This window comes from Mesoplodon bidens, assembly GCF_964165515.1.
Source record: "Mesoplodon bidens genome assembly, chromosome: 1".
Lineage (NCBI taxonomy): Eukaryota > Metazoa > Chordata > Mammalia > Artiodactyla > Ziphiidae > Mesoplodon > Mesoplodon bidens.
The window spans coordinates 101,413,872-101,558,050 of record NC_138176.1 but is presented as its reverse complement, the minus strand read 5'-3'; the positions used below and the strand labels follow the sequence as shown (position 1 = coordinate 101,558,050).

Genomic DNA, 144,179 nt, shown 5'->3' with positions numbered 1-144,179 from the left:
GTTAAAATTTTTATTAGTTTTCTTTTAAACAGTTTCTGGTTTTCTGCCAAAATTCTTACTTACATCCTTTAGTTTCTTGAATTTAAGTGGAATATTTATTTTGAAGTCTCTTTTGCTTATCTGGATCTCTGAAGGTCAGTTTCTGCTCTTTGTTGCTTATCTTGTTTTTGATCAAATTAATCCATCTTTTCTTGTGCTTATTTATTTGTGATTGAGTACTGGATATTAGTGTGAAATTTTGTAGCAATAATTTGAGTCTTGGCTTCTCTCAGGTGGATAAGAACTCTTTCTATCCTAGACTATTTTACCACATTTATCCCATTTAAAGATAAGCTTCAGCCCCTGTGAGGGCTGGTGCATTTCCTGGTTACTCTAAGTTGTAGCCTCTAGGCTTCCAGTCTAAAGCATAAGAGATTTACCAGGACCTTAGACTCTAAAACATTTCCCCTTTGCCTCGCAAGGATGTCAAAAGGTCTGCTCAGCTTCTAGGCCTGATAGATGCTAATTCAGAAATCAGGGGATTCCCCTAGGAGAAAAGAGGGTCTAAATGCCAGGTTCACTTTTCACATTCTACTCAACTGAATAGAATACAATGGCGTAATGATGACTAATGGCTTTTCAGAATGATGCCAGTTCCAAATCTCTCATATAATGGTGTTCAGACTTATAAATAACTGTCTTAGCCAGTGAAGGCTTCTTCCTCTCTCCACCCCCAGATATTGACCTTGAAATTCATGACTGCTTATTTAAGATCTTTGAGATCTTTAAATAGATTTTTTTTAATGTTTACCCTAAATTTTCTAGTTGTTCTTAGCAGGAGGGTTGCCAAATTACCTGATCTGCTTTTACTAAATTCAGAACATGTAAACACATTTTTGTAACGATATTATCTTTAAATGAAATAGAATCCTTTTATTATAAACTTTGCTAACCCAAAGAAATTTTAATTCCAAGAAAAATACTCTAGAAGATTAATACTACAAGCTACTAAGCATTGACCATATTTTGGAAAAGAATAATTTTCTTCTATCTGTATGCTTATACAAGGCACTGTGGCATAATAGTGAAGAGTATAGGCTCTAGCTCCATATTTTCTGGATTTAAATCTCACATCTGCAACTTATTGACGTTGTGACCTAAGCATGTTATTTAACCTATTTAGACCTCACTTTCTTCATCTGTAGAATGAGGATAACAAGTGTCATTACTTCAAGGTTGTTGTGAGAAATAAATTAATTCATTCAAAGCACTCAAAATGGTTCCTGTTCCATAATACACACAAAGTATTGGCTATTATCATTTTGACAATTAGGTGATAATTTTATGATCCGTTGTTTTCTTATTGATTCCTTTGCATAATTATTTTCCATTAAGGAACAAATAGTGGTTATTAAATAGAGAAAAACTGGTCACTCAGTGGTAATTTTCAATTGAATGGAATAGAATGGTGTAATCATTTTTGAAATTATGATATTTTTAAAATCTTTCATATAATGCCATTCAGATTTGCAAATAACTCTCTTAGCCACTTGATTTAGTCAAGGTAGTTGGCAACTGGGTGGTTTCTACATCTGCCACATGCCAGAATTAATGTGATAATCCTGAGGAACTGGCCATCAACTTGCTTGTAAATTTATCTCCTTGCTAATAAAGTGGGTCTTCTTGTGAGATTTAGACTTATTTTGGATTTTCATGGGAGAAAAAAGTTCACTTTAGTTATTTATGCCTTCATACTACCATAAAAGGGGAAAACAAGTTTAGGAAGATTCAGCTAACAGAGAATATGACAAAATTTTACCCAAAACTAAATATTTTTCCCATATCAAGTTGCAGATGGTATTATCCCTGGCTGCTAATTTAGCTGTCTCCCAAACTAGTAATCTATCTCTACAGTTCTTCATTTGTTTACAGGCAAACACATGGGTGCATTTGTTTGTTTGTTTATTTTCAGGCACAACATTTCATACTGTTAACAGCAGAGTATTCTTAATATTTTAGGGAGCAATTTAGTCAGTAACACCACTGTTGCCTCAGCAAATGTCAACTCTCAAGTAAATCTCAATAATCAAATAAAAATCTATTCTCTAAATTCAAATTCTACAGAAGCATGCAATTTTAGAAATTATTTAGGAATTTTAAAGTAGAACTGTTGTGTTTTGAAAATAATTTTCAGTAAAATAGAATATTAGACAATTTGGTACTTAAGTCAGTTTCAGGATATTTTAAGTATTGAATAAATAAATGGGAAACTAGAAGGACCATTGCAGCGTACTTAATTAGTACTTTCCTTGCATTAAAAATTATTACGGTACCACAGAAGTAGAAAATGACAAATTTGAGTATATAGAAATTAAAATTTTCTACATAGCAAAAGATGCTTATAAAACATCAAAATATAAAAAATCATTTCTGAGAAAATATTTGCAACACATATGGTAGAATAAGTGTGAATATCCCTAAATATAAAAAGTTCTTACCAGTTAAGAAGGAAATGAAAAGTAAGACTGCTCAGTACAAAAACTGAACAAAAGACAAAAGCAGGTCATCCACAGAAACAGAGAGGCAAATAGAAAAGAAATGTATGTAAAGATGCTTCATCTGAGAGACTTCCAGGTGAAAGGTCAGCAATATTCCATTTTCACCTATAAGATTGTTGAAAGTTAGAAGACTGAGCATGCACTTATTTAGATGATAGGAAAATGGATGTTTTCCTGCATTCCTCTTGTGAGTTACATTCCACAACTTTTGGAATGTAATCTGATAATATCTACTAATAATACTTGTACATTCCATTTAACATAGCAGTATGATTTGGGGCATCTTTCTTAAGGATATAAACCATAAATATATAAGGATACAGATAAAAAGATGTATGAATCAGCACTGTGTTCTGTGAAAGCAATCTAAAATATTCATTAATAGAGAAATGTTGAAGAAATTATGGTGTAGTTACTCTCCAAACTATAGAATATTATGTGGCCAGTGAAAATATTGACATCCATGAAATATTACTGAGAGGAAAATGAATGCAAGAAAAATACTACTTTGCATAACAAAAGATCACACTTTTGTAAAAACAACACATTCTAATACTTAGAAATACATTTCTGTTAATTTGTATTAGCATAGAGAAAATCTAAGAAAAACATTTGTCAGGCTTTTAATATTGGTATCTTAATTGAGAAAGTGATAGAAGACAAGATTTGTCATGTTTTTCTTTACTATATTTATGTTACTCTGTGTGTTAAACATTTGTTGCTTTTGTAGTTTCAAAGTAAATTCTAATAAAGCATACCAATAAAAATGCAATACGTGTGAAGGCAAAAATTCCCAAGTAATGAGAGATTTTGTAATATGTAATGAGTAATGATGGTTTTCTCTTATGAGTAACACTATTCAAACTGTGAGCAGTAATAAATGTCAATCATTTATTAATAATGATTGACATTTATTATTATATAAAACAAATATAAATCAAACTATTTTTCTAAAAAGTAAGCACTTACATTTGTATCATGTGCCTAAAAGCACTGTTACTGTATTGTCGGTTTTTGAAAGTTTGCAAATATGTCAGACTAATTTAATCCTATTCCTTCAAGTCTTGAATATAAACATCATTTTAATAACATTCCCATGAATATTTATTAGAGTCTTCTCAAATCACTCCATATGATTTATTTGTACAATTCCTACTTTTATTGTAACACTCTTTTTATGTTAAAAAAATAAAAATGAGCCTCTTAATATGGATTATAAATTCAGTGAGAACAGCTGGGCAGAGAAAGCTCAATAAATATTGAGTGACTGATGTGAATACTTAAATAACTAAAATGGTACAGATTAATTTTATTTTTAAATTTATAATAGGCAGTGCAGAAGTTTAAAAGAAGTAATTGTTCTGAAGAATAGAGAATGTGGTTAGTGTAAAATAACATTAAACAAGTTGTATATTCTGTGCCTACAACACTGCTTCTTTCATGCTCTTTTAGAAGCTAAATTTATTGATTTTTCTTTGGGAAAGTGTGGCATGAAATTGTTGAGAAGTTAATTTCCAAATTCAGTTATCTTTCTTAACTCCGCTTATTTAATATTGTTCGTAAACCTGAATCATTTTATATGTACTCCTTTGTCATACATATTAGTTTTCTGTGACTGCTCTAACAAATTACCATACTTGGTAGTTTAAAACAATACAAATTTATCATCTTACGGTCCAATTGTTTGGACTTCTGGAGGTCAGAAGTCCAAAATGGATCTCACTGGGCTTAAATCAAGATGAGGGCAGGTTTGCATTTCTCTAATGATTAATGATGTTGAGCATTCTTTCATGTGTTTGTTGGCAGTCTGTATATCTTCTTTGGAGAAATGTCTGTTTAGGTCTTCTGCCCATTTTTGGATTGGGTTGTTTGTTTTTTTGTTATTGAGCTGCATGAGCTGCTTATAAATTTTGGAGATTAATCCTTTGTCAGTTGCTTCATTTGCAAATATTTTCTCCCATTCTGAGGGTTGTCTTTTGGTCCTGTTTGTGGTTTCCTTTGCTGTGCAAAAGAATGCTCAACATCATTAATCGTTAGAGAAATGCAAATCAAAACTACAATGAGATATCATCTCACACCTGTCAGAATGGCCATCATCAAAAAGTCTAGAAACAATAAATGCTAGAGAGGGTGTGGAGAAAAGGGAACCCTCTTGCACTGTTGGTGGGAATGTAAATTGATACAGCCACTATGGAGAACAGTATGGAGGTTCCTTAAAAAACTACAAATAGAACTACCATATGACCCAGCAATCCCACTACTGGGCATATACCCTGAGAAAACCATAATTCAAAAAGAGTCATGTACCAAAGTGTTCATTGCAGTTCTATCTACAATAGCCCGGAGATGGAAACAACCTAAGTGTCCATCACTGGATGAATGGATAAAGAAGATGTGGCACATATATGCAATGGAATATTACTCAGCCATAAACAGAAATGAAATTGAGCTATTTGTAATGAGGTGGATGGACCTAGAGTCTGTCATACAGAGTGAAGTAAGTCAGAAAGAGAAAGACAAATACTGTATGCTGACACATATATATGGAATTTAAAAAAAATGTCATGAAGAACCTAGGGGTAAGACAGGAATAAAGACACAGACCTACTAGAGCATGGACTTGAGGATATGGGGAGGGGGAAGGGTAAGCTGTGACAAAGTGAGAGAGTGGCATAGACATATATACACTACCAAATGTAAAATGGATAGCTAGTGGGAAGCAGCCGCATAGCACAGGGAGATCAGCTCGGTGCTTTGTGACCACCTAGAGTGGTGGGATAGGGAGGGTGGGAGGGAGGGAGACGTAAGAGAGAAGAGATATGGGAACATATGTATATGTATAGCTGATTCACTTAGTTATAAAGCAGAAGCCAACTCACCATTGTAAAGCAATTATACTCCAATAAAGATGTAAAAAAAACAAAAGATGAGGGCAGGGCTGCATTCCTCTCTGGAGGCTTTAGAAGAAAATGTGTTTTCTTGCCTTTTCCAGCTTGCCCACATTACTTGACCCTAGCCCTCTTCCATCTTTAAAGCCAGCAATGGCCATTCAAGTCCTTCTCACATTGTGTAATTCTGACATTGAATATTCTGTCCCCCTCTTTCATATTTAAGGACCCTTGTGATTAATTGGGCCCATGTGGATATTCCAGGCTAATCTCCCTGTTTAAAGGTCAGCTGCTTAACAACTTAATCCCATCTATACAGTAAATTCCCCTTTGCCATGTAAACTAACATTCAGGGGGCCACATTCTCTCTACAACATCACTTTGTTGCAAAAGGAACTACAGATTGAAATGGATTAGGCAGATTCAGAGAGGTGATAAATTTTTTACTAGGATCGCATTATCTAAATCAGCAGTTTGTATATATTTTCAACAACTTCACCCTCAAGGGAGAAAAATGTGTTCCTGATTGTGGAACAAAAACAATTGAAATATGAGAGCTGAGTATTTATAAAGATATTCAATATACTTTGAGATATAGCATTTAAAAAATGTGCTTGGAAATTTTGACATCCCCAAATTTTCATAATCCCAAACTCTAGAATTATTCATTTTGGTATTTATTCCTGAATTGCTGCCCCTCTTTAAACAATTTATAGTATAAAAATGTATCTGTTACGATTTATACTAAAGATGTAGATACGTTTGTCCTTGAAATAAAAGGGTTATTCTAAACTAGTATTCACGTTTTCTGAATTACATTTTGCTGGCAAAGAATTGTTATAGACCTTGGTCTCTGAGTCTCTTACTGAGTCTAAATTATCAGTCATTGAACCTGTTATAGCTGTATGTAAATCAATTGCTTTATGTTTGTTTCACTTTCCTAATTTGCAACAGAGAGATTGATGACTTGTACTTCAAGTTATCTTCCAGTTTCAAAATTTTATGATTTAAAGGTCTATTTTCATGACTTAATTCTACTTAGTTTCAAGAAGCTGACAGTAACGGTCATAGTTATCTAGATAATTCTTCTCACTATTGACTATATGACACTAATTGTCAATGGCAATGACTACCATCTTCTCAAAAACCAGTCATCCAGGAGCTGTTCTTTGCCAGTTAAGGAAATCCTGAGCATGCAGTCTATCCGTTTAACACTTGTTGTGAGTGAGGGTCTTCTTGCAGTTTCCTGGAAAGAAACAAGGGAGCTTTTGTTTGCACTGATGCTTTCCAAATGTTTGGCTTCTGGGGTGGGAAATCCCTGCCTCATCAGCCTTCTTGGAGCAAGGGGAGAAGGGTGTCTCTCTATCATGGAACCAATATCTACTTTTTACATTCATGCTGTCTTTCCCCAAGACTTTAAATTCTTTTCTGTCTGTAGATTCTAGGGATTCATTTTACTTTTCTTTCCTGTATAAAACAGCCAGGACTCGTTTTGTACCTAGAGCATCCTTTCTTCACACATCTGACTGACAAGTGGAAGGCAAACATCCTTCATAGTAATCACACATTTATTCACTTATTTCTTCACTTTCTTATTCAACTTCTAACATGCCTCCCTAACTCCTTGGTGCTATTTGCTCTCTCACTGTGCTCCAGCCAAATGGATTTCTATTCAGTACCTCAAACATGCAAAGCTGCTTTTCACTTTGAAGCCATACCATGTGCTGTTCAGTCTGAGTTGCTCTTCCCTTTTGCTGTTTGCAGGGCTGACTCCTCATCTTAAATCCTGCTTTCTCAGAAAGGGACTCTCCAACAGTTTTATGCAGGCTAATTTATCTCTATCCCTACAAGGTAGGCCTTCTATATTATTTTTCACCTTGGAGGAGTAGTCCATTAGTTCAAGAGAAGAAGATCTACTACTTTGGCATCTGATACCTGAGCATTCAATCTAGAAAGCAGGGTTGGCCTGTCTGATTTACTGAGTCTCAGGCCTTTAAAGTTATCACTGAACAATGTTCCAAGGAATCATCTGTTCCACTTAAAGCCCTGCCAGGGATCTTCATGACTGTTAACAATTTCTCATCTTTTCCCTCTTTCTGTCTTCATTGACTTTGTCCTCCCTTTCCTCCTTTTCCCAAATTAGCTTCATTAACTTCAGGAGAACAGTAGCTTGCATCTCAATAATTTTTAACTAGGGCTCCAAAGTTTCTTCCCCCAGGACAGGTCCAGAATTCCCTGTATTTTTGTGCCTTCCTGGTTTCCCTAAAAGGCTTGAGAGCACACTCTTCTGTCCATTCTATTAGATGAGCCTGCTTCTCTGATGGCATGCCCAAGCACTTTAGGGAGGGATGTCAGGTCATAAGATGTGGGCCATTCTTACACAATATTTTTTTCTTTCTTGAAGAAGATGTTCAGTATAAAATAAGAATTAAATTTAAAAATAAATTTAAAAAAAGAAGAGATTCAGTCTTTTGAAAAAACTGAGTATCTGAGGTGGTGTTTAAGTATCATTTTCTAGACACCCCTTTTTCATGAGGGGTTCCCAGAGGTGGCAGAGGAATCAGCATCCTCAGCAAGCTCTATCAAGGCTGCATTCATGCTGTTCCCATTTGAACTTCTAGCCAAGCACTTTTATGTCTGCACAGGGGCTTTACCTAAGAGGCTGGAAAGTCCTCATTTTCATCCCCATCCCAGTTTTCTGGTATTTCTGAAGCCTGAACTGATCTCTGAGAATCCTCATCAAAATTCTTGGATCTGTCCTCAAAGAAAGACATGGCCACTATTCCAAAAACTCATTGCATCTATTTCTAGGGATGGTAGTTATCTGTGTATGGATAGATATGTTCCACATTAGAATTAATGACAATCCAGGGTTGCATTTGGATATTTTAACAAATTCTGGACATTTAACTTTCTTATTGTAGTCTTATTGAATAAATCTGAAATTGGTGGGGCACAAGAACGTGAACTTGTCTTCCTTTTTCTCCTTGTCGCCCTTTAAGGGGACTTATGACAGATTCTAGAAATTTCCTGTTCCTTTTCTATGGAAAACAGTCCAGTCTGGTCTAGAATACTTTAGAATTCAATATCATTTCTGATCTAAAACTCTCTCTTCTCCTCCCCTTTAATGATCAGCCTTAAACTGTGTGTGTGGCGGGCCGGGTGGGGAAAGTTCTAACCCCGAGACACTGTCTCCTTCCTCTTATGTTAGGTTGTCATATTTAGAAAACAAAAAATAAAGAACAAAAACAACAACAAAAAGCAAAGTCCGAGTTAAATTGGAATTTCAGATAAACAAACTATTTTTATTTTATAAAAAATATTTTTTAAGTTTTTTTTTTGATGTGGACCATTTTTAAAGTCTTTATTGAATTTGTTACAATGCTGCTTCTGTCTTATGTTTTTGGGTTTTTTTAGCCACAGGATCTTAGCTCCCTGACCAGGGATCAAGACCATATCCCCTGCATTGGAAGTGCGGAGTCTTAACCACTGGACCACCAGGGAAGTCCCCCCAACAAGTTATCTTTAGTATAGTATATTCCAAATATTCTGTGGTGCATACTTACACTAATGTTTTTTGTTGCTGCTGTTGATCTGAAATTCAAATTTCTCTGGGCATCCTGTATTTTATCTGGTAACCCTACTCTTACATCCTTTGGATCCTCCAGGGCATTGGAGCTTGGAAAAGGGGAAAAGAAAGAGAAAAATGTCTTTTGTGTAACTGAGCACTTGATACTATGCCATTTCCTCTTGACTGATTCTCAGGGTTCTGCTTTGCTGCCCTAGTGGCAGGAGCTCCAATGGGGGTCATCTCATGGGGCAAATGCATACTCTTAGGAGGCTCTGCAGGTGACCTCCCAGTGCTCAAGTCCCTGACCTGGGACACTGTTCCTGTTTCACCTCTTCTGGGTCCCCTCAGCTCCTGCCTCTGGCAGGAGTCCCCACAGCATAGAGGGAAGACCAGCAAGTCCTCTGAATAAGCAGGAGTGTAAAGGTATTTGAAGGTATTGGCCATTTGTATATCTTCTTTGGAGAAATGTCTATTCAAGGCTTTTGCCATTTAAAAAAAATCAGATTGTGTTTTTGTTGGTGAGTTTTAGTAGTTCTCCATATATTGTGGATATTAATTCCTTATCAGATATATGATTTATAAATATTTTCTCCCATTCTGTGGGTTGTCTTTTTAGAGGCAGAAAGTGGAATAGTGTTTGCCAGGGACTGGAGGGAGAGAAGAATAGGGAGTTACTGTTTAATGGGTACAGAGTTTTAAGTTTGCAAGGTAGACAGTTCTGGAGATCGATGGTGGTGATTGTTGTGCAACAGTATGAATATACTTCATACCACTGAACTGTACACTTAGAAGTAGTTCATATAGTCAATGTCGGTACATTTTCCCAGAAAAAAAATTGAGAGAAAAAACTCACCTGGAAAAGCCTATGGGTGAGAAAATGAAAATCTAACTTGTGATAAACTGGTCAAAGTAAAACAATAAAATTTTTTATGCATTAAAAAATGACTATTTTAAAAGGTGGGGGGAAGATATAGGAATACCAAAAGGAGAATTCAATACACTTGACCTCTTGCAGCCACTACCCCTAAGACTGAAATACTATGGAGAGGATGGTTACTGAAGCTGGAGACAGAGCTGTGTGGAGAGAAGGTCACTCAGCAGGAGTTGTGTTCTTCACCCAATAGGTACAGCCAGCTCTTGTTAACGCTAGAGCTCTGCTTTCTCTCTACCATCTCCTGCCCATTCTCCCCAAGAGGGGCACCCAAGGACAGCCAGAGAGCATGAGAACCCATTGATGCAGCCCATACAGGCTGCCTTTCAGGGCAGGGGTATATGGAGAAGGCTTGGAAGGTGGACCTGCAGGGGAGGAGAAGGGCATGTAACATTCTCTCCCTAGACTAATGACCCTCAATTCTTAAGCATTCTCTTTGAATGTCGTAGTCTGCTTTTATGTAAGGCTAGAAGGCTGGGGTAGGGTGTGTGACGTTTAGGGTAGCAGCTAGAACCCTTGGTAGGTCCTGTGGAGATGTGTCGGTTGGCCCTCAAGAGTGTGTGTGATATTTAGCAGGGATAGTCCTCAGCTTTGGGATTTTATAGCAATCTCAAACTATTGGTAGAGTCCTATTTAGCACCCTGATTCAGATATAAATGAGGGGAAATTATTATTAATCCCTCACTTAGGGGAAGATATAGGTCTCGTTGAGCCTAGCACTTACAAGATTTTGTAGAAACTCTTTAAGAAAAGGATACAATAGTATGAATACAAATTTAGGTATGAAAGAGACTATTGATGCAGAATTAGAAAACCACAGCACATTTTAAAAAGTTGAGTAATGCTGAGGACATCAGAAAATCCCCACACCACTAGAATACTTTCCTCCTCCACTTTTGGGCTAAATACTCTTTGAACACCTTTTCATAGAAGAAAGATTTTATAACATTTTCTATAAAGTATAGAAAGATAATTCCACCCTTCCTCTCAGATGGTTGATTAAAATTTGTTTTTATTGATGTTTTCACCACCTCCTATTAAAGCCATCATGTCCATTTTGGGGGATTGTAAAATTTAAGAAAATCACTATAGTGTGTTTGTAATTGTATACATTTATTTATCAGGTGTATTTCTGACAGGAGTTAATTCCTTTTGAGTAGATATCAATGTGAATCTAATTCTCTGCTTACAATTTTAACTTATCTAATAATTGGAACACTTTTCCACAGTCTAGCTTCTGGCTCTCTACATCTCACATCTCATGTTCCTCCCCACATGCTCTGGTCCTAGGTGCTATAGGATTTGCTCCCATTGTGATATAATCTCTGGATCTGCCTGTTTGCATCATGAAACTGGGTGTGTTTATGAGGTAGCATGTTGCTGGAAGCCTCACCCAGCTGACAGTAACCTAACCACACACATACATGACTGAGAACCACAGGAATATATCTCATTAAACTCAATATAAATTTATCCCTGACTCAACATCTACTTTACTGGATCCCAAACATGCTTTTGCAACCATTCCAACTGGAGCAGAGGTTGGGATGGAGAGAGTTAGTAGTCTTTAGTGGTTGAGGTTAAAACATCTTATGTTTGCTGAATTTCCAAAACTTCATGACCATTTGAACACTTCTTTAAACTCTCTTAAGCACACTGAGAGTCTTCGAAACTTAAACTTCATTTACTGCCTGGAACACACAAAGTGCTTTCTTGTGTCATTGAATGTGGATGGGTTCTCCTCTGATGCTCAGGTCCTCCTATGAAATCCAGCATCCTATGCCGTCTCCTTGAACCTTTGTAAAATATGCTCTCTCAGGGTATGAGTATCTGTGAATATGGATCCTTTTGCTTGCCCTCTCCCAGTTCCAGAGGCTTTAGTAGATACTTAGAAAGACAAAGTTGTAAGTTTCATTTTTTCCTCTGGGAGATATTTCAGCTCTCAGGCAAACCAACAGGTACAGCTTGATAGTTGAGGTAGGATCACCTATATATTACAAATTTTCAGTCCCTACTTTCTGTTGGCTAGGAAACCCAGACTCATGATTAACTGTGAGAAGCCTGAGGATGATGGGGACCAGGATGTCTGGGGCAGTCTCTTCGCTCACTTCACAACCAACCATCAGTAATACCCTTAGAAAAATATTGTCCAATATTGTTTATATACTGAACATCTTTACATTCAGTTCATTGTTAGTCATGCAGGTGAAGAATTAAATCTTGAAATCACTTTTGTACTGTTGATGATTTTTTTGTCTAGGTGTTTAAAACAGCTGATAATGCTTATAATTTTAAATAAGGCTAGCATCTGAGGAATCTCAGATCAAAATTCTTTTTTCGTCTCTCTGCCAAGTTATGGGTAGAATACCAAAGTCAAGAAGTCATCTTTCCAAGCCTGGGAATAAAATATTCTTCATCACATTGAATTATGCTACTGCCCATTTTGCACTTTTGTTACCAAGTGCAGGTTCATGTGCCCGATGCACAGTGAGACCAAACTAAAACGTCAGAATTTGGAGCAGAGAAAAGTTTATTGTAGGGCCATGCAAGGAGACAGGGGCTCATGCCCCCAAAATCTCGAACTCCCCAAAGGTTTCAGCAAAGCACTTTTAAAGGCAAGGTGAGGGAGAGGCGTGGTTAGTTGTTGCAAACTTCTTGGTGTCAGAATCCTTTGTTCTTAAAGCTGTCTGCCTAAGTCAAGTCACAATGGTCCTACAAACCTGCAACAAAACAAATGTTATTCTCTGTTCTGGAATTTTTTATCTCTATGTGAATGGATGCTTAAAGGTCAGAGTCCTGAGAATAAGCTATACTGTATATTTCAGGCTATAGGCAACATTCTTTTACCAAAGGTGCAGAGCCAGCATGACTAAGCACAGGCAACAAAGCACAAAGATTAAAGCAGAAGGGACAGATCTAATATGGAGTCAGAATTGTTCTTCCCTATTACATTTTTGAATTTGTAATTTAAATAGTGATCTTATATATATATATATAGTATATTGCATAAATATATATATAAATACAGATGTTTGGGGCACATATAATATGTACATAAAGTAGTCTCATTTTTTAAAGCATTTTAACAAAAACAATAGGTCCCTATCAGCAGTGAATAGTCTTCCCCTACAACTGAAGATACCAGTGTTCAGATATTTAAATAGGGACCAAAGTTAGATAGCGAATATTTCGATTAGGATTTAGGAAACAGATGCATAGAAAGTGAATTATGACTTCCCTACCAGGTTAAGCTCAGGTTCTTTCTTTTGTTGTCATGGAAAAGAACAAAAGAGGCTGCTGGTTGAAAGCAGGGAGAGAAATTGGTACAGCAAATACTCAGGATGTATAATAATAACTGATTAACCTATGATATAGGGGTGTGACAATTAAATAAGGTGAAGTACATTAAAACATTTTGGAAAATGTAAAATGCTGTAGCCAAGCATAATTATGTTTGTATTTTACAAATATATTTCTTTTTAAAAATAAATATTGACCCAATGGTCTGTGCATAACAGGAGTTCTTATTTTAAAAATTCACAAAGATTTAACTAGTTTTCAAAAATTCTCTTGGAAGCCATGTGGTTTTAATTGTTCCCATTAAATTGAACGTAGTTTTCTAAAAATAGTTTGCTTTGGAGCAATGCAGAGTTTAGCAAATCATATGTTGAGAGTTTTTCTTGGGAAAAAAATAAGAAGGCCAATAAAGACATAATCCTGGGTAGCCTTGAGTGAATCCAGTGGAATGTGATACAAGATAAAGATTTATCTCAACACAGTGTTAGTTTATGTTTTACCTTTCTTCTCCTTATTCTTACCTGCCTGTTTGTTATATCGACAATGATATTTTCCCACAAATTTCTGTTAAAACTGTTTTTTCCCATGCAGTGGAGAAAATGATCACAGATGTACTTCCTGGTTCCTTTTTCTCTCCAAACATTACTTTGATATTCTAAAGGGATTCCACAGAATTAATACCAGAAAAAAAGGAGAAAAAACTTCTCCATTTCTGATTATTGTAAATGCCTGTTTGTGGTCTGCAAGTCTGCAGGTTGTCAAACTTTGTGTTTAGTTTACAGACTTTGAATAAAAATTAAAAATTACACTCAATGTATTAATTTTGGGTTGTGTGACTTACAATTAATGTACATTATGTGGGGGAATATATACATAAACATTAAATATATACATACATATTTTTAAACATTGGATCATAAAAGACTAGACTTCTCTTTTACTATTTTATGATGTTATATCCCAGTGAAAACAATACTTTGTCTCTAAACAAAGTATTTTACTTATCAGATTATTTGAATTGTGAAAAAATAACATTTTGCTTAAAAGAATTGTTGTCTCACACCTGTAAATACTTTTTAAACCACAAAAAACATAACACCCAAAGTTGCTCTGGCAGCTGAAGATCAAGGGTACATATCAAACTAAAAAACAGACCTAACATCTGAATTTTCATTCTAGCAAGACACAGCCCATATTTCAGTTTACACTTCTTCTAATTTATTCAGCAGGTCTGACACTGAACAGCACGTAATACCATCAGTTTGATGAGGTGTGACCTATCCCGAGGTCACTGGGATTTGCACTGAGTCCTAAGTCTAGGGCTTTAAAGTTGGACAGTATTACTCGCAAATATATTCAAAAATAAAGTTTCCAATTGGTATGCACTTTTAAGGTTTACTTTGTTGAAAAGAATGTTCTTCGGAATAAATAGCAATGTTAGGGACAGAATCAAGGAGCATTCATAATAGGAAATATTGAATTATTATGGTGCAGAAATAATTTTTGCATTTCATTAATAAAAGTTACTTGAGAATGGGGAGGTGAGATAGATAATTGTATTGTTTTTTCCTAGCTCTGAACATCTAAATAAACAATAAAGATCAATACCTTAAAAAGAAAAGCAGTAGAGCCAAATGGAGGTTTTCTTTTGATACTCCATAACTTGGATCTTTTTTTCTGGCTTTCCCTTTCAAATGATGTTTTTGTTTTTGTTTTTCAATATAATAAGTATTCTAAAAAGGAATCATCAGTCTTACATCAAGCAAAAACTTAGTGATGAGATAAGCCAGGAAAATCCAGAAAGGTAGCTGATGTGTTTATAGTCATACCATCTCTGTTCATTTTATTTTGAAAATGGAGCTGTGTGATGCTAGCAAATTCCTTAGTAAAACAACCTCTGAATCCGTTTTAAAGTGGTTAGAAGGGAAGAGCAAAAAGTAATTTGATTTCCACTCTCCCTGATGTTTTCCCTTCCATTACAAAAGTCCACTTGAAAAAAACAATATGTTTCAAAGCTCTTGTTTCTGACAGCCACTGCAGAGGCATATACCATGTTTGCATTCTTGCACAGCTATCAGACATCAGAACCCAGGAACATCTAGTTGAATAAATCTCTGGTATTATCCAAAATGAGTTATTTGTAATAAGTCATTATCCCTTGACTCCGCCCCCCCCCCCCCCCCCCGCGTTCTGGTGTTTGGTGTTGAATGTGTCTCCTGTCTGAATATATTTTCTAAGGCCATGGACAAGCAGAGCTGATGTGGGCAAAGATCATTATAAAGAAACATACCCTTCATAAAAACTGCACCAATGTCCATGCTTGGAAAATAGGTGTGATTTACGATGATACATTTGTGTTTGCTTTCTGATGTGTTTGCTAGTTCACACAGCATTTTTAACTTGAGAGTAGAAAATAGAGGCCCAGAGGCAAAGGGGAGAGAGAGAATTTAGGAGGAAAATTTGTATCCTAATAATAGAAAGAAACATTCCTGCCCCTCTGAAATCTATTTAATTTTTGTAATTACTTTAAAGAGACAGTGAATTTTTCAAAAGCACGCAATTGAAAAGTTATGTGCAACACTTGTATATTATCAATGTTCTCCCTAAAGCTTTCTTAATATAGATATTATTTTTCTATAAAGATCAAGGAAACATTTATTATAGAGACATTCTAAGTAGGATAAATTACAAAACTGCTTAAAGTAGACTAGAATATGATTTAATTTTGTCAGAAGTGTGGCACTGTAGCATTAATGTTCAATTATGAAGTAGGAACACCATAGATATTAAATGTAGACATGGTGACTAAATTAAATCATTCTTATGAATAATATGCTATCAACTTTTTGAAAATTATATGGCATATTTAGAGATTTTTTGATAGAATTTAGAAACAAGGCAGGACTGTGTTAACCCACTCATTTTGTAAATGAAAAAATTGCAGTGGGAGATAAGGTGAATCATTTGCCTGACATCCTGTTAGTACCCTGTGTAGAATGGGCCACAGGGCTATTGTTGATCTATCACACTCACTCTGCAGTGTAGGGATCCTTCTTGGTTGTAAGACTGTCATAGTAATGTGTATCACTTGTGAATCTAGTATCAGAAAAATTTTACATAACTTCATATTGAAAATTTGTGTAATATTTCACAGTCACTCTGATGTAGCATAAATAAAATACCTTATGATTCTAATAAAGGTTTTGATTCATGGCACAATATTTTCTAAATATGAAGGTGATTTATTATTTGAACACTGTGGACTCCTTGTGTAATTGCACACTTTACTTCATTTATTAGACAAAGCATACAATTTATTAATGATAGAGGTTATGCTTTTGATTTTGCATTTCAGACCTGTTAAATGAAGGAAAAAGAAGTAGATTGAATCTTGGACTATGCTTCACAATTGGGCAATATTTGGTATACTTAGGAATTTGAATATTGTAATCAACATTTTAAAATAATTTTGATAAGTATCATTTTTTTGGAACGTGTCAGCCAAAGGTGCAGCTTCTTGATATAGGCACCCTTAGAAGCTTACAATTTTAATAAATCTGGCTTTTGTAGAAAACAACCAAGGCTTCAGACAATGTTGCTACTTCCTAAGAATCCAATAGGGAGAATGAAAGATGTGTTTCTAAGCATACCCCTCAATATAAAGAAAAAAATGAAGCATATTGAGAGGTCAGGGATTGTGAGGTGGGTTAGAGATTGAAAAGAGATGGAGTAAACCCTAGAATGCTTCAGAAAATAGAGACCTTGAAACAAACAATTAGACATAAGATGCAATATTCTTTCCTGGAATTTGTTTCAGAAATAAAAAATTGCCTTTTTAGGGGCTCAAAGTTCACTCTGTAGCAACATACATGTCAGAGAGGGCGTGAAATGGAGGTTAGTGAGAAATGAGATCAAGGGAGTAGAATCGTATGGGAAGAGAATCTGACTCCAAAGACAGGTATGTCCTTTCTTCTGCATATGATTTCTAATTTCATGCAGTTCATACTAAACACAGGATTGTGGACAAGGGCATGCATAAAAACTTAAGGGTCCTCTCTAATTGTAAAATGTAGATAATAATTTTATTTACTAAATGGTTAGCACTTTTGGAATTCTTATATGAACCAGGAACTAAACACTTTGCATATATCAACTCATTAGACCTTAGGATAACCCCTTGAAACAAGTTCTCATGCTCTTGTTATGAGGATTAAATGGACAAATAAATGCCCAGCACTTAAATGAACATAGCAAAATCTCTAAAAAGTTAGCAATTAGGATCACCTTAATGAGATGGTCATTAAATTAGAATGAATGTAAGTTTACTTATTTATTTTAATTAAAGTATAGTTGATTTACAATGTGTTCATTTCTGCTGTACAGCAAAGTGATTCAGTTATACATATACACATACATGTGTGTGTATATATGTGTATATATATATATATATATATATATACACACACACACATTCTTTTTAAATAATCTTTTCCATTATGGTTTATCACAGGATACTGAATATAGTTCTCTGTGCTATACAGTAAGAGCTTGCTGTTTATCCATTTTGTATATAATAGTCTGCAACTGCTAGTCCCAAACTCCCAATTCATCCCTCCCCTGCCCCCTCCCCCTTGACAACCACATGTCTGTTCTCTATGTCTGTGAGTCTGTTTCTGTTTCTTAGATAAGTTCATTTGTGTCATATTTTAGATTCCACATATAAGTGATATCATATGGTATTTGTCTTTCCCTTTCTGAGTTATTTCTCTTAGTATGATAATCTCTAATTCCACCCATGTTGCTGCAAATGACATTACTTCTTTCTTTTTTTGTGGCTGAGTAGTATTCCATAGCATATATGTACTATATCTTCTTTATCCATTCATCTGTCGATGGACATTTAGGTTGTTTCCATGTCTTGGCTATTGTGATTAGTGCTGCTATGAGCATAGGGGTATGTGTATCTTTTTGAATTATAGTTTTCTCTGGGTATATGCCCAGGAGTGGCATTGCTGGATCATATGGCAAGTCTAGTTTTAGTTTTCTGAGGAACCTCCATGCTGTTTTCCATAGTATCTGCACCAACTTACATTCCCACCAACAGTGTAGGAGGGTTCCTTTTTCTCCACACCCTCTCCAGCATTTGTTATTTGTAGACTTTTTATGATGACCATTCTGACCAGTGTGAGGTGGCACCTCGCTGTAGTTTTGATTTGCATTTCTCTGATAATTAGTGATTTTGAGCATCTTTTCATGTGCTTGTTGCCATCAGTATGTCTTTTTTTGGAGAAATATCTATTTAGGTCTTCTGCCCACTTTTCTATTGGGTTTGTTTCTTTGTTGTTGAGTTGTATGAGCTGTTGTATATTTTGGAAATTAAGCCCTTGTTGGTTGTATCATTTGCAAATATTTTCTCCCATTCTGTAGATTGTCTTTTTGTTTTGTTTATGGTTTCCTTTGCTGTGCAAAAGCTTGTAAGTCTGATTAGGTCCCATTTGTTTATTTTTGTTTTTATTTCCGTTGCCTTGGGAGACTGACCTAAGAAAACATTGGTACAATTTATGTCAGAGAATGTTTTGCCTATGAAAATGAAGGTAAGTTTAATCAAGATCTAGTTAAGTCATTGTTGGTAGTGACATCACCAATGTCAAGAGAGTAAATGAACAGTTACAGCTGGAATTATTTGTGAATCTGAGACACATTATAGTATCTGAAGATCAGAATAAATCATCCTGCCAAAGTTGTGATGCTTTACATTTGTAGGTCAACTACTTTTATTTGTTCCTTGTCTTTCAGGAGATGCCTATTTTTACTGCACACAGATATGTCTTGAGAATGGGGTCCTAATGAAGACATTTTTTGTGTTTGGCCACCCGATTCTGCTCAAAATATAAGAACATCCATTGGGTGTAGTAAAATTTCAGATTCTGGTTGAATTTAATTGATCCTTTAAGAATTTTCATCTCTCGTCCACTGTAGTTTTGAATGTCTTTTCTCACTGTGCCAAGGGCCACCAAAAATCTTATCTTTTACAACAGAGCTTTGCAGAAATAGTTGGAAGCAAGGTTCTCTAACAAGTTGGAACAAGCACTGTTTCTAAGGGTCTGGAAGTTAATGACTTTTGCTAAAGCTAAAACTTGCTTTCACATCTCCCTGATCTGTGACATGGAGCAATGTGAGTTAAGTAAGATTGGGATACTGATTCTCTATAACAAGCATAAACTGGTGCCTGTATCAATCATAAATGAAGAAAAGAGCAAAAAGTCAATGCCTTTGAATATTAACCCTGGATAATGAGGAAATAGAATTGTCTTTCATAGTAGATTTTGTGGTTTTGAATAAAGTGACCTTAAAATATCTAGCTTTTCCTAGTTTTCAAATATTATATTTGTACATTGCAATTTAGTCAATTAAAACAGTTATTAATCAACAAGTACAGTAATGAAATACAGAATAAAGTGATTTGCCAGTTAGGCACAAGATTACTTTCATCAAGCAAATGATAATTGGACAAATATTAGGGATATATTTTAGATGTAATTTTTTAAAATAGGAGAATGATTCAACTCTCCAGCTAAAAATTATCCTCGGAGATTGTTGGAAGTAATTTATGCAGACATTCAACTCAAAATGATAGTATTTTTCTATTATGATTAGGTTGCAACACTTTAGACGTAATTGTTAAAGGTAATATGTTAACTGAAGAGTGTATTGTAAAAGTGAAGAAGCTGAGCTCTGATACTTTTCAGAAAGCCAAAAGAGAAAGAGGTGGGAATAGATTTTGAAAAATATTTGTGAGGCTAAGGTAACAGTCTCAATAAAATGCAGGAATAAAATAAAGGCTGTGCTCCAATAAACTGGTAATCTCCTTGGTAGGGCTCCAAGTAATCCTTTTTCAGATTGAGCATTTTTCCTTTAGGAAGATACAATATACACATTTATTTGTCGGGAAAATGAGCCCCTCTAGAATCCATTGACGGCAATTCAACGTTAACTCTGTGAGCATTATATGCTATCTGATATTACTCATGCAGAAGAATTTTTTACACATGTGGGATGTTTTCTCCACTTTTATTTTAATTTCTTTCATAGTACAGAGAATCTGTGTTGACCCAAGTGTTTTTTTCCCCTTCCTTTTTTTGTTTTTAGTTTTGTCTAGATTCTTTTGAAAGTGGGTCGCTTCCAGTGGTTTGCTCTATTGTTTAGTCAACTTTATAAATGAGTTTCTACTTGGATCCAACTTAAATCTTAAATGGATATCCTGATTATTCTTATGCCATCCCTTTATCAGCAGAAATGATGACTGCCTTCCACAAGGATACAGAGGAGGTTTTGCTGAAAAGCTATATTTGACATTTCACATATTATCAGAAACATAAAAAGAAAGCATTTATATTTATTGGAAATTGTACAGAGTAGAAATACTTGCGCATACACTTCAAATACTAATTCGTCTCTAAGGATACAAGAAAAGAATGTGGTTTTAGACTTCAAGACTCTTTGAAAATGATGTCAGATCTTCCACAGTTGAAGAGGCAGTATAGCAAAGTGCCAAGAACAGAGACTTTGGAGAAAGACGTCTCTAAGTTGAAATCACTCCTCATGAGACCTACTAACCTTGTGTCAGGTTTCTTAAGCTCTCTGAGGCTCTGTTCCCTCATCTCTGAAATAGGGATTGTAGTATATACCCCACAGAGTTATTGTGAGCATTAAGTGGGATAATATATGATTAGCAGAGTAAAGCATCAGTAGCAGGAGATGACTGTTACAAGGGAGAGAAACATTTCATTAAATTATAATAGGAAGTTTGGAGCTTTTCCCATTATAGAAGATACTTCAGTCCTATTTGGTTTTGCTCTGTGAGAATTAAGAGGTAAAGTATATAAGCTAGGTATGCGTAAAGATTATTGTAAGGGAAGCCCCATTAACTGTGTCTGACAATTGAGAATAATAGAGGGGAACATGCTGTTCAGATGATGTTAGAAGTGTGCAGTGAATGACAGGGCCCTGGTCTGGCTCTCCCTTGATGGAAAAAAAAAGTGAAGGCATCAATTTAAGTAAGGGCACCAAAATACCTTATACCTCTGTGGCATTGTTCTAGGCAAAGGGAATGGAGCAATGAACAAATGACACAAAATTTCCTGATGTCTTAAGAGTCTATACGTGGGTAGGAAAGACAAATAATAGGTAAGATAAATAGGTAATTTATGACATATAACAGAAAGGGAGTAAGTGCTTTGGAGAAATATCAAGCAGAAAATGATTGGGAGCACTGAGTGGGAAAAAGAGCTATTGCATCCAGCGTGGTCAGGAATGGCCTCCCTGCTCAAGACTGGAAAGAAGGAGGGAGCTAGCAGATTCATGGGGCTCAAATGTTCCAGACAGCGTAGAGAGCAAGGGTAAATGCCCGGAGGCAGGGAGGAACTGGCATTCCCCAAGACTGGCAGGAAAGGCGATACAGGAATGGACTGAGGGGAGGAGCAATAAATGCTGTCAGAGATGACTGAGGGGACTTCCAGGCCATCATAAGGACGACTGCTTTCACAGACCATCAGTTAGAAACCAAGGGAGCAACCGGATGGGACTCAACATTTTAGAGCAACAATCACTCTGTGTTTCATGTTCTCACTGATCTGTGAGGTAGAGAACATGATTTTCTTTAAAAGCTTAAAATGTGAAATGGAAAAGTAAATGAAAAGAGGAGTAGCATGTATTTACTGAAAGCTTTACCCAATGTATAAGCTCTGGGTAGAGTTAACGTTACATAACCTCATCTAATCCCCACAACCAATCTAAGAGGTGGTCCATCACTTATCCCCATTTTATAGGTAGGAAAATGCATTTACAGAGTTTAAGCAACTTGTCTAAGCTCATAGGGCTAGTGAGTCTCATTGAGAAGAGCTGATTCCAGAGTCCAGTTTCTAATATGTCTTCCTTCCTAGGATATTAGGTGAGATTTAAACATTTTATATGTGTGTAGTGTTTAAATTTTTTTTCTTTCTTTTTTTATACTATGAAGACTAATTATTAGTTTTTAATAAAATGCATTGCCTTTTGTATTAATGACCATGAGTGAATAAAAATTTCTTCACATTTCCACCTACTGTACTTTGTAGCAGGGCCAAAGGGCAGCAAACAGTTTTTTGTAAATCATACCAGAAATTACTTAAAGTAACTTATCAATGCTCAGCAATAGCAGGCCATTTAAAACATTGATTCATAAATGTGTTCTCTTTACATCTTGACTAATTCTATGAGGCCACCATCACCCTGATACCAAAACCAGACAAAGATACCACAGAAAAAGAAAATTACAAGCTAGTATCACTGATGAACATAGACGCAAAAATCCTCAACAAAGTACTAGCAAACTGAATCCAGCAACACCATTAAAAGGATCATACACCATGATCAAGTGGGATTTATCCCAGGGATGCAGGGACTTTTCAGTAACCTCAAATCAATCAGTGCGATACACCACATTAACAAATTGAAGAATAAAAATCATATATTCATCTCAGTAGATGCAGAAAAAGCTTTTGATAAAATTCAACATCCATTTATGATAAAAAGTCTCCAGAAAGTGGACACAGAGGGAACCTATCTCAACATAATGAAGGCTGTATATGACACACACACAGCTAACATCATACTTCACAGTGAAAAGTTGATGTACAGTATATATCTTCCTTTTTTTTCATTTTGATGTACAATTTGGCATCCTCCTAAGTCTCTCTAGCTAAATAGCAGATTTTGAAATAGATTGAAATGAACAGATATTTGCCTTAAATCTAAACCTTCTTTCTCATCTTTGAAACATTTTCTGTTCAGGTTCCAGGGACACAGTCAAAACCCAGAGGGCAGTGATTGTTTTCAGAACAATTGAGAGGCCTAGAGGAACTTGTTTAAAGTGCTAGTAGAATTGTGAACATAATGACCCATCACAGCTTTACCTAAGTGCAGGTGTTTCTTACTTTGCATTTCATAAGAAAGGCTAGTCTTGGTAGGCTTGCTTCCTGAATAATATCCCCTCAAAGACATCCATAATAATGTCCCCTCAAAGACATCCATATCCTAATCTCTGAAACTTGTGATGACATCATCTTATATTGCAAAAAAAAATTTTGAAGATGTGTTTAGGGATCTTAAAATGGGAAGATTATACTGGATTATCTAGGTGAGCCCAGTGTAATCACTGGAGGTCTTCTGATAGGGACAGGAGATCAGAGAGAAGAATAGGAGAAAAGAACTTGGACTGAGGAGGAGCCATGAGTCAAGGAAAGCAGGGAGCCTCTAGAAGCTGAATAAGGCAAGGAAAGGCGTTGTCCCCTAGAGCCTCCGGGAGGAACCAGCCCTGCGGCCACCTTGACTTTAGCCCAGTGAGGCTGATCTTGAACTTCTCACCCCTAGAAGTGCAAGATAATAAATTTCTGCTGCTTTGAGCCGCTAAGTCTGTGGTAATTTACTACGGCGTCAATAGGAAACTAACACACTCCTTATTTCCCTCGGATTTCTGCTCCAATGTCATGTTACAGGTGTGTCTGTCCCTGAACTCCTGATGTAAAACCACAGTGCTCTTCTTCCCAACCTGCCCCCTCTATTCTAGTCCCTGTCCTCTTCATTTTGCTCTCAAGAGGCTCTCCTTAGTGGGCGCTTCATCCCGGAAGGCAGCTTCATTTGGTTAATTTCAGGAATCTGGTGAGTCCGAATCCTCCAGCACAGCCACATCTTTCTGTGGTCCCTTTGCACTCACCTATGAACTGGAGCAGCAAAGCCCACCTCCTGCAGTTCTTTTTCTTTTTTTGGCCACGCCACATGGCATGCAGAACTTCCCCGACCAGGGATTGAACCCATGCCCTCTGCAGCGGAAGTGCGGAGTGTAAGCCACTGGACCACCAGGGAAGTCCCCACCTGCAGTTTCGATGCTGCTTACAGCTGGCTCTACTCGGCTTTTCAGTGAGTATCTCTTGGCAATATTTGGCTTCTCCAGCTGTCAGGGCCCTTTACCTTTCCATTACTTTCTCCTTAGCAGTTGCTGATACTCTGGTTCTTTCTGTTTTGGATGGCTTGTGGCCACTGACTCATATTTGGGGGTTTGTAAGGAGATTCTGTCACTTAATTTTGTTGTAGATATTATCTGTAGCTTTTGGGTCTTTGATAGCTGCTTATATGGGGGATTCAGGGAGATCCCAAAGTATGCCTTTCCTGTCATATCTTCCCAGAATCTTTTAATATCATATGTAAATATTCACAACTCTCAGAATGGAGCTTTTTCTTCTTTGTTTTTGTTTTCTTCAAGAGATTTTGGAGGAGCCCCAAAAAGACAAAAATACCTTATTCAGGTATTTAAAATCAAAATTTTTAATTGACACTTACTAAATAAACCATGGGCCTAGTACAAATCTATACTTAGTGTTTTCCTATGACTTCTTGTATTTAGAAAGGAAGTCAAAGGCATTTTACATAATCTCTTAGGCACTGTTCTGAGTCCTTTGTGTTCAGAAGGTCACTTGTTCCTCGTGGCCTTATGAGGATATGTTAGCTCCATGTGACAGGTAACAACTCGGGCTGAGTGTGTTTGGTTTGCTGGAGGTGGTAGGTGGGATGTTTATGGAGCTCTGGCTCCTGAGAGAGATGGAAAGTCAAGGGCTCACAGAGAGATGCAGTCAGGGTAGGGGTCTAGTTACAGCTGAAGAGCATATGTGGAGAAACTGAGACAGAATATCATTCACATGATCTGGGCTCGCATGTTGTGGGTTTGGGACAGTAGGAGCAGTCTGGGCAGGTGGATAACCGGGGTGATCTCATTCTTGACTGTGGGGGAAATGGTGGCAAGACTTGTTCATCATAACTCCCAGTGACTGAGGCTGAAATTTCACTACTGATGCCGAAAGCTCAGCTTCTCTGTACACCCGTGCCAAATCGAATCTCCGAGACAGAGTTTGGGTGAAGTAGAAAACGAGAGCTTTATTACTTTGCCAGGCAGAGGGGGACACAGCGGGTTCCTACCTCGAAAAACTATGTGTCCCAACTTGGAAGAGATAGTAAGAAGTTTTATAGTAATGGTTCAAAGAGGGCGTGATCAGCTCATGGACATTATTCTGATGGGTTGGTGGTCAGCATCATCAACCTTCAGGTTCCAACTGGTCTGGGGTCTACATGCTTGTGGGCAGCATACCATCATTATTAACTTCTCCCACCTGAAGGGGGTTTCAGTACCTGCAGAACAGCTCAAAGATATTGTTGTACGTATCTGTTGATGGGGAACCAGGACCTTGCCCCAAGGCTGCACTATTGTTTCCCTTGACTGTTTGTTTCTCCCTGGTCTGGTGTCCTCTCCTTTCCCTAATTAACAACTGCTTGAATCTGCCCTTTGGAACTCAGGGTAGGTCATGGAGGCTGAATGAAAGCTATTTCCTGTAATCAAAGAAATGGGGGACACAGAAAGACTTTGCACCCAGGAGCCCCACAGGGCCCTGCTCAGTATCAATACCTGTCCTCAGTAGCACCTGGGTTGAGTAATAGGGGAGGAGTACCGTGAAATCAGGAAGATGCCACTATGCTACAAACAGAAGGACAGGTTGCCAGTTTTTTGCAAAGGCTGCAACCAATAGAAAAATCTATTGAATTATTGTGTAATTATTTTGAAAACACATGGGATAAAAGTCTACTCTGTCAGAGTGAGTGCTTTGAATGCTTCCATGCCAAACAAATAAACAAAAACATCAAAACAAACAAACCAACCTTCCTATCTGTACCATCGATTGATTTTAATTAGAAAATTCCCCTTTGAGGATTGGGCTTATATCAGCCGTTCACACTTAGTTTGGATTTCTCCAATAGAATTGCTTTTTTTGTTGTTATATGTATAAGAAAAGGCATTTTCATTGAAGAAAGGATCATTTTGTGTTATGGGGCACTTTAGTGAAAAGTGCATTTAGTTGGAGGATTTCAATAGACCAAAAACACAACAAATATATTCAGCTGAAAGGAGGGAAAAGGATGATTGCTGGAGGGCAGCAATAAATTTATCCTGATTTACCATTTTCCTAAGTGTGCCACCGAACATGTCCTCCTTGAAAGACTTTGCACACCATAGATTGCCTGACCTTCATCTTTTAAAACAGCAAAAATATTTTGATTCTCTCAAACCCATAAAAATGGCTGGCTTCAATTTCTTTCTCTCATATTTAAAATGTGCCAGAGAAACATGAGTTATTATAATTGGATGCTTTTCTCATATGGCATTCTCAATTAAGATGACCATAAAACACCTAGCCACATACATATATTTAAAAGATGACTTCCTCTCTCCCTCGTCCCTCCCTCCTTCCTTCCTTTCCTTCCTTTTCTTTCTTAAAAGGCAAACCAGTGTTGACTCAGTTTGCTAGGAAATGATACCTGACACTAATAGGTACAGTTCGAACCCTTACTTCATTGGCGTATTGAATACCCAAACTTCAAAGCTGTAATTGGTCCAATTTCCTACCATTCCTATCAAGAAATCGAAGCCACAATTATGTGGTCAAATACCTAGTTATGACAAGGGCACTGAGTGTTGCAGCTGGCTATTTAACTGAAATGGATGCATTCTGACTTGACGTTCATGGAAGGAAAAGGCTGCTTTGTCAAATTAAAACTCACTTCCAACTTAGAGCTTTGCAAATTTAAGTTATTGTCAATCATGCTGTATTGGAGTCTGTAATCCCCAAGCAAAGCATAACTACCTGCATTACTTCAAAATATTCAACACACTCTCTCTGCATCAGCTTCACTTATCGTCCTCCCCATCATTTTCAGCTTTGTCATGAACACCTGTCAAGTCTTGATACTTTCTTCCTTTACTTTTTTTTTTTAAGTGTTCATTCCAGATTCATTGACACTTTCCCAGGATGTGATATATGTTTTTGGTTAGCTCTAGCCTGGGTTTCCTCTTTGATTCTTTCACAAGTGTGGTGTTTGATCATCACAGGCTTGGATGGGACAGACAGCTATGCTGCAGTTTGCTCATTAACTTGGCAGATTGATCAACTCAGAGTTTCATGGGAAGGCAGAACAAATGGACCATCTGGATATGTGGTGTATGGTTGTCATTTGAGTGGCTGCTCCAGCAGTTCTCACGTTTCCCATCCCACCTTTTCAACCAACACCATACATACACACACTGATTTTCACAACCTATTTGACTTTCGGAGTCATAATGTAATAGGGAAGAACAAATCTGACACCATATTGAATCTGTTTCTTTCACTTTAACCTTTGTATTCTATTGCTTTGGCTACAAGTTAATCGCTAAACGGATGCTGCTTATAGTTTAAAGTGTACATAATGGCCCATCTCCGAGAACCCTGCCCCCCATGCCTGAGTGCTAAGCTAAAATACCTTTTGTTTAGCTCACAGGAAACATCCTGACCAGGCCGACTTGTGAATGGCTGTAGGAAAGAAGATATTAACAGATTCCCTCTGCACTCTCGCTGGAACCAGGAAATATTTACAATAACTTATCACCTTTTTACTTTACTTCCTCACCCCCTCTTCTTTGTTCTATAAAAGAAACTAGCATCCAAATCCTGGCAAGATGGTTCTTTGGAACACTAGTCTACTATCTTCTCAGTCTGCTGGCTTTCTGAATAAATTCACTATTTCTTGCCCCCAAAACTCATCTCTCTGTTGATTGGCCTGTCTTGCAGCAAATAGTGCAAGCTTGGACTCAGTAACAATAACTGTGCCTATATTTCTGAGGTTTCTGCTACTGCTTGACTGTTCACCGAAGTCTTACTTCTTTTCTTCTTTGTCCTCACAGTGTGGTATGCCACATATTAGACTGTTTCTTACTATCTTAGAGACTTTTGGATACATAGACACACACACACATATATACACAAACTGAACAAAACTTGTATTTGTTGGAGAGAATTCCATTGTTATTGCTTCCATGAAGTACTGTTTCTATAAGGTACTAGCCAGAATTTTTAAACATACTTATGACAGCATATTTTACCTTTCAGTATTATTCCTTTGAGACTGATTTGTTCTGTTTGCTTTTGCTTTATTTTTTATTTTAATTCACAATTACGCTTTCAAAATTATAGACAGGAAGAAAAAAGAACCTGTTAGTTTAAAAAATAGGAAAGGATTCCTCTTTGGTGAAGCAAACACCTTCTTGAGAAGTGTTATGATGGGCCATCTGGTTTGTGGAATGATGTCTCTTGGTGTAAGAACAGGCTGGGCTAGGAGTGAGGCAAAGGCAAACCAATTGCTCTGGTGGCAAAATAAGAAGTTTGAGGTTCTCTAGGCAGCCTGAGAATGAGAGAGAAGATGAAAGTAGCTAAGGGATAACTAGCTACTGGATAACTTTCCAATGGTTGGCATTCTCTCTGGAAGGAAGATGACCAGGCAAAACTCTCCAATGTCAGAAAGGTGACCTCAATACTATGCAGCCCTCATATCCAGGGACTGACTTTGGCATTGCAATGTCATCTGCATGTAGGAAGGAACTCTGGCTATATTAATTGCATGATGTAGGTTATGTAATTTGTGCATTTGTGTGTATTGATGGCCAAAGGAGATAAAAAGGAACATAAGAAGAAAGGTGAAAGAAAGAAGAGGAAGAAGGAAAAAGGGAGGGAGGAAAAAGGCACGTCAGCGTTCTCCTATGCTTTGAAAATTGATCATGAACTTCCTGCTGGTGCCCTTCTCTCCTCCTCCTTTCCTTCTTCTCTTCCAGTTTTTCTTTCTGTTCTTTTTTTCTCTTCTTTTATTCCTTCCTCCTTCCTGCCCTCTTGCTCTCATTTTCTTCCTTGCAAGGAAAGAGAATGGTTTGCGAATTAGGAGTGATGTAAGAACTTGGGGAAAAGGTAGCTTTGAATCAGCAATTCCTGCATTCTCTTTGGGTTTGCTTATTTGATACAGGGAAATAACTGCACATGTGTGCTCATGTGAGTCTTTGCATATTCAGTGGGATGAAGGATATTTGCCTAAATATGGAGATGGAGGCCAAGTATGAGCTTATTATCAAGGGCAAGTCAGGACATGGGAGAGAAAGGGGAAGCGGTAGGAAGAGGCTGAGTGAAGTCCATGGGGTACAGCATTGGTGTTCAGAGAAAAGCAGTATTGGACAAGTGGGGCAAGACAAGGAGGTGTGGTGTGCTTTCTGTTCCTGTGCTTTCTCACAAACATCATCCCTGACTTTCAGACCATCTCCCTGTCATTTAGATTCCCATAGGATTCCTTCTAATTGTTTATTATAATTGAAATAGATTCATTAGCTGCTTCTTCCCTACTAGACTATAAACTTCATGAAGGAAGGGATTGTAAAGTGGTTATTCAGTTCCAAGTACGTAACACACATTATTATTATTATTATTATTATTATTATTATACCACTAAATATTCCTACCTTGTATAATATAATGCCTGGCCCCTGGTAAATATTCATTAAATGTTTGCTGAAGGAAGGAGTAAATGGACAGATGCACAGGGGAAAAGCATAGAGTCATATGAATTGTGTTGGTTCTTCCAAAGTGGATGTTCTCATCTAAGGGCTACATACAGTCAGGTATATGACTTCATATCTCATTTTTATGCTTTCACAGGATGTTCAAGTGGAAAGAGAATTTGCTTAGCAATATTAATTCAAATACTTAATAAACAGATTTGAAAAGAATCCAATTTCAGCAAAATAATTTTATATTGTTAGTTTTTGATTTTACAATTTATTTATCATTCTTTGTGACACCTGCGAGAGTGAGTTAGCCATTTTATAGAAATTACTTTGGTGAATTCTGGCCCTGAATTTCACAGTGAGATTTTCATATAACTCATGACTGAATTAACTAGGATTCAATTCACAATTTTAAACTTACTTTGTTTAATAGATAAAATGTGTGAATTGGTTTATGTTAGAGACAAAGATTCTACCTTCCCTTCCATTCAGCAATGATTTTGTTTGTAACTATCTTTTGGAAAATTCCTTTAATAAGCTCATTCCTGGTACAAAGTATGAAGTACAGGACCTCTAACAAATTATACCACTGAATGTTGACATAAATCGTATTGTAGCTGTGCTATCAGTAGTGGTGATGGGTGTATTCTTTTCAGAGATTATAAGATTTCCTGCTTCTTAAAAGAACGAAGAGTAGAAATCCAAGTTGAGACTTGCCTGTACTTATATTGTGATGACTCAGTGTTATGATTGAAATTAAAAAACATGATTCATTTATAGCTTGAGTTTTTGAAATGGAAATACCATAAGAATCATGATATTTCAGTTGTACATATTTATATTTATAACTTATATTTATAATTTTCCTTCATTGCTTCTGAATATTTCCTCTGGAGTTCACACCTTTTCCAAAAAAATCACAGTACAAAAAATTAAAGCTCTTAATTACTCTAGGTGTTTTGAAATTGATCATTTATGAATGATTTTAGTTTGTTTAGGTTTAATATAACCTCAACCATCTGTTACAAAAGAGTACTTTCAGGCATTCCCTGATGACTGATAAAAATGTATGTTACAAGAGGCTAAGTACTCTTCCACAAATCTCTTTCAAGCCACAATTTAGGCTTAGTTAAGTAAAATAATTACAAGCAAGACCAGGCACATCTTACAATTCCAAAGATTCCAATGATTCCCTTACTGATGTGTGTACTATGAATCCTTCCTGGAGGTGACGGTGCTCACTGGGACTTCAGGTAAAGTTTGAAATGTCAGATTATTTTGTCATATAATTCAATCAAATTTTATTGATGAAATCATTCAAACATACAGAAAAATTAGAAAATAATATAACAAACACAGGGTGCACAATTTGGACTTAACAGACGTTATTTAACAGATATGGTGTTTCCTGGAGATCACAGTTTATTTGAAAGAAATACGACATTAAAGATCCCAACAAAGCTTCATTCCTGTAACCCTTCCCTCTCTTTCCTCTTCAAGGGTAACCACTCTTCTGGAGTTGGTTATATCCCTTTGTGTTTTTTGTTCTTTTTACTACATATGGAATGGATTCATAAACGCTATGCAAAATTGTATTGTGTGCTTTTAAACTTTACATAAGTGGAATCATACTGTATGTATCCTGCTGCAACTTGCTTTTTTTCACTGAGATGTTGATACATGCACATTTGGTTCATACATTTTACCAGTTTTATTGCATTTTATAGGAACAAGCCTGTTTATCCATTCCTCTATGACGAATAGTTAGGTCGTTTCCATATTTTTGATGTTATAAATATTGCTGCAGTGAGAGATCCTGTGCTTGTCTCCTTTGAACACTTGCATCGGAATTTCTTTACGGTAGATTTCTGGAAGTGAAATTCATAACTCATAGGGCAAGTGCAACTTTACATTTTCTAGATATTTCTAAATTGCTCTCTAAAGTTATATAAATTTATACTCTCAGATCAATATTTAGGTTTCTTTTTCCCCATAACCTCACCAAATGTGGATGTTATCCATCTTAAATATTTGTCAACCTGAGAGGGGTAAAATGTTAGTTTTTCTTTCATTTCCCTGTGTAACCTAGCTGGTTATGGTTTGTTACTAGGAGACCAGAAAGTACAATTACTTCTTTTATTTCCTTTAGGATCTCAAGCATTACATTCATTATATTCCTAGGTTCAAGATGCAAAACCATGTTAGACCATGCAGGGCCATATTGTTACTTACCTGTTTGTTTGTTTGTAAATAATGTCATGGACACATATGAACTCTCAAATCCTCTACCTTTGCATCCCATAACCCTGAATTTTAAAGTGTTTATCATTTCCTTGCCATTTAGGAATTGTGTGTGTGTTTGTGTGTGTGTGTGTGTGTGTGTGTGTGTTTTCTTTTGCTTGTTTTTAAACTGCATGAAAAGAGTATCCTATTGAAGGGTTTGGGGACTTTATTTTACTTAACATTATGTAAGATTCAGCCATGTTGTTATATGCAGCTATAGTTTTTTTTTTTCTTCACACTCCATTGTGTGGATAAAACATAATTTAACAGTTCTGCAGTCGAAGGGAATTTGGGTTGTTTGTAATTTTTGCTTTCTAGTTGTTCTTGAGGACCTCTCACAGTGTATGTGTCAGCCTTTCTCTTAGTTAAATTGCTATGGGGAGAATTGGTGGGTTGTAGGGTGAGCAAATTTCCAACTGTACTAATCTTGGAAGTTTTGGTAAGATTCACCTGTAAAACCATCTGTGTTGCTCTGTTAACATATTACAACTCTCCAATTTCTTTAATAAAAATTATATTGCCATTCAGGTGTTCTCTGTCTTCACAGGTTAGTTTTGTTAGGTTACCTCTCTATTAAAAATTTTTCCATTTCCCCTAGGTTTTCAATTAAACTTGAATAAAGTTGCTGATAATATTTACTTACTATCTTTTTAAAGTTCACTTGCACCATTAGCATTATGTCTCCTTTATCACTCATAAAATTATGTGTGCATTCTCTCTCTTTTCATCCATCTGTGTTACCAGAGGCTAGCTTGTATTTTGTCACTTGTCAAAGATCCAACTTAGAGTTTATTGACTTCTTTATTTCATCTTCATCTTCCATTTCATACTTTTAATTATTTCCTTTCTTTACTTCCATTTCATACTTTTAATTATTTCCTTTCTTTACTTTCTTTGGGCTTAATGTTTGTTTCTAATTTCTTATGTTGGACGTTTACTATTTAATTTTTAATCTTTCTTCTCTTCTAATGTGAGTAGTTAAGGCTATACATTCCTCTCTTCGAAAGGCCTTAACTATTCTCCACAAATCTAGGTATAGTACTTTCATTTTTATTAATCTCGAAGGATTTTTAAATTGCTTACCATTTATTTTTTGACCAATGATTTTTTTTCATGCGGATTTAAATTTTCTTATTTCCACCTTCTAACTTGATTGTGTTGTGGTCAGAAAACATAATCTGTATATCTTTTCTCAGAAAAGTTGTGAGATTTGTATTATGCCCTAGTGTATGGTCAACTGTGATAACTGTTCCATGTGTATTTGAGAAGAATGTGTTTTTTTCTTCTGATTCTGTCTTGGATGAGACTATGTTGACCCCAGGAAGGCTTATGAGGCTGGATGAGAAGGTTTGTTCATGTCTAGGAGTAAAACGTAGGGTAAGTTGTAATCAAATTGTAGATTGTACACTTCTGAGATTGATGAGGTAAACCTGGCCCAGATAAGGTGATCTTGGCACTTACTCAGATTGGTTTACATGCACAATTTCTCCAGGATTATGTCAGGCTAGATCTGGAGAGTAGATGTCATGCTAACAGAAAGCCAGGGGGACCTCACTCATCTCATTCATATCTTACGGTCTACAACTGGTGAACTTGAACTTCTGTCTGTGCTGAAGAATGTAGCTGAGAACTTTGAGGTATATGTTGAGTGCATTTGCTTCCTTCTCTGTGCTTTAGGTACATAAACCTCATTTGATTTTCCTAAATGGTGCTGGTCTTCCAAATTTATTACTACCATTTGTCAATAAAGTGATTGTGTACCTAGTGAGGTACACATTTTTATGTTTTCTGCCAAATGGGTTTTCTTCTCTGGAATAGTTTGATTAAATCCTTTCTGTCTTGGATTATCTTTTCTCATAGATTTGCAAATTTATATATTCTAGACTTTAAGTATTTCTCTTACTGGAAATATAAATATTAACTTTCAGATATGGCTTATTTCTATGTTTATGGTGATTTTTAATGTACAGAAAAATGTCAACTTAATGTACAGAAAAATGTCAACTTAATGTGATAAATTTATAAATACTTAAATTCTTTTGGTATTTTTATAATTCTAAATATGTTATCAAGGGAATTCTATGTGCTAGGTACTAGGTCTTGGGAAATTCCCTATCTCAGCAGTGATGAAAAATAAATTGTTACGATGAAAAATAAAGCAGGGTAACTACTTTATATTACTGAGATAGCCTGATGATAATTATGAATTATTAAATACATTGTGAGTATAATTAAAGAGTTGGGAGTTTTTTCTCTTTTACTACTTTGGGTGACAGTTTGCTTAAGACATGAATTATGTGTTCTTTGATTACTTACAGATCTTTCCTATAAAACTACCAGTATGCTTTTTGTCCATTTGTTATACACGATTTTTAAACTGCTGATTAATTTCTAACTATTGAAGCATTCAAAATTTCTGTTTATCCATGAATCATTTTACATGTATTAGTGGTGATTCTTTAGAGAACTTTCCTTTTCTTCTCCTTTTCCTTCTCCCGCCTTTCCTAAGTAAACTATACACACCATTAAAAAAGTATGCTATAATCCATTGCAATCATTATCTTTCCTGATGCTCAAATTACCAAATTTGAACTATAAGAGCTGCTTCAAGAAAGGGTCTCTTTCAACCAGCTCTATTCATTATTGAGCACACTCTTGATTTATGGAATTGCATTTCTCTCAACATGAGTAAGGTTGAAAATCTGGTCATATTTATGAAAGTCATTTGTATTTCCTTTTCTGTGAAGAATTTATTCATATGCTTTGCTCATTTTCTGTTGGATTGTCTTTTTTTCTTATTTACTTGTATAAAACTATTAAATTTAAAGAGGCTAGATCTTTGGTTGTAATATTAAATATATCATTCCCATTTTATTTTTTGAGTTTTGGGGGGGGTTATTGCTATATGGATTTTAAAATTTGTATCCTCTTAACATTATCATTTTTTTAATGACTTCTGGAGTTTGTGTCAGTTAGATAAACCTTCTGCACTCCTAGATTCTAAAGGAATTCTATAACATGTTTTGTTATAGGACTTTTATGATTTTATTTTTACATTTATACCTTTGACCTATTAGGATTTTATTCCTCTTATATGGTGTGTAGAACTGGTGTGTAAAACATAAAAGTTTATGTTTTTCTAAATGGTTATCCAGCTTCCCCCACATCATTATTGAATAGTCCATATTTTCCTCTGTAGTTTGAGATGACACTTTTATCATAAAGTCCTGAATGTATTTAGGTCAATACTGGGATTTGTATTTTCTTCTATTACTCGGTTTTTAATGTACTGATGCCACAAATTTTAACTAATGAATAACTGTTGTATATTTTGATAACCTAGTATTCCCTTAATGCTCTTATTTTTCAGAATTAAAAACAGTATTCTTGTATAAGTGCAGAATCACTTAAAAACCAACAAACTCTTGGCATTTTCCTCTGGATAATGTTCTATTTATAAATTAATTTAAGAAATTGACAGCTTTATGATATTAGTCTTCCTATCCAAGAACATGACATACCTTTCCATGTGGTGAAGCTGATCTTTTTAAAATATAAGTTTAGGGCTTCCCTGGTGGCGCAGTGGTTGAGAGCCCGCCTGCCGATGCAGGGGACATGGGTTCATGCCCTGGTCTGGGAAGATCCCACATGCCGCGGAGCGGCTGGGCCCGTGAGCCATGGCTGTTGAGCCTGCGCGTCCAGAGCCTGTGCTCCGCAACGGGAGAGGCCACAACAGCGCGAGGCCCACATACCGCAAAAAAAAAAAAAAAAAAAAAAATATATATATATATATATATATATATATATATATATATATATATATATAAGTTTTATAAATCTCTTATTAAGTTCATTCTCTGATTTTATTTATTTATTTATTTATTTATTTATTTATTATTATTATTTTTTGTGGTACGTGGGCCTCTCACTGTTGTGGCCTCTCCCGTTGCGGAGCACAGGCTCGGGACGCGCAGGGTCAGCGGCCATGGCTCACGGACCCAGTCGCTCCGTGGCATGTGGGATCTTCCCGGACCGGGGCACGAACCCGCTTTCTCTGCATCAGCAGGCGGACTCTCAACCACTGCGCCACCAGGGAAGCCCTCATTCTCTGATTTTAAATTTATCATTGTTATTATAAATGGCATAACTGATTTCATTATTTCATTTATGTTGTTTGTAGATATATATATTTATTATCTACTGAATTTCTGTATTTGTTTGTTTTTATTAATTACCTTATAAATTCTTTGATTCCGGTAGGAATTTTTTATTGTTATTGTTGAATGTTCTGTTTTTTACAGGTAATTAATCATAAAATAGTGAGCATTTTTGCCTCTTCTTTTTTATTTTTAAATACTTAAGTTCTTTTTCTTGTCTAATTGCAGTGACTAGTACCTCATAGATAATATTAAATAATGGTAACAAAAATTTTCTTTGAGTTATTCTTGACATTAAGAGGAATGCTTCTTGTGTTCTCAGATACCAAAGAACTTGCACAAGGCAGTGCATCCCTTTCCAGCTGTGTTTTTTTTCAGTTCACCTCAGGTGAAAGTCTTAGTAATTGCAATACAACAGCTTGAAAGGGGCTATGACTGCTCTACTTGCCGTTAGTTATGGGGTTCTTACTGCCATTTGACAGATGAGTGAGTCAACTACACTATCACTTTCTTAGACTTTACATTCTAGACTATATTCAATATCAGCCATCTTAGTTCAGATTCTCTAGAAAAAGATCATGAGATGAGGAATCATATGCAAGTGATTTTCTAAAGAAATTCTTTCATGAAATCTTGTAAGAGAATACAGAAAGCAGGGCAAGGAGGGGGAAGAAGACAAGCAAATATACAACTTTTCGTTATACAACTTTTGTTATACAACTTTTCAGGTAACATTCCAGCCTGATTCTGCAGGAAGAACTTCTTGAGGGTAAACTATACCTTAGAGTTTTTCTCAACTCAAGGCAAGAATATTGGACTTTCATATAATCAGATCAGTGGGTCATTGGCTGACATCTCGCAAGGCATGTAAACTCCCAGGTACTTCCTGTTCTATGAACCTGGGAAATGACTCCATTAGTCCGTGAGCAGTCCTCTGAGAAGAGTCACAGCTATAGCTTTATAAAGCAAAATCACAAGCCAGGAAATGGGTACACAGAAACAAAAATAGTGACATGAGGAAATTTGGATAGAACATCAATAATTGGCTACAGTGGATAAAACTTTTTTTAATTCATTCAACAAATGTTAAAATAAGAGTGTTGGGCTTCCCTGGTGGTGCAGTGGTTGAGAATACACCTCCCAATGCAGGGGACATGGGTTCAAGCCCTGGTCTGGGAAGATCCCACATGCCGCGGAGCAGCTAAGCCCATACGCTACAACTACTGAGGCTGTGCTCTAGAGCCCGTGAGCCACAGCTACTGAGCCTGCGTGCCACAGCTACTGAGCCCACGTGCCACAGCTGCTGAAGCCCACGTGCATGGAGCCTGTGCTCCGCAGTGGGAGAGGCCACTGCAGTGGGAGGCCCTCATGCTGCAGCGGGGAGTGGCCCCCGCTCGCTGCAACTGGAGAGGGCCTGTGCGCAGCAACGAAGACCCAATGCAGCCATAAATAAATAAATAAATAAATAAAATTAAAATAAGAGTGTTGATGTTGCCAACAATTGTGTATCAAATTTTCCTTATAATTCTATCAAATTTGCTTCACTTATTTTGTGTCTATATTTCAGGTGCATAAATATGTTTTATTTGCACAGTGGCTTCATCCATAATAATTTTTTATCTTAAAGTTATTTTGTTTTAACTTCATGTGATCTTTATAAATAGAACCTAACTGAATGTTGATTTTTTTTATAATTCAATCTAAATCTTTGTCTTTTAACTGGTGCTTTTACTCCATTTAAATTTATAGATATTATTCATATATTTGGATATATTTTATCATCTAATTTTGTGTGTTTTGTTTAGGTTGCCCTTACTTGGCCCTTTTTTCCCTCTTTCCTGATTGCAATCTGGAATAACTGAGGTTTTTCTATTTTCTTTTTCCTTTCTTTGGATTTGGGAGTCATGAATCAGTTCTTTTTTTTCTTTTCTCTTTTTTTCCCTTCCCTCATTTATTCCTTCCTTCCTTTCTTCCCTTTTTATAATTACTCTTAAATTATTCACATGAATACACTACTTTATATAATCTAATTGATTAATACCTCTACCTTCCTATGCTCAAATAAAAAGGCCTTAGTAATCTTACTTTAACCACTTCCCTTTTTTATGTTATTTTATCCAAATCTAGCTATATTTTGTTAAATTTTATTTTATTTTTTGGTTTTATTTTTATCAAAGATAAGAAGACAGTTTGAAAATTCAAGTTATTCTATAAGGCTTATAACACGATCGGTGTTCCTGTTTTAATATCCCTTTCCATCCTTCCCCTACCCTTCTTGGTGCTCCCCAGACACAACACATTCCCCCAGAACCTGATTTTTCTCCTATTCTTTGTGTCCATATCTCTAAATAATATGTGTGTCCTGTTAGGTTACAGTTATTGTTTTGTATGTTATATATCAACTTTCTGCTATGAAAGATGATGATTTGGCTCTTTGGCTATTCCTCTCTCCCCTTAATCCACCCCTTTTTTTCCCCAGTAGAGCTATAGAATAATATTGTTTATGTTTCTGGGAGTTAATAATTATCAAATACATATCCAGTACTTACTAGTCTGTAACACATTACAGGGTAGGCATTTCAAGATGCAGAAATAAAAATTCAGTCCAAGATGAGGGCGCTCACAATCTAACAAGGTACAGAGAAAATTAATAAAACTAACTGAAAAAGAATGATTATTTGTGATGGAAGTTAGTACAGCAGGTGAGAATGAAACATGTAGATATTAAGGGAATCAAATTTCAGGCAGAGGGAATAGCAATTGCAAATGCCCTAAGGCTGCAGCATGTCTATCTTGTAGGACTAGCAAGCTCTGAATGTTCAAAAACAGTTACTAGCAAGAGACAAAATTAAAAAAAAAAAAAAAAGGGTTGGCAGTTCCTGTGTGCTCCCTTAGGCCAGGGTCAGCACAATTTCTGTAAAGAGCTGATGGTAAGCATTTTCCAGTTTGTGGTCCATTCAGTCTCTGTTGCAATTACTCATGTCTGCCGTTATAGTGTGAAAGTAGCCAAACACAATATACAAATAGGTGGGCATGTCTATGCTTTAATAAAAAATTATTTACAAAGTCATCTGTCATAGCTAGTGCAGTGACTTTGCATGACCTTATCCTATTTGCAGTCAAGGTATTACTAGACCAAGGGTTGGCAAACTACACAAGAGCTAGGAATAATTTTTACATTTTTAAAGTGTTGTAAAACACAAATGCATACACATACACACAGTCACACACACACACACACCACACACACACACACACACACACACAGTACACTGGACAGAGACTATGTGTGGCCTTAAAGCCTAAATATTTACTACCTGGCCTTATACAGAAAAGTTTGCCAACTCCTACACTAGACTCACAAAAATGAGTTGGATGATGTTTCTTCTTTTTCCATTCTCTTAAATAACTTTTCTCAGAAAGATTATTTAGTTCATAAAAATTTGGTAAGTCTTATCTGTAAATCAAATGAAGCTTAGTTTTGTTTTCTTTTTTTGAGCCAAGGATATCCTTGATTACCACCTTAAATTGTTATTCAATTTTTTCTATTTGTTTAATTTTTCTATTTTTCAGGGCCATTTCAGTATCTATTTGTTTTCCAAAAAGATGTCCATTTACTGTAGATTTTCACATCAAATGTATTTATCAAGTGTACATTCAAATTTCTTGCCCATTTTCTACTGGGTTATCTGTCTTTTTCCTATTGATTTGTAGAAATGTATTGTTTATTCTGGATATGGGATCTTTGCCAGGTACTAATACCTTCTTCCACCTTATGGTTTACTTTTATTTATTTATTTATTTTTCCTTTGCGTTACGGGGGCCTCTCACTGTTGTGGCCTCTCCTGCTGCGGAGCACAGGCTCTGGACGCGCAGGCTCAGTGGCCATGGCTCACGGGCCCAGCCACTCCGTGGCATGTGGGATCTTCCCGGACTGGGGCACAAACCCGTGTCCCCTGCATTGGCAGGCAGACTCCCAACCACTGCGCCACCAGGGAAGCCCAATTGTTCACTTTTGATTATGTATTTTGATCATGTATTGTGTATCATGAATCTCTTGATCGTGTATTTTGATGAACTGAAATTCTTAATATATTCCAATGTACCTTTCTTTTATGGTTAGTACTTCATGTGTCCCTTTTAAGAAATCCCCACATATACCAAGTTGGGAAATACAGTCTATGTTTTCTTGTAGATCAGCACTGTTCATTAGAAACAATGTGAACCACAAATTTGGACCACACATATAATTTAAACTTTTAAGTAGTCACATTAAAAATATAATGAAGCTGGAGAAATTAATAAGGATAACAAAATTAGTAAGGTGATATTTTTTGTTCTTTAAAAAAATAAGATTTCAAATTCTAGTGGATATTTTACACTTACAGTGCATCCCCATTTGGACTAGGCACATTTCAAGTGCTGATAATCATATGTGTCTAAGGGCTATCATATGTGGCTATCAATATGCCATATTAACCTAGTTTAGAGGTTTTAATGATATGCCATTTACATTTAACTCTACCGCCCAAATGCAATTGTTTTCTTGTGTGTAGCATGAGATAGCATACTTAACCAGGAAACTAAGTAGCTTATAGAATTGAAGGAAGACCTTCAGGATCCAGAGCCAATCTGGGTTTCTTAGGAATGAAAACAGGGCTTGATGATGTTGGGACTTTCTAAGTATCTCTCTTCTCTGCTTATTCTTTTATTTTGCAAGGATTTTCTCAATATGGCAGGGGACATGGCCTCCAGTTGTTCTAGGGTCACATCTTTACAACTTCTGACAGATGAAAAAAAAAATAATCTAATTGTGTTTAGAAATATCCCAGCTCAGGCCACATTCCTATACCCTTCAGCTGGGGAGATGATTATATCTGGTCAGGTCATTCATTATATGCCCATAGTTATAATCATGGGACAGAAATTCTTACCAGAAAAGGGAAGCTACCATGATATATCACATCTGTTTCTTCCATGAAATGCTTTTAGGGAGTGGGGGCTATTTCTTGTGCACTAAATTAATATTTGTAAATAGCACTCAAATAGTTTCCCAATTTGACAGGAATGCTTAAAATAAGGCCTAAAGCAGGACGGAGGATATAAATGCATTTGCTTGGAACTAATTTTTATGGTACACACATATTTGAAGACCATACAATTTTTTTATTTATAAGTTTAGGATTGTTGATTTATAAGGTAACTCAGAAGGTAACTCAATATTTTCTTTATAAACTACATTTTCTGTAAATTTCTGGGTGACTGGATGAGGTATACTGGTGTCTTCGGTAACTGTTCTGCAGCTTTGCAGAAGTTTTGAATGTGACTCTGTTTTATATAGATAGTACAATCCTTTTGGCCATTGTTCTAACTTCAGTAACTTTTCTTCGTAAATAATTTTTAAAAATACTCCAAAGGAGGAGAATGTCATTTGATATTAAAAGAATATTTTTCCTCCTTTAGAATGTATCTAACTTCTGTCTGAATGCATTCTTACTCTCAATTTATGAGTTTAATCATTTAGCACAAAATTTAAAATTGAACTGTGGCTCTGTGTTAGTTTGCATTCTACTTTTAACTCATATTTCTTCAGGGCTAATCTGTTCCCCTTTTGGGGAAGCAAAGGCGTCTCCTCTCTTTATTATGTGCATTACTCAAGAAAATTGTGTGACCTGACCCCCTCTCCATCCCCACCTCCACCTTGCACACACAAGTTTTCTGTCTGTTGTCTTTGCTTAGCTGTTCAGAAGCATATTTAATCACGTTTGCAAATGTAGCTTCAGGGTAATGATAACATCTAATTCTTCTCACTGAATCTAAAACCACCTATGACCACAGCCAAAAGTGATACCTAGGATTTCTTTTCTTTCAGTATTTGTTTTATGGACACTTGGTTAAGGAAGTTAATAGGGTTTTAAAATGTTTGCCTTTCTTACTGTTTCAAAGTAAACATTTTTTAAAAAGTTTTATTGGAGTATAGTTGATTTACAATGTTGTGTTAATTTCAGGTGTACAGCAAAGTGAATCAATTATACATATACATATATCTGCTTTTTTTATATTCTTTTCCCATATAGGCCATTACAGAGTATTGAGTAGAGTTCCCTGTGCTATACAGTAGGTCCTTATTAGCAAACTAAACATTTTAATCTTAGCTTATATTTCTAATTCATTCTAAGTTTATAATCATAATATAACAATAGTTGCTATACTTTAGAAAAAATTCCTACATAATCTTAACACTTTCCTCAATTTTATTCTGTGTATCCTTTCTCAAGCCTTTGTTATATGCATGTTTTTACATCATTGTAAATTTTGCTTAATTTTGAAATTAGATTTTTGTGTGTGTGTAATTTGTTGGAACAACATGCAAATGAAGAGTATATCTTTTACTTAGTTTAGGAGATCACCTAGCACTTATGAGAATCAGAAAATGACTCTTTTCTGGAGTCACTGTAATTTTTGAAGTAGTCACACTCAGATGGCAATTTTAAGTACTGGTGTTATTATGGGTAGTAAGAAATAAGTTTTATCTTTTAATGTTAAGTAAAACTTCACAGTTGTTATGTGCATGACAGCAGCTATACAGAATCATTCTAGGTTTGTAAATATTAGATTTGACCGTGTTGCTAGGAAACCCAAAAATAAAAAGGAATTTAAATAAGCAGGAAGCATCATAAAATCTAAATTTTGCTGTTATAAACAATGCAGCTTTGAGTTCTGTTCTGTGATCAAAAGGTTGGTATAAACTATTTTATTTGTACGTTAAAGAAAAGAAACTCCTTTCAACACAGTGATCATTTCCTGTTTCATTTTTCATTTTCTTTTCGAGTGAAGAGCTTTTGTCCCTCACTAGGAGTTGCTTGAAATCTCTCGGAAGGTCTGTTCCGAATTTACTACTTCTGGATTGGTTAAGATCCCTGTTAAGAGTGTGCTTTGTTCTCTGAAAGCTTTGGTCAGTTGAGCAACTTGCAGCTCGTGGTAAAAAAAAAAAAAAAAAAAAGAGCTGAGTAATGCTGGAGCCTTCTCATGTGGCTGATGCAAACCTGGAGAATTTGCATCATCATGTAGCTGGAGTAAGTTGGTGAGACAGGCAGCAGCTTAAATACCAGCCCATGAGGAAGTTGAGCTGGGCTGTAATGATAGGGCGGCAGCCGCAGCCTCAGCAGCAGAGGTAGTCTGGGAGGTGGAGAAACCAGAACACCATGAACGAACACACAGGTGTTCCTGTGAGTAATTAGATTGCAGAAGGCGAAAATACACCTTAGAGTTTTTACCTGGGAGCACACTAGCGCTGAGAAAGAATCTGAAGGCAAAGAGGAAGAGATCAAATCGGTCAGTCACCCCAAGAGACACCAAAGTTGAAAGTTTGGAGGTTTTATTCTTTTAATTTTTTTTTTTTCTTTTGCTCTGTTTCCTTTTTTCCCTGCGGGTCACTACCATGGTCAGAAAGGCTGTGGCATCCACCATCTCCAATGGGGTTTACCTGCAGGGCGGTGTCAACGCGAGGCTGTCTTCCCTGGGCGGCAAGGAGCCACCTGGGCACGAGAAAGTTGTGCTGAAGAGGAAAATCAGTCTGTTGAGAGGGATCTCCATCATCATCGGCACCATCATTGGAGCAGGAATCTTCATCTCTCCTAAGGGCGTGCTCCAGAACACGGGCAGCGTGGGCTTGTCCCTGGTTGTCTGGACTGTCTGCGGGGTCCTGTCACTGTTTGGTGAGTGTTGCTGCTTCTCTGGGGGTGTGTCTGTGGGGCTGGGTGCCGTGCTCTCTGGGAGAACAGAGGGTGATTTCTGAGGAGGGAATGAATGGTCAAGGCTCCCCCAGATTTTCTGATCTGTGGGGAGGTATGCGAACTATCCACGCACACTCTCCACTGTTGGCAGAATCCTGAATTCCCTGAAATTGCGACCTGTAGGCTGTGCTCGCTTTTCCTGACTAAAGTAGATTATTTTCTGATTTTTCCCTGTGGCAATGAACGTCAAGGCTAGCTTTGATGACCCAGTAAAATACAGGCAAGCTTTCTGTACCAGGCATTTGTGCTCAGTTACCTGTGTTTGGGGCATCTTGGCAGCTGGTGCGCTGAATGAAACACCTGTGAAGTGAAACCCGGCGTGGCCTGTTTAGACACAGAACTGAGTGTTCAGCAGAAGTTTTACTGACTTTTTATTGGCAAAGCAAATGGGTGGCAGTCTTTTCCTTTTTAATTTTTTAACTTCATGCACTTGTCAGTTCCCAGTATTCTTTCAAAAGTCCTTATTGTGGAAAGAAGTGTGATGGCATATAATTCAATTCCTTTTGTAAAAGAGAATATTGCAAGGGTCTGAGCATATTTCACATTTTTTTCAACTTTTCATCTCTCCCCAGTACCCATAAACCTTTGCAATATAAATTGTAAAATTGGAATTGGGTGTTAGTTTGCTGTGTTTGCCCAGCTCTGTTTTCTTCATTTCTAGTTCATTTGGTCTTCAGAGACACAGATCATTGGTCCACCTGTCTGCTGAGTTAGTCTAAACAGAACTGGTAGAAGAAGTATGATTATTTATTTTTCTTCAAAATCTAGATCTCTTTTATTGACTTGATAATTAATAGTAAAGAGGTAATAAATGTCCCCTCATGAGGTGGGCACATTACTAGAAAGCTACCTGGGTTAGTTGTGAAGGTGACAAAAACTGGTGAATGGTCAAGAAAATTAAATTTTATTTATATTATGCAAAAAATGTCTAAGACATATTTGCTCTTCTCTGGCAAACAGTGTATTCTGATTTCAAAAGATACTGTTCTTTAGAGGTACTAACTCTTTGTCCAAACTCTAGGTCCAAGTACTAACTCTTGGTCCTACACGGACCAATCCATTTATTCTTAAGACCTTGCAGTGTTTTCAGCGTTGGTTTGAGCATTCATCTAGAGAATTCTAACTTCCGTTATTAGGAAGAAGGTATTTTAAATAAAACTTGTTCACACAAACGCTGTATAGAAAGATCTACAGAGGAATTACTTTTGGTTTATTTTAGCTTACAAAGAGTTCGTGGTATTCATATGGTGTGGCATGTACGTTTATAGATGAACAAAAAGAAACTTAACTGTTGATCTTTCTAAATGACTGTGCCTCCTCAGCTTTTAATCTTCTCCAACACATGGTATATTCAGAACAAATCAGTGTCTGATAGGAGAAATCATAACCAGTTTCCTGGATTTTGCATACTGTGTGCACGCAGCTCCCACCATGCAATTCCATTTTCATACACAATAAAAGGTTATTCAGATATAATAAAATGTATGGCTCTGAGCATTAACTAGTTAAAGTGATGCAAGTGATGTTGGCCTGTACTAAGAAAATATGCTTCTGCATAAGTATATCATCTCAAGAAGTTCAGGGGAAAAAAAAAAAGCTAAAGGGACTAGCTAAGTTTATACTTGAGTTGGTATTCTTTGATTACTAACTGCAGTGAGTGTGCTCCTGTACTAACCTACTTATCTATATTTGCATTGCATTTATCACTTAAATTACTAGGAACTTTTGATAAGAGTGCCTTCTTAACAGGAAGCAAAGCAAAATATAAGGAAAAAAAATCCTTTGTCTTAGAACTCTAGAACTCTGGGACTAAGAGTAAAGAATTTGTATATTGGATTTACAGGTTTTTTTAAAGCCAGGGTCAACACATGGGTTCTTACAACCTATTTTGAACTTTTTTCATCTGGGTAAAATGGTTATGGAGCTTGAGACCTTTAAATGAAAATTTCATTTCTCCAGAACTCAATTTAAACCTGGGGCAACTATCCTGGAGTTTCAGCAAAGCATACAAAGGTCTAGGTATTGATTCTTGGGGGATAAATTCTGAGGTACTTAAGACACTTTCCAGTAACATTTTATATTGGCTGCTTCTTTGTACAGCCTACCAACATGGTGACTGGTTTCCAACAGAGAGTGAATTGCAACTAGTTCCAATTAGTTATAAGTAGACAGGCTATATCAGTGATCCCCAAATATCAATCTGTAGACTAGTTACTTTAAAATTAACCTGTGTGAATTTTAAAATAATAGATTTTCTTGGATGCCTCTATTGGACAGTCTGGCCTCTCTTGGTTAGAGAGTATGTCTGGGGTATAACCTTAGCATTTGTTTTCTGTTTGTTTTTAAATAAAAAATTCTCCCCAGGTGACTCTGATACAGTACTAGTTTCAGGAATACAATAAGTGATACAGGAATACAATAACTGACACTAAGATTTTGCTGAATATCCAAATTACATTCATGTTGGACAGTTCTACCTGAAGCTTTACTGATTAGTAATAATTTCCCACACTTTGAGTCCCCAGAGCAGGCCAGGCAGAAATTATGTCTTATGCTTAAGTACTTAGCAGTATGGATAGAACTTTTCACATAATGTCAAAATATATTTTTCATTTTCTTGGAAATTAATTGCTTACATTAGTAGGTATAGCTGTATTTCATGAGGTGCTTTCTGTGTGTTAGGCCCAGCACTGTCCTTGGCACCCATTTTATATTTAAGCACACAAACTCCTTGTGATGTGAGAATTAAGATCTTTATTTTACAGAGGATGAAACTGAGGCTTGGGGAGATTATATAACTTGCTCAACTCTGTGTGAAGTTTATTGCTAAATGTTAAAATTTGGTCTATAGTTAATTTTACCTAACGTATGTAAATATGTCATAGCACCTCTTTTTTAAAAGTATGTGTTATTTCAGCCATAGAGAGTGTGTACTTCGAAGACATGCAAGAAAAACTTTCCTAAAAACAGAATATCTGCATCAAAATTCATTTTGTTGACCAACAAAACATATCCTACAAGTTAAATGAAGTCTTGCAAAGCCTTGAGTCCATACTTCTCTGGAGAACAGATGAATCTTATTTATTTTGACATGCCACAGAAATATCATTTTTTTTTTTTTTTTTTTTTTTTTCTTTTTGTGGTATGCGGGCCTCTCACTGTTGTGGCCTCTCCCATCGCGGGGCACAGGCTCCGGACGCGCAGGCCCAGCGGCCATGGCTCACGGGCCCAGCCGCTCCGCGGCATATGGGATCCTCCCAGACCGGGGCATGAACCCGTATCCCCTGCATCGGCAGGCGGACTCTCAACCACTGCGCCACCAGGGAGGCCCAGAAATATCATTTTTTAAAAGGATTCTCAATATAATTAGGTCAATTTGTGATAATTCCTTGTCTTGATGTGAAGTCCTTTGAAAAATAGGTTAGTAATATTGGCATCCATCTACTCTTTTTCTCTTGTTGTCAGGTTTGAGATTCAAAATTCTTAATAATGTGATATTGTTTTAGAAGTTTGTCCTTACTATTTCAAGTAAAATTACATTGTTTGAATAGAATGAACTAGATCTCAAATGTGAGGAAGTTACAAGAGGAATCTGGAGGCTCTTAGGAATTTGATGACTGTTATTAATTTTGAAAAAGGATGTCATTCAGATCAAAGGATGTAGTAACATCTCACACAACAGAAACGTTGTATCCATTCTACTGCTGGATGACTTGGTAATATTTTAACTTTTCACCTTTTTATTATAAATATTTCACAGGAGCCTTGTCCTATGCTGAACTGGGAACAACTATAAAGAAATCTGGTGGTCATTACACATACATTCTGGAAATCTTTGGCCCATTACCAGCTTTTGTGCGAGTCTGGGTAGAACTGCTCATTATACGGTAAGAGGCTACATACAAAAAAATTAAGGAAAAATAAACCCATTCATTATACCATTTTTTTTTTTTTTTTGGTGGTACAGGGGTCTCTCACTGTTGTGGCCTCTCCCCTTGTGGAGCACAGGCTCCGGACACGCAGGCTCAGCGGCCACAGTTCACGGGCCCAGCCACTCCGCAGCATGTGGGATCCTCCTGGACCGGGGCACGAACCCGTGTCCCCTGCATTGGCAGGTGGACCCTCAGCAACTGCACCACCAGGGAAGCCCTTCATTATACCATTTTAAAATCACCTTGATTATTTTTAAGTAGTTAGAGATATACATGTCATATGATTATGTGGTAAACATGTCTACTTCAGGACATAAAATCTGTGATGGAATACCTTTCTCAATTAATGTGTTTAATGCAATTTTGCCACTGGCGGTAGTTTGCCAACCCTGCCAAACTTTTAAAGCATCTGCTTTTTGTTAATATTCAATTATTCTCCATGACATTTTCAGGACAGATGCTGACTTGAACAGGATATGAAGCAAAATCTACCTTGATAAATCAGACCTTTTGTTTGATTGTAAATCATAATTAGACAAAATTAAATGTTACGTTATAGGAACTGGAGTTTTTCTTCTTGTAGATTACACCATTAAGCCATCTTAGTTTACTCAGTTTTCATGACTAAGAAACTTCTTTTCCTAACAATTTAGTATGTCACCAAGTTTTTTTTTTTTTTTTTTTTTTGGCTGCATTGGGTCTTCATTGCTGCGTGCGGGCTTTCTCTAGTTGTGACAGGCAAGGGCTACTCATCATTGCGGTGCGTGGGCTCCTCATTGCGGTGGCTTCTCATTGTGGAGCACAAGCTCCAGGCATGCGAGCTTCAGTAGTTGTGGCACGTGGGCTCAGTAGTTGTGGCATATGGGCTCTAGAGCACAGGCTCAGTAGTTATGGCGCATGGGCTTAGTTGCTCTGCGGCATGTAGGATCTTCCTGGACCAGGGCTTGAACCCATGTCTCCTGCATTGGCAGACAGATTCATAACCACTGCACCACCAGGGAAGCCCGTTACCAAGTTTTATACTCTGTAAAAGAACAAAACTTCTCTTGTCACAGATGACTCACGTCCTCATCTTAAACAAATCAGTAAACGACAGTTGCGAAAAGCTTTTTTGAGTTTATTTTTGTAAGAATACGTTCCTCTTCCTGATTGCCCTGGTTTAAAATCAAACCAGATAATGCTAAGTCACTATGAACAGCAAATTTCCTCCAACTTTGTGGGAAACTTATGATGTCACCTGAGAAGTTTAAAAGTATCCTGAAGGCAAATGGCATCCATGAAATGTGACTAGCACATTCTGATTGCAGAGTTTAACATAAATAAGTAGAGAAACTTGCTCTTACTGTAAACTTATCAAACTTACACAGCTGAGAGCTCCTGTGAGCTTTTATCCTGTCATGTGGGGCTAAGTGGCAAATGCAGAGCTAATAAGTATTGACTTAACACTAATCTTGGTTTTTATAGTTCTAGGAGTCTCTTTTTTATCAAAGAGCTTAGAGTAGTATTTACTTCTTTGTTAAATCTGTTCTCATTTTAGACAATTCTGCATTATTTAAAATTTGTCATAATGAAATATTGATAAAGAGGTATTTTGTTCCTTTTCTAAACTCTGGGATTTGCCCGGGATGTGCCTTCCACTCTTTTCTGATAATCTGAATATTACTCTTCAAAGGTCATCTTAAATTCTCTCATTTCCACAGTTAATTTCCTGTTCACCCTAGTTTATAGTATGTCTTTCCTCTCTTAATTCTTCTGAAAAAAATGCAGTCTCTTCTCATTTGACATTGAACATAATGTCATATAACCTTACTTAATATTTTAGGAATCCGTGCTCTGTTTCCCTGTTAAAACTGCAAGCATTTCAAGCATATAAGACCAGGTCTCACACTTTTTGTAACCCTTACACCACTTACTTCAGTGCCCTGATTATCAGATATTAAATTCTTTTTGAACAAGTAACTGAAAGATTAAGGTTATAATATTTTGAATACAACATACTCAGCATTCAGATGACTACACTACCTATTTAGAGTGCTGGCCTGTCAGGACAGTAGGCTTTTGGAGCCTGATGTAGCTGGACTTGAGTCCTGCTTTAGTCATGTATTGGCTGATTGTATTGGCAGTATGATGACCATGATCATTCCACCTGCAGTATAGTACCGATACAGTGCTTATGCATTCACTTATTCATTCCACAAACTGCTACTGAATGGTGAATGGCAAGTTAAAGAGACCTGAAGTGGAGTGAGCCATGGTTCCTATTCTCAAGCAGCTCATAATCAAATGAGAGCTACTTCGTGGTGTGTGTGTGTGTGTGTGTGTGTGTGTGTGTTTACAGAAGAAATTACCTAGATATATTCTAGAAGCTTTTTTAATGGGTTCATATATTTCTTTGTAATAATGGACTCACATTACTCAACTGGTTTCTCAGATAGGCAGAGTAATGAATGGCTTGAGGGGTGACAGGATACCTAGGTACTTTAACATTTCTCTTCCATTGAAAACACCCATGGTACCTAAATACTTACTATTAAAATTGTACATCAGATTAAGTCACTCTTGTCAGAATTAGTCTGTAAAAACAAATCTTAAGGGAAAAAAGTCACACATCAGGGGTCATTTGATTGAATTCACACATTCACTATATATTCAATATTCATTGGGTTTCTGCTGTATGACAGACACTATACTATACACTGAAGATGTAATAATGATTAAGTTGGACACAGCCTTGTACTCATGGATCTCAGGGTCAAATGAGGGAAATAGTTATGAATCAAGACATTACATAAGAGAATATAAAGTTACTACTGTGATACACACTGTGAAAGAGAAGCCATGAGGCTCCAGAAGAGAATACACTCTGGGAGATCTAACCCAGTCAGAGGACTGGAGAAGCTTCCTTGGGCAAAAGACTGAACTAAGACCTGAGGTATAAGAAACCGTCAGTGAGTTGCAGGGGCCTCATGCAAAAGGTATTCATATCCTTGTGTGGGAAGAAGCACACTGAAGAGGAAGGAAAAGCTTAGAGCAGATAGAGCCTTGAATTGAAGAGTTTTTGCATATCCTGAGCATATTTTGAAAGCACTAAGATGTCATGATCAGATTTTAATTTATACATCAAAAATTTATAAATGATGGTGACTGAGAAAAATAATCTTGTTGGGGTGAGGAGGAGGTTCTCTTGGAAAAGAAAAAAAATCAAGAAATCTGTCATGCTAGTACTGGCAGGTTAAGGTTGGAACACATAATGGTGGTTGGTTTTCTGACAATTAGGAGTTGGACATGGGTGTTGTATAACCAAGAGAAGGAAGATAAGCTGAAAGGGAAGACAGGCAGGACAAAGTAGATAATATCATGGACTTGCCTGTGTATCTAACAAATATGCATTCATATACAGATATATTTAAACTGAAAAGGCATCTGTAATTTTTGCATAGAAATAGTTGAAAAATTAATATAGAATGGTTTGTTACCTATTTCACTATATACCTGAAGTTATTGCATTTTCTTATTTCATGCATGTTTTCTCCATTTTTAAAATTACAAGAGTACTTTTATTTTTCAATGTATACTTTGCATCTAGATATTTCTGTGGAATTAAGAATAATCACTTGGCTCTTCAAGTTTTGGTCTGTATGGAAAACCAAGACTAATATGATATCAAGCACATAAGCATATATTTGCCATGAACACTTATTAGTACTAATTTTTTTAAGGTGAGTTTTGTGTTCCTTTTCTGACCATGCCCCAACCCATTAGACCTGCACTGTTAATGCATTCATACTGTGCTGGAGTTTAATTGTTGACTTACTGAGAAAGAAGATTGCTTCTTGTGAGGCCCACCTCTGTCAGGATCTCAAGTAATAAACTCAATTTTTAAGAAAAAGTCAAATGTGGGAAGGCAGGGGCAAAACTGACAGTACCCAGCCTTGTATCCAAGGAGAGGTGAAGTTTAAAAAGTAGCCACCAGGGGCTTCCCTGGTGGCACAGTGGTTGAGAGTCCGCCTGCCGATGCAGGGGGCGCGGGTTCGTGCCCCGGTCTGGGAGGATCCCACATGCCACGGAGCGGCTAGGCCCGTGAGCCATGGTCGCTGAGCCTGTGCGTCTGGAGCCTGTGCTCCGCAATGGGAGAGGCCACAACAGTGAGGGGCCCACATACCGCAAAAAAAGAAAAAAAAAAAAACCAACAAAAAACAGTAGCCACCAAAGTTGTAGACAATATTTCATTTAGAATGTCTATGACAACCTAATCAAATATGGAGTTCTGAAAATCACAGACTTCCCTATTTAATATGTTCCACATGCTGAATAATAGCACCTCAATGTAGAAAAAGTTTAGTGAAGATGCTATTTTTTTTTCTGTAGTTAACCTAAATATGTATTTTTTTTTTCTAGCCCTGCAGCCACTGCTGTGATTTCTCTGGCCTTTGGACGGTACATTCTGGAACCATTTTTCATTCACTGTGAAATTCCTGAACTTGCAGTCAAGCTCGTTACAGCTGTGGGCATAAGTGAGTATCATAGGTGTAAATATGAAAAAGAAAAAAATCCCTACAAAAGTGATTGGAGACAAAGTTTCTTGAGACTTTTTGTGTGGTGGGACTGCTCCCCACATGGTGTTCTTCTTGCTTACAGTTCATTGCTAAGTTTGTGTTGGAAAACGAAGAAAAGAATAAGGAGTTGGAGTGATGCCTGATATGACATTACATGCCCATTTTGCACTGGGTCAGTAGCTATGATGGCTAAGCTTTTAAAATAGGCAAACAAAACCACTTTGTTAGTAAAATAGTAACTGGATTGTACATAAAAAGAGACTTTTACAAATGAAAATCCAATTTTAAATTGGATTCTGTATTGGAAAATATCCTTCCTCACTGATAACGTGTTGAATTATAAGGCACTTAGCCTCATGGAATGGTGTTTGTGTGTTGGGTGTGTGTAGTGTTCATGAATTTTCTAGTGTTAGCAGCTGTCACTCTCAGTGTTAGGATTTTAGCTGTCCATCGATGGTCACAAGAGTCTTCTTCCAGTATTTGATTATTAGTAGTGTTTCTCAACTAGGAGTCTTCTTTATTGTCTCTAAATTAGGAAGTTGTTCATTTTCACCAATGGGCACAGATATTAGAACTTTGTTTAAAAAAGGAAATTAAAAAAGAGGAACATGGCCAACATGATATAAGTGTTATGAAGCCCAATATGACTCTAACTTCCTTTTATAAGAGTCGACATTCCAAGCTCTTAAATATGATGGGAGATGGTCACTTACTTGTAGATACTAACTGAATCACTGTTTTCAGAATCAATATGATCCCACTTGATTAAGTTTGACCTACTTGGAGATAGAGAGCTCCCCAGGAATAATTGAACTGCATACCCATGAAAGAATTTGTAGTTATACATGGCTGAAGTATTTCAATAGAACAATGAAGAGAGAGATGAACATTTGACAGTAGAGGGGTGAGTGGTCAGTTAGCAGGAAAGAGTTAGGAATTGCACATAAAATATCTCTAGTTCTGGGTGCATGCATTTCTGAACATAAGTAGGTTCATCCTGGATTCTCCCCCTTAATTCATGGAACATACACAAATAATTGTTCAGTGAAATCTTTGAAGGGAAACAAGGAAAAATACTCGAATTAGACATTTCTGAGTCCTGGAAAGGTAATGGTGTTCTTGATTCATCTTGCCCTTGATACATACTACCGATGTGAGACTTGGGGACACATCACTTCAACTTTCTGCACCTCAGTGTTCTTACCTTTAAATCGTGCCCAGTCTCATCAGGTGTCTTGTGAAGATTAAACGATAGTGAAAGAGACAATGTATATAAAGTGTTTTGGAGAATGCCAGAAAGTTTTTAAGAATGAAGTTACAAATGGTAGCTCTTTATACTCTTGTGGGAAAACATCTCAACAAATTCCATGAGACTAGGGGCTTACTCACTGCTGTGTTTCCAGCCCTTCCCATGGCACCTAGCAGTAAATATTTATTGATGACTGATGTTTATGAGAAGAGGTCTAAGAATTTTTCTCTAGTAGAGAAGCCGATGGAATGCCTGTGTGTTAAACTTGGAGGATTGCACATCTTCAGGTCTCTCAGGCAGCAGGAAGATGGAGGTAAATAGTTTGCTCTGATCTGACACCATGGATTTTTGAATTTTTGAACCATCTTAGCATAGTGGTGATAACTCAGGCTCTGGAGGCAACTACCTGGAATTGAAAGTTAGTGTCATAATTTCTTAGTTATGTGATTTAGGGCTAAATATTAAACCTCTTTAAGCATTGTTTTTATTTATTGGTAAAATACCTGTGAAAAGATCATTTATCTTGAATGGCTGTGGAAGGATGAAGTTAGTCAATTTTTATGACTTAGCAGAGTGCCTTCACCAGCCACTTGAAAAATGAGAGTGAGGTGGTAGGGGGGCATTACTGAATGCTAATTCACTCCCTCCCCTTTTAAAAATGCTCTACTTCGTTTCTTTCAAATTAATAAAAATGAGAAGTTTTTGTTTACCCCAAATCTTGTCCGTTCTGGTAAATGTATCAGGCACATGGAAGTTGAATGGGGAAATCTTATATATTCACATTTGTCTTCTTTCCTCTAGCCCAATACTGACATTACTCCCTTTAACTTTTATGGAACTCCATGAATTTTCACTCTCCTTGTAGCTTCAATAAACATTGAAGTATGTTCAATATTTGAAATGATATTTAGTTTTTTGGTTCTGCTCTCCTGAAACTAGACCCTCTTTAAGTATACACTCAAATGGCAGAATATTATAATAAAAATACTTTCCTTAAAATGTGAGATCTAGGGCTTCCCTGGTGGCGCAGTGGTTGAGAGTCTGCCTGCCGATGCAGGGGACACGGGTTCGTGCCCCGGTCCGGGAAGATCCCACATGCCGTGGAGCGGCTGGGCCCGTGAGCCATGGCCGCTGAGTCTGCGCGTCCGGAGCCTGTGCTCTGCAACGGGAGAGGCCACAACAGTGAGAGGCCCGCGTACCGCAAAAAAAAAAAAAAAAAATGTGGGATCTAGTCTCAGATGCATCCCTAACAACCTCTCTCTCCATCTCAATTTTCTTACTAGTTTAGTTTACGTAGGTGAGTAAAGAGCCCGACCTTCTTCCCATAACCTGTGGGAATAATTGGGGGAAGCAAAGTAACACTAATGATGGCGATGTAAGAAAAAGAAATAGCCATTTCTACAAATGCAATACTTTCTTTTCTAAAACTGTACTTTCCTGGCATCATTAAATTACATGAAAGAAACTCTAGGCCCAGTTCTGTGCTAGCTTCTCAAACATTGTACATGGAGTGGCTCTTTATAAATCTGAAATTGGACTATCCCTACTCCTTTTCTACCGTAATTAGATACCATGACAAGCAATTCTTAGGTAAATACATGTTGTATTGAAATATACAAGGACTGCAGAACAGCAACCGTACCCTTCAGGAGGATGAGAAATAAAATGTGGAATCAAAGTGTCCTGAAATCCCAGCGAAGTTAAACATGAACCTAGCAGAGAGGAAGAGTCACCAGGAATTTGGAAGAACTAGGTATATTAGTGAGATTGTATGTGTCTTTTGAGCTACTTCCTCATTGTTACCTGTGAACGACTGGTCAAAGTGTGGACTCTGGGGTCAGCTTACTTGGTTTCAATCCTATCTTTACACCTTACCTTCGTGAACACAGGCAAGTTAAGTAATATCTGGATTCTCAGCTGCTCATCAGAAAAATAACACCAGTGATGGTAACCACGTCATAGAGATAGGATTAAATAACATTATCCATGTAAGGTCCTTGCACAATGCTGTCATATAACAATAGTATATATTTATTTAAGGCTTACCATTTTTATTCCCAATAGTGAGATCCTAGATATAGTCTCTCTGCTTTATAAAGGTTGTTTATTGCTAAAAGCCTGTCTGAAATTAATGTATCCAGGAAACGAATGCAAACAAAGAGATCGAGGCGACCCAGGCAGCTGCTACAAAGAACAGTGGAACAATTCACTTTAGCTCACCATGTCGCATCCATATAGTGTCCATATATTTTTCCAGTTTAGCACAGAGCAGTCAGAAGCCAGAAGACAGGGAGAACCTGAACCTGGGAGATAACCCAGTATATCCAGGCTCAGTAACCTCACTCTGCAAAACAAAAGACAGACTTGAATTACGGAAATGCAGAAAGAAATACTTGCCAGTCCTTAAATCATGGTACCAGTTTTTAACACTCCTCGTTGCTGCATTTCAGTTCTTAGGAAACGGCATCATTAATAAATAAATAAAAACTATATGTCCCTCTGTTTTCATTTTGGTAACATTTAAGGTAAGCAATAATCATAATAAGCCCAAACTGATACAAGTAATTCTTAATGCATGAAGTTAGCAATCATTATTCAAAGGACGTAAAGCTAGGCTGAAAGCTTGCTCAGATTTCTTTGATGATTACAATGTGGATAGATAGTATATAAAAACCAAAGTATTGTGGATGTTGTTTCAGAAACTCTGAAAACTTGCATTTAGTGAATCCCAAACCCCTTTTCAGTAGTGTTGGATAAGCAATATACGTAGACTTAAATTTCTCTGTAAAGACACATGATGAAACAGCAGTTCTAGCCACTTGAGGACCTTCACAGTGCCTCTGTACTGGCTACCTTGTTACTTGTTAAGCTGTATCCCTTCAGGGTCATAGAGGTACATCTCATCTGGAATGTGTCGTATGGAATAATGAGGGCAATGTCTGGATGCTCAGATAAAACAGGGTTTTGAGAAACCTTTGAGAGAAATCAGGTTTAACCTGAATTTTTATTTCAGCTGTCTGAGAGGAAAGCAAGGTGAGATTATCCATTCATAATATTTGTTTGATTTTGTCTTCCATTTTTCTAAGAAAACTTTACAACATAAAATTCCCAAAACTCATTTGTTTTCTATTTCAATAGGCATTGAATGTAATGCCTACACTCTTTATGAACATAACAAACCTTCTTTCCTCTTCCCAAATATATAGAGGTTCTAAATATGAGAATGCCTCTCTCTTTTCCCTCCCCCTTCCTCCCTCCCTCCCTCCCTTTCTTCTTTTTCTTCCTTCCTGTCCTCCCGCCCTCTATTCCCTTTTCTCCTTCCTCGTTTTTCTCCCCTCCTCTCCATACAACAGCTCTTTTCTATTGTGGAGTACTCTCAAAAATACTCCCAAAAATACTCTCAAAAATACTTTGGGGTTGTAGGAGCTCTAGATAAAAGAAAACAGTGCTCTTTTGTTGGTGGTGGGAACATGCACCCAATTATTATCAGATCAGTGCTGAATCTCCTTAACTAAAAAAATAATCCCTTTCTTATCATGACTCATTTATCACAGAGTAATTTACATAGAAAAAGGAAAAGAATCACTGGATGATGAAGATGAGCACAGAGTTGCATTAAATTATTTTCAATATATAAGTGCTTTGTATAGGGGAGAGAAAAATAATTATTTTTTCTTTTCACTGATAAAATAATGCACTTGGTGATTAACAATAGACCTGTCTATTTCTTCATGTTTCCAGCTTCAAACATAGATAAAATATTTCTCTTAGCTTCCCCTATAGCTTATTCAGGGCTCCAGCCTTTCTAATCATTCTCATCATTATTCCTTTGAAACATTTCTTCATTAGTAACCTCCTATCTAACTTTTCATGGTCCCTTATTCTTCCCATCTTTGAGTTGTTTTCAAAAATGAAAATTGCTTTTATTGATTTTTATTTAATACTTCATGTTCATTATAAAAATTATTTTAAATCATGTAGAAAAATAAATTTTTAAACTTGAAAATTATTCAATATTCTATCATCTATAGATACCTTCTGTTAATGTTTTGGTAAACACTCATTCAGAATTTTTCCATTCCTTTCTCTCTTTGTGTCTTTATCTATCTTTCTATCTACCTATCAATTTATCATCTACCCATCTCTCTGTAATTTGCTGTATTGGTCAGTAAAACATCATGTACAATCTTTCATGTAATAAATATTTAACTGCATCATGATTTTAAATGGCTGCATAGTAAACCCTTAAAAAGGTATACCTTGGGCTTCCCTGGTGGCGCAGTGGTTGAGAGTCCGCCTGCCGATGCAGGGGACACGGGTTCGTGCCCCGGTCCGGGAAGATCCCACATGCCGCGGAGCGGCTAGGCCGGGGAGCCATGGCCGCTGAGCCTGCGCGTCCGGAGCCTGTGCTCCGCAACGGGAGAGGCCACAACAGTGAGAGGCCCGCGTACCGCAAAATAAATAAATAAATAAAAATAAAGGTATACCTTAATTAGCCTTCCTTTAGGGGGCTAGGTTATTTTAAAAATTTTGCTATTATACATTGTGTTGATACATTTGCTCCAATTCTTAAATTCTGAAATGAGCTAATGATTGTATCAGGCAATTAGAACTATGAAGATCACTCATTATTGTACATACGGAAAGCTTCCTATTGCAACCTGAGCTGTAAGAATTCTGTTTTTGGTTTTATCCTCCAAGAAGTATTTTCATACATTTTTGTTATTTGTTTAGGGAGAATACACCTTTTTAAACATAAAGCTTATAGATAATAACTACAAATATCAGGTATGAAGTAGCTTTTTGGGCAGTGGAGGAGGGAGCAAGTAACACTAAGCATAAGGTTTTGGAAAGAGCGTAAAGTTGAAATCCACTGTCTAGAATAAGTCACTCCAGCAGAGTACAGGAGGCATGGTTTGAGAATATCGCCATTCACTTTATTCCTCTTTGGCTGAAGTTGGTTTTTTAAAACTGAGGATCCAGCTCATTCATTGATTCAACAAAACCATGTTGATGATCTTCCTGGGCCAGGGATGAAGCTGGATACTAGCAAGACAGAGATGAATAATGCTTGTTCTGCCCTCAAGGTTCTCATGGTCCACAGTGCGGGGAGAGTGAATAGTTGAATACTACTCGGGACACTGTGGACAGTGTCACCAAAAAAGGGAAATTTTGCTGGCTTCAGACCCAATGTGCATCTAGGAACTCTTTTGGATTCATCCCTTGTAACATTTTTGGAAGTTCCAAAACATATCTGGGAAGCCTATACATTTAGGGTAGGTTGACAGTCACTCCTGACTGTGCTGATTGGAAAGTGGAAAGGAAATGCAAAAAGTGCTGTCTAAAGCTAGTCCTGAAGGTGAAGAATCATGTCCCAGCTCACACTTTGCCCCTTCTTGAGTGTGATGCCTGGCTGGCAGGTGACTATGCACAAGATCAATCATTGAACGAGGAAAGAGTTGCCTGCTGTATGAAGCTGAAGAGTCACATTCAACAATCTCATTGCATGTGATGACTTTGGGATTTGCTTAGAAGGTATTTTTATATGATTATTAGGGCCCTACAGTATTTGTCCACTCTTATTGACATATAGAAAGAACAAGAGACAACTTCTTACTGTTCATAGGTTTCATCCAAGCCTCTGAAACTTCAGTGTGCGTAAAAATCACCTAGAGATCTTGCTGAGATACAGATTTGTAGTCCTTAGGTCTGGTGTGGTGCCTGAGATTAAGCATTTCTCAACTGCTTCCAGGTAATGGCAACACTGCTGGTTCATGGATGGCACTTTGAAGAGCCACAACCTAAGACGTCTTCATACCAATGATGATTCACCTTTTCTAACTTCATCTATTTGTTTGCAGCTGTAGTGATGGTCCTAAATAGCATGAGTGTCAGCTGGAGCGCCCGGATCCAGATTTTCCTAACCTTTTGCAAGCTCACAGCAATTCTGATAATTATAGTCCCTGGAGTGATGCAGCTAATTAAAGGTAGGGACTGAAAAGTAAATGCTTTTTAAAATACGTTTCTGCTTTTGGTCTCTTCTAACTCTAACTTTCGCTTGTACTAGCAGAATCCCTTAATTAGACTCTCTGCTCATGGAACTTAGACTCTGTAGTGTCATCTAATTGATTTGAAAGCCTGCAGCATTGGGGGTTGAGTTGGTATTTACAGCTGAATGGCAACAAGAGGATTAAGACTGGGCCAAGCAACAAAATAAGGCATCAGTGAATTTTCTCTTGGTCTAAACTATTTGTAGTGAAAACACAAAGGGGGAAAGAAAAATAAGCCATTAGTTTTAACTACAGATAAATATGTTTTCTTATTTTTACTTTAAAGTAGTTCAACCACAGTATTAAAGATTAGAGGGAAAAAGATATCTGGAAAATAATGAAAAATGATGAATAATTCTTTTACGGTTATTATTCCTTTTACCTTGAGAATAGATTCTTGACAGAAGGAGAGTCAGATATGGGAATAGTGTTCGCAAAAAGACAAATATTATCTGACAATAAAGATAGCTGTAAAAATGTAAGTTTTATTGTTACATTATTTTTAATGTAAAATCTGCATTTCTGTGGAAATGTAACACCATTTTCTGGGAGTATTTGCCTTATAGACTTGACTATTAAATAAGAAAAGATGAGATGGTTGAGAGTGATGTCATTTAGAGTTTCAGTTGTTCTAGGTAAGAAGGCACAGGCAATTGCTTGGATTCAGGGGAAGTTGTTGGATGAGAAGGAGGTCCAGGTGAGTTATTTAACTAACAATGGGCACAATGGTAGGAAATAAGTAGGAAAGTGAGATGAAATTGTAAAGGAGTGACATATAACTTGGGCATGTTAAGTATTTAATGTTTACATTGATATTGTCTGTTCCAAGAAAGGGAATTTATAGAGAACTTTAATGAAGTGGCAAGAGAAGAATTACACAAGACAAAAGGAAATGCCAAAATAAAGCAAAAAAATAATTGCTGATGGTAGAGGCATTAAACAGTAATAAAAGTGGAACGATCCGTCATTCTGTAGCTGGGGAAAGGGAGCTGCTGCTGTCCATTTAATAAGCCTTGTGGGAGAGCTTAGAGCTCTCCTGGCTAAATGTTTGCATCAAGTCCAGCAACCTCGTCCAGCAACCTCAGCCAACGTAAACACAATGAAAATGTTTAACACTATAGCTTACACTGAAGGGAAGATGTGAGCTCACTCTTCTAGTTCACCTTGGCCTCCACAGAGCTGGCCTGCCCATATTTTATTTGACCCATCAGAAATGTAGGGAAAATAATCTGTTTTGCTGCTGCTTTCCTTTTCTGGGCTAACTCTTTAGACTTCTGTAAGGAATTTCTTCCATTTTTGGAAAGTGCAGAAACTCTGGGTCATGGACCCTTCTTTTGTTCTAGTTTAGGTTCCAAAAGATGATATACTATCCTTTAAAACAAAGACTTTTTTCTTTTCTTTTTTCTTTTTGATGTAATGTAAGACTGTAGTCAGTTTTTACCACTTATTTATATATGTGTGTGATGTGAGGTGAGGTTGCCCAAATGGTAGTGTATTGCAAATTTCTTGAGAGCAAAAGTCATGATAGATTGTTTAGATTTGTTTTTGTCATTACAATAGAATGATCCTTTAATACTTATGATATTGTTACTGAACCAAACTTAGGTCTGCCTGCCCGATGCACAGCAAAGCCAATCTACTGACACCGAGTTGTGGTGAAGGAAAGTACAGTGTTTATTGCAGGGCCAAGCAAGGAGAATGGGCAGCTCATACTCAAAAGACCTGAACCTCCGGATGGCTTTCAGGAAAGGCTTTTTAAAGACAGTGTGGGGGAGAGGGTCACAGGGTGCATGAGCAGCTCATGCACCATTCTCTGATTGGTTGATGAGGAGGTAACAGGTAAGGTCACAGAGGTCAGCATTATCGATCCTCAGGTTGCAGCCAGTTTGGGGGCCACAAGACTGTGGTGATCATGCAGTTAGCTTCTTCCACCTGGTGGGGGTTTTAGTATCTGGAAAACAACTCAAGGGTATGACTCAGGATGTTATCTATAGCCCTTGAGGAGTAACTAAATGACCTTGAGTTTGTTTTACGGCTAAACTATTACTATTTTGTTTTGTCTTGTTTGACTGCTTTCCTTTGTTTCTGCATTTTCTCACTTCTCTGATTAAAATTGCTCTTTGGAACTCAGGGAAGGCCTAGAAGGTTAAAGCTTTTCTACAAACAAGAGGCAGGGGGCATGGGGAGTGGTCTGTCCCCAGGAAGGCCCCACAGGGTCCTGCTCAGTTTCAATATCAGTGCTTAATGTGACCATGTTTCCTTATATCTCACTTAACAGAGAAGTGACCTGAGAATTTTACTACATTTAAAGTAAATTAAATATTTTGGAGAGTATTCTTAGCAGATTTATTTACTCTATTACTATAAAACAGTGATTCTCTTTGTCTCTAACTTATCACATATTTCTCACATTAATACGAAACTTCAAGAAGAGAAAAAATTTACTTATACAGATTGTGCAGTTATTCTAATCTAATGAGATCCAGAAACTAGCTGTATGTTCTGTATTCTCTTATGAGGATTTGTTAAACTTTCCTTTGAATATAATTACTTTCATCTTTGTGAGACCTCTGTTATGCAGCCAAAATATTCCTGAAACGTAGAAACACCTCTCTTTCGTAATGCTCTCAAAATGGCCCTTTTTAGAATCTGTGCTTGGGATTCAGTCTTTGCAAAGTTTGATATCTTTTATTGATTAGTCAGTGCTGCACTCTTAGGAATATTGTCCCGTAAGGCCAAGTAGACTACAGATCATGGTAAAGCAATATGCAACATATGTTTTTACAGGGTTTCCAGTATTTATATTTTCCTTCTATGAGGACAAGAGATGTTTCTGTAAAACAGGTATTTTTGAATTGACAGTATCATTTTAAAAAATGAACTATATTTGGGAATTGGATGCTTTGAGGGGCAAGTCATTTAGTGGATAACTCAATATTCTCCATTTTGGGTCTAAAAACTTGCACGATATGTTGATACATGTGTTGTTGTCTGGACAATGCAGGCAAAAACTGAGATTTGAGTGAAGAGAGAAAGGGTCTTATGTATATCATCTACCTCCCATCCGCCTTTTATTTTCTTACGGGAAGGCCGGTTTTGAAACAAGTCACATTTCCCATTTAGATCATCTCATTTGCTATTTTCTTTGGGAAATAGAGACTTTTCATGCTTAACTTTGAATACTGATTGACTAAAGTAAATCTGAATTTCTATTTTTTAATTATCCAAAAGATATACAGGAAAAGTCCCATTATGATTTACCAAGTAGAGAAAACTGTTATGCCTAAAAGTGCTCAGTCCAGGGCTTCCCTGGTGGCACAGTCATTAAGAATCCGCCTGCCAATGCAGGGGACATGGGTTCGAGCCCTGCTCCAGGAATATCCCATATGCAGTGGAGCACCTAAGCCCGTGTGCCACAACTACTGAGCCCGCATGCCACAGCAACTGAAGACCGTGCACCTAGAATCCGTGCTCCGCAACAAGAGAAGCCACCACAATGAGAAGCCCAGGCACCGCAACAAAAAGTAGCCCCTGCTGGCCACAACTAGAGAAAGGCTGCGTGCAGCAGTGAAGACCCAACGCAGCCAAAAATAAATAAATAAATTTATAAAAAATAAAAATAAAAGTGCCCAGTTCACATGTTGATGCAAAAATTTGTTTAAACCTATTTATTTTAGAGTTCAGTATAGCTTCTTTTGTGTTTCTAGAAGGAAACCATGCCATTCTCTAGGAAAGTGTCTGCAGACTTTCTCTGTAAATGGGCGGATAATAAACGTTTTCAACTTTGTGCACCATGTGGTCTCTGCCACAACTATCAGCTCTGCTGGAGAGTGAAATTAGCCATAGACTGATAGTATCAGTCATAGGTAAATAAGTGAACGTAACTGTGCTCCAATAAATCTTTCTTTACAAAAGAAGCTTGGGGGTGCAGAGCAGATTTGTTCCACAGGGTTTTCCAACCCCTGTTGGTATCTAATGAACTATAGGGAGAAAGCAGAAAGTAAGTTAAATGATGTGAGAAGGTGGTTCTTGGGTTTCATGCCTCCTCATTGAAGATAGACCCTTGAATATTTCTTCCCAAACATTACATTATCATCATTTTTAAGAATTATATCACACTCCTAAAAACTATAGTTTACAGACGATCCTTTAATCTTCTTTCCTGGTCAAACTCTGTTACGAGTAGAGGCATGCTTAAAAAAGAGATTGTTTTTTGAAATGCCATTTTCCTCTTTGCCATGATTTTATTAAAATAAATGTGAGGTAGTGTTAGTGGCAATCAGTATACTTTTGGGACTCCTTCTGTAGAATGGATACAGCATTAATAAAGTTGGGAATGAGCAGAGAGTAAGAAATCTAGACCTGAAACTGTATAGTTCATTCCCAACCCCCCTCCCCCCATTCATGTTTATGGTTAAAGAATGAATAATAACCACTTCTTTGAAAAGTCCTAAATCTTTCTATTCTTATTGTAGGGCAAACACAACACTTTAAAGATGCCTTTTCAGGAAGAGATGCAAGTATTATGGGATTGCCACTGGCTTTTTATTATGGAATGTATGCATACGCTGGCTGGTAAGTTGATATCGCTATCAACTGGTGATTTGGATGGTTCATTAATTCCTTCAGGTACTTTAAGTGCCAAGCAAGGTGCTAGGCAAATGTGAACAGGCATAATCCGTGTGACATGCTTTACTTGAAGTGAGAAAGATGATGTGGCTCCCTTCACCAGGCCAATTACCGTGCACACAACTTAACACAAACATCACTGAGGGTTCCAGTCAAGGCAACTACCGGATTTAACCTGATAATGTAAAAAAGAAACAAATGCTGGGTCTTGAGAACCAGTACAAATCATTTATAAGTATGGATCAATAAGGGCATAAGAGCGCCACAAGAAATTAAAGATTAGTATTGATACTTTGTCAGAAAGCCTCCCAGCAGAAGCTATAGAGGTGTACCCAATAGTGATTAATTGACTTATTCCACCTTCCCATGAGAAGGAAATAATTCAGTTACAGAAATAAGTAAGATGTTCCCAGGAGGTAAAATGGTACTCTAAAGGCAGGGAGGAGAAAACGGGATAGTGAAATCAGGTGTACTAGATAATCTGTTACATTTTAAAGGACCTTACAAATTCCTTAAAATTTCCTCAACACTTGAAAACAAAAAAATGCAGGAAGGATGAATAAAATCACTGTGCCACAAGTACATTTCCTAAATCCCTGTCCAACTGTGATGCCATTCTGGTTGAAGCATTAAAGCTTTGTATTTATGTCTTGCTTTGTTCAGGAACTTGAATAACAATAATCATGGCCAGGAGTGGGATTTTTTTCCTAATTAAATTTTACTGATCTAGTAAGGTTTAGTTGAAGCGACTACTGCAAGAAATCTCGTTAGGGAGAAAAATACTACTTAAACATCAAAATAATTATAATGTAATTAAATTTCATTGTTTTGGAATAATTACTAGCAATATTTCTTCTTTATTATTTATAGAGCTAATAGTTGTACAGTTGCTGTGAGAATGTTCTATGAGTCTAAAAATAATGAACTACACTAGCTCAAAAATTATGTGAATTCATTTCAAATACAAATACAATTTCCTTTTGTTTCTTTTGTTTTTAGCATCTTAAATTCCAGCTAATGCATGGAATATAAAAATTTTTTTTCCCTGTTAATCTCACTGAATTATGGAAATAGAGCACTAGAGGAGAATTAGGAGAGTACAGGAACTAAAAATTTTAATGTGGTATTTGAAGCAAAATGTTTGAAGTTCTTAGAAGATTGTAGCTCTAAAAAGTCTAGTGAAAATGTTTGTGTACTCTCGAAATATTTTGATAGCCATTGCGTGTAAGCATTACTCTTAGTATTTTTGAAGTCTTTTTATTTTTGTCCAAAGCACAACGTGGTGCTAAACAAAAAATAGAACGCAATTGTGCTCCCAGGGTTAGCAGCAGAATCATCTATTCTATGGCTATTCAGCCTGATCACAGCTCTGGCACCCTGGGGCACCAGCCAAGCCCTGGGAGGGTCACCAAGAGACACCAGAGCAAGTGGGGAGATGACAGAAGCTTTCAGCTAGAGCCAAGTGTTGGGGGCTTGGCGGTATTCAATCAGGAATGCGGAATGTGGAGATTGTCACGAGGGAGATTTGATTAATTCTATTGAATGAAGCTTCTTTTGCCTGTGAGTACCATGCATCTGTTCCCACGGAATCTTAACAGTATTCTTCTATCCAATTCACTCCCCTACTATAAGTGCTGAATATTCAGGTTACCTGCTTTATGTAGAGCAAATCTTCTCCACTTCTGTAAGCTTTTGAGGGCTGGTAGATTTCTCCAAGTATAAAGACTTTTCATTTTGAATGATCTTATTATCTTAATCTTTAGTTTTGTTGATGCTGAACCCCAAACATTACTCTTGTTAAAATGATTAAAAATGACAATTTAGGTGATAATAAATGAGTCCAAAGAACTGCAAAATGGGGTGGAGGACAGGAAGCTTTTATAGGATGAAGAGTAAGGAGCAAAGAAAAGAAAAATAGAAAATGAGTATGAAACAAGGAAATAATTATAGACCCCAGAGGTGGCTTGGCATTTGGAGGTTGAGTGGCTCCATCTTGGGCCTAGAAATATATTTCAATACTCCGTTTACAGTGTAACTGGGGTTTACATGAACCTTTGGTCATAATTTTACCCGTCAAATCCTCATGTCCACATCCTAGTTTAAAGAACAGGAAACTGTTGGTTTTCCTGTGTTCTAGAGGGTTCAATCATAGTGTAGGAAATTAAGGCCAGGATTTTAAATGGACTGTTATGTGTTACCAATGGTTAATGTAGGGGGCAGATAAGTAACTGTATGTCTCCAACAGGCTGTTCTGCTACCTGAATGTTGCTTTGTGGATAGGTAGAAATCATCTGCTTGTTAATCTGTGGCCATCAGTCTTAGAAAAAGGGAGCTGTGTGTAGAAGAAGTAGTCTGTTGGTTTGGAGTGCCAGAGGAAAAAGTTAATATCTGGATATAAACGGAACAAGATGGAGACTAAAAGAGTTCCCAAAGCAGGCGGTGTTTAGGCACTTTCCAAATGTGATCCTGCCTCTCTGACTTTTTTTTTTTGTCTTTCATGATGGAATTATAAGACTGGGTTGTGGAATTATAAATTGGGCGCCATAATGAGCCTCCACTCCCTGTGCTGCTGCCCTGACAATCTCTGATGCAAAAAAAAGGAAAAAAAAAAAAGGGTGTAGGGGCTTCCCTGGTGGCACAGTGGTTGAGAGTCCGCCTGCCGATTCAGGAGACACGGGTCGTGCCCCGGTCCAGGAGGATCCCACATGCCGTGGAGCGGCTGGGTCCGTGAGCCGTGGCTGCTGAGCCTGCGCGTCCGGAGCCTGTGCTCCACAACGGGAGAGGCCACAACAGTGAAAGGCCCGCATACTGCATTAAAAAAAAAAAAGGGTGTAGGGTGTACTGCAAATGAGACAGAAGCAGCTGTTGTCCTCAGAAGTTAACCACCCAGGGTCTAAGTTAATACAGCAAGACCCCTGTTGTCTGGGAGGCCCTGCTCCGTTAGTAAGTCACCCCCTATGTGTTGAATAGGAACAAGACACAGCCAAACCCTTGGATCTGAATAGAGCAAGCTGTTGATTTATGAGGAGTGCTGGACCTTTTTAGAGTGATGAAAACTCCTTCACAGAAACATGATTAGGGGGAAAGAAATCATTAACCCAGCCAGGTCACAGAGTTGGGTCAGAACAACTTTTATATTATTGCCAACGTCTGCATTCAGAGAAATATGTCCTCCAGTCTCCCTTGTGGCCCAGGGGAACTCAATCAATTTCAGTCCCATATCCTGACCCAAAGCTAAATATTGGTTGGTGGGATTGTTTTTTTTTGAATTGTGTGATAGAAAATAGTTTTTTGGTCTGTCTTTTTTCTCCCTTTTAAATCCTATCCTCAGTGGATTTAGTCTTTCTAAAGCACCTGCTGGGATTATTTTGTAGCATTGTGTCAAATCAAATCTAAAGAATAAGCTTCTTTTCAAAATAATTCACATAGTTGGGTATCAGAATGCACTGCCAGCTTTGCAGTGCCTTTTATACACAATCATGGGAAAGCTGGAACAATAGATCTTATGAACATTCTCTAGAGAACTTGAGGAGATGGGCTATGGACGCATGGCTGGAGACTGAGAGAGCATAAAGATGTATTTCCCACAAGAGTGAATGTTTGGACCAAAATAAGAAGCTTTCTCCTTCCCACCTCCCACCCTGTCCCAAGGCTTTTCCTTTTCTCTATGGCAAAATATTTGAAATTGCGTTCTTTTTTTATAAATATTTCCTTTCTCGCCTTAACATTATTGGAAAAAGACCAGTTCTAAAACAACTGTTTAGAAGGAACTGGCTATTTTTGAAGTGAGAAGGCTGGAAATATTTCTAAGTGTGTGTGTGGTTTTTGCATGGTTTTTTTTTTTTTTTTTTTTTTTAGGTTTTTCGTTTTGTTCATTTTCTTCCTGTACTTCCCACTGCCTTGGGCTTATAACAAACACATCAGATCCCTCAGAGTGCATATTCCAGATATAAGTATTGATTGTTGCTTGCATTCCTGGTGTAACTACAACCTCTATTTTTAGAAACTTACTTTCTAGTCATTAAAAAATAGCCTTGGCTGCTGACTTTTTAGATCACCTTTGGTGCTACTGTTTTCTCTCAGATATTCAAATATTTCTACTTAGAACATGGTCCTTACAGTATTAGACACCTGAACTTTATTAAAAGATAAACTGAGGCATATTAAAATGTTAAGAGTTTGAGCACAAGTCGATATGAATTGACAGCATGCCGTCTTGCAGACAGAAAGGAGCTCCAGGGAGCTGTACAGAAGAGACGGCTGTTTTAGGCAGAAGGCGGTGGGAACAAGGAAGTTATACTAAGCCATAAAACAGCTTGGTTATTACAAAGTTATTTTCATTTAGGGGATGGCAGGGGTCTGTCAGGCAGAATGCTTAAATAATGCATTTCCTAATTGACTGGTTTCAGATTCTATTTCTGGGAGATCTGAATCTTTAAGTGAATTACAGTTTGGTTTGGTGACAGGAGGCTTAGCATAAGCAACTCCATTTTGGGCCTGTTGTCTTGTGTTTTGTTTTGTTTTGTTTTACAACCATGAACATCGACTGCCTATTTGTGAATAAAGGTGGAATAAGACAGGTTTTCTCATCTTTGTGTTAAGGTGTGAGATACCTTAATTATATTAAAGGCTGATGGGCTAATATTCCAGCCTCTTGGTTTTAGATGATAGAGAATTTGTCCCTATAGAACCATGCTTCTGTGGACCTATATAATAGCTATTTTATCTTCTAAGGAATAATAAGAGCATAGAGGAATACAATGAAAATATGACTTTTTTACTTTGTGGAAAGTTTCTAAGCCTCTGAAATGGAGAAGTAGAAAGGTCTTTGTATGTCTAGTTCTCTTCATTATGATCCCTTAGTTCTCCCATCTTCACGATCCAGTTATCTCTGTGTGCTTATTTGAGGAGTCTGCCTCAATTTTACATCTTGGAACCTTGAAAGAGAACTTTAAGGGCTTTAAATGGTCTCCAGAAGTCACTTTAGATTAGAAAAAGAAGTCAAGGATGCAAGGCAATTGACATGCCTGGATGGGATAAGTAATGTCATAAAGTGAGGGAAAGGAATCTGAATTTCTCTAGGGCCATAAATTTAGGGTAATATATGTAATCCTATGGGACTTGAAAGTGAAGTATTGTGTGCCTGCAATGCTTCTTGTCATGTAAGAGCTGACAAAAGTGTTCAGGATCTGGGGAAAATATTCAAAGTGTTCTGCCCTTTAGTTATCAACTTACGGTGTAATGACTAACAATGGGCCTAAAATTAGCTGCCTAAATACACACATACACACATACACACACACACACACACAGAGCAACTTCACCGTTGCTATTATGCATAAGGCATAGTTGCCTTATGACTTGTGGTTATTTCGGTGGGATGCATACTGGAAAACAGTGAATTGAAAGGAAAAAGTGCAAATTGAGAATTTATTATCCTTTATCCCATTTTTATTTCCTATGTGCCTTCTGTGTTCATATCCAGAAGCCAATTCCCTAAAACTAAGAAATGCTATTACCATGCTTCTATTGTCCTTCAAGTTTTTATCACCCCTACTAAAAGCTGGATTCCCAGAAGCCAAAGGCCATCTTGTACTTACATTCTGTTCTCACTCCCAGGGCACGCTTTGTACTACAGAGTACTGAGCTGTTGCTCACACCCCTGTGCATATAGCACTTTCCCACACCCCCGTGCTCATGTGCTGTACTCTGCCTGGAATGTCCTCACACCACTTGACCAGGGCTAAACATCAAGCATTTTTGAAGACTCAGCTTGGGTGATGCCTTCTCTCAAAAACCTTCCAAAACCTGCCAGGCTGGTTTAGACCTCACTCCTGGCTTCCATGGTAACTGGACATGCTCTAACATTGCCTTCTGTACTGTATCACACCACTCTATGGACCATTCTATGAACTATGAGCTCCTTGACAAGAAAGATTATAGATTTTCTACTTTTATTTCCCCAGTGACTGACATGTGATAATCTCATACATTGCTGGTAGGAATGCAAAAATGGTGGAAAATAGTTTGACTATAAACATGTATCTACTCTGTGACCCAGTGATCGTATTCTGAGTATATGCCCAAGAGAAATGATTGCATGGTCCCCAAAAGAACATATGCAAGCATATTTATGGTATCTATATTCATAATAGCTGTAAATTGGAAATGATTCAAATATCCATCAGTGGTAGAGTGTATAGTGTTACATTCATACAATGAAAAGCAACAGTAAAGAATGATGAATTACTACAAACAACATGGATGAGACCCACAGACATAAAGTCCAGCAAAAAAGCCAGATACAAAAGAATAAATATTGTATAATAGTTATACAAGCAAATATTATTAGTCTATTGTAATGAAACAAACAAAGCTAATCTATAGTGGTATGAATCAGAATAGTGGTTGCCTTTACAGGAGGGTGGAGGAGATGATAATGATTGCAAAGGACCTTGAGGGGACCTTCTAGGGTGCTAGAAATATTGTACCTTTGGATCCTTTTGTCAGTTACATAGGTGTATACATATGTAAAAATTTATCATTGTATACTAAGATTTGTTCACTTTACTGTTTGTGTGCTATACCTCTATGAAAAAGTTAAGAAAAAAAAAAGAGCTCCATAAATACTGCTTAATAGAAAAATGAATTGTGAGAGCTTTGGGTGCTGGAGATTTTCATCTTAGGTTATTTGTTTATAAAGTTTTTATGATTCTGAGTTTGATTTTAAATATTTAAAATTTCAAACTTTGGGTGATGATCATAAAATGTATTAGTGGTTTATAATTCATGTATGTCTTCTTAGGTTTTATCTCAACTTTGTTACTGAAGAAGTGGAAAATCCTGAAAAGTAAGTAGCCATAACTACTCTGAAATATTTATAAGGAATGAAATGTAAGGTTGTATGGTTAAAAAAGTGGACCTAAAGAAGGAATTCAATGAAGGCTAATTAGCTTTCTCACTATCATCATTCTCTTGGGTGGTAAAACTTACTTGATTTTATCATAAATTAGATGTAAATAACTTTATTGTATATTCTACATCCAATATAAAATTGTCTGATAGCCTGAAAGCATAAAAGAATAGAGTTATATTTTAGGTAACTCATTTCATAAAAACATACATACAACTTAAAATGGACTCTTGGATGCTCACAAACGTGCTATGAGATGTGAACTCTGAAAGTTGATTATTTCTAGTAATTCATGTGAGTTTTTTGAGAGCTATCCAATTAAAGAGAATAATGTAATTAATGAACAAGTAGTTATGAAAGCCTATAAATAAATGCAGAATACTCTAGGAACTTGTAAATTTGGGGAGTTGGATGACTGCTTTTACTTTTTGTTATTGGTAAAAATCATCCTTTTGATGATTAGGTGATTTGATGATGATTTATATAATGTTTCAGAATGAATTATTTTTAACCTAGAACTTTGAAAACTGAATTATTTTTATGATTTTTCTAAAAACTTGACTTTTTACAGGAAAATCACATAATCTATAGCCAGAAAAGGGAAATTTTAAGTAGTACAGTGTAAGATAAAGACAGAATTTTAGAGTTATTTAATTCATATGACTTTTATGAAATATCTATACCATGTTCCAACTATTGTGCATCATCTGGCATGATGAATAAGACGTATTCAAGATTCCATTGTCTAGTCATTGAGTCAAATGTGTAAACAAATAACTAACATGGTGTGATTGGTACCATAGTAGATTATTTTCCCCATTTGACAGAGACGAAAGGAGAAAATATTTATCTAGGGAGATGTTGCTTATATAGAGACTCAAATGATAAGTAGGTGTTCCTTAGGTAATTATAAGGGGGCGGGGAGAGAAGGGAGAGGAAGGGACAAACTTCCAAGAAAGGGAAACAAGTACAAAGGTGAGTCAGTATGAAGTAGCCTGGACTTCAGAGAACATGCTTAAGGATTGACAATTCAAATTAATGTAGACTAAAATTTGGGCAGCAAGTATATTGGCAGCCGATTAGATCTGGCCAAGTACCAGAGTTGTCAGAATTTTGAATAGGCAAACCAGTAAATGAGGTTCAAATAGTGTTTCATACTCTCTGATTTAACCATTATGCACATCACTATGTAATATAAACATGTGAAATGTTTATTTTATTGAGAAATATGATAAATTTCTAGCAATGTTTTCATATTTATACCTGGAATTTTGGTAGAGAACATACATTTACCAAGAACTAGTTCTTTCTAGCATGGCTCTGAAATGATAAACTACATTATGACTCTAAATCTGCTGATTACAGAGATAAATGGGTTGCCCTGCCTTTTTATTTTTGCAAATAATTAGTGTGTAAGTGGCAATGAGGAGGAAAGACTCCTCTTACTAGATTTTATGTAAAGTATTTATTGAGTCTCCATTGTGTGAAAGAGATTACTATGGTTCATGACTGTCTTTTTTAAGTCTACAAACATTTTAAAGAGACCAATTACTAAAATCCAATATCAGAGAATATTTCTTATGAAAAGAATGGCAAACTGCAGGTCTGTGGATGTGACCTATAATGTAACAGTTATTACATTGTACATCAGTGGCATGGAGATAGTTCATATTCTCATTTAATGTTATTTAATAATTTAAGCATAGATCTTGTTTTCAATATGTCCAATTATACTATTGTGCATATTAAGCATATTCAAACTATGCCATTATTAAGCTTGATCTGAATTTCTGATGCATTCTGCCATAGAGGTATGCCAGTCAAGGATTCTCTCTCCCTCTTTCTTCTTCTTAATTTAAGAGGCTTAGTTTCACACATTGATAATCTTCATGATCAAGATATACAAATACTAAAGAACAGTGATGTATTGATTCGGGGTTTGTTGTCCGCTGTTGCAAAGAAATTTCCTCATCTCAAAAAGTGAGAATAATAATAGCACCTACTTCATTGGGTTGTGGTAATGAGTATGTAGATTAGTGACTGTTACTTTTTAATCTCTACATAACTGGTTGTTGCTACTATTATTATATCCTTATTTTAGGAGCAAGGTAAAATGTTACTCCCATAAGAGTGTTTCCTAGATTTCAGTATCCTAAGCAATTCTCTTTCTTCAGTGTTTTTGAAAGAAATGCAAAAAAAATTTTCACACCATATTGAAGCCTGTTGTATAAGACTAAGATTGTTATCACTGGTTACAATGGATGAAATATTGTCATTTTCTGGAAATCATGATTCTTCAAATTTCATTAAATATTCCTAGAATACTTCTAATTTTAAAATTATATATATATATATATATATTTTACAACTTTATTGGAGTATAATTGCTTTACATTGGTGTGTTAGTTTCTGCTTTATAACAAAGTGAATCAGTTATACATACACATCTGTTCCCATATCCCTTCCCTCTTGCGTCTCCCTCCCTCCCACCCTCCCTATCCCACCCCTCCAGGCGGTCACAAAGCACCGAGCTGATCTCCCTGTGCTATGCAGCTGCTTCCCACTAGCTATCTATTTTACGTTTGGTAGTGTATATATGTCCATGCCACTCTCTCGCTTTGTCACAGCTTACCCTTTCCCCTCCCCATATCCTCAAGTCCATTCTCAAGTAGGTCTGTGTCTTTATTCCTGTTTTACCCCTAGGTTCTTCATGACATTTTTTTCCTTAAATTCCATATATATGTGTTAGCATATGGTATTTGTCTTTCTCTTTCTGACTTACTTCACTCTGTATGACAGACTCTAGGTCCATCCACCTCATTACAAATAGCTCAATTTTGTTTCTTTTTATGGCTGAGTAATATTCCATTGTATATATGTGCCACATCTTCTTTATCCATTCATCCATTGATGGACACTTAGGTTGTTTTCATCTCTGGGCTATTGTAAATAGAGCTGCAATGAACATTTTAGTACATGACTCTTTTTGAATTATGGTTTTCTCAGGGTATATGCCCAGTAGTGGGATTGCTGGGTCATATGGTAGTTCTATTTGTAGTTTTTTAAGGAACCTCCATACTGTTCTCCATAGTGGCTGTACCAATTCACATTCCCACCAGCAGTGCAAAAGGGTTCCCTTTTCTCCACACCCTCTCCAGCATTTATTGTTTCTAGATTTTTTGATGATAAAATTATATTTTAAACTCTTAAACTTAGGAACTTTTCAGGAGAGAGTACAAATCTCTAGATTTTTAGGTCAAGATAATGAGTAACTGCCAAGACAACTTGAAGAAAGAAACCTCCGATACCTTTTGGTTCTTTTATGCTAGGTACTCAGATATTCAATGTTTGCATGGAGGAGTTTGTGTAAAACTCAGACAACACATTTATTTTCTCAAAATCAGAATATGAGAAATCTCCAAAATCCCCTTAATGGAAAGTAAGGGTTAAATTTGTACTATGTATTTATCAACCAAAGAAATTCAGGGTTTTGAGCAATTTATTCAATGTCTTAATTTTAAAAATAGCATTTCCCTGAAATGTTGACAATTTTTCCAGGTCTTTTAAAACTAAATCTTATTTTTTAAACACAGAGAATGCTTTGGGAAATATTGATGATCGAATATAGAGAACAGATGGTAAAATTATGTGGACCTCGTCCAGATGTGTAATTTGTATTATTTTGCAGGGAGACACGGCTCCAAAATACCTTTAGATACAAGGGAGAATAATTATAATTCCATCTCCTTTGTGACGTGCCAAGATAAATGTGTTTGCCCATCAGTCACGGGTGCATGTGTCCAGGTGTGCTGTAACGGGCAGCATTCAGCAGCTGGTGAAATGAATCATCAGCTGGAATTACAACCCTTTTTACTGTCCTCCTCCACCTAGGCAATAAAATTTCCCTAAAATTGTGACCTGACAGAAAAAGGGATCATTAATTTAGATCCGTGAAAATAGCAATGTGAGTTAAAATATATAGGATGTGGAATAAGGTTTCATGATCACAATTGGCTACCCTTTACATATAATTTAATTTCAGTGGAAATCTTTCAGATTAGCTAACATTACTTTATGGAATAATTTCTGAACTGCTATTATGAGTATGACTTACAGAACAGTTCCTTAATGTCGTAACAAGTGGGAGAGAAACTGGGAGATTAATGCAATCCAAATAACTAGCTCGTGGCTTCTTTCTGTTCTTAAGTTTCATCTATTCTTTAAAGCTTGTAAAGCACTAATGCTAAAAATTTGGGCAAAATTCCTGTTCTGTGATTACATTTGTAATGTTAAAAAATGTTCCCATGGTCGGTCTTATAATTTGTGTTTTCTTCTCTAAGAGTAGCTTTGGATCTATGGGAGTAGTTACCCTTTAGGAGGTATTTAACATTTTTATTTGAATACACAGTGATTATCATTGAAGTTTTATAGAAATATAAAAGTATTTCATTTAATAATTATTTATAGCATGGTAACTGGCTCCACAAACAATAAATATTAGAGTAAGAATAGTATTTTGAGGAGCACAAATATCCAAAGTTTGGACCATGAAGGTGATAGAATCCCAAGGAATATATGAATTTTAAAATGTTATTTTCCCCCAAATGAAGTGTATAGTGGTAATAATTGCTAATGTGTACATTTGTTCTTAAAAATCAAAGTGTTTTTATTTGCAAATATAATGAGTTTTGCTTTATGACATTAATTTTGTGGCAACTGTGCAATCTATCACTGCTCTCAGATGGATAAATCATGTCTCATGCTGATGAAAGCCAAGAAATGAATTGCTTTACTTTGACCTTGGGAGTCTGAGATTAGTCAGTCTGTCTATCAGACTCATTCCAGTGTTCTTCTCACTTCATTTATTCCTTCTGTTCTGAATAGTTGGAAATACTAGACTTGAAGGAAGTCAGTAAACCTTGATATCATCCGTCATTGTTGAAGAGCAAGCTATCAACACTCTGTGAATAATCAACTTTAATAGAAGGTTTAAATAATCAGGGTGTCATGTTTAATTAATACTTTGCCTGCTTTCAATTTATATTAATTGATGCCTGAAAGTCATCACACCTTGCACCAATGATAACTTAGAAGAAGAGAAATTTGGTTTGGGAAAAATGCCCAAAAACCTTTAAGGTCTGTGATCGATCACAGGGGCTCATAAATGGCCCACTATCACATTACTTACATTCAGTTCAGATGGTGCAGTCTTAAATTCATAGCATATATGTTTTAATCCTCACTGACTTATATTAAGCCAGAGTAAAGGCATTTATTAATAATATTTTACTGTTTTATAAGGCCTATTGTTTATAGGACATATAAAACTGTTAAGATGATTAAAAACACAGCAAAACTAGGGCTTCCCTGGTGGTGCAGTGGTTGAGAGTCCGCCTGCCGATGCAGGGGACACGGGTTCATGCCCCGGCCCGGGAAGATCCCACATGCCGCGGAGCGGCTGGGCCTGTGAGCCATGGCCGCTGAGCCTGCGTGTCCGGAGCCTGTGCTCCGCAACGGGAGAGGCCACAACAGTGAGAGGCCCACATACCGCAAAAAATAATAATAAGAAGAAGAATTTGCCGAATGAACTTCTTAGAAATGATGTCTCCTGACCAGGTTAATTTGTAAAATTGAATTTATACCAAAATTTACCAAGATTTCTTTTGCAAAATGAGGCATCTCTTTATTAATGACAACAAGACATTGTTAGGATTATCTTAATATGTGACAGTGTTTCTCTTCAGTTGTTGAAATAATTGAAACCTAAATTAAAATCACTCTATTTTATGCATTTCTTCTGGAAATATATATATATACACACATATATATATATATGTATATATATATATATATATATGTATATATATATATATATATATATATATATATATATATATATATATATATATATATATGGAAAGTTTGGTAAACCCATTTTTAAATATAGTAGTTGAGCCACTGAGGCAGACACAAGATCAGTATTTGCCCAGATGACACAGAGACGAAATGATTCTATGTTCAGACAACAAGGTCACCAATTTGCTCTGCCTTTGTGCAGTTTAAAAATTTCTCACTGATGGAACATGAGGTTGATGTACCCTGGGATCAAAATTCTTGCATTTCTCAGCTTCACATATGCATAAAAAATACGTTTGGCTCAAACACAGTTTGTTCCTGTAAGGCTGAAATGTCAAATAAGTGGTGCAGAAATTACAGGATTATGTTATAGTATTTTATCAGGCAGTAATCAAAGAAGACAGATATTAATCCTTCAAGTGCTTTGTGGAAGACATTTAGATATTTAAAAAAAAATTTTAAGGATTCTAACCCCATTATGAGGCAAAAATTTGAAGGTCAGTGCTTTTGACTGTTCTACGTCCTTTCACATTAGTTGTTTCTAAATTTGAATTTTAGCTTTATTGAAGTTTATGTTTTGAGTCTAGACTCATAAACTCGTGTTTTAGGAGCAATAATAATGACTGATTTAATTCTACCCTGTGTTTCTGATCCTATTAGTTATCCATAAAATAAGAGACCACAAGTGAATAGAATCAAAGAACTTCAGAACTAGAAGAGGACCTTGGACACTGTATAATCTAGCTTTTCACCAAATGCACGAATCTCCTCCATAATATCTTTAAACAGATATAATTCATGTAAAATACAATGAGAAAATTACTATAACCTCTTTGACTGGGCTACCAATATTTTTTACCTGCATATGTTGATTATCAACTTGCTAATTTCTTTTTTTTCCACATCTTTATTGGAGTATAAATGCTTTACAATGTTGTGTTAGTTTCTGCTGTATAAAAAAGTAAATCAGCTATATGTATACATATATCCACAAATCCCCTTCCTCTTGAGCCTCCCTCCCACCCTCCCTATCCCATCCCTCTAGGTCATCGCAAAGCTCCAAGCTGATCTCCCTGTGCTATGCGGCTGCTTCCCACTAGCTATTTATTTTACATTTGATAGTGTATATATGTCAATGCTATGCTCTCACTTCATCCCAGCTTCCCCTTCCCCTCCATGCTCTCAAGTCCGTTCTCTACGTCTACATCTTTATTCCTACCCTGCCACTAGGTTCATCAGTGCCACTTTTTAAAATTCCATATATATGTATCAGCATACAGTGTTTGTTTTTCTCTTCCTAATGTACCTCACTCCGTATGACACATACTAGGACCATCCACCTCATTACAAATAACACAATTTCATTCCTTTTTATGGCTGAGTAATATTCCATTGTATACATGTGCCACATCTTCTTTATCCATTCATCTGTCGATGGATATTTAGGTTGCTTCCTTGTCCTGGCTATTGTAAATAGTGCTGCAATGAACATTGGGGTGCATGTGTCTTTTTGAATTATGGTTTTCTCTGGGTATGTGCCCAGTAGTGGGATTGCTGGATCATATGATAATTCTATTTTTAGTTTTTTAAGGAACCTCCATACTGTTCTCCATAGTGGCTGTATCAATTTACATTCCCACCAACAGTGCAAGAGGGTTCCCTTTTCTCCACATCCTCTCCAGCATTTACTGTTTCTAGATTTTTTGATGATGGCCATTCTGACTGGTGAGGTGATACCTCACTGTAGTTTTGATTTGCATTTCTCTAATGATTAGTGATGTTGAGCATCCTTTCATGTGTGTGTGGGCAATCTGTATATCTTCTTTGGAGAAATGTCTATTTAGGCTTTCTGCCCATTTTTGGATTGGGTTGTTTGTTTTTTTGATATTGAGATGCATGAGCTGCTTATAAATTTTGGAGTTTAATCCTTTGTCAGTTGCTTCATTTGCAAATATTTTCTCCCATTCTGAGGGTTGTCTTTTGGTCTTGTTTATGGTTTCCTTTGCTGTGCAAAAGCTTTTAAGTTTCATTAAGTCCCATTTGTTTATTTTTGTTTTTATTTCCATTTCTCTAGGAGGTGGGTCAAAAAGGATCTTGCTGTGATTTATGTCATAGGGTGTTCTGCCTATGCTTCCTCTAAGAGTTTTATAGTGTCTGGCCTTACATTTAGGTCTTTAATCCATTTTGAGTTTATTTTTGTGTATGGTGTTAGGAAGTGTTCTAATTTGATTCTTTTACATGTAGCTGTCCAGTTTTCCCAGCACCACTTATTGAAGAGGCTGTCTTTTCTCCATTTTATATTCTTGCCTCCTTTGTCAAAGATAACATGACCATATGTGTGTGGGTTTATCTCTGGGCTTTCTATCCCGTTCTATTGATCTATATTTCTGTTTTTGTGCCAGTACCATACTGTTTTGATTACTGTAGCTTTGCAGTGTAGTCTGAAGTCCGGGAGCCTGATTCCTCCAGCTCCGTCTCTCTTTCTCAAGATTGCTTTGGCTATTCGGCGTCTTTTGTGTTTCCATACAAATTGTAAAATTTCTTGTTCTAGTTCTGTGAAAAATGCCATTGGTAATTGGATAGGGATTGCATTGAACCTGTAGATTGCTTTGGCTAGTATAGTCGTTTTCACAATATTGATTCTTCCAATCCAGGAGCATGGTATATCTCTCCATCTGTTTATGTTATCTATGATTTCTTTCATCAGTGTTTTATAGTTTTCTGAGTACAGGTCTTTTGCATCCTTAGGTAGGTTTATTCCTAGGTATTTTATTCTTTTTGTTGTGATGGTATGTGGGATTGTTTCCTTAATTTTTCTTTCTGATCTTTCGTTGTTATTGTATAGGAATGCAAGAGATTTCTGTACATTAATTTTGTATCCTGCAACCTTACCAAATTAATTAGTTCTAGTAGTTTTCTGGTGGCATCTTTAGGATTCTCTATGTATAGTATCATGTCATCAGCAAACCATGACAGTTTTACTTCTTGTTTTCCAATTTGTATTCCTTTAATTTCTCTTTCTTCTCTGATTGCTGTGGCTAGGACTTCCAATACGATGTTGAATAAGAGTGACGAGAGTGGACGTCCTTGTGTTGTTCCTGATCTTAGAGGAAGTGCTTTCAGTTTTTCACCATTGTGAATGATGTTTGCTGTGGGTTTGTCATATGTGGCTTTTATTATGTTGAGGTAGGTTCCCTCTATGCCCACTTTCTGGAGAGCTTTATCATAAATGGTTATTGAATTTCATCAAAAGCTTTTTCTGTACCTATTGAAATGATAATATGGTTTTTATTCTTTAATTTGTTAATATGGTGTATCACATTGATTGTTTTACATATATTGAAGAATCCTTGCATTCCTGGGATAAATCCCACTTGATCATGATGTGTGATCCTTTTACTGTGTTGTTGGATTCTGTTTATTAGTATTTTGTTGAGGACTTTTGTGTCTATGTTCATCAGTGATATTAGTCTGTAATTTTTGTTTTTCTGTGGTATCTTTGTCTGGTTTTGGTATCAGGGTGATGGTGGCCTCATAGAATTAGTTTGGGAGTGTTCCTCCCTCCACAATTTTTTGGAAGCATTTGAGAAGGATAGGTGTTAGCTCTTCTCTGAATGTTTGATAGAATTCACCTGTGAAGTCATGTGGTCCTAGACTTTTGTTTGTTGGAAGATTTTTAATTACAGTTTCAAGTTCATCACCTGTGATTGGTCTGTTTATATTTTCTAATTCCTCCTGGTTCGATCTTGGAAGCTTGTACTTTTCCAAGAATTTGTCCTTTTCTTCCAGTTTGCGCGTTTTATTTGCATATGGTTGCTTGAAGTAGTCTCTTATCATCTTTTGTATTTCTGCAGTGTCAGTTGTAATCTCTCCTTTTTCATTTCTAATTTTATTGATTTGAGTCCTGTCCCTTTTTTCTTGATGAGTGTGGCTAAAGGTTTATCAATTTTGTTTATCTTCTCAAAGAACCAGCTTTTAGTTTTATTGATCTTTGCTCTTGTCTTCTTTGTTTTTATTTCATTTATTTCTGCTCTGATCTTTATGATTTCTTTCCATCTACTAACTTAGGGTTTTCTTTGTTCTTTTTTTTTAGTTGCTTTAGGTGTAAGGTTAGGTTGTTTGTTTGAGATGTTTCTTGTTTCTTGAGGTGAGCTTGAATTGCTATGAACTTCCCTCTTACAATTGCTTTTGCTGCATCCCATAGGTTTTGGATCATCGTGTTTTTGTTGTCATTTGTTTCTAGGTAATTTTTGATTTCCTCAGTGATCTCTTGGTTATTTAGCAGTGCACTGTTTAGCCTCCATGTGTTTGTGTTTTTTCCTCTTTTTTTTTCCTGTAGTTGATTTCTAATCTCATAGTGTTGTGGTTGGAAAAGATGCTTGATATGATTTCAGTTTTCTTAAATTTTCCAAAGCTTGATATGTGACACAGATATGATCTGTCCTGGAGAATGTTCTGTGTGCACTTGCAAAGAAAGTGTATTCTTTACTTTCGGGTGAAATGTCCTGAAAATATCAATTAAGTCTATCCGGTCTATTGTGTCATTTAAATCTTGTGTTTATTTATTTTCTGTCTGGATGATCTTTTTCTTGGTGTTAGTGGGGTATTAAAATCCCCCACTATTATCATGTTACTGTCAATTTCTCCGTTTATGGCTGTTAGCATTTACCTTATGTATTGAGGTTGCTCCTATTGTTGGGTGCATAAATATATGTAATTGTTATGGTTTCTTCTTGTATTTGTTCCTTGATCATTATGTAATGTCCTTCCTTATCTCTTTATTTTAAAGTCTATTTTATCTGATATGAGTATTGCTACTCCAGCTTTCTTGTGACTTCCATTTGCATGGAATATCTTTATCCATCACCTCACTTTCTGTTTGTATGTTCCCTAGGTCTAAAGTGGGTCTCTTGTAGACAGCATATAAAAGGGTCTTGTTTTTTTATCCATTCAGCCAGTCTGTGTCTTTTGGTTGGAGCATTTAATACATTTACATTCAAGGTGATTATTGATATGTATGTTTCTATTACCATTTTCTTAATTGATTTGGGTTTGTTTTTGTGGGTCTTTTTCTTGCCTTGTGTTTCCGGCTTAGAGAAGTTCCTTTAGCATTTGTTGTAAAGCTGGTTTGGTGGGGCTGAATTCTCATAGCTTTTGCTTGTCTGTAAAGCTTTTGATTTCTCCATTTAATCTGAATGAGATCCTTGTCGGGTAGAGTAATCTTGGTTGTAGGTTTTTCCCTTTCATCACTTTAAATATGTCCTGCCACTCCCTTCTGACTTGTAGAGTTTCTGCTGAAAGATCAGCTGTTAACCTTATGGGGATTCCCTTGTATGTTATTTATTGCTTTTCCCTTGCTGCTTTTAATATTTTTTCTTTGTATTTAATTTTTGATAGTTTGATTAATATGTGTCTCAGCATGTTCCTCTTTGGGTTTATCATGTATGGGACTCTCTGTGCTTCCTAGACTTGATTGACTATTTCCTTTCCCATGTTAGGGAAGTTTTCCACTATAATCTCTTCAAATATTTTCTCAGACCCTTTCTTTTTCTTTTCTTCTGGGACCCCTGTAATTCAGATGTTGGTGTGTTTACTGTTGTCCCAGAGGTCTCTGAGACTGTCCTCAATTCTTTTCATTCTTTTTTCTTTATTCTGCTCCCCAGCAGTTATTTCCACCATTTTATCTTCCAGCTCACTTATCCGTTCTTCTGCCTCAGTTATTCTGCTATTGATTCCTTCTAGAGTATTTTTAATTTCAGTTACTGTGTTGTTCATCATTGTTTGTTTGCCCTTTATTTCTTCTAGATCCTTGTTAAATGTTTCTTATATTTTCTCCATTCCGTTTCCAAGATTTTGGATCATCTTTACTATCATTACTCTGAATTCTTTTTCAGGTAGGGTGCCTATTTCGTCTTCATTTATTTGGTCTTGTAGGTTTTTACCTTGCTCTTTAGTCTGTAACATAATTTTTTTGTCAATTCTTTTTTTTTTTTTTTTTTTTTGATGGGTAGGGTTGTATTCCTGTGTTACTGGTTGTTTGGCCTGAGGCGTCCCACACTGGAGTTTGCAGGTAGTTGGATAGAGCCAGTTCTTGGTGCCGAGATGAGGACCTCCGGGAGGCCTCAGTCCAATTAATATTCCCAGGGACCCGAGGTTCCCTGTTAGTCCAGTGGTTTGGACTCGGATCTCCTACCACAGGAGCTCGGGCCTGACCTCCAGCCCGGGAACCAAGATCCCGCAAGCCAAATGATGCAGCAAAAAGGAAAAGAAAAAAGAAAAAAAAAGAGCAGCACAATAACAAAGAATAAAAAACAAAATAAAATTAGAAAGATAAAAAATATATTAGGAAAAATAAAAATATAATTGAAACAACTGCAACAAGGTAAAACAAAACCACACAGAAAAAAGAAAACAAGAAAAAGGGGAACAAGCCAAAAGGAGCAGAACAATAACAAAGTATAAAGAATGAAATAAAATTAGAAAAATAAAAGATTTATTAGAAAAAATAAAAATATAAATGAATCAACAACAATGAATCAATAGCAAGGTGAAACAGAACCCCAATCTAAAAGAGGAAAAAAGAAAAAAAAATCTTTGGCTGTGGGGGATGGAGTTTAGGCAGGGGTGGAAGTTAGGCAGGGGTGGGGTTTTGGGTGGGACAGGATCTAGGCAGGGGGGGCAGGGGGCGTGCGGGGTGTAGTCTCAGGACCCACATAGCCGGAAAAGGCCCTGGGGGGGTAGGCCTAGGAAGGGTGATGTTCAAGCGTGGGGTGGGGCCCCCTGCTTAGGACCTGCCCGGAAGCGGAGAGGCAGCACATCCAAAGGGGGGGGTCTCTGGAGTGTGGAGTTCCAGAGTTTGGAGGTAAGGCCCTGGGTGAGGCTGTGTGGGTGGGGTTTAGGCCCAGTGCATTGGAGGGGGTCTCAGGACGGGGGTCTCCAAGTGTAGAGGGCCCTGGGTCAGGGTGTAGGGGCGGGGCTTGGGCTCTCGGTAGGAGGGAGGCTCCGAGGACAGAGGATTAGGCCCTGGACCCCAACAGTCTCCCCCATGCCTAAGTGGACAGGGAAAGCGCTGGCTGTGTTCCCCTCTATTCCTCCATGCCCCCTCCCCCACAGTCTCCCCCAGGGTCTCCCTGGTCGCCACTGAACCCCTAACCATGGGTGGGTCCCGCTGGGTGTAGGAACTCCTCCCCTCCCCCAGCCGCCCCTCAGGGGTGTGGGTCCTGGAGGTCCGGCCTTTACTTTTGCTCCCCGTTCCCTCCCTCCCACTCCCTCAGGACCTTCATGGCTGGAGGGGGCCTTGGTGGGCAGAGGATCAGGCCTGGGATCTCAACAGATTCCTTGGGGCCCAAGTGGGCAGGGGAAACCTGGCCACACTCCCTTTTGATCCTCTGACCTTCAAATGGTTCCCCAATTTACCCCTTCAGGCATGGGATCCCTCCCCCTCCCCCAGCCACCCCTCAGGGGCACCAGTCCTGTCCTGCCTCCATTTCTCCTCCCCCTTCACTCCCCCTATGCTCCACATTCTACCCAGTCGCTGGGGGTTCCTCCCATCCCCTTAGGTGTCCGTGGTTCTCCACTGGTGCCTGGTGGGTGCCCTAGTTGTGCTGCGAGGTGATTCACAGAGATGCGAATTCCGTGTCCTCCTAGTCCACCACCTTGACTCTGCCCCCCAACCTGCTAATTTCTGTGACCATTTCAAACTTTGATAAATTTGTTGGCTGGCTGGCATAAATAGGGTGAGCCAAATGTCTTGACTAAATAGGTACAACCCAAATGTCATTTAATTTCTCATACACCAGAGGTTGCAGAGTTAGAATCCTCTTATCTGAAAGGAAGTGCCTCCTGCAACTAGAAGTAATAAGTCAGTCATTAGATTGTCTCCTGCTTTTGAGTTCACACTTTAGTAGGTCCCCTCATCCATATTCTGCTTTATGCAAATAAGCTACCCTTCTCTATTCCTAAATTGGAAAGTTAATGATTGTACCCAACAGGCGGCTCATAACTAAATTTTACATTCTGGGTTATAATTGGTGAAAAACTTCTTAGACCCCCTAATATCTAGTTCGTGGACTGCTGCATGGTATTCATTCCTTCATGAAACAATGTTGTTTAAGATTCTCACAAAAATAGAATAATATCCCACATTGTTCCTTATGGGCAGAGACAAGATGCGTCTAGGCTGTTATCTGTGTTCTCGCCATGCACTGAAGTAATTTTGATAATTTAGTTCTAGTCATATTCAAACACTGACTCAGCTTACCGACCAATTCAGGAAAATGAACCACTTTGGAATTCATATAGGTGCAAGCTAAAGCTGTATTACCAATAATTTAAACATCTAAAAGGAACCCAGTAAAGTTGAGACTTTCCAGTAAAGCAACATTTTCCTTCACTTTTGTGAACTATAAAAATACTTACTGAGTCTTTGAAAATAGCACTTGTTCAGAAAATAAACATTCTAATGCTGTCTCCTCTTAACTAGATGTTTGACCTTGGGCAGACCTCTAAATTGCTTCTGAATCTTTGTTTACCCCTTTTAAATAGAGGGTAATAATCCCTATATTGCAGTTCTCATGGGGTTGTGAGGATAAAATATGTGAAAATCAAAAATGTTAATGAGCCTGACAAGTAATATACAAACCCATCTGCAACCCAAACCTATGTTCTTCAAAGATTAGAATATTTCATAATCTTTGGAAAAAATGAGAGGATTAGCATAATTGTTTTATGAACAGGGGTGCCTTTTCAACACACATGACTTATTAATCAATTTGAAAAGTTGTTCTGCACCGTCAGCCAAGTACCCAATTATCGGTAGTTAAAAGGTTCAGAAGATGATGAGAACTGCTTTTTATTTAATAGTCTCTAACCTCCCTCAGGTGGTAATATGCTCACGCATCATAATCAGAATGAATTTCTTGGCAGGTTTTATTTTCCTTCTGAACCAGTATTTGCATACCCACACCCATACTGCCCTCGTCACACTGTTGGCCAATGGTGCTGCTATAATGGATGGACTATTTGTACTTCCACTTCAGTCACCTATTTTTAGGCTCACTATCTTACCAAGAAACTCCTTTATGAAATCTGACAAACAAGGTCTTGATCTGAGTGGCTGGTATCATGTATTGAAATTTTTATTTTTTTTTCCAGGAAAGAAGCTATAGAATTGGTACAAAACAGGAGAATACAAGTGTTAGTTTAGCCCCAAATGATTTTTTAATGAATTTCTGTCTAATTTAAAAACGCATTATTAAAAATATAAATGATACTTGTTATCTGAGTAAGAGATGGATGACAGGGTAGCACTTCATTATTTTTGAAAATACGATGTGTTTTATTTCCATTCTTCAGTTGAGAAAGTGCATAGAAGTGAATTCACTTCTCACGGCCATGTAATTAGTACGTGAGGAAATCAGGATTATAATCCATGTTAGACATAACTCATGGACTGTTGGTCTGGCTCCAGAGATTTTCTTTTCTTTTTCTTTTTTTTAATTAAAGTATAATCAATTTACAATGTTGTGTTAGTTTCTGGTATATAGCAAAGTGATTCACTTATACATATGTATATGGATATATGTATGTGTGTGTATATATATATTCTTTTTCATATTCTTTTCCATTATGGTTTATTATAGGATATTGAAAGTAATTCCCTGTGCTCTACAGTAGGACCTTGATGTTTATCCATTCTGTATATCACAGTTTGCATCTGCTAATCCCAAACTCCCACTGCATCCCTCCAATCACCACCCATCCCCACCGCCCTGGCAACCAAATCTCTGTTCTTTAAATCTGTGAATCTGTTTCTGTTCCGTAGAGAAGTTCATTTGTGTCATAGTTTAGATTCCAAGTATAAGTGATATCATATGGTACTTTTCTCTTTCAGACTTACTTTGCTTGATACGATCACCTCTAGATCCATCCATTGGAGCTCTTTTCAAATGCCAGTTGTTCTCTTTGGGAGGCAGAGCAGAAATGATCCACGGGTATGCAAGGTGGTGTAATGGCTGACTAAGGAAGTAACTTGGCTGTGGAAGAGGAAGTTGGGAGAAGGGCAGAACCTAGAAAGGTAGACTAGAAAAGTAAAGGCATCTCAGATAGGGAATGGGCATGCACAAAGCCGTGGAGCTGTTCATTGGTTTCAGGGAAAACTGTGTAGACTGCTGTAGCTAAAGCAAAAGATTGTGAAGAGGAATAGAAGACACGGGGGTAGTTAAGATGTGGGTGCTGTCATGGGGTGAGCCTTAGCTTCCATTACAGGAGTTTAGGACCTGATCCAGGAGCCCGTGGGATGGGATGGGTGTGGGTATGTTGCATGTTTTTGGTGTATGTGAAGCAGTGCTTGGGGAAGAGTTTCGAAATATTTTAAATAAGATGTGTTAAAAAAGCTGACCTTCAAACATTTGATATTCCGGGGGAAGGGGGAATAAGGAGGTGAGGAAAATAGCTATGCCAGTACAGGACAAGAGTTGTGCTGGGAGGTAATTGGCATTGCCAGCCACAGTGAGATTCACACTGGTGTTGTAGAAATAGCTCTGAACTTGGAGTAAGTGAGTAACGTTCTAGTTCCGCTTCTGAAAATATTTAATTTTGTGACCTTAGCTACACCCTTTATCCCCTCTGAGCTGCTAATTTTTCATCTGCAGAAAAGGAATGGTAGAGTAGCAAATTCTGAGTTTTCTGTCAACTCTAGTATGTTCTATGATTCTTGTAGATGACACACAAGTACCTAGTTTGACAAGTAGAAGTTATTTTGGGAGCATGGCGAAGGGATGAAACTTATAAGATCTGTCTCAGGAAGAAAAAGTGTCAAGTACACAGATACAGAGAAAGGGATTCTGTGACCAGTTTCTAGATTTCATGATGATTTGGAGACCAGACAGGACCAAAGTTTTTCGAGTTATTTCAGAAAATGGTATGAAATTTGGATGGACAAATGGGAGGGGGGGATAAAGCAGATTGGCACCTCTTTATGTGGAAACTTAATTATTAGATCTGAAGATCTAGGGTTAGTCCAAGCTGTGGAATCTGATGCAGTGGGGTCACCTTTAGTACAGGATCTTATGATATGTGGTGTGAACCAGGAGGAATATAGATGCTAATACACTTGTTGGGATGATCAGTAATCTCATGATGAATGATGAATCCTAGATCCTGTTTACTATTTTTATCATATATGCCTACAGAAGGTATAAAATGGTCTATAAAGTGGTACAGGATGTTCCTAGTAACCTTTTACTGTGTTTATTTTTCTCAAGAGTCTAAGCATATATTATGAGGGAATTACTTATGCAGGGAGGTATCTTCTCTGATAGGTCTACTACGTTTAAGCATAAGATATTTCCAATAATCCAATTAGAATTATTGATTTATTTATAATTTTATACTGCCTACCTAAAGAATGAGAGAGGGAGAGAGAGAGAGAGAGAGAGAGAGAGAGAAGGAGAGAGAGAGAGAGAGAAAGAAAGAGAGATTTTGGTAATAACTTTCAAGAGTGTATATGCATTCCTTTACCCAACTGTTAAATGGGTATTCTAATGCTTATCTTGCAGAGTTTTGGTGAGAATTAGAAATAATATACTGACGTGTCTGACGTTATTTTGCTCATAGTAGATTCTTATTTAATGGTAGTCAACTTACTTTTTATTGTTGTCATCAAACGTCATGTCATTAGCTCATTTGTAATCCAATAGGGATTATCAGATCAGAATTTCTAAACTTGGACAAAGTATTTCTCTTCTGTCCTGCTTAAGTGTTGGGTTTGCAATCCATTATGACAATGTAAAAGACACACTTTCTGAAACACTTTGCCATGGGAGGCGGAAATTACCTCAGTCTCAGAGTTAGACATTTCTAATCTTTGAATTTGGAGGTTGTTTTTCATAAGCATATAGTATTTCATTCATTTTCTAAGGAGACCAGCTCATAGCTTTTAAAAATCAAATGATTTTCCCAACTGACTGTTCACTACTGTGCCGTATTCTAATTTTCCTCTTTTCTTAAATTCTCTCTCTTTCTTAAAATTTTAGATATGGAACAAATAGAACTGCTAAAAGCTTAACAGTAATCAATACTAATGCAAATTAGTTGAGAATGCAGTGATGAAATACAAAGGCCACTGTTTTATAATATTATATGGAAGATAGTTTATGAAATTAAGTCTATAGCATAGCACTCAAATATTTCATAATATGTGAAAGAGTAAGGCTTATAAATATATAGTCATATATCATAAAATGAGAAAGAGATTAAGATTATAATTCATGGCTTTATAAACAGTCATTTCTAGAACCTGGTAGGTTACCCATCACACAGTGCTTTTTATAGGCATCTCATATCCCACCTCATCCAAAGTGTCTCACCTGTTGGCCTTTCATGATGCCATTTTTCTTCCTCTCCAACATTCTACCATCATGGTCATTCTCTCAAAGATAGATTGCAAAGGATGTGATAATGTCTCTAAAGGTCTAAATTGTTTCAATTTCCATGTTACCTCTGTGTACAAATAGTTCTCCACCCATTTACCTTCTTCCATTCACACATTGGCATTGGGGTGGCCTAGTTTATTAGACTAACTCACTGTCACAGTCAACAACACAACGAACTTGACCTTGGGAAAATAAATCACAAAGGCCTGGGGTGTTAGAATTGGAAGGGAAGTGGCCATCACATTTTACAACCCTTTCTTTGTAAAGATAAAAGAATCAAAGTCATAGAGATAGATTAATTTGTCTATATTTACGAGTTAAAATCCTGAACCCTTTCCAGTCCTCTTTCTAAATACTTAATGTTGTTTGAATACACATCTAAGAGAGATGGCTAGGGCGAGATCGTAGCCTTGAAATTAGCTGGGAGGAGAATGTAATCATTAGGAGTGACCTGTACTGTCATTTGAGAAGAGAACAAAACTGCTTTTAAAAATGTGTAAAAGCATTAACATTTGCCTGCATTCGACTTTCTAAAACTGTTGTTCACACACATAATGAAAGAGGTCCCAGGCTAACTTGAATTAAGTATTCTATTCCAGGTCGTTTATTGAAGGTCTTTTAGTTACAAGATTAAAACAGAAATTTGATGATTAGGAAATGCTAAAATGTTAGGCTCTTCTCAGGAAATAGTTGCTTTTTATTTTCTCTAACATCTTTACAGAGAGACTGCTTCTTAGAATAGTTGTGCTATCTCGGGGTGGGGGGGAGCAATATTTAATTTCCCTGTCTTGGTATTGTCAAACAATCAAAATCTCCCTTCCTGTATTCTGGCCTGAGGCAGGCAAAAGAGAAATTGAGATAGAAGATACAATTAATTTTTTTTTTAGCCAGAAAATGACAAAAGAAATGAATGAGATAGATAGCAAGAGGAGGTCATGATTCTAAAAGACTGTTTTGTAGCTGCTCAGGGTCTGATGGAGGAAAGGTTAAATGTGTTTTAAATGTAAGTGTTTAGCTATTTGATCCTGGTAATGCCGTGTACTCTTGCCGAGGAGGGAGGGGTGGAGCAAGTAGCAAAGGTGGGGGGAAAGCAGCTGCAAATTGAACTCAGTGATGTCTCTGGCTGGGCCACGAAGCTGTTTGTCTTGCTGCCAATCCACAGCCTGAACTCTGAACGGCAGCGAGCGAGAGAGCTTCTGCTTGGATATGTAGGTGCTTTCAAACCGTCAGGTTTATGATGCACATTAGTAACTAAACACAGTGGCAGTTTCCTGTTCACTAAAAGATAGTGTTAGTTCCGTTCCTGCTGTTGCCATTTGTATAGCAACTCCTCCCCAAAGTCTCTCACCTCTCAGCCTGGCCTCACAACTCCACATGGCTGATCCAGGGACACCTAGGAGCACAAGATATCCTGGCTATCTCATTCTCATATTTCTCCTAACAGACACACCTTGCTTATTCCATTTTTTAAATGGCTAGGACACAATTCTCCATCTCTAGTTGTAGTCAAATGATTTAGTCGAGAGATAGAAAGGAAAATTACTTTCTATGGCTTCTGTACCCTACCAGGAAAAGTCAAAGTAAAACTTTATGATTTTCAGTATTTTCAATAACAATATGTAGCCTTTCCCCCTTTCTCTTAATAATACTAGATGATCAAAGTTTAGAATATTCAAAAATATGTAGAAGAAAACTAAAGTCACCTATCTTCTCATAATCAGATCAAATGAAAGTACTCATTGTTATTGTTGATTTTTTTCACATTTGTGTGTATATGTGTGTATTTGTGCCATGCATGTGTGTATTGCATTATATTACTTGAGATGAATGTACATATGCATTTTTCTTCATAACCTTGGCATTATATTTAGTATGTATTTACTTGTTTGCTTATTTATTGTCAGTTTCTCCTGTGTCATTCATTGCTGCATCCCCAGCAGTTTGAAGGTACCCTAAAGTCTGCTCTGCCATCTAGATGTGCTGTATCTCGAGCTTAGCTCTAGCTCTTTCTATGAATCTAGATCTATCCTTTTTTCATTTCATGTCATTTCATTAGATTTTCCTAGATCTTTAAAATCTAAGTAAACACCATTTTTAATGGTATAATATTTCATTGGGTAGGTGCACCATTATTTACTTGTTTTCCTGTTAGGCACTGAAAATGTTTCCAATTTTTCTTAATTTAATAATGCTGTGTTACTCATTTAATATATAAATCTTTGTACATATTCAATGATTTTCTTAGAAAGATTGATGAAAGAGAATTACTATGTCAAAGGCAATGAACTTTTAAGAAGTCTCTTTTTGTATTACCAAGTTGCTTTACAAAATGGGTATATCAGTTTCCTATGCCATTAGTGATAATTAAGGATATTTAATCAGTGTGTGTCATTATTAACAAGAATCTTTGTTAACTGAAAGCAAAAATTATACCTCATTTGCAGTTTTTGATCACGCATGAGGGTTAATACTTCTCCCATGTCTAGTAGCTGTGTGTGGATGCCATTTGGGGGCATGAATATTCACGATTCAGCAGAATTCTTTGTATATTATGGGCACTTATTCTTTATATCCTATATTTTTGGTAAACATTTCATCAGTTTTTCATGTAACTAAATTTTTCTTTATGATTCAGCTTATAGAACTTTGAATTTAAATATAGTAATTAATAAGTTAGATATTTAAATTTAACTACTACATTTAAATGTAACCATTAAAATTTTTTTCTATATATTGCTTTTATACCATAAATCTTTCTAATCCCTAGATCATTTAAATCTCACTCATATTTTATTTGTTTGTTTTTCCAATTTCTTTTCCCATTAAACTTTTTTTTTTTTTTTTTTTTTTTTTTTGCGGTACGCAGGCCTCTCACTGTTGTGGCCTCTCCCGTTGCGGAGCACAGGCTTCGGACGCTCAGGCTCAGTGGCCATGGCTCACGGGCCCAGCCACTCCACGGCATGTGGGATCTTCCCGGACCGGGGCACAAACCTGTGTCCCCTGCATCGGCAGGCGGACTCTCAACCACTGTGCCACCAGGGAAGCCCTCCCATTAAACTTTTAATCTTATCCGGAATGGATTTCTTTGAGTGTGATCCATCCAGTGTAAGCTCTTGATTTCCCCCCAAATTTCCCAATATCCCATCATTTATTGAACAGTCATAATACCACTTAGCTTATGGTATTTACTTAGTTTATAATACTTACCACACATCACATTATGTATTAAGTTTTTATGTCATATACTAGATTTTATTTCAAGGTAATCTATTCTGCTCCACTTATCTTTCTATTGATGTATCAGCCAATTACTATACAATTTTTATTATTAAAAGTTTTAATACTCTTTTTAATCTGGAGGGAAAGGTGGCCGTAATTATTATTCTTTTTCTCTGAATAAATCAACGCTGAGTATAACTTATTTGTATGAAGGCAGTTTTTACTCTCAGCTTTTCATGCATAGGAAGAGAATCTATACAGTACTTTGAAATTTAAAGCTCATAGTTTTTCAAATTATCTTGGTAGTATTATCTCATAATATAATCTGTACTGTATAAAGATATATTCTTCATATATGACTAAATCCTTTGTACTCCAGAAATTTCTTTTGCTGTGTACTATGGTTAATTGTTGACTTCTGTATATTGGTTATATTATGGTTAATTGGTTTCTTCTTTTACTTCTATCAGATTTAAAAAATACTAACTAATTAAAGTAACCTACAAGGTATCTTCTGATAATATTAGTCTTATTTTTTCCCCTTTCAGCCTTTCTTTTTTAACCTCTGAGCTCTACTAATGAAGCACCTTTTATAATGATTTTCTATTTTCCAGAATATTTTTAAACAAAATACCAAATGCCAAAATATTAGTGGAAATATCAATGGAAGCATGCAAAAAATTATTTCTTTATGATCCTTGTAATTGGTGAAACTGCTCTGTAAGGGATTAAACATGAATTAATTTAATTATTATGTATGTATCCAAATAGTTGAGTTTATATTCCTGAGAAATAATCCTTTGGCACACAGATTATTAACATGGTAATAAACACAATTCCTAAGCAACATACATTAGACTGAATAAGTTTTTTCCTTGATATCCTTCTTATGATTGAACCAAACATCTGTTGGAAAATATTTGAATCATGTTTTATGCGTCTCTTAGACATTTACTACTTTTCTTACAAAATGAGAATGGCAATATCGGATTATGTCATTTCTAGCATTTGTTTTCTCATGTTGGTTCCAGTTCATCTGGTATATTCCAAATGTATGCACAGAAATCAACTCAAGACACAATTGTGCTGCTCTCTTGATCTAATAGTCAATCAAGAACCTCAGTGCTTTGACCAAGAGTGAATCAGCTGCTGTTGTGTATTTAGAACTGAGTCTCCCTCGTGCCCTTTTCCTTCCTCAATGACATCATTTTAGTCTGTGTTCCATTTCCATTGGCTTCTCCCCCCAATTTGTGACGCCTGATCCCTTCCATGGTTCGGACACCCTGTTTGTTTGTACTGTTGATTCCCTGCCGATGGCTGCCAGCTGACTGTGCTGTGCTGTGTTTGTTTGTGTTTTATGGGGAGATGTTCATGTGTGGCTGCTGTGTTTGATATTAAATCTGAGATGAACTTCAGGAGGTTTCCTGCTTTTTATTAAAAATGATTTTGGCTAGGGGCCGTGTTATCCTGTTCATAAGTCAGGTGTTCTCAGAGATTTAATAATTTAGAATTCACATGAGGTTTTGGTGGAATAAACATTCCTTTTCTCTGTTAAAGCTGCCCCTTAACCTTTTATTTCCTTTTTCCTCTCCACTGCTTCCATTTATTTATTTTTTTAAAGTCTTCTTTTGGGAGGCTTGTACAGATTTATCTCAAAGCTGTGAAAATAATGTAAAAGGAAGAGTCAAAACGATAGCTTAGTTTGGTTGGAGTGATTTAAATTTAGTAAGTTTTGTGAGTCTTTTCACCACTATTATAAGCACACTTCTATTTTAATTATTTTAATCCCAAGTTGTATTTTCCAAAGTAGTTATCTTCTCTCCCTGTTTTAATGAACTATTTCTTTTAGAACATGTCCTACAAATAAAATAAAACATGTACAAATAAAAGGTTGATATAGAAGCTAATGAGCAGAAATTACCCTTAAGGTTGGCAAACAGTTCTGACAACTCCTCTCAAAAATATTTGCCCTAGGGCTTCCCTGGTGGTGCAGTGGTTGAGAGTCCGCCTGCCAATGCAGGGGACACGGGTTCGTGCCCCGGTCCAGGAAGATCCCACATGCCGCGGAGCGGCCGGGCCCGTGAGTCATGGCTGCTGAGCCTGCGCATCCGGAGCCTGTGCTCCGCAACAGGAGAGGCCACAACAGTGAGAGGCCCGCGTACCGAAAAAAAAAAAAAAATTTTGCCCTAGAGATTTAGAGGATATATTTTCAGGCCACATTACGTGCTCAGTTGAATATCCTTAATTTCTCCATAGAATTTGGTGAGTATGAATATGTAAAGATATTTGAGAAGACTGTTGAAGTTAGAAAATGTTTGGTTTTGTTTTCCTCACATTAAAAATAGTAGAGAATGAGGAGTACAGGGGTCGTGGGGCATACTTAGAAAAGGAGGGGAGATTTCTCTGAGGAGGAGACTTTTGATTTGAGCCTAAGTGAAAGGAATGAGATGATCACGTGAAGAACCAGAGCAGGGAGCTCCATGTCTTATCCTGTTTGAATTTTAGATTCCACGAGAGAGTGAGTTTTCGATTGTAGTTGATGTCTTTATCACTTTACTTATAGTAATGTCTAGCATAAAGAAGATATTTGATAAACAGAGGTGAAGTGAACTTTTTATAAAGGACTCTGATAAAGGACAATATCCTTCATAATACTACTATAGATGTCCTCCTAAAATTCATATGATTTTTTAAAATATATTTGCAATACAGTTTTGATAAAAACTAAAGGCATAAAATATGAGTGTCTGTGATAAGATGGTCCATGTAATGTGGCATTCAGAGGTCTGACCTGATCTACAGACACTGTTTTAGAATCTGGAAGGATGGACAGACCACTTGTCCTTTATTTTTTAATTTTTTTTAAACATCTTTATTGGAGTATAATTGCTTTACAATGGTGTGTTAGTTTCTGCTTTATAACAAAGTGAATCAGCTATACATATACATATGTTCCCATATCTCCTCCCTCTTGAATCTCCCTCCCACCCTCCCTATCCCACCCCTCTAGGTGGTCACAGAGCACTGAGCTGATCTCCCTCTGCTATGCAGCTTCTTCCCACTAGCTATCTATTTTACATTTGGTAGTGTATATATGTCCATGCCACTATCTCACTTCATCCTAGCTTACCTTTCCCACTCCCCATGTCCTCAAGTCCATTCTCTATGTCGGCATCTTCATTCCTGTCCTGCTCCTAGGTTCTTCATAACCATTTTTTTCCTTAGATTTCATATATATGTGTTAGCATACAGTATTTGTTTTTCCCTTTCTGACTTACTTCACTCTGTATGACAGACTCTAGGTCCATCCACCTCAGTACAAATAACTCAATTTTGTTTCTTTTTATGGCTGAGTAATATTCCGTTGTATATATGTGCCACATTTTCTTTATCCATTCATCTGTTGATGGACACTTAAGTTGCATCCATGTCCTGGCTATTGTAAATAGAGCTGCAGTGAACATTGTGGTACATGACTCGTTTTGAATTATGTTTTCTCAGGGTATATGCCCAGTAGTGGGATTGCTGGGTCATATGGTAGTTCTGTTTTTAGTTTTTTAAGGAACCTCCATACTGTTCTCCATAGTGTCTGTACCAATTTATATTCCCACCAACAGTACAAGAGGGTTCCCTTTTCTCCACACCCTCTCCAGCATTTATTGTTTGTAGATTTTTTGATGATGGCCATTTGGACCAGTGTGAGCTGATACCTCATTGTGGTTTTGATTGGCATTTCCCTAATGATTAGTGATGTTGAGCATCTTTTCATGTATTTGTTGGCCATCTTTATGTCTTCTTTGGAGAAATGTCTATTTAGGTCTTCTGCCCATTTTTGGATTGAGTTGTTTGTTTTTGTGATATTGAGCTGCATGAGCTGCTTGTAAATTTTGGAGATCAATCCTTTGTCAGTTGCTTCATTTGCAAATACTTTCTCCCATTCTGAGGGTTGTCTTTCATCTTGTTTATGGTTTCCTTTGCTGTGCAAAAGTTTTTAAGTTTCATTAAGTCCCATTTGTTTATTTTTGTTTTTAATTCCATTTCTCTAGGAGGTGGGTCAATAAGGATCTTGCTGCGATTTATGTCATAGAGTGTTCTGCCTGTTTTCCTCTAAGAGTTTTATAGTGTCTGGCCTTGCATTTAGGTCTTTAATCCATTTTGTGTTTATTTTTGTGTATGGTGTTAGGAAGATTCTAATTTCATTCTTTTACATGTAGCTGTCCAGTTTTCCCAGACCACTTATGGAAGATGCTATCTTTTCTCCATTGTATATCCTTGCCTCCTTTATCAAAAATAAGGTGACTCTATGTGCATGGGTTTATTTCTGGGCTTTTTATCCTGTTTCATTGATTTATATTTCTGTTCTTGTGCCAGTACCATACTGTCTTAATTACTGTAGTATAGTCTGAAGTCCAGGAGCCTGATTCCTCCAGCTCTGTTTTTCTTTCTCAAAACTACTTTGGTTGTTTGGTGTCTTTTGTGTTTCCATACAAATTGTGAAATTTTTTGTTCTAGTTCTGTGAAAAATTCCATTGCTAGTTTGATAGGGATGGCATTGAATCTGTAGATTGCTTTGGGTAGTATAGTCATTTTCACAAGGTTGATTCTTCCAATCCAATAACATGGTATATCTCTTCATCTGTTTGTATTATCTTTAATTTCTTTCATCAGTGTCTTATAGTTTTCTGCATACAGGTCTTTTGTCTCCTTAAGTAGGTTTATTCCTAGGTATTTTATTCTTTTTGTTGCAATTGTAAATGGAGGTGTTTCCTTAATTTCTCTTTCAGATTTTTCATCATTAGTGTATAGGAATGCAAGAGATTTCTATGTATTAATTTTGTATCCTGCTACTTTACCAAATTCATTGATTAGCTCTAGTAGTTTTCTGGTAGCATCTTTAGGATTCTCCATGTATAGTATTATGTCATCTGCAAACAGTGACAGTTTTACTTCTTCTTTTTTAGTTTGGATTCCTTTTATTTCTTTTTCTTCTCTGATTGCTGTGGCTAAAACTTCCAAAACTATTTTGAATAATCGTGTTGAGAGTAGACAACATTGTCTTGTTCCTGATCCTAGAGAAAATGGTTTCAGTTTTTCACCATTGAGAACAATGTTGACTGTGGGTTTGTCATATATGGCCTTTATTATGTTGAGGTAAGTTCCCTCTGTGCCTACTTTCTAGAGGGTTTTTATCATAAATGGTGTTGAATTTTGTCAAAAACTTTTTCTGCATCTATTGAGAGGCTCATATGGTTTTTCTCCTTCAGTTTGTTAATATGGTTTATCACACTGATTTGCGTATATTGAAGAATGCTTGCATTTCTGGGATAAACCCCACTTGATCATGGTGTATGATCCTTTTAATGTGCTGTTGGATTCTGTTTGCTAGTATTTTGCTGAGGATATTTGCATCTATGTTCATCAGTGGTATTGACCTGTAGTTTTCTTTCTTAGTGATATCTTTGTCTGATTTTGGTATCAGGGTGATGGTGGCCTCATAGAATGAATTTGGGAGTGTTCCTCCCTCTGCTATATTTTGGAAGAGTTTGAGAAGGATAGGTGTTAGCTCTTCTCTAAATGTTTGACAGAATTTGCCTGTGAAAACATCTGGTCCTCAGCTTTTGTTTGTTGGAAGATTTTTAATCACAGTTTCAATTTCAGTGCTTGTGATTGGTCTGTTTATATTTTCTGTTTCTTCCTGGTTCAGTCTTGGAAGGTTATGCTTTTCTAAGAACTTGTCCATTTCTTCCATGTTGTCCATTTTATTGGCATATAGTTGCTTGTAGTAATCTCTCATGATCCTCTGTATTTCTGCAGTGTCAGTTGTGACTTCTCCTTTTCGTTTCTAATTCTCTTGATTTGAGTCTTCTCCCTTTTTTTCTTGATGAGTCTGGCTAATGGTTTGTCAATTTTCTTTATCTTCTCAAAGAACCAGCTTTTAGTTTTATTGATCTTTGTTATTGTTTCCTTCATTTCTTTTCCATTTACTTCTGATCTGATCATTATGATTTCTTTCCTTCTCCTAACTTTGGGGTTCTTTTGTTCTTCTTTCTCTAATTGCTTTAGGTGTAAGGTTAGGTTGTGTATTTGAGATTTTTCTTGTTTCTTGAGGTAGGATTGTATTGCTATAAACTTCCCTCTTAGAACTGATTTTGCTGCATCCCATAGGTTTTGGGTCATCATCTTATGTGTTGAGGTGCTCCTATGTTGGGTGCATAAATAGATGCAATTATTATATCTTCTTGGATGGATCCCTTGATCATTATGTAGTGTCCTTCTTTATCTCTTGTAATAGTCTTATTTTAAAGTCTATTTTGTCTGATATGAGAATTGCTCCTCCAGCTTTCTTTTGATTTCTATTTGCATGGAATATCTTTTTCCATCCCCTCACTTTCAGTCTGTATGTGTCCCTAGGTCTGAAGTGGGTCTCTTGTAGACAGCATGTATACGGGTTTTGTTTTTGTATCCATTCAGCCAGTCTGTGTCTTTTGGTTGGAACATTTAATCCATTTACATTTAAGGTAGTTATTGATATGTATGTTCCTATTACCATTTTCTTAATTGTTTGGGTTTTGTTATTGTAAGTCTTTTCCTTCTCTTGTGTTTCCTGCCTAGATAAGTTCCTTTAGCGTTTTTTGTAAAGCTGGTTTGGTGGTGTTGAATTCTCTTAGCTTTTGCTTATCTGTAAAGGTTTTAATTTCTCCATCGAATATGAATGAGATCCTTTCTGGGTAGAGTAATCTTGGTTGTAGGTTTTTCCCTTTTATTACTTTAAATATGTCCTGCCACTCCTTTTTGACTTGTAGAGTTTCTGCTGAAAGATCAGCTGTTAACCTTATGGGGATTCCCTTATATGTTATTTGTTGTTTTTCCCTTGCTGCTTTTAATATTTTTCTTTGTGTTTAATTTTTGATAGTTTGATTAATATGTGTCTTGGCATGTTTCTCCTTGGATTTATCCTGTATGGCACTGTCTGCTCTTCCTGGACTTGATTGACTGTTTCCTTTCCCATATGAGGGAAGTTTTCAACTATAATCTCTTCAAATATTTTCTCAGTCCCTTTCTTTTTCTCTTCTCCTTCTGGGACCCCTATAATTCGAATGTTGGTGTGTTTAATGTTGTCCCAGAGGTCTCTGAGACTGTACTCAATTCTTTTCATTCCTTTTTCTTTATTCTGCTCCCCGACAGTTATTTCCACCATTTTATCTTCCAGGTCACTTACCTGTTCTTCTATCTCAGTTATTCTGCTATTGATTCCTTCTAGAGAATTTTTAATTTCATTTATTGTGTTGTTCATCATTGTTTGTTTGCTCTTTAGTTCTTCTAGGTCCTTGTTAAACATTTCTTGTATTTTCTCATTCTATTTCCAAGATTTTGGATCATCTTTACTATCATTACTCTGAATTCTTTTTCAGGTAGACTGCCAATTTCTTCTTCATTTGTTTGGTCTGGTGGGTTTTTACCTTGCTCCTTCATCTGGTGTGTGTTTTTCTGTCTTCTCCTTTTGCTTAACTTACTGTGTTTGGGTTCTCCTTTTCACAGGCTGCAGGTTCGTAGTTCCTGTTGTTTTTGGTGTCTGCCCCCAGTGGCTAAGGTTGGTTCAGTGGGTTGTGTAGGCTTCCTGGTGGAGGGGAATAGTGCCTGTGTTCTGGTGGATGAGGCTGGATCTTGTCTTTCTGGTGGGCAGGACTGCATCCCATGGTGTGTTTTTGGGTGCCTGTGACCTTATTATTATTTTAGGCAGCCTCTCTGCTAATGGTTGGGCTATGTTCCTGTCTTGCTAGTTGTTTGGCATAGGGTGTCCAGCACTGTAGCTTGCTGGTCGTTGAGTGGAGCTGGGTCTTAGCGTTGAGATGGAGATCTCTGGGAGAGCTTTCATCATTCAATATTACGTGGAGCCAGGAGGTCTCTGGTGGACCAATGTCCTCAACTCGGCTCTCCCACCTCCGAGGCACAGGCCTGACACCTGACCGGAGCACCAAGACCCTGTCAGCCACACGGCCAGGTACATGGGGAGTTTCTTGGGAAGCTTTTGGGAAGTCTGAAGTCTTCTGCCAACGTTCAGTAGGTGTTCTGTAGAAGTTGTTCCACACGTAGATGTATTTCCAATGTATTTGTGAGGAGGAAGCTGACCTGCATGTCTTACTCCTCTGCCATTTTGAAGGTCCCTCACCACTTGTCCTTTAAATGCTCTTCTGTAATGATCACTGTTATCAGCCAGGCTGATACTATGCAGGTACTATGATGTACTGGTATTCCTGATTGAGGATAGGATCATAACCTCAAGACCCAGGAGAAGAGCTGTTAAAATCTGCGTCCTATTTTTTTCCTCTGAGCAACAGAACAAGACAGACGCAGGCACTTCCTTAGGATGCTCTGTTACATGAGCAAGGACTGAACTAAGTTTTCAAAGTATTCTGTTAAACAGTGTTTATAGATCAGCTTTATTTGTTAAAGTGATTGAATAATGAACTTCCAAGAGAAATGGATGTTAGGTTTCATTAATTCAGCACCCTCTTTAACTAAGGAGGAAGTTTATGCCTAGAGAGGTCCAATGTTCTCCAGGGTTCCTGCCAGTGACTGGAACATGACTGGACCCAGCTTTCAGATTGGAGTCCAGAGAATGTTCATAATTCTATGAAATCAAAACAAACACTGAAGGCAAAACATTGGAGACAAGATGTTGCATGAAGAAAACTTACACTTGGGATGGTACATATACAATTTTTTCTTGGTTATAGGAATTTGGGGATGGGGCTGAGGGAAAATATGAAAGAGAAGGGAAATTATAGGGTGGGTGAATGTGGGGACCACTTCTCTTTCTGGGGCAGGTAGTCCCTCAACCATTGCATGTTGTGTTTGACTTTACAAAAGTATCCTTAGGGAGAACTTTGCCTACGAATCCTTGTAGTCTAAGAAAAGGCATTAGCAAATATAAAATAAAGCACAAAAGCTTATTTTTTGAAAGGTTTAACTTTTGAGCTGAAAGATAAAAGATAATGAAATTTCCATTTCTGCTGGGAATATGAATCTTTGTAAATGGACAGCCCGAGGAGAGGAGAAGGGAGCTTACAGGAAGTTCTGCCATTCTGGGGGCCTTTGTGACCTTTGCAGGGAGCTGTCAACTGTTCCAAGCAGTAATCAACATCATCCCTTTCTTGACAATGACATATCATCCCTCTCAACTGGAAATATATTTAACCCATCAATTCAATTTCTTCTCATCTTCACCTTTCTCTGCAGCTCCATTAAGCTGCTGTGTCATGTTCTCTGGGGCCCAGCCATGTGGATTTACGACTTTGATTAAAGCCAGGCCATAGCTATTGGCTCCCCTATCAACCTTATACCTTTCCTACTCTGAATGTTTCTCTCAATTACCTATAAATAGGATTTCTTGCAGTTAAAAATTATTTTCAACTTTGTAGGATCAAATATATATATACATACATACATACCTGTATAATCATTCATAGATAGGCATTTTATGAAACCAGTTCATAGAGTTTGAAAACCGTGCTTTAGGAAGCCAGCATTGAGTCCCAAAAAAGTATTTAAAGACACAATTTGACTTGTAGCATCTAGTGGAGTGATGTTAAAACTGTTTGAAAGCACTGGATCCCTTCAGTTGTATATCAATACATAAAACAAGGAAGAGAGGACTGATCTGGTTGAAGTGAGTGAGAACAGGTTAGCCTCTAATCTTATCAATTGTCCATCTTCTATTCTGATTCCCATATTACCCTCGTGTCTCCTTGACTACCAGATGTCAAAGTAAAATGATTACTAATAATTAGACTTGTCATTGTTGGTCACAAATATTGAAGGCAGTTTTCAGTGGTAGAAGCAGTAGTTCATTTGTCAGGGTTGAATGTCTCCATATGTACCTGTTCCATTTCTTATCGTGCAGCTGGTCAGAAATGTGACTGGATTTGATTTATGGGTTTATAGTAGGAGAAGTGTTATCAGTTCCTTCTAAGACACGTGTTTATGGCCTGAGGAAATTTTGACTCTAATTCCCACTTATTATACCAAAGTGGGTATATTTATTTTACCTTGCCTTGTACTTAGCATAAGAGTATATTTATTTAACATTGCATTGTTTTATTATGTGTCTTTGGCCAAAACAAGAGGCGATTATACTTTGATCTTTGTTGGATCGGAGGCAATTGTCAAATGTGCAGGAGATTTTATATTTCAAAATAGTGAACAATGGGGTCTGTGTTTGCTCTGTTTCTGGGAAGTTTGAATAATAGAATTCTCACTGTTTTAACTTTAGCAAATGTAAGTGTTTCAATTTGATCTCATTTGGGACATTATTTTAAAGACTTTATGTCATATACTGCTCTCTTACAAAACAAAAAAATATGAGATAAAAATTAATGAGGACCCATTTTGTCTCATATAAACTAATTCACTGAGATCTACAAAAAGTCTTGATGTAATGAGGCCCTTCATTCTTATATTAGTTAGGGTAATACCAGCTGCTCCAACAAGAAAACCACAAATTTTCAATGGATTTAAACAATTGAAAGTTTAGTTTTTAGATCATGTTACAGTCCACTGTTGGTGTCCCTGGCTGAGTGGTGGACTTTCTTCCTCATGTTGATTCTGTGGCCCAGATTCCTTCCACATTGTGGCTTTGCCTCTCTATAGATCCTCTATACAACTAGGGAAAGGGTTGGGGGCAGACAAGGCAGCCCACTTCTTAACCACCTTGGCCTGAAACTGCCACATCAGTTGACACATAAGAATGAGTCACACTCCTACCTAGATACCAGAGAGTCTGGAAAATGTGGTCTATCTGGGTAGCTTCTTCTCAGGAATGACTGATACTTTGGAAAGAGGAATACAAAACTGTGGTGAGTACTTCATTCTGTCAGCCATGCATATCTGAATCTCAGGAACTCAGTTATTAAAAAAAAAAAAAAGGTTCACTGAGATGTTGCATCACCTTAGAGTACTTTAGACAAAATCCTGAGGGAAATGATAACATTTTAAAAAGTATACTGTAAAAACAATATAACAAAAATAAGAGCTGAATATTAGTGTGAAATGTAATTTACTGTTATTAAAATATTTTGTTTTCTTAGTTATTTACTTGCTAACATTTGATCAAAAACCAGTTTCGTTTCTATTTTTGTGCACTCAAACTTGCTTACTAATTTCTTTACGTTCATCCATGATAAATATGGATAACTGTAATATATCTGGAAGACACACTCTAAATCTTGAGAAAATGAGAACAAATGAGATGCAGACAATGCAGATTTTTTATTGGTATGAAATTCAAGCAAATGAAAATTTACCCCCAGCTATATTTTGCTGAATAATTTTATTTAGGCAGGAATTTATCTGCTAGTTGGATAAAAAAATAAAGTATTATTAGGGTTGAAAACGCTTAGACTCATGCTTCTGATTGCTTATGACCCTATGTTTCTGAATTATAAGTTTCCATTTCGGTTCATTTTTCTACGTGGTTTTGCTGCACTTTTCTATCTCCTGCATGCATCTGTGTACGTTTTTTCCATGAGCCTCCTTCAGGCTGCAGTCTTTTGATCTGTGTCTGTTCATTTCTTACATCTTCCTACAGGTCCCTCTGTCTTCTCTTTTTGTTTATGGAGTTCTCCATCTGTGGACAATGGAGAATGGTGAGATTTAGATTAGACATCAGTGGTATTGAAATTTAAAACGTCTCAGTGAAAACACCTGTAGTCTTGCCATGGTACAGTAAGAAGCGGAGGGCAGGTGTTTAGTGCTTGAAATCAGTGGGATCACTGTGTACCTTTATGTGACAATCTGCTCGTCACATCACTGTGTTCAGCCTTGGCCCAGAAATTCTCATTAAGTTAGAACATGAACCATGGACCTTTAAGAATGTTTCTAAAGAGGTTTATTGAGTGTACTCTTCCTCTTGCTACATTTTCTTCTTTCAGTGACAACCCACACCTTCCCCCCCCAACTCGCCGTGTCTCCTCAAGTGCATTTCTCTTATACTGTTATTAACAGTCCAGTTCCCACTCACAATGTACAACTAGAGATACAGTGATAGCACTAAATGACAAGGGGGCAAAATCACCAAAAACATACAAGGCAGTTCATAGGGTTCCAGTCATCTGTAATCTAATTGTTTCAAGTCTGGAAAACAATCAAGAACCCTTATTTGTAATTCAGTCCCTGCTAGAAATATCAGAAATCACATAGCCAGATAATACAGTTTCATGTTTGCTGGGGGGCAGGGAGGTGTCTCTGGAAAGTTTGAGATGAGCAAGAATCAGGGAAATTATGTAAAAATGTATGGAAGAAAAAAATCACGTGAGTGAAAAATATAGATTTTCTTTGAGATATACTAGTATTTATCTTTTGGATTGTAACACATGACTGAAGTTTGAGGAGTACAATAAAATTAACAGCAGTGGTAATAAAGTAAACTGAATAATCCTTCAAAAATAAATTAGTAGATCAAAAAGAGAGAAGTAAGAGATACTTGAGTCACTTCTGGGTCAGATCTAGAGGAAAGCTTTCAAGGTCTCTACAGGGTCATTATAAAGAAAATGTGAAATAGGTATGATTCTAAAATAAATACTCAGAATCAAGAAATACTCATTTATAATTTTAAATACTTCATGTTGAGATGAATCATGGCTTTGTTTCAATTATATATAAACAGTTTACTAAAAAATTTAAAAGTTCTTTGAAAAACCCTGTTTTCCTTTTTATTTGCATCTCACATATTAAGAAGTTCGTCATTTTCTTGCCCGTCTTAATTCCTCTTTTCTCCCCTCCCTCTTTTTTCCTGAATGCAAAATACATGTGTTAAAACATTAATGATTTTTAAATAGAAAATGTGAAGTATAAAGCACTTCTCTTAGAAGATTCCAGAACATACAGGAGAAGGTTTTAGCAGAACTGGCATCATGCCCAGTCCCATGGCTCAAAGACAATTTTAGATGCCCCAGGATCAATGGTTTCTGTGGTCTCCAGTGGATGTATACACACCGGGGAATGTATGAAACTTATTTTGATTCACATAAATCTCAGAAGATTTTGCGCCAGTTATAAAACAATTTTAGGAATGTCCTAAATACAAGTGACTACAGAATTACTTGGATGGCCTGAATATCAGAAATCCTTGTGACCTTCTTGTGTCCTCAACTCTCTGAAGCTAGGTTTACTCATTCTGTTTTCATGGCAGGAGTCTTTTTAGCCAACATAAAGCACTGGAAACAATGATCATCGCTGATGCTGTACCATATAGTTGCAAAGTATATTAAAAATGCATCCCATGCTCCATCATTTGCAAGATTATTTGTGATGACTATTAAGTGCATAGTAAAATGTACTTGGCTTAAAATGTGTCACATTGTAACAATCAGCCTTCTGATATTTGTATCATATATATAAAATAGAGTACATGTTTGTCAGCATGTAAGGATCCTAGGAACTTTGTACCTAGAGTTAAAGTAGGCACAAAAGAGCCATGATATCACTGACAAGATATTTCAGGAATGTGGGACTTAGCAATGGAGGATCTGAATTCAAGACCCAGCTTTCTCACTTACTACTTTTGTAACCTTGGCCAGTCACTTAACCTCTCTGAGCCTTGGTTCCATTGTTTGAAAATGGTGGTATTACCTCCTATTTCAGTGGGTTGTTGTGGATTTTGTCATTTGTTCATATTCTATGTTATTCCACAAAGGATTTGAAATGAAATGTGTATATTTGGAGATAAAATGCGTTTGCCAGTGCTTTGTAGCTTATACAAATATAAGCTACCTGCCATTACTATTGGGGCCATTTAAATTCCTGGGGAGCTCTATCCTTAGAATGAGAGTGCTTCTAAGCAGATGTTCCAGAGACTTCCATTTAATAATTTCCAATAAAATTAATATTTATCTATGTGTTACATAGACTGGTTACAGATGCCAATTTAAAATAAACCTGCAAGGAAAGAAGACTATCCAAGACCTTTTGATTGAAGATGATTTGCAATTAATAAAAATATCAGATTCTCACTTACTTAGTGCTTATTTCTCATTAATACATAATTGAAAAGACTATGTATAATGACAAAGAGCTCTTAAGGATTAAGTAACTTCTCCCAATACATTCGTATCTTGTTAATCATAAAAAAATATATACACAACATTTGAGAAAGCTTACAACTCATAGGTGTGAGTCATTTTTATTCAGCTTAAAGACAATGCTTTTGTTGCACTTAGAATTGGTGGATACCTCACAATTACACAGGGGCTTTGAAATGTCAGTGGCCTACCAGTTCCTGTAATTCCTTTTATTATCATGAGCCATTTGCCTTAATCTTGGATTACTAACTGTGTTTATCTGCCCTCTGCATCTAAAGCCTCCAGAAAGATTGCTCTGGCATGCCCTAATAGCTCTTATCAGCTCACCCAGTGGCTCTTAAGCTTTGCTGCTTGAAATCCAGGAGTTAACCACACAGTGCCAAGCCTTTCTGAACAAGTCAACTGATTTCCTCGGTAAATGTTTGCTGTTTATGCCAAGACAGCCACAAACCCTTCTCCTTCCCTTTGTTAAAGTGAAATGGAACCTTAAGGACAGAAGCTACTGGCTATCTGGCCACATCCTCTTCAATTCCCATGGCTTAATTTTACCTAGGGAGGAATTACTGGGTTTGCTGTGAATTGCTGCAAGGTTAGACCCCTTTTCTCTTTTATCCTGTATTTTAAGCTCCTTTGATTTATTTTTTTCCTCTAGTATCTATATAGTATACTTGGCTGATAGTAAAACTGCTAAAAATCTGTTTCATTTTGTCTGATAAGTATGCTTACTTTTCCTCCTTTTCTATAACAGTTGTCTAGGGAAGTTTATTCAGTGTGCCCCTGTGGTTTTTTAAATTCAAAATAAACTAGTATTTCCAAAATATTGAAACTTTTGAAAACATTCACTTGACATTATAGTTCATATCACACAGAAAAATTATGAAAATCGTGGAATAAGTCTTTCCCCCTCCTTCATACTACACAAAACTGTATTTTCAGTGAATACATGAGAAACACAGCCTTGATAAGAGCTTTCCAATAAACATTATATTCAATAATTATAATTTCTCTGAAAAGTAATAGTTAAGAGTTTGAGAACCCACATGCATGAGAGAGAATACACTTCAGTGGTTTAAATGCTTTGACTTCAGGGTAGGCTAGATCCGCGGCTGAATTCTGGGTTTCCACTTACCAGCTGTGTATCCTTGAACAGTTTTTTAAACTCTCTAAGACTTCATTTCCTCATATATAAAATGGCGATTGTGCTCCGAACTCACAGGATTTTCCAAGGACAAAATGAGGCAAATATGTAAAGTAGCTAATAAAAGGGTGGGTACATAGCAGCATCTGTTGCTGCTGTTTTTTGTTAGTGACAAGCTGAGGAAGAACAAAAGGAAAACTAACCTGAAAGTTTCAAATTCTTTAAAGGTTCCTTGTGCTAACGTCAGTTTAGAAATCCTCCCTCAGAAAGACCATAATCTCCGGGCAGGAAACACAGGCTGCCTCGAAAGAGCTGGGCTGGGAGGCTAGATTCTATGCTGGCAGGGCCACAGTCAGATTTCAGAGTGACTTCTCTGTGTTCTTTGACAGCATCGTGTGACGTGACAGTACTACCTGTCCCGGACAGGTTAGGTGACGTCACTGCACTGAACGATAAATCACCTCACTTTTTATTAGCAGAGCCTTTGCATTTCTTTTCTTTTTTTTTTTTCAATTAATTAATTAATTTATTTTTGCTGTGTTGGGTCTTCGTTTCTGTGCGAGGGCTTTCTCCAGTTGCGGCGAGCGGGGGCCACTCCTCATCACGGTGCGCGGGCCTCTCATTGTCGCGACCTCTCTTGTTGCGGAGCACAGGCTCCAGACGCGCAGGCTCAGTAGTTGTGGCTCACAGGCTTAGTTGCTCCGCGGCATGTGGGATCCTCCCAGACCAGGGCTCGAACCCGTGTCCCCTGCATTGGCAGGCGGATTCCCAGCCACTGCGCCACCAGGGAAGCCCCCTTTGCATTTCTTAATCCTACTCTTGCGAGGAGATCTCTAGAGAGTGTCTTTCTCCCTCTCTTTCTCTCTGCTTCTCTCCTCCACAGGAAGAACTCAAAACCCCATTTGGCATGTTATAAGAGCTGAAGGATTCAAGTTTAAAATATTGATAATACAGTGAGTGGTTGAAAAGCTGCCGATACGCTTTTGTGCTCCCCTTCTTACCCCTTTGCATTGATCTATCACCTCTCTTTCAAAGAAACAGAATTCATCAATTCATCTTTAATATGCCTTCTGCCACTTACCGCTCTGTATTTAATTGGCCCAGTGATTTCCTTTGCTTACATGTAGCATTTATCAATCCCAAGCAGCAATGCGTGGTACGGCATGAACAGAAAATTCCACAGGACCCTCTTCACACTGGGGAAGGGGAACATCTGCTCCTTTTCTACTAGGATGCCAGGAATTTAGAGGTCAATGTGTTTCCCCATCAAGGCTTAAGGCTTTGGGGACCAGGGGAAGTGTCGGGCTCCAAGCAGCATAATGAATGGCAGTTGCTGACTGGCTGGGTTTGCCTGTTCTCAACAGGGGATAGAGAATTCAGAGTAATGAGCTGGGACTTAGCGTGCTCCACACACCCAGCTTGGGGAGTGAGGCAGGCTGTGCCTTTTTTTTTTTTTTTTCCTGGTTCGGACCTGTATTTTCATCTTGGAAGAAATTATATGGAGGTCTTCATTAGTGGCATCCAGCAGGGTTAAGGCTCCATGAAGGCTGATAAGCTCTATGGCTAAAAAAGAAAAACCACAAAACTCATCAGCCTTTGTGCAGGGAGCCAAAGGTTTAAGTTGCTTGAACTGGAAACGGTCTGAAGAGGTGATTTTGTTAAGCAAGTAATGTGTATCGGTAACACGGAGTCAAATTATGAGGATCAGTAACTTCCTGGCTTTCCCAGTGCGTTCAATGAAGACGTAACATTGTATTTGTGCCGGCTACTTCTTGATGCCACATAGTGTCAGCACTGTCCGGTCATATGTACTTCACAGCATGTCACCTCTAATTTCATGGGATTATCTGTGCTGTTGCTTTAATAGATACTCATGATCTTGAGGTTCCTTTGAACTCACAGCAGGGCAGTGCAAAGGCATTATTGGGAGCACTTCTGGGCTTCTTGTGTTATGTACAAAATTATTATTACTGTCATTTAGAAAGGTAGATATATGTTGCTGTCATGCTTCCAAAAGTGTACACATATTCGATGGCAAGGGGAATTACTGAAGGGGAAAACACTGAATGCGAAAGATCTTTTGGGAAACTAGTATTAGAAAGGTGTCAAGGCAAGTGAATCAGTATTTGAAAGGCATATATATAGGACAGTGGGTCTCAACGTGTGGTCCCCTGGCCAGCAGCATCAGAATCACCCAGGAACTTGCTAAAGATGCAAATCCTCCTGAATCGGAAACTCCTGAGGTGGGCTCAGCAATCTGTGTTTTAACAAGCCTTCCGGGTGATGCGTGCTCAAGTTTGTGAAACCCTGCCCTAGGATTTATGGAGCACAGGAATCGGACAGACCCATATGTTCTGTGGTAGAGCAGTAGACAAGACAAATGTAGTACCTCCCCTTATGGACTTGATTAAATTACAAAGGAATATGTGGTACTTCACCCTGATGAAATGTTTATACATACCCAACAGAGCCTGTAGTTATCCATACCATTTTTGTTCTTTGTTTGAATGAGCCTGTTATCTTCTTTGCTTGCAGAGAAATGACTAACGAAAGATGACTGATAAGCGATTCCTTTGTGCATTTCAGAACCATCCCCCTTGCGATATGTATATCCATGGCCGTCGTCACCATTGGCTATGTGCTAACAAATGTGGCCTACTTTACAACCATTAGTGCTGAGGAGTTGTTGCTTTCAAAGGCAGTGGCAGTGGTAAGTCTAAGCTGGGAAAATGCCAGTTTGAATTTAGGTTAATGAAATGATGCAATTTTATAGTAGTTCCCTCCAGCAGAAAGTGTTTTGAAATCCAGTAATTTTTTTTAACGGAATGATAATGAATATTTAAAAAATTTAGAACATACCTTAGCATATTCCATTTAACTGATACAGCTACACTCCTATATGATTTCTCTGTACTGTTAATTTCATGTAAAACATTTCCACATATGTCTGCTTGAAAACATATTTCCACACATACATGTTGAGTAGAAGTCATTATTCTTCCAACATGTCTCTAAAGACAGGTGGGCAGTTACTGAGTTTAAGTGAATGCATTTTGGGATATGCAAATTGCATTTATTCTGTACTCCTCCCTGTTTAGACGCTTTTCAAATGCTGACTTAAAATCTTTTTCCCAAAGTACCACTTTAGAATTTCCAAATGGACCACATAACACTTTTTTTCTAGTATATATATCATTTTGAATACAAGTTCTAGGATATTATTAATTTGAGGAAATACTGAGTTATTCAAAGTTAAACAGATGTCATTGCTATAATACTTTTCAGAATATTAGAGAAGCTAATGTGCATTTTAACTCCCTAAGACGTGGATACTCATAATTTTACAGCATTTTCCAAAATTTATTTGACTTCAGGACCATCTTTTGCTTTCAAAGGTCATGTTATGGGACTGCTATTCTGTGACACAGACTTTTTGGTATAAAAACTTAGCTAGTAAGAGGGCACTCATTCATGACCTTATAACAATGAAGGGTGAAAAAAAAAAGAACTTCCCATCACTAGATGTCAGTCCCTTTTAAAATAGTCACTATTACCTCATATCAGCAACATCCACAGGGAACAAATTATCTCATTTCATGTGAACCTATGTACGAGTTCACTGTATTAGAAAAGACTCTGTCCACTGCTGTAACTTCTACCAGACAACCAAACGCACAGAGCTTCCTGATGTCAGGTCGTCATCTCATCTTACTAGACAAAGGGCAGCACTTAGTCTTTGAGCGTAATGTGGTCCATTAATTACATAGCACCGGCTGCATCAAGGACAAGTAAAGAATCCCACTTTTTTTTTTTTTTTGAAAATACATCCTTCATGAAAATTTGCAATGTTGCACATGCCATGGAATGTGCAAAAGGAAATGTCAGAAGTTTTGTTTAACTTTTATATTTTCTGTAGTTTGATTTCCTTGGACTTGTGTTGGTATTCTAGCCTTTTAATAGGAGACCACAGAAGGAATTGGCAGATACCTGAGAGGGCGGGATTGACTTCATAAACAGAGATTCAGCTGATGTGATTATTCTGGGCAAAAGATTTTCAGAACTGTTCATATCCATAGTATACATGATTAAGTCTTCAATTATTTTTTGCCACGCTTTTAAGTCATAACAGTGGGATTGGTATATGAAACAGGTATCTGCAACTCTTCTCAGAATACCTTTGTACTTTGCTATAAAAATGTGGCTTTCCAGACGAAAGAGAAGGTATTATCCAGAAAGATTTCTGTCTCTAAAAGGAGAACTTCTGTACTGAGTTTTTTTGTATTTACCAAAGTCAGAGACAATAGATACCATAGTTGATAAAGATTTGATAACTGGATCATTGCTCTTTGGAAGTAGAGGGAAGGTGCTTGTTTAGACTATTGCCCATAATTCTGCAACAAGCAAGGACATGGTGCCTGCCTTTGATTATTGTTCTAAGAGGTTAGTCTGACCCTAACCCAAAAAAGGATTATAAAACACACACATATCACCAGGTGAACAGAAAGTCATAGAGCGTGTTTGGCCTAAATTGTTTCATTTTATTCCACTTTCTGGCAAAGCATTAATATGCTTCCGTCTGTCTTTCACTAGACTTTTTCTGAGCGGCTCCTGGGAAATTTCTCAGTAGCAGTTCCAATCTTTGTTGCCCTCTCCTGCTTTGGTTCCATGAATGGTGGTGTGTTTGCTGTCTCCAGGTGAGTGAGTTCAAGCATTTCTAGAAACGCATTTCTGTGTTTGAGATGGGATGTGATAAGGATAAGTTTAAAAAGAAAAGAACTAGTGCCTCTAAACCTGCTGTTTTTAAAGGGAAACGCAAGATTGAAATCTTCCTCCAAGTATCAACAGCATGTCCTATTCTGTCCATTAGAGGGCACTGCTTGTCTACTCATAGCCTACTCTGAAGCCAGGGATGAAGGGGTTTTTTTGTTGTTGTTTTATCGTATGTCTACAGAGTTTAACAACAGCATTTTATTTCTGGCAATAAAATCTTTTGTTTCGCTAAAGGTGACAAGCAAAAAAGTAAAGTAAGAGACACCAGACATCACCATCCCACCATCTGTATCCCTTTTGTTTGATGCAGAAGTCCCTTTTGTTTTAATTTGATGAAAACCCAATCACATAAATGTGAATGTTGTGTGTGTGTGTGTGTGTGTGTGTGTGTGTTGAGTTGGACTGGATTGATAACACACGTGCAGTATTAGAAATCTAGAACTAAATTCACCAGCAGCTATTTATATATGGGGTGAGTTATGCTGAGTCAGATGTTGCTACTGTTTCTCCTCAAAGGAACATAACATTTTGGCAGATTTTATAAAATTCGAAGTAATCACCTAAGAAATGTCAGACCATTTGGTATGAAGAAGATGCAAGTTTTCTCTTCGATTTCTGGATTTTTTTTCCCTTGGAAATGATTAATTGTACATTTTTCTCCTGTCAGGTTATTCTATGTTGCATCTCGGGAGGGTCACCTTCCGGAAATCCTCTCCATGATTCACATCCGCAAGCACACTCCTCTGCCAGCTGTTATTGTTTTGGTAATGCATAGTAACATGTGTATCTAGATGTAACCTCAAAGAACAGCTTAGCAAAGAGGATTTCAAACTTGACTTCAGCTCCTGCTTTCTGTTCTCATTTATTGCTAAATTGGCTCTATGTGTATCCTGGTGGATTTGCAGAGGCAGGATATTTTCCATCGCTTCCCTTCATCCAGTATATCTGATGCATATTTGATGCTTTGGAGCAATAACACGTCACTTCTTTTTCATCTTTGTAGAAATCTGTGAGATCAAAGGGAAATGATTGCCTGGGCTCCTGTCACTGACAGAGAGCCTTGCAGAAAAGGAGGTCGAGTAATAAGTCCCAATTCTACTTATTGAAAGTGGAGCTAAAAGCTACAGTCCCAAAACGCCCAGATGTCTCATCAGAGGCCCCTTATAATGAAATGCATACAAAATTACAGAAAAAGTCGACAGAATCCTAGACAGTGCAGGGATTCTGTGCTTGAAAGTGAGAATTTTGAGAGCAACTCTAAATGGGAGAAATAAAAGCACCAAAACTTAAATTTGAGCTGTACGATTCTTTATGCAGAGAAAAGTATTTGTGAAACATGGGATATGAAAAACTGTGTAAGGTGTAGAAGTCCTCAGATCCCCCATTGGCAATGTTATATTCCTTTTTACCTACTATTTTGTAACATTTTTTCCCAATCTCCTGCTGTCAGGCGCACCACAGAAGTCATTGAACACTTTTGTACCCCCATCTCCACCCACCATGGGTTTCATTTGTTTCAAAATGTTTCCCTGAAATTTCTTTGTAAAGTCCCGGTGGGTGGGCGGGGTACTCTGTGTGGATTCTGGAAATTTACTTCACTTGTGGGAACAGAATGTATTATTTTATGGGAACAGAATGTATTACTGAAGAGGGCTTTCATTTTAAGCCTGCATTATCAGTCATGCTGTCCTTGGTCTGTGCAGCTGTAGAGACTTGCTGTGCAGATCTCTGTGCTTCATTCTTTTCTGCGGTCTTGAGGGTCACATGTGGCAAGCACCCAGGGAGAGGAAGTGTGGAGGAAGGAAAGGTCAACGCTTTGCACTCAGGAGAGGACACAGTCTCTAGAGGTGGCTGTCCTTCCTGTGTATGCATAGCCAGGGGCTCATCAGACACCATTCACGGAGCTCTCTGCAAATGTGTGTATTGGATGCGCTTTTGACTTTTATTGTTAGTTATTTACCGACCATCTCAGTCTCTGGGTCTTTAAATTTTGGGTCATTGAGTGTCCTGTGTTTTGCTCTTTGAAAGCATGTTCTCTTAACTCAAATGAAAAACAGCTAAAAATAATGCATCCATATGTGTGTGTAAAGAGCAAGTAGAAAAGCTGGATATATAGCTAGGAGGTTAGTTGAGTATAGGTGTTAATCGCAATGGTCGTTTATCAGTAGAAAGAATCGTTTGGAAAAGATAATAATAATGTGTAGTGATGGTATTGCTTGTTATCACATGTGTTCTCTTTTAACTCACTGTGCATGATCTTTCTCTCCCTTCCCCTCCCCCCCAGCACCCTTTGACAATGATAATGCTCTTCTCTGGGGACCTCTACAGTCTTTTGAATTTCCTCAGTTTTGCCAGGTGGCTTTTTATTGGGCTGGCAGTTGCTGGGCTGATTTATCTTCGATACAAACACCCAGCTATGCATCGTCCTTTCAAGGTAACCTCAGCAATCTTGATGGGTTTACATAAATCTTCCTCCTAATACCTGGTCCTCCCTTTGTCATAAGTTGATGATGAAGAGCTTGGGCAGAGGGCAGAATCCTCTGGAATAAAATGTTTAACTCTTGCAGGTCATGTCTTCATATGGGATTTATTTTACTTTGGAAAAATAGTTCATCGGCTTGTTTGTGATATACTGAACTTTGTTAGGTCACATTGTTGAAAAGTGGGGATATTAATATACAATGTTTGTTATATTGATTTTTCATGAATGTGTCTAATGACCTGATGATATGTTCAAAATATAGACTGCTTCTTTTTTTTCTGCTGAATAGTTGTGGACAACCATACTGAGAAAGAGTGAGGCAGATATGTATGAAATCATCACTAATTAAAACTTTAAAAAGGATGCTGCTTTACAAAAAGGCATTTTAAGTGTTCTTAAATGTTGTGACTTGTTATATTGCCCCCTTTCTGCCTTGTACACTCCAGAAGGAGGAGAAATGTGAAATACATAGGGAAAGTGAAGATGTGTGAATATACCACTTAATAGAATGTCCATTTACCATAGCTAAGTGTTTCCTTTTGGGAGGGCTGACGCATATGCCTCTAGCCTTGAAAGCTCATGGACTGATTTGTCTTTACTACGTATTTGCTTTTAAGAAATAACACAGATGATGTTGTCCATCATGTTGTCAGAATTTGTTTCTAATTATATTCATTGCCTAATGCCGGCAACATCTTTCTTAGTGGTTGAATAGGAGTTGGCCTGTTTGATCCCTGTCAGTTCTTATTGTGAATCTCCAACAGAAAATCAATATGCACTGAAAGGCTTTAACATGTAACAAGCAGCCCGTGCTCTTGGCTCTACATTAAAGTGTATTCTAATCATAATGATCAAAGAACCAATCTTTTACAATCAAAAACATAAATCCTAAAACATAGTGCTTAACTAGTAAAATAATTCAAACAGAACATCTCTAATGAAACACACTTATTTATCCTTAGATTTTGTTTTACCCAAAGTTGTGTTTTTTTTTTTTTTAATTTAAAGGAGTGTGTTTAATATAGTCTCTGTGCCCTATGCAAGAGATTTTGGTACGAAGGTGTGATAGGATGGTGCCTGTCACTTGGTCCCGTGATCAAGGTGTATCACCTGATCACATGACTAATGTGCTCATCTTGAATCCACCTTCTGTCTCTTGAACTGCCCTTGAAGTGATTTTCTTTTGTGTTGTGTTCCAGGTGCCGCTCTTCATCCCAGCTTTGTTTTCCTTCACGTGTCTCTTCATGGTCGCCCTTTCCCTTTATTCAGACCCATTTAGTACAGGGATTGGCTTCATCATCACTCTGACCGGGGTCCCTGCTTACTATCTCTTTATTATATGGGACAAGAAACCCAGGTGGTTTAGGAGAATGTCAGGTAAGACTTTTAAGCAGTTTCGGGACCTTTTGCGAGACCATGTTGTAGAAAACCCATCTCTGTGTACATATATAACATGCATACCTTAAAGTTTGAAAATATAAGTAGGGAAATTGCTAGTTTGAATACATTACTGTATTCTAATGAGAACTGGCAGAAGAAAAGGCAGGAAGGATGTTTAGGGTAGAGTCACTGAATCCTTTTGGCATATTGAGTTTCAGTTGCTTTAATCACTTCTTAGGAGAATGAATTTTTAGATAGAATTTTATCAGCAGTTCTGTAAATGACCTAATTGTTCTTCTGAATCCCTTACTAACTTAATTGTTTTTATCCTGGGTTGAACATAGTTTATTGATTCTATATGATAACATACTACTTAATGAGTGATATGAGATTTGGTGGGGAGTTAGGTAGAGCCTGCAAAGGGCTTAAATATCACTATTATAACACCACCCTATTGGTGAACCATGGAGGGTCATAAGAACAGCAAGAATGATCAAGAGGGGCCTTCCCCGGTGGTCCAGTGGTTAAGACTCCGCATTCCGGGCTTCCCTGGTGGCGCAGTGGTTGAGAGTCCGCCTGCCGATGCAGGGTACACGGGTTCATGCCCCGGTCCGGGAAGATCCCACATGCCGCGGAGTGGCTGGGCCCGTGAGCCATGGCCGCTGAGCCTGCGCGTCCAGAGCCTGTACTCCGCAACGGGAGAGGCCACAGCAGTGAGAGGCGCGCGTACCGCAAAAAAAAAAAAAAAAAAGACTCACCGTTCCCAGTGCAGGGGGCCCAGGTTAGATCCCTGGTCAGGCAACTAAGATCCCGCATGCCACAGCTAAGACCCGGTGCAGCCAAATAAATAAATATTAAAAAAAAAAAAGAATCAAGGGAAGAAACTTGATAATTACTGAGTGATTTCTATGTGTTAGCACATATATAACCTTGTTTAATTCTTATAATAACTTTGTGAGGCAGGAAAAATTACCCCCATTTTATAGATTATGAGTTACGGTATGGGAGAATCCCGTGTTCCAAGTCATGCAGATATTAAGTAGAAGACCTAGAATTCCAAATCAGGCAGTTTTGTACTTTGTAAAAGTCATCCTGGTGGAGGGGTGTGGGCAGTGAGGATGGATTAGAGAGCATGAGGCTGAAGACATTCTCAAAAATAGAGATTGGTGGTTATCGCAGTACTCCTGACAGAACTGAGGAGGGTCTGAACACAGGTCATGTTGGCAGGGGTCCAAGAGAAAGTGAAAGATATTAAAGGAGAAAAACCAACAGAGCTCGGTGACCAGGTGAGTTGGGGGAGAGGAAGCTACAGTAAAATCAGTAGGTAGGAAGGGTGCTTAGGAACAGCCTCTGTCAAAAGCCTCACCCTCTATCGGGGGCTCTGCCAGTGAAGCTGTTTTCCTCACATCATCATCTCATTCAATCCTCCACAAGATCCACATGTGAACTGGTTGATTTCTACACCCAGATGGGAAAACCAGGGTGCAGGGAGATGGAGAATTTAAGTGTATAGATTTTAAACCACTGAGCTGGGATTTGAACCCACATATGCTGGACTTCAGATTCATGCTCTTTTTAGATTGGGTACCTGTGGGAAGAGAGAGAGGGAGAACTCTATCCAGAGGAGCAGATAGGTTCTTGCTGGTGAGGTTGGTGAGTTTAGAAATCCACTTTTTTTCTTTTCATTCATTTTAATTTACTTACTTTACCATCATTAATTTTTTAAAGCCCAGTAAAAAGTTCAGGGAGATTTCTGGTAAAATTATTAATAAATTATGTCAGTGTTACTAAAAATAAAAAACAACCAACAACTTTGTGTACATATTGCATCTCTAGTGTGCTACACAAACTCATTTAGAAGCTAGTCATTTAAAATAGACTTCTGCTACTACTCTCTATTAGTTTTAATTGGTGTTTGATATCTTCAGACCTTATACTACTATTTATACCTGCATTTTGTTTCCTAGCTGGCAACACTATTCCCAGAGGAAGTGTTACTATAAAAGTTAGGTTCTTCAAGGTTTACACAGGCACACGGATTGCCTAGCAGGGTATTTAATCTCTGTGTCTTGTTAGATCACACTGGTTTTCAGTAGAATGTTTTTAGTTACGTTTTATCTGTTGTAGGCAATACATAGAGAGCCTTTGCTGAAAAACAAATCCAAGTCTTGTTATACAGTATTTACCATTAGAATTGCTCGTTACCAATGTTCAGGGTAGATTAGTACTCACCACTGGTTGGTGGGGGGGTGTCTGTGTCCATCTCAGATCCTGGCTAGAGACAATGAAAACCCCTGAATGCATGGAAAACCATGAGAATTTAGGAAGAAAGAGTGGGTAGCCCTAGAGTTGGACTACAGTGTGAGAGACCATGATGAAAGAACAAATTCCTTGTTCTTGCCCACTTAGTAGGCATTTTGTCCTTCCTGTTTGCAGTCAGCCAACTCTAAAAATGCTTTCCTTCTGCTAACATGTACATATTTTCTTCCATTTCTTTGCCGGTACATAGCAACTACTGGTTTTCATACTTACTCCTTCTTTGATGTTTTTCCATGCTCATGTAGTTTTGAAGTTTTCTGTGATTTTTCTGTCTCCAATGGCGTTTTGAACATCTCCAAGGACACTAAATGTAGTGTTAGCCATTCGTGAAAGCAGCAGCAAGTAGCAGTCCCATAATGATTATTTGGTTCTCAACAACGCCATTGAGTCTTACCAGGGAGCGTGACAATTCTGCCTTTAAACTGCGATCATTGTAACCCTTTATTTTTATAGCTGCCTTCTGAGTGAGTTTGCGAAAAGCAGCAATCCTCTGTAATTTTGTTTGATTTTCCTCTTAGGCAGCATTCTTACAGTAAAATAAAGAAAATTAATCATATTTATTGTGGCCATAGCAAGTAATTTCCTAGCCTTTGGCCAAAACAAAACACACACACGGACACACAACACAGCAGAGTCCTGAGCCATCACCTCGCCTCTTCTCCCAATTGCCTCCTTGTTGTTAGGGGGAAACTCACTGTAAACTTAGAGCCAGAGAGCCTCTGCTTGGAGCAGGGTGTAGAGTTAACACCAAATTGTTCTGCTGGGGAACATTCTTTTGTTTTGTTTTATTTTGTTTTTTGCAGTATGCGGGCCTCTCACTGTTGTGGCCTCTCCCGTTGCGGAGCACAGGCTCCGGATGCGCAGGCTCAGCGGCCATGGCTCACGGGCCCAGCCGCTCCGCGGCATGTGGGATCTTCCCGGACTGGGGCACGAACCCATGGTCCCCTGCATCGGCAGGCGGACACTCAACCACTGCGCCACCAGGGAAGCCGAGCTGGGGAACATTCTTTAGCCTTGGTCTGATCACTTATTTTCACCCGAGTATACCTGAACAGATCATCCCTGTGAAATGATAGTTTATCAAGATACATCTTACCAGGGGGGCATCCATTAAAAACACACAAGGTCACCGAACAGCGTTCAGAAAACGGAGACAGGCTGCTGAGTTTAGATAGCCAGAGAACGTTCAGAACCCGAGGAGCTGAGAGTTTCAGAGACTTGATGAATTTCTCTGGCCACAGGATGCCAGTATTGAACCACGCTTCATTTGATAGCATTCCTGGGATGAAAAGGAAATGTGCTCTTAAGGGAATAGTCGGATGTGCAGAGAGCTTTTTTCCCCCATCTGTAATGGAGTGCTTAATTCGTCTGGATCGATTTATTTATAAAAACACAAGCTTCTCACCCAAGGAAGAGGGGACAGATACCCCACTGACATACTCAAATTCATGGGGATGCTGGAGCCGGCAAACCCCAGCCAGGGCTCCCCACAGCCGTTTTCCTCAGCTGCCTCTGTTTATCCATCCACCTCCATGACAGCTGGGAGTGAATGGGGTGACTGGAAGTTGGTCCCTCTGGCTCCTGACGAGTTGTGGAGGACAGCTGTATTTAAACAAAATCTTTAGTTATAAAGAATCATACCGGGCAGCACCAGCAGAATGACCGTTGCCCGTTGTGGTGGACACTGATTTTGCAAAACCAGAATTCTAAAAGCATGTTCTGCATACAGTGTGTTGTGAGCAGTTTGTTTATGATGCTTCACTGAAAGCTGCTGCATGCATTTGACACTCTTCACAAAGACTGAGGTGCGATGTTTTACATGAGTTACGCTTGCCTGCATTTCTTACCAAACCATCTTCACTGTAAGGGTAAAATGAGGCCATGCATGTGAAAAGGTTTCGAAGGCTTTTCAAAAAAAAAAAAGAAAAACATCGATACTGTTGTTATGATTTCTGGGGAAGTTTGGTTTTGTGCTAATATTTCATAGACTTATTCCATTTTGGCTGTAGTTCCCACGCTTGTACGAGGTATTATTGGGTAAATCAGATTTTGCAAGGGCAGTAGTTGTTTCAATGGATTTCAAAAACAACTACTGAACATGGAAGACAAAGCTAAAAGTATTTCAATTGCTATTTGGTCTTATAGCTTACATAACTAAAAACACCAAATGCAGACTCAATGGCTTGACTTTATTTAAAGAAATATTGTCAGGGGGCTGGTTATCCCCAAAGCCAAAGGCCCTATATGGGTAGGGATGTAGTTGGAGACCACATGCTCTGCAGCTTTTTTGGGCAAGCAGGAAGCTTCCTCAGAGGCTTACTTGGGTCCGCTGAGCACCACTCTGTGACCCCCATGGCTGTAGATGACCTGGTGGGAAAAGTTGGTAGGACTCCAAAAGCCACTCAGAGCCCAAATCAGTCACTCTGCTCAAACCTCCATCATGATGAAAATTATTTAAATCTCGAGATCCCAAGAGAGAGCATAAGAAAGCCACACGAGGGACTGTCAACAGGGCTGACTGAGCGTGAAGGTTCTACTGGGTGTGTAGAACGAGTAGAGAGGTTCTTTAGCCCCCAAAGTGCTACTGAATAGAAGATCCAAATGGAGCTTTCAGGAAGGAGAATGTCACACGAGCGAAGCAACATGATCTCTTAAGTTGTTCTCCCTTTGTCTGGAACCCATGCAGTGTTGTGACATGGGTCGGTAAGATGTCTAAGAAAGCCTAGGGCTGGGGGATGCAGAATACAGAGACACACTTTTGGAAAAGGCTTTCATTTGGGGCATGGAGGAGTAGATGCTGCATTAAAAAACAAATAGTTAAAAAAAATCTCAGTAGACAAATGCATAAATAGTCATACACACGCGTGTGCATGCACACACACTCAAGAACAGCCGTTGTTATGGAGACTAGTTCGAGTAGCAACTACAGGACTTCTCCAGAGAGGAAGGGCTGCAGAACATGTCACCTTAACCCCATCACTTTGCATTTGACCATGGCAGAACTCTTGTTATTTAAAGCTATCAGTTAGTCCTAGCTCCATCTCTGCCTGCAAAAGCCACATCGCCCTTACTATTGACTGATATCTACTTTTCCACAGTCTATTTTTCTAGGATAATTCTATCATTTCCCTTTTCTGTAAACATGAACTTCAGTTGCTCTTGAGCACTCCCTTGTGCTCCATGTACATCTCAATGTCAAGAGTGGGCTGTGACAGAATAGAATTCATTCGAGAAACATTTTCATAGAGTTTACCATTTTCCAGAATGATGCTGGACCCTTTGTAATGAATATATTATAAAAATCAGTGTGCTGAGGAAAACAACTTGGGAACACTGTTAGAAAATAAAGGATGAAAACACGTACCTTTTTTAGTGGCATTAAATATTGCTTGGAAGGGACTCTTACAGGTGACAAGTCATAAAAGAGGAGAAAGATGGCCTGTCTGGATGAGAGATGATGTGGCTCTGAAAACCATCATGACAATAGGTACCAGGGGCTTCAGGACCAGTAGCTGTTTGAAGAGGTTTTGTGGAGACCAATTACAGAGATAAGAGGTGGACAAGAACTAATATCTCTGGAAAGTGGAGTGACAGAGTTCTAAGACTGTTGAGATAAAATGACCGTAGAAATCACCTAGCCCAGTGACCCCAGCACTTTAGTGTCTATCAGAATCACAGATTTATGGGCCCTACCTTCAGTTTCTGATTCAGTAGGTCTAGGATGAGGCTTCAAAAGTTGTATTTCTAGTATCTCAGTTGATTCTAATGTTGCTGGTCTGGGGATTATACTTTGAGAACCACTGATCTAGTCCAAGACCCTCATTCTTCTTTATTTATTAATTAATTTTTAAATTAAGAAAAAATTGACCTATAACATTGTGTAAGTTTAAGGTGTAGGAAGTGTTGATTTTGATATATTTATATATTGCATTAGATAAAACACAGTAGCATTAGCGCCTTTACAATGTCTTTATCATGGTAAACATCTTTATCATTTGCTGTTGTTGAGAACAGTTAAGATATAGTCTCTTGGCAACTTTTATAATACAGTATTGTTGACTATAATCTCCAGAACTTATATATTTACTAGTTGTATGTTTGTACCCTTAAACAACATCTCTTTAATTTCCCCACCCTCCAGCCCATGGTAACCACTCTCTGCTTTCACAAGTTAAGTTTTTTTAGATTCTACATATAAGTGATATCATACAGTACTGTCTTTATCTGTCTAACTTATGTCACTTAGCATATGTCTTCCAAGTCCACCCATGTTGTTGAAAATGCAGGATTTCCTTTTTTTCTCATGGCTGAATAATATTCCAGATGTGATATATATACCACATCTTCTTTATCCATTCATCTGTTGATGGACACTTAAGTTATTTCCTTATCTTGGCTACTGTGAATAATGCTGCAGTGAACATGGGTGTACAGACATCCCTTTGAGATACTGATTTGAATTCCTTTGAGTACATACCCAGGAGCGGAATTGTTGGATCATACCGTAGTTCAATTTCCAGTTTTTTTGAGGAACTGCCATACTGTTTTGCACATTGTCTATACTGATTTACATTCCCGTTAACAGTGTATAAGGGTTCCTTTTCCTCCACATCCTCACCATTTGTTATCTCTTGTCTTTTTGATAAAAGCCATCCTTTTGCTAAGGTGAAGGTGATATCGTGATTTTGATTTTCATTTCCATGATGATTAGTGATGTTGAACACCTTTGCATAATACCTCTTGGCCATTTGTATACCTTCTTTGGAAAAATATCTATTCAGGTCCTTTGCCAATTTTTAAATTGGACTATTTTCTTTTTTGCTATTGAGTTGTGAGTTCTTTTTATATTTTGGAGAGTAGTCCCTTATCAGATGTATAGTTTGCAAATGTTTTCTCCCATTCTGTAGGTTGTCTTTTCAGTTTATTGATTGTTACCTTTGCTGTGCAGAAGCTCTTTAGTTTAATGCAATTACACTTATTTATTTTAGTTTCTGTTGCCAGTGCTTCTGATGGCTTATCCAAGAAATCATTGCCTAGACCAATAACGAGGATCTTTTCCCCTATGTTTTCTTCTAGGAGGTTTATAGTTTCAGATCTTACATTTAAATCTTTGATCCATTTCAAGTTAATTTTTGTGATTGGCATGAGGTAGGGGTTCAATTTCATTCTTTTGCATATGGATATCTAGTTGTCCCCAATACCATTTATTGAAGAAACTGTCCTTTCTCTATGGTGTGTTCTTGGCACCGTTGTCAAAAATTAGTTGACCATGTATGTGGGAGTTTACCTCTGTGCTCTCCATTCTGTTCTACTGATCTATATGCCTGTTTTTATGATAATACCATACTGTGTTTTTTTTTTAAGATTTATTTATTATTTATTTATTTATTTTTGGCTGCATCGGGTCTTAGTTGCGGCATGCAGGCTCTTCATTGTTGTGCACAGGCTTCTCTTTAGTTGTGGCGTACAGGTTTTCTCTTCTCTAGTTGTGGCACACAGACTCCAGAGTGCATGGGCTCTGTAGTTTGCAGCACTCAGGCTCTCTCCTTGAGGCATGCAAGCTCAGTAGTTGGGGACATGTGGGCTTAGTTGCCCCACTGCATGTGGGATCTTAGTTCCCTGACCAAGGATCGAACCCATGTCCTCTGCATTGTAAGGTGGATTCTTTACCACTGGACCACCAGGGAAGTCCCCATAATGTTTTGATCACTATGACTTTATAATATAGCTTGAAATCGGTATTATAGTGCCTCCAGCTCTGTCCTTCTCTCTTAGGATTACTTTGTGGCTCTAAATAAATTTTAGGATAGTTTTTTTCTATTTCTGTGAAAAATGTCAGTGGAATTGTGATCGGGATTGCATTGAATCTGTAGATCACTTTGGGTCATATGAACATTTTCACAATATTACTTCTTTCAGTCTAGGAACATGGGGTATCTTTCTATTGGTTTGTGTTTTCTTCAGTTTCTTTCCTTAAAGTCTTATAGTTTTTAGTATACAGATCTTTCACCTCCTTGGTTAAATTTATTCCTAGGTATTTTAATTTGTTTGATGCTATTGTCAATGAGATTGCTTTCTAATTTCTTTTTCAGATAATTCATCGTTAATGTATAGTAATACAACTGATTTCTGTGTGTCAATTTTGTATCCTGCAATTTTACTGAATTTATTTATTATTTCTAACAGTTTTTTAGGGGTCTTTGGGATTTTCTATATAAGATCATGTCATCTGTAAACAGAGATCATTTTACTTCTTCCTTTTGATATGGATACATTTTATTTATTTTTCTGCCTAATTGCTCTGGCTTAGTACTATGTTGAACGCATCCTTGCATTCCAGAGATAAAACTCACTTGATCATGGTGAATGATCCATTTAATGTGTTGTTGAATTTGGGTGGCTAAAATTTTGTTGAGAAGTTTTGCATCTGTATTCATCAGGGATATTGGTCAGTAATATTCTTTTCTTATAGTGTCTTTGTCTGGACTTAGTATCAGGGTAATGCTGGCCTCATAAAATAAGTTTGGAAGTGTTCCCTCTTCTTCATACTTTCATATATTTTCATGCTACTGATTAGCATATTTTTGTTTCAGCTTAAAGAACTCCTTTTAGCATTTCTTGTAGGGCAGGTCTAATGACTACAAATTCCTTTAGCTATTGTCGACCTGGAAAAGTCTTTCTCCTTCATTTCTATATGACAGCTTTTCTGGGTGAAGTATTCTTGGTGGTAGTTTTTTTTCTTTGAGCATTTTGAATATATCATCCCATTCTCTCCTGGTCTGTAGGATTTCTGCTGAGACATTTGCTGATAGCCTTATCAAGATTCCCTCATATGTGATGATTCTTTTATGTCTTGCTGCTTTCAAGATTCCCTTTTTGTCTTTGATTTTTGAGAGCTTGACTATAATGGGTCTCAGTGAAGACCTCTTTGGGTTGAATCTGTTTGGGGACTTTTGAGCTTCTTGTGCCTTGATGGCTGTATCTCTCCCCAGATTTGAAAGTTTTCAGCCATTATATTTTTAAATAAGTTCTATGTATCTTTCTCCTTCTCTTCTCCTTCTGGGACTCCCATAATATGGATAATTTTTCTTTTGATCATGTTCCACAGTTCATGCAGGCTTTCTTCTTTTTTATTCTAATTTCTTTATTCTCCTCTGAGTGGAAAATGTCAAGAGGTATGTCTTGAAGCTCCAAGATTCTTTCTTTTGCCTGATTGAGCCTCCTTGTCAAAGCTATTACATTTTTCATTTCATTCATTGTATTCTTCTCCAAAATTTCTGATTTTTTTTCAATGAGTTCTATTTCTTTGTTGAATTTCTCATTTTGTTCATATACTATTCCAGAGTTCATTGATCTGTCTGTGTTCTCTCACATATCACTCAGCTTCCTTCAAATCATTATTCTGAATTCTTTCTCAGATCAGTCACAGATCTTTATTTCCTTAGGGGCAGTTAATGGAGTAGTATGGCATTCCTTTGGTGATGCCATGTTTCCTTGCTTTTTCATGTTTCTGATGGGTTTGTGTTGATATCTGTGCATTTGAGGATGAAGTCACCTCTTCCGGTCTTTTCAGACTGGCTTCAGTAGGGAAAGACTTTCACCTGGAGGTGGCTGTTAGAGCACCTGCTGACTGGGATGCAGTGTCTTTGGTTCCGGAGAAGGCACAGAGATGTAGCCTCCATGCCACTCCACTGGCTGAGGCTGAAACTGGCCAGACTGTGGGGTTCTTATATGGCTAAGGCTGCAGAGGACCTATAGGTGGCAGGTAGGGCTATTGGTATCTTCAGAGGCTAAGGCTGCTGACATCTTCCTGCTTCTCCTCTACTTTTTTGCTCTTGGGAGGAGCCTCTACTTGAGGAGACCCCTCTTGGTGCCTGGTCTGATGTGCTGACACAGAAGAGTTCTCAGAGCAGTATTGGAACTGAGGTCTGGGGATCAGGCACACATGGAACTACCACAGTACCAGGGTCCTGGAGCATAGGCACACTTGCTGTGGCTGTGACACAGGTGTCTAGGGCATGGACATGTGCAGATATCCTATGGAACTGGTACTTGGGTCTCAAGGGCTCACTACTGTGACTTGTGCCGGTGAGAGGGAATACGGCAGTGATGAGGACCCTGGGATGACAAGATGCAGTGGTGGCTTGGGCAGAAAAGGCAGAGTGCAGTAGTAGCACAGCCTGGGAATGGTAGGTCAAAGTCTGACCTCTGCCCCCACCCCTCCCACCGCCCACTGGGAGTGCTCACAGAATAGCAATACTACAACTCCGGTAGTTGTTTGTTAAAGCTGTGTGTTGGGACTCAGGGAGCTGGGCACAGGGTAGTGGCAGCAAGGCCCTGGCAACGACAGTTCAGAGCCGCAACCTGGGATGGGGGGTGAAGTTCAGGGCAGTGGTAGCCTGGTCCCAGCCTCCATGGGTCAGAGTCCTGACCTGAAATCTGAGGGGCGGAGCTCAGGGCAGTGGTAGCATCCCTGGCAAAGATGGTTCAAAAGCCTCAATCTGGGATAGAGGCGGAGCTCAGGGTAGAGGCAGCCCAGTCCCAACAATGAAGGGTCTCAGCCTTGACCAGACCTGCCATGGGGGTGAGACTCAGGATAGTGGCATTGCCCTTAGCAATGATGAGTCAGAGCCAGAACCTGGAACCTGGGAGGCAGTAAGAACTCATCTCAGCAATGACAGTTCAGAGTCTTGACCTGGGATGGGGCAAGGGGGTGAGGCACAGGGCGACAGCCAATTCGGGCAGCCAAAGCATGACTTGGGACCCAGGAGGCACGGATCAGGTCAGGGAGATTGCGTTGGTAATGATGGAACAAGGCCCCAACCTGGGACTGGGGTGGGCAAAGAGCAATGGCAGCTCTGGTGTCCTATATGGAGATGTGCTGTGGTACCCAACGTGTGAGAGTGGGGCACAGCAACAACTGGGACCCCTGAGGGCAGGTCTCACCTCAGCAACATCTCCAGCCTCTGGGAGTAGATCCAGAAGAGGGGGGGTACTACAGGCTGCTCCATCAGCTAGGGTCAGCGTCACTGAAGACTGAGAGGCTCTTGTACCAAAAGCTGCAGACATCCACAATGGCGAGGCTTGCTGTGGTCCTTCTGCTCTCCTTCTCCCCAAGTGGTGACCTTCCTGAGAGGATTTCTCTTGGTGCCCAGCGGCTCCCGACTGGGGGATGGGGTGATGGGGACAAAATGCGTCCTTTGCTTTTGTATGTGGCCATCCTTGATTTTTGAGCTCTGCCAGGTTTTTTTGCTGCTGCTTCTTTGTTGTCTAGAGCTTTCCCTGAGCTGTTTTCTTCCATTTCTAACTGTTTATTGTTCTTGGTTTTCTTTTTTGTTTGCTTGTTTTTGGGGGTGTGGGGGACCCCCCGGCCCTCCATCTTGCTGACACCACTCCCAAGTCCCCCCCCCATTCTATAGGGGAAGCAAATGAGGCCCTAGGAGATAAAATGTTTTGCTCAATAATATACTACAAGTTTGAGACTGGAAATTATATTCTGATTCTTCGAGTTTGCTGAGGAGTTGGATGTACTCTCATAGGTGCAAAAACAACAAACCAATTTTAGACTCAATATGAAGTATAGTTTTGAAAATTTATTTATATCTTGGTCCTATTGTCTCAAAATATTTTCAGCCTCCTGGTTCAGGAATAAAAGTCCTTATTTGAACGCAAAATATTAATGTATTATTATTTTTTAAGTAAATTTTATTAATTAATTAATTTTTATTTTTGGCTGCATTGGGTCTTCGTTGTTGCGGCAGGCTTTCTCTAGTTGTGGCGAGCGGGGGCTACTCTTCGTTGCGGTGCATGGGCTTCTTATTGCTGTGGCTTCTCTTGTTGCTGAGCGCGGGCTCTAGGCACGCAAGCTTTAGTAGTTGCAGTACGTGGGCTCAGTAGCTGTGGCTCGTGGACTCTAGAGGGCAGGCTCAGTAGTTGTGGCGCACAGGCTTAGTTGCTTCGCAGCATGTGGGATCTTCCCGGACCAGGGCTTGAACCAGTGTCCCCTGCATTGGCAGGCGGATTCTTAACCACTGCACCACCAGGGAAACCCCGGTATTAATGTATTCTTTCTGAGAAGCCATCATGGGAAGTTACAGAGGTGACTAATAAATTAATTGAGCATGATAGGATTCTAATGAAATAAATAATTCTTGAAAGTGCTCTATGAGATAGGCGGTTGTGAGTTTTCAATATTCAGTCCCAAATAATTTGCATTTTGCTGTTTTTATGCATTTCTGATTTCTGTGCATTTTAAATTTCTCTTCTTTATTTCTTTGTAGACATTACAACCAGAACATTACAAATAATACTGGAAGTTGTACCAGAAGAAGATTGTCATAAATTATAAATTAATGCATTTGAAGTCTTGGCAATCTATCCTTGGCTTTGTTTCTGCCCAAAGGGCTGAAACAAAAAATGTATCTTCACTCCTTTTATGAAAATCCAGAGGATTGCAACTTTGGAGATGGACTAAAGGAATTGGTTATTTCTGTTTAGTCTTCCAGTGTATTCAAACTGGTTTCTAAGAAATTTAGTTATTATTCCATGTGGTTATAGAACGCTGATATGCAATTATACCGTAAGTTCACATGATCATTGTGAACTATCAAGTCCCTGATACCTACCTGTTGAGGTTAGGGAAAAAGACTACAGAATGGCAATTACTTTAGTGGTCTTTCTCTATAACATATCTTATGGCTAAGAACCTTCAGACTGAAAACTGAGATGTTTTCTTTAATATGGGTTTTGTAAAAACAATTTTTATATACTATAGATAACTGTACTGTGAAAATTGTTTTCTACTCTTCTGGGGAAAAAAAGTGTGTGTTATCATTATGGACAGAGGAAAAAAAGAAATTTATTTTACATTGGCATTGCATTGCTTCCCACAGATATCAGCTTAGATATCATACATGTTTTAATGGATTATACACAGAACATTTTGAAAAAGAAAAAAAAATTAGGGGTATGCCTAATTTTGATGAATACATGAAAGAAGAGTTTCTAGGGGCTATTGTTTATGAAACAAATCCAGGAATTATGTTTAAGTAAAAAAAATGCTTGAGAATTTATTATGTTAGGATTTTTTTCACTCATTATCAGGAAGCTTCATAGTTACGTGCCATTTGTTTTCATGGCAGCCTAATTGATCAGGAAAGGATGTAACGCCTTTCTTAGAGCAAAGCAATAGTCAGTTTGGTATTAAATCCTCTTAAGCATGATCATGTGTTTCACTAATAATTTACTCTTTGATAAATACATCTAAATATGTGCATTTTAAAATCAAGTTACAATATCAACAGAAGACGGAAATCACCAAAAAAGAAAATGCCCAAAATATTATGCCCCACTCTATAGTTCTACATACATTGTTAGTGTTTCTGAACATTTTAAAAAAATCTCATAGCTGTTTTTACATGGTGATGAATTTTGACAGTTTTACGTTTTCTTTATACATTTTATATTGTTAAAATATCTCTTTGGACAAAACTGTCCAGATCAATTAGGAAAAGATACATATTTACATAAAAATTAAGGAAGAAATGTCACTGCTAAATAAGATTTACAACTGATGTTTCTAAGAATGTTTCCATTTCTCTCTCTAGGCTTTATCAGTAATTTCCTGACAAAGTAAAAGACATAACTGATAAATTCACTGAAAGAAACTGTACATGAAATGTATATATTCAGACAGGTATTACTATGCTGGGTTTAGAAAATACTGTGGAATTTTCAAATAAGAATAATATAATGATGAAATTTGTTAACCATTATTTACTTAAGTCTCAGAGTAAATAGTCATGGCCAGAATTTTTTCATTCTATAATTTTTGTCCATTTGAAAAGAAGAATTTTTGGAAGAATTACAATGATTAAAATCATTAAGAGCAGATATATAGAGTTCATAGACAGTTGATCAAAATAGAAATGATGATAATTTTAGGCAATTTCAATTAATTAATTTTCAATTCGTTAATTTCAATTTCAAAATTTAATTCAGTTAATTAAATTTCATTTAATTAAATTTCAATTTAATATATATCTGAGATTGAAATTTTTTCAGCCAAACGTAGTGTTTGGGTCTTTACGTGAATTTATAAAAATTCCTTCCTTTTTCTCTTACCATGGATTTTCAGAATTTGATCTGTAGTCTGTACATCTTATATTCATTTGTCTACATCTGTCCCCACTAAATTGTTGCTATAGGTGAAAATAGATTTCCTTTATATTCTTTTTTACAGTCTAGGCCCATGTAATCTAAACTAGCAAACTCTCCTGGAATTGTTTTTTTCCCCTAATGAAAAAAAAGTGGTAAAGTCTCATGGAGAAGTTTGTATAGTTACTGATTATTCCTGAGGTTAATGTGCTTATATCAAAAGTGGAAGATAGGTCTCCTCCTTTTAGTTATTTTAGTTTTGGTTCTATTCTCTTTAAATATGTCATTATACAAGCTAACTAGAGAACATATTCATTATTATTTTCATCATTTTAAAAATGATTTTTGCATTGTTGAATTTCTAATGCCATTGTAATACCATTTTAACCAGATGGAAACTCAGTCAGTAATTTTTTTTTCTTTTTAAAGCGATGAGGATTAAGTTGTATTTCTACTTATCCTTAGGATACATCATGACAAGATACAGGGCTTCTGTAATCATTCATTCAATAGTTGTAACATTTATTTGGAATGGTATTATGTCAAGCAGATTCTAGTTTGAAAACTCTCCTACACACTTTTATATGTATATATTTTTTTATGCTAAATAATTTTTTCTCATATATATTTTTCTCATATATCGAACTGTTAGATGTGATACATTTGTACCAGTGTGCATATTCAAATGTTTAAATACATTTTATCCATTTATTATAACACAAAAAAGTAGAAGTAGCCAATATAGTTTACGACGGCTAATATACTATTTTCAAATGTTCTGCTCTTTTGGTACATAGATTCTCAAGTATTTAAATATGAATTTAGTAGATCTAGTAAAGACCTCCAAAGCTAAAACAATTTGCTAGGAGAAATGGAATGATTCTCCTTACACAATTATGAATATTTCAGTAAACGTTTTTGACCCCTTTTAAAAAATATTAGACTAGTTTGCTGAGATTTTTCTAAGATTGAATGAAGAAAACTGACCATTATAACTGGTGTCTTGGTCAGCTAGGAGTAGACCCTCTTCTTATCTTTCTTTAGGAGATTAAAGATTTGTCCTAGAAAAGATGGCTGACTCCAGTGCCAAACATAAACATTAGATGTGTGTACGCACACATTTGCATACATGCTTATACTGTATCTCCCCTGCCTCTGCTGGCACAAAATTAGGACAGATTATTAAATTACATTTCCAATTCACGGCAGTTTCTCTAACACTAAGATATGCAAGTTGAAACAAGTTTCTACATTGTTTTATGTGTCTGGTACAGTTGTTTCCCCAATTGCTGTTTGATATATCATCAGATGGTTAACATGAGTATAATTACATAACTCAATAGAATTCTATGTTGAACTGAATCAGTCTTCAGGAAACTTATTATCTCTATTTGAGATGAATGTAATGCTAACTGAGAAAGGGAGCATCTTTGACCTATAGCTGATTTCTTATAATTGAGGAGTGGGTTATGAAAAGATAGAAAACTAAAGGTCAGAGTAGCAGGAAATGAAAGGTAGCATGTGATTGGAGGGAACTATATTTTGGTCTAACTTATTATGCAGTATAATCAGAGAAATATTAAAAATTAACTGTCTGATGTATTTCGGGGATTTCGGTTATGCCCTTTTGAATCCCCTAAAAGCTAATGAAATGTAAGCTTCAGTGCCCCTTACTTAGACATGTCCTTTCCTAGGTCCTGTACCTAATTTTGCATTAGGAATTTTGTATTACATTTCTTGAAGAAGGTTAGCAAAATTATATATACTTCTGGCCCTAAAAAAATCTGCATCTGTCCCTATGAGAAAGGTCAAAGTACTCCCATTACTTTATCTATTAGAAATAAGCATGGGGTATTTGTAGGATATATTTTTAAGTAATAAAGTTGTGAGTTAATTGAAATATCTCTATATAACTAAGTGGCTTTCTCATAGTACATATTATATGTGGTATATAAGGAGAGAGTTTCACTTTGGACATATTTTATGTGTCAATTCTGAATGATAGAAAAACAATGGGATTTTAATTGTAGCTCTTTTTCTTAGTTTGGAAAGAAATACAGAGAGATTTGAAATTTGAATGCAGAGGAGTCAAGAAATTTGATTTTAGTTAAATAAAACCTTGTTTCATTTCACCCTACGTGATATGCTGTATGTTGGTGCTGATCATGTTTACAGAGCTACATTTACTTTCGTAACCATTCAAAGTCAGGAATTAAAGCATGGCATTGTGTGACTGACGAAGCTCGTGGTGGATATAAATTAGAGTAGATAGAGTCATCTTGGCAGCTTCTGTTTACGTTATTTATATATAGGTAAAAGAATTATTACCTATAAATGTATTTTAGGTTAATTTTCCCATAAACAGTATTTTTAATTTATCTCAATATATATAATACCTAAAAGTGTAACCTCTAGGTATTATTAGTACTGTACTTAAAAAGATATTTTAATAGCCAATTTTGGGAGATAATCCTTCTTTTTGTCGCATTTTCAAATTAGTTGGAGTCTAAAAATAAATGCTTGGTCTATTTTTAGTTCTGATAACAAATTCACAGAGGCATACATCATGGTCTTGCAGAAAGTTCACCAGTTTTCCATATGTTGTGAGATAATTGTCCTTCCCTACAAATTCGTCAGGATAATAACTTGATCTTTTTGAACCAGTTCTGTTTCCTTTGAGTTAATCAAATGGTTCCCTTTATGTTTTATTTTTTTTGACATGATATTTTCAAGATAGGAGTGAGTCTTAATTTTATACAATTACTTGATATTCTTAGTCTGAAACTACCACTTCGGTTATGCCCTTTTGTGTGTCCCTGCTCCCTTCTCTCTGTTACCGTTGGCTTTAAAATATCAGTGGAGGATGGTTACACTCTCCAAATAGTTATCTGTTACACGTGTGTATTTTGGCTACTTGGATCAAGGGTACATTTATAGTATCAATAAGTGCCTTAACAGTTTTATAGATAATCTCTCAAGAAACTGTGGAGCATCTGGGTGTCTAGCAGCCATACAGATGGATGCACTGTTTTGAAAGTGAGCATACTTTTTGCCCTCAATGTATACACTACTGATTTTATTTTTAAAAGTATGACTTTCAAATGAATTAATTTCTTGGTTAGAAGACTTACCTCCCGAATCCTTATTACCTCTTGTTGAAGCCTCTAAAGGCCATGTTGAAAACTGGAGAGGAAGAAAAAAAAAAAAAAAAAAGACATGCACAGTTATCTCTTTTGCAGCAGTGACTGTATTTTGAGTACTTTGTGCAGCAGGGTATTTTGCACAGCATCTTGTGGGAAAACAGATTAGGCCTTTGGATGTTACAGCTGTATAACTGGTTGGGTTGTGATTGGCCTGACTGAAATGAGGATTGTGAAGTTAGAGCCCACTTATTCCTACTGATTAACATTCTTCTGCGCATGCTCTGAAGCACATTCATAGCACACCAGGAGGCGATGCAATGTGGTTCCCTGGTTTGAGGTTTGAGCTGTCTTATTTTAAAGCATGTCTGAATTATTTTTTTCCCTAGCAGTTCTCCTTCATTCCAAATTTCCACTTACTGACTAATGGAATAGAAAGTAAAAATACTTTGAAGAAGTAAAACACAGATTGTTTCAAATGAGCGTATGCTTATAACAGAATAGAAATGATCAACGTTAAACTAATGTGTATGCTAATTACTTCAGACACTACCACAGAGCACTTTTAAATTGCTCTGGAAGCAAAAACAGTATATATAACTATGGTTAGCACACAAACCGCAAGACCCCTGCAAAGATTTCAAGTAGTCTGGGATTCTTTTTTTTTTTTTTTTCTTTTTTTTAAGTCTGGGATTATTTTGATCCTCTTTTTGGAGAAATTTTTTACTTTATGGCTTTCCCTTGTGAATGTTGTTACTACTGCTTTAAATCTAGAACTTAACTATTGATACTTATTATCTTGAAAACAGGGTTCATCTTTTGACAGTATCCATCTGTGTTCAGAGAGTGGCATATCACCTTACTCTTGTTTACTGTGGACACAGGCATTTGCCTCAAATTTCTGTCTTTTTGTAGATGGATTGCAGCACAATAGTAATGAATTTTCAGTGGTACCTTTCAGCATTTGGGGAACTTTGCCAACATAAGCATCAGATGTGTTTTTTTAAAAAAAAAACAGAAATGGCTTATTACCATGTAATGCAGTGTCTTCTCTTTACGCCAAACTGGTGAACAAACGTGTATTGATAGAATTGTTTCACTGATGCTAAATGTTGACTACCTGCAGTTTTATAATAAGTGCAAGTCACAAAGAGACAAGACAAATGGCCTCTTGTACTGAATGCTTCGAGAACTTAATTTGTCCTAATTTTCTGACAAAGATTTGACTCTGGGTTTCAAAGAGCTTGGTTTTTACTTATCATAGAGCAGATTAGATGGTAGTGATGTACTGGTAGAGATGGTTTTTAGTTATTGACTCAGAATTCATCTCATGATGAATCTTTCATGTTGTTTTATTGTCTGTATATCTGTATTGACTTTATTAACATGGGTTTAGTGAGCTTTGTGTTAAAATTTGACCTGGTAGCAATAATTTCTTTTTCAACTATCAAGGGGCAGAAAAATCCATATGTATTGTAATGTTCATTAACATATTACTAGGTACTATATATGAATGTATTTCAATGATTTTCACAGTCTATGTTAAACATCAGTAATATGTGCCGATGCAATCAATTTAGCCCAGTGGGAAAGTAGTCCAGTTATTCTGAAGGGCTGTGCTGGCAGCTGTCTCTTTGATCTGTGCTTAGATTGCAATTTGTAGACCAGCTATATCCATTAACTTGGATCTGGAATGGGTTCATCATGACCCTGGACCATTCATTGTGAGTGGAGGGGGTGCGTTTGGGCTGGTGCTCTAAAATACAGGAACAAGAAGTGCAGCTGAGGGAGAGGGAGGCCCAACATCCTACATGGTCCTCATCTGTGGTGGGGATTCTTCATCTTAGCATTGTGATAATGAAACTCAGTAAATGGGATTGTGCTATTTTATACAAATTTTGCACAATATCTTATATTGATAAATTTTTAAAGAGCAAAATTTCTTTTCTGTATCTACATTCCAACCATATTAGAAGTACTAAGATATTTAACTATGAAAATATAAATGGTGCAAAGGGACTTTCATCTGTGGATTGTGCTGTTTCTTAGGGTTCTGTGGCACTGATGCCTATACCAGCATGTGATATGTGAAATAAAATGGATTTTTCTACAGCTTAATGATTTCCCTCCAGGGAGAATTCTGGTACAGCAATCACGCTGCCAGATGGTGTTTATGGGCTATCTGTGTAAGTGGTAAGATACTATGAAATAAGTGTGATTTCATCTGATGGAAACTCTTGATGCATGTGTTTTTGTATGGAATAGATTTTGGTGCAATATGATGTCACTCAATGTTGCATTGAACTTAATTTCAATTGCATTTACATATATGTATACCTGTCATGCTTCTAGTTGCTTCAACCTTTGTATATATATTTTTGTACATATTTTTAGTAGAAAACATTTGAAATGGAAGTTAAACATTTGATAGTTTACCTAATAAAAATCATGTTGTGTTTTTTGTTGTTGTTTTTGTTTTTTGTTTGTTTTGTGTGGGTTTTTTTTAGCAGTGTCCATTCCATTAAATTGAAGGCTTTGGTTTTAATGATTGGATTTATCTGTCACTCATTATGTGAATTTGTTGGAGTATCCTACTTCACAAAAATTTCCTGTACTAAAAACTGAAAGTGGTGGCGGATTTAGCAAACACTGTAGATATTCTTCCTCATGGCCTACATCCATCTGTCCTCTGCTCTGAAATATCTAGCAACTTCTCTTTTCTTTTTTCACCTGTCCTAATTCGGTCTTCTTATTTCCCGCCTCTTAACAAAAGTCTCATTTCTTGTCTCTCTATAATTCAGCCTTCACATGTTTCCCCAGAATGTTCTTTCTGAAACACAAATATGTTAAAAACCCTCTATGGGGACTTCCCTGGTGGCGCAGTGGTTAAGAATCCTCCTGCCAATACAGGGGACACGGGTTCGAGCCCTGCTCCTGGATGATCCCACATGCCGCGGAGCAACTAAGCCCGTGCACCACAACTACTGAGTCCGTGCACCCTAGAGCCCGTGCTCCACAGCAAGAGAAGCCACTGCAATGAGAAGCCCGCACACTGCAATGAAGAGCAGCCCCTGCTCTCTGCAACTAGAGAAAGCCCACGCAGCAACGAAGACCCAACGCAGCCAAAAATAAGTAAGTAAAATAAATAAATAAAATAAATTTATTAAAAAAAAGAGATTTGTACATGTTTAAAAAAACCCTCTATGACTTCACATCTAGTAATTATTAATATTTATTTCTGGGTGGGTAAAATCCATACTTCTGTATAGCATACTGGGCTTTCCATAATCTGCCATGTTTCTTTCTCCAGGTACAAGTGACTACTTCCATCTTCTCTGCCACAATATTAAATGTCTTTTTAGTAGTCTAACAAAGAAAATATGCCATCATTTCATTTGGCATACTGCAGATTCCTACAGGACTTATATTTTCTTCTACCATTCCTATCTCCTATACCCAGCGTAGCATACTTCTACCCAACATTCAAGTTTGAGATTCAAAAGTCACTTCTTCTAAAAACTTTCCCCAAGCTGGTTCAGGACCTGAGCCCTGACCATCTCCATCTTCTGGGGTGCACTTCTTTTGTAGAACTCACTGTACACCATTGTAATCAATATGCTCAATTCCTTTCTCTGCCTGGATTTGCAAATTTTTAGTTGTCTTTTACTGACTAAAGCATAATAGGTGCTCAGTGCTTTAGATTCATACATTCAATAAATGAACAAATGACTTTTATTCATTAGGTTTCATGATAAACTTTTTTCCGAAGTAGTTTACAGTACCTTTAAATTTAAGCAATCCGTTAGCTTCTGTGAAATTCTGTGAAATGTCTTACCTTCAGGATATAAGAAAACTGGAGAGTTCCAGACTCTCTTCTCTCATGTTTGTTCTCTCTTTCTCCCCACTCCTACATCCCCAGTTCATGTTGGTAGGTGGGTCTTGAATAGAGGAAATGAGCAAATGACCTACTATGATCTCTTCCCATGGAAATGCATTTGGGCTCCTATGTTATTGATAAGGTATCTTTTTTCATAATACTAACTTGAAAACAAATAATGGTCTGAAATGGAGAGCAGAAGAAAATCTATATTTCTGATGACCAAACTTCTCTTTGAAGTAGACACAGGAGATTAAGTGGCACTTTTTCCTGATGACATATTTTGGGAGAACAATAAAAAAGGAAACGTAACTTTTGCACCTGTTAAATTTAAACACTTTTGAAAAGAAATACAAACCATGTGATATGTAGATATACTTATTTTAAAATTAATGAATATGACTGGAAATGTAACCAAAATGTGTAGGAAAAATTAGATAATACGTAATGGCTAATAATTTTTTTAAACTTTCATTAGGTTCTTAAACATGCTGGTTTAGGTTCACAATGACTTTTGCAGCTGAACTACATCTAATAATTTTCTACTGGAATTTTTAGGCTATGTCTAATTTATAAAAATTTGAGATGCTGATGTATCCTGGGATGGGTGGGCAGGTCATGGATAACTGTACTGTTGCTTTTGCCTCCACATGCCCGAAAAATTATATGTGCAGACTTTCTAGGAATCTGACTTAGAAGGTCAGGTCTTCATAGCGATTTTATTGTTTTTATAGTATTAAGCCTAAGAACACCTGGTCACCAGCAGACATTGATTAAAAACTATGATCTTAAAATGTTTGATGTTTGAAAGAATTTAGAAATAAAAATATAATTAGGGTTCAATATGCTTTAAGTTTTTAGCTTTGAAGATTTATTAATCTCTGAAAAGACATGAAACAGGATTTCAAAGGTGTTAATTCAGGTTAAATTACTATAAAAATTGAAATCCCCTCTAGCTGTAATAAACTAAATTAATAAGTATAAATGAGTATAACCCTAAGAAAGGTATGAGCAAACCAGTTACTTTCCTCTTATTCTAATTTCTCTTAAAAATAAGAGAAACTAATCTTACTTTTGTCATAATAATTAACATTGTAATTATATAACAATATGTCATTATTATCTTTATGTATTCCATTTCCTAAAATCTAAATATGCCGTAAAATTTTTTTTCATGTTCTGAATTCCACCTTAAACTTATGTTTAGTTCTCACTCCCACATTGCCATGTTCCTTTAAGAATTTGTTACTCAAGGCATTAAAGTCAAAGTTTATTTGTTTATTAATTCAAGAAAAATTCCACAAGAACCTCCCCATGCCAAGCAAAGAGATGGGTGCTAGAAATATAATACTTAACAGTTGGTATTGCCTGTGCTTCATGAAGTTGAAGACATAGATACTTTTTCTTGATCACTCAAATGTTAAGAATTAGGGTAAATCTCAAGTGCTAGAAGGCAGTATACCCCAATGTGATCTGGTCTAGGAGGTTGGGGAAGGCTTTCCTAAGGATGTGATATGAATTGATATTGAAGGATGGGTGCTCATTAACCAGGTAAAGGGAAGGTGGGATGAGGAGTGTTATAGGCAAAGCAGACTGTGTGATAAAGACCCTGAACCACAGAAAGCAAGGCTCGTTAAAGGAAATAAATGCAAGACCAGTGCAACTAGAGCACAAGACAAAGTTTATAATGCACTTTAAAAGAGGAGCAATTGTAGAGGACTTATTAGGCAATGTTCAAAGTTTTGGTCTTTACCCAGTATAATGGAGATGTCACAGACAAAAGAAATTCACACACAACATGAACCTTGAACTTTATCAAAATTTCAAATCTTACCCTCTCCTAAAATTCTAAATAGAATTTTTCAGTAGTAAAAGATAATTTGTTTTACCACTTTCATATTATTCCTATATTTTATCTAATTAGTTCACACTGCCAAAGGTATTTGTAAACTGCAATAGGCTCAGCATCTAATATTGAAAGAGGAAGTAATTACAGGAATATGTAATCAACATACGAGGGAAATCTTTTTTCTGGGAATTTTATTGTTGTCTCTCCTTGGCATGTTTTCCCCTCTCTCTTCCAAGTTAGATTAACATCTGATCTACAATGTTGAACATTCATCAACTATCTCTAGGATGGTTTGTAATTTTTTTGAGAGAGAGATATTCCTCTGGTGCTATAATTTTTAAATCTGTTCTTAACTTCTAAATTTACTTTTTGCCCAAATGAAAACATTAAACAAAAATCTACCTTGCATGACCTATTATTAACAGAGTTATTGTCTTATGAAGAAAGGTATCACTCATCTGACTCTAGTGGATCAATGTGAAAAATGTCAATACTATAAGTATTTGAATTTTTTTCTGGTTCTGTAGAAACACAGAGAAGAACTTTTCATTTTTTTTTCCACTCTTCATAATTCACAATGGATGAAAAGTGACTTTTCTAGCAAGAGAAAAAGAATTTCATTTGAGGAAATAAGGAAATAAAGTAAGAAAAATTATTTGAGATTATTTAAAGAACACTTCCATGGAAAATGGGAAATTCTCTGATACAGTTTTCCCCCCAACTTTATTAAGATGTAACTGACAAGTAATATTGTTTAAGTTTAGTACAATGGGATGATTTGATACATGTACATATTGTGAAATGATTGCCACATTAAGGTTAGTTAACACATCCATTGCCTCATACAGTGACTACTTTTTTCTGTAGTGACAACATTAGGATCTATACTCTTAGCAAATTTCAAGTATACAGTACAGTATTATTACCTACAGTCACCGTGTTGTACATTACATGTACAGAATGCATTCATTTTCTAACAGAAAATGTGTACCCTTTGACCATCTCCCCATTACCTCCACCCTTTAGCCCCTGGTAGCCACCAATCTCCTTCCCATGAGTTCAACTTTTTAGATTCTACATATGTGAAATCAAGGAGTATTTGTCTAATAGTTTTTTGGTGGCAAACTTAGAGTTTGCTAAATATATGATCACGTCATCAGTAAACGAAGACAATTTTACTTCTTCCTTTCTTATTTGGACTCATCTTATTTCTCTTTCTTGCCTAACTGCTCTGGCGAGGACTTCCAGTGCTATGTTGAATAGGAGTGGTAAGAGCGGGCATCCTTGTCTTGTTCCTCATCTTGAAGGAAAAGCGTCCAACATTTCACCGTATGATGTCAGCTGTGGGTTTGCTGTGTATGACCTTTATTATGTTAAAGGTATATTCCTTCTATACCCAATCTGCTGAGAGTTTTTATCATGAAAGGATATTCTGTTTTGTCAAATGCTTTTCCTGCATCTATTGAGAAGATCATACGATTTTAATCTTTCATTCTATTAATGTGATGAATCGCACTTATTGATTTGCAGATATTGTGCCATCTTTACATCCCCCAAATAAATCCCACTTGGTCATTGTGTACAATCCTTTAAACGTTGAATTTGGTTTGCTAGTATTTTGTTGAGAATTTTCGAATCTATGTTCATCAGGCTGTGCTCCCCAGCCGGATGATGCCACTGGCTGGACGCTGTTGAAGCTGGGCTGCAGCCTGTGATCGGGCAGTCTGCTGGTTGAGCTCCACTCTTAGGCGAAGTCTCTGTCTGGGATCCCTGGTGGAGCAGGGCCTCCAGCTTTACCTGGCAGTGGGTGGGGCTGGAGGCTGTGATACGTGGTCAGTAGGGGCTGCTGTCCAAGGCTCCTGGGCAGGCGAGGCCACAGACTGTGTTCCATGACTGGGCAGGGTTGCTGACTGGGCTCCCTGCCTGTAGGAGGAAGCTTGCTGTGCTCAGCCAGCAAGTACTGCGGGCTCGGCTGGAGGCTGCCTAGGGTCTTGATTTGGGCTCCCTTGCAGACAGGGCTGGAAGTTATGCTCTGCAGTTGGGGCTGCCAGCTTGGTTCTCTGCCTCAGCTGGGCTCCAGGATGAGCTTCACAGCTGCCCAAGGTCTCTGGCTGGGCTTGCTGGTCAGGCAGGGCTGGAGGCTATGTCTAGCAGTTGAATGGAGCTGCTCACCAGCTTCATTCTCTTGGTGGGTTTAGAGGAGGGGCTCTGCCACTGGGACAGCCCTCTGGCTGTGGACCCAAACTGGGCAGCACTTCTACTAAGCTCTCTGGCTAGACAGGCCACCGGCTTGGGTCTGCAGATGGTCAGAGCTGCTGGCTGAGATCTAAGATCAGGCTAAAATCACTGCCAGCAGAAATTTGTCTGCCAAGATCTATACGCTCGTTTCTGTGAGCTGTTCCTCTTCTCCAGCTCTAGCTGTTCGCCCAGTTATTCCCATGAGGAGATACCTAAGTGGGTTTCCTGGGAAGCTTCCTGGATGCTGGGGAAGCTGGGTGTCTGCCTTGGGCTCTCCTTTTCCCCCTGGAGAAATTGTAGGCCAGGGGAGAACTGCTAGGTGGGATGGCATACTGACCTGAGGGAGGGGAGACTCGGTCAAAGTGAAACCATTGCTCTCACCCTTCTAATGTGTCTTTTCTTGATTTCTGTGGTCCAGGAGGGTGCTTCAGCCTCACCCCTACGTTCTGGGATCTTCACAAAGGCATCTTGTCTACGGGCAGTGCTCTTTGCTCTTTCTGTGAGGGGGAATGAAGTCGGGAACCATCCATTTTGCCATTTTGCTCTGAAGCAGATTTTCATACCCAGGTCTCCCTAATCTGAAGTTCCATTACCAGGTGTTTCACTGTGCACTTATAGTGATATATTGATTTCCTTAAAAGAATAATTTGATACCATCCAAGCATGCCTAATGATAACAAAAGGTTAATGTAGAAAGTCTATGATTCTTAGTAAAACGCTTTCTCAAATTAAAGCTCTCAGATTTCAGTGAGAGAATATTGAATCAAAGGACTGAAAGGGCAGAAGAAATTGAACAATGGTTCAATTTTGTAATAGATGTTATTTATCATTTTTATTAAACCTTGTATTAGCCATGTGCTTTGCATTGACTGGGATACTCCTCACCACTCTCTATGAATAAGAGAGATGACAAGTCTTACTTCCATTTTTGGATTAAGAAAATGAGTCCAAAATAGCTAAAATGCCTTGCCTCGAACAACAGAGAAAGTCAAAAAGGTCAGAGTAGAAATACTGATTATCACATCACTCTTAAATTCCTGACTCTTGGATCAAACCATCTCTCAGGTAAAGACAATTACTTTGTTACATTTATACGTCAATCAGTCATTAAATATTTATTTTGTATCCGCTATACAGTTAACAATGAACTTTATGGTATGGGAAATGTACCATGATTCTTCAGCGCAAGGTACTCACAGTAATTCAGCTTGGATAAAGAAGAATCTATAATAATAAACCGCAGGAACACATCATTGAATACAGTGTATGATTAACTGTGACAATGTGTGTTGGGCTTCGCATTAGTTCTTAAATATTTGAAGGAGGGGATTGGGGGGGTAGATGTTGATTTTGGATGATGTGTGTGTGGTTTGCAATTTGGTGGAAGGTATGTATTAAAAGCATACTATGCTTTTAGTTCATAACAGAGCTAATTCTGAGTGGAGTTGAGGACAGTAAATACAGGGAAGTTGATTGTATCATGTCCACTTATGCCAGTGCCTTTATATCAGGAAAATGAGTTTGACCTGAAGATAGAAGCCACTGAACACATTTCTGAAGGGAATCGTATGGTCGAAGTGGCAACTGAGCAAGGTTGTCAACTCTGCTAGAGTTGCTGAGGAAAGATCTGGGTTCAGCAAAATCTAGCTGACAAGCTTTTGCAGTAAACAGGTGTGAAGAAGTCTAGATTGGGACGGGAAATAAAAGGGCAGATGAATGAGAAATTCTGGAGAAAAAATGCAACACGACATCATGCCTGACTCACTCTGGAGGATTAAGAGGAAGAGAAGTCATAGGTGACTCCATGGTGTCAGGCCTGAATGAGCTGATAAATGAAGGGGCATGTGACTGACCAGAGGTTTTTTGTGGTAAACATCTGATTTCCTTTTATGAGGTGATTGGAGATTACAGCACATTTTCATTTGTGAAGTGCTAAAGTTGAGGTCGTGAAAATTCCATCTGTACACATCCCCTGATCATCAGATTATAGGTCAAGAGCTCAGGTGAGAG

The 144,179-nt window shown here is 37.4% G+C and overlaps 1 protein-coding gene across 2 annotated transcripts; it reads left to right on the top strand.

The window, feature by feature from the left end:
- Positions 1-43,213: 43,213 nt before the first annotated feature.
- SLC7A11 (solute carrier family 7 member 11) lies at positions 43,214-136,667 on the top strand. 2 transcript variants are annotated; one of them, XM_081234469.1, is made up of 13 exons: positions 43,214-43,337; positions 43,562-43,826; positions 47,665-47,791; positions 52,235-52,350; positions 59,503-59,628; positions 64,167-64,266; positions 71,126-71,170; positions 110,545-110,668; positions 112,549-112,652; positions 113,396-113,492; positions 115,013-115,162; positions 116,410-116,587; positions 129,190-136,667. In XM_081234469.1, the coding sequence occupies exons 1-13, from the start codon at positions 43,314-43,316 to the stop codon at positions 129,255-129,257; spliced, it is 1,524 nt and encodes a 507-aa protein (XP_081090595.1). In that variant the 5' UTR covers positions 43,214-43,313; the 3' UTR covers positions 129,258-136,667. The 2 variants fall into 2 exon arrangements, with proteins under 2 accessions (XP_081090595.1, XP_081090596.1); XM_081234470.1 differs by having other exon boundaries at positions 43,229-43,826.
- The last annotated feature ends 7,512 nt before the right edge of the window (positions 136,668-144,179 follow it).

Coding starts and splice junctions, on each gene's coding strand:
- SLC7A11 (XM_081234469.1), top strand. CDS start 43,314: ATGAACGAACACACAGGTGTTCCT. Junction 110,669..112,548: donor TTTCAAAGGCAGTGGCAGTG/GTAAGTCTAAGC, acceptor GTCTTTCACTAG/ACTTTTTCTGAGCGGCTCCT. Junction 112,653..113,395: donor GGTGTGTTTGCTGTCTCCAG/GTGAGTGAGTTC, acceptor TTCTCCTGTCAG/GTTATTCTATGTTGCATCTC.